Source organism: Nomascus leucogenys, chromosome 9 (genome assembly GCF_006542625.1).
Source record: "Nomascus leucogenys isolate Asia chromosome 9, Asia_NLE_v1, whole genome shotgun sequence".
NCBI classification, from domain to species: Eukaryota; Metazoa; Chordata; class Mammalia; order Primates; family Hylobatidae; genus Nomascus; species Nomascus leucogenys.
Window position 1 is genome coordinate 59,135,648 of NC_044389.1, and position 144,179 is coordinate 59,279,826.

The 144,179-nt window shown below is 38.9% G+C and overlaps 1 protein-coding gene, 2 non-coding genes and 1 pseudogene across 3 annotated transcripts; 2 read left to right on the top strand and 2 right to left on the bottom strand.

Annotated features, from left to right (window-relative positions):
- Positions 1–927: 927 nt before the first annotated feature.
- CCDC158 (coiled-coil domain containing 158) lies at positions 928–108,251 on the bottom strand. The gene is made up of 24 exons (XM_030819017.1): positions 108,071–108,251; positions 92,840–92,982; positions 85,642–85,859; positions 73,665–73,774; positions 73,196–73,523; positions 72,769–72,845; positions 71,724–71,834; positions 68,094–68,208; positions 59,528–59,647; positions 57,560–57,757; positions 55,356–55,838; positions 50,181–50,370; positions 45,455–45,607; positions 43,408–43,520; positions 41,207–41,365; positions 39,782–39,874; positions 39,089–39,214; positions 22,160–22,305; positions 20,570–20,629; positions 19,495–19,554; positions 17,043–17,110; positions 14,001–14,159; positions 11,455–11,562; positions 928–1,134 (listed from the first exon to the last, which is right to left on the bottom strand). The coding sequence occupies exons 2-24, from the start codon at positions 92,907–92,909 to the stop codon at positions 1,058–1,060; spliced, it is 3,342 nt and encodes a 1,113-aa protein (XP_030674877.1). The 5' UTR covers positions 92,910–92,982; positions 108,071–108,251; the 3' UTR covers positions 928–1,057.
- Positions 29,343–33,827, top strand: LOC105738191 (annotated as a pseudogene).
- Positions 44,689–44,791, bottom strand: LOC115836791. Its single transcript, XR_004031807.1, has one exon. It is a non-coding gene; the product is annotated as a U6 spliceosomal RNA (small nuclear RNA).
- On the top strand, positions 91,766–91,836 carry LOC115836815. Its single transcript, XR_004031824.1, has one exon. It is a non-coding gene; the product is annotated as a small nucleolar RNA SNORD50 (small nucleolar RNA).
- Positions 108,252–144,179: the final 35,928 nt, after the last annotated feature.

The window sequence follows — 144,179 nt, forward strand, 5'->3', positions numbered from 1 at the left end:
GCACCCAGCCCATGGAGGGGGAAATAAAGGTAGGAACAACACTCATGCATGTTAACACTTTGACCTAAAAGTGCCACATATTGCTCTGTCCACATTCTGTTAATGAGAACCCTCAGGCCACACCCATATACAAGGGGAGGCAGGATTGGGAAATAGAGACTCTTGCTGGGCAGCTGTTTCTCAGTGACAATTCCAGGTTATACAACAGAAACATAAGATTTATTTTGGACAGCTAGCCATCTGCCACATTGTCCCTGATGTTTTGACACAACTGATATATTTTTGTATCTGTTCTTCTCTCATTTTATTTGGTTCACATATAAACCCCCTAATTTATTAAAATTTAATTAAAGCAGACTGAATAGATATAATCTAGAAGTTACCAACTTGCTAAAGAGTAACAAAATCATTTTCTTTCTTTACTATTATTAATATGCAAAAAAGGGAAACTTTTGTAAAAGTTTTGACTGGGGGCCCTGATGTTTGGTTGTCTGATTACCCTCACTGATATTGACAGAACAGTGAGTTCGTAGTCACAAAATGAGTCCCTGTTAGTATGCTGAAGTTTGTCCTCTGTCCTTGGTATTACACCACATCTTTCACTTTCATGTGAAAGTAGTTCTTCCCCCAGATTTTTTTTAAAGCTAAATTAGATTGAACAAAACATTTAAATTAAATTAAAATTTAAGTAGAATAAAATGAAATAAAATAGATTCTATTGTCTTGGGACCAGTAACAACAATAAAAAAACACAATTATTCCAATATATTAGAATAAGCACAAATTATATCTTATAATTACCTTGTAATTATAATACCTCATTATGTATGAATACTTTATAGGTATTAATTGTTATAATGTATGAATACTAGCTAGTAGATGTTTGAAGTTTTACTGTGAGGGATTCAAGAATAGTTTATTTCAAAATTGAGTTTACAAGATGGGTATCTTTTATTAAATTTTCACATAAAAAGAAAAAATACACAGGGCACTAATTACAAGTAACACCACAGTTAATTGGGCCTCATTCCTCTGTAAAGAATAGGCAAGCAACGAGTCATTTTAGTAACATTTTTTCCTGGTCTTTTACTTTCTGTATCCTCTTTTCTTGATTTCTGATCATTGAAGACATTGCTGAAAATGTTGATAAAACAGTCAGAATAACAAAATCTACTCAGGCTTTAATTCTACTGTGTGCTACTTAAAAGATTAGCTTGATAGTATAGAATAGACATGTTCTGAGCTCAAGACATTCTTAAAAATTGTGATGTAGCATATTTTTGAAAAGGTTGGTGTTAATGGAAGAGAGCTACGGGTAAATCTTTAGTGCTTCAGGTGTTTTATTTACTTATATATTTTGTAGAGACAGGGTCTCTCTATGTTGCCCAGGGTGGTCTCAGACTCCTGGCCTCAAGCAATCCTCCTGCCTCAGTCTCCCAAAGTGTCAGGATTACAGACATAAGCCACTGTGCCCAGCCTCAGTTGTTTTAAATGGGCATGATAATCGTAAAAGTAATACTAACTGTAAATAATTCAAACACCTCAGAAGGACACAAAGATAGATGAAGGTCAGTCTTTGTCTCTGCTCCCTCAATCTGCTGGAATCTGCCTCTGCCCAAGAAGTCATTACCATAAGCAATTTGGTGAATATCTGCACATATACATGAATGTGCATGTTTTATTCTTTACACAAATGAAAACATATGGCATAGACTGTTCTGTAGCTTCTTTTCTCATATAACAAAACATCAATAATTTTCTAGTTCAGCTTATGTTTTGTTGTAACTGCATAGTATTTACTAATATTTCATTATACCAATGTATTAGAATTTAGTAAACAGACTAAAAAAGGTTACATCCTTTTCTTTCTAAACATCCTTTTCTTTCTTTCTTTCTTGCTATAATACTTTTGTATAAACACTTCTGTGCATTTGTACAATCATTTCTTATAGAATAAATTGCTAGAAGTGAAATTTCTGGGTCAAAGCGTAAATGCGCTTCAAGTTTTGACAGGCTTCCCAGAATTCCCCCTAAAAATATTTGTTTTAGAATTTTCAAGAGGCGTCCCATCCAGACACTGCATTCAGCAAAAAGGTCTTTTTATTTTATAAATAAATATGTCTTCCATGTGGATTATTATTTGGTGGCATACATCAGATAAATTCAGAAACATATGTCATGGTGTGAGTAAAAATAGGATCAATAAGATAATGCATCTTCCTTCAAAAAACTCACAATAGATGTGGAGAGGAAGATGGCAGATAGGAGACAGGGCTAACGTGCAGCTCCAACTTGGATGGACAGAGCAACGTGTGGAGACTCACACTGTTGACTTTTGCTCCAAAAGCCACTGCAGGAACATACTGGGAAAACCAAAAGAATTTACAGATCCTTTGAAAAAAGCGGCATGCCACTGCAAATTCCACGAGATAGGTAAAAAATTGTGAGTTCCCAAAGTGTGGAGGGGGAAATCCTGCCTCTCAACAAATACCCCATTGGGAAACCTGAAAATCCAGATTACGGGAGAAGGATTTAACCTTACCTAGAGCTGGAACAAATTTAGCACAAAATATAAAAGTAGAAGGAGCAGCGGGGAAGAGCCTTGGAGGCACTCCCATTCTCCAGCTCGAGCCCAGGGAAGCCATCCCTGACTATATTTCACAGGGGCCCTCGGGAAAGGTGGCTGGCAGAATTTGGGAATGGTCACAGGGTGAAAGAAGCTTCCAACTGAACTCTGCAATAATTTCAACTGGGCACAAACTCTTTTGAGCAGAATCTGGGTGGTGAATGGGAAATGCTACAGAAAGAAGCACAGAAGCCACTGCTGACAGTGTGGGCAGACAGGAAGGGGCAGGTGAGACCTGAAAGCCATACTTGCTTTCTCAGTAGTGAAGTTTCTAGCACGGGCAAGGTCTGATCTGCCCACCACCCCCAACCACCGCCCTGCACTGGCTGCCTGGAGACACTGGCGCTGTTAGCAGGGCATAGTGGGAGCAAGATTGGCCTTGCCAACTGTATGGGAGCTAGGTGAGGCCTATCACACAGGCTTTTCCCAACTTCCTTGGCAACAGAGGCAGCCAAAATCACCTCTGGAACATAAACATAACTCCACTGGCCCAAGAACCACCCTGCGTACCCCACAGTGGCCATGGCAGGCCCCACACAAAGAGAGTCTGAGCTCAGACCCACCTAACTCTGCCCCAACCCGATGGCATTTTTTTCCCTGCCCTGGTAGCTGATCACAAAACACACAAACTATTGAGAGCTTGATGGCCCCGCATATCACCTGACAAACCCAAATACTTACTCTGGCCAACTTAGGGCAAGCTTATATTCCCCTGTCTACTATCATAGCTTGTGCTGTCTTGAAAGTGCCACCCCCTGGCTTGAAGCCAACCAACTCAGGACATTACAGTAACTCATGATAGAAATGATAGAATAACCCTGTACCAAGGAAGGAGAGAACAGCAGCTAATTCCACTGCCTGCAACATTCTGGCTAACCAGAGGTCCTGAGTCTGTCTATGTGAAAATATCACTGCTGGCATAATCAATATTTGATAAAGCCAGGACACTAAACATATCTATAACCAAGGACTCTCACAGAGTGTACTTTACTCCCCCTATGTCCTCTAGCAGAGGAGGTGCTGGTATCCACAGCTGGGAGACCTGAAGATGAATCACATCACAGGACTCTTTGCAGAAATTTCCCAGCACCAGCCCTGAGCCTGGTAGCCCTATTGAGTGGCTAGATGTGCAAGAACAATAATGATCATTGAAGTCCAGCTCTCAGGAAGGCCCATCCCTTGGGGGAGGGGGAGGACACCACATCAAGGGGTCATCCTGTGGGACAAAAGAATCTGAACCTTGAGTTCTGGGCTTTTCCACTGAAATAGTTTACCCAAATCAGAAGTAATCAGAAAAGCAATTCTGGAAATATGACAAAACAAGGTTTGATAACATCCCCAAAAGGCCATACTAGCTTGCCAGCAATGCAGTCAAACCAAGAAGAAATCTCTGAATTGCCAGATGAAGAATTCAGAAGGTTGATTAAGCTACTCATGGAGATACCAGAGAAAGGTAAAAACCAACTTAAAGAAATTTAAGAAACAATACAGAATATGGATGAAAAATTCTCCAGAGAAATAGATATAAAGAAAAACAATCACAATTTCTGGAAATGAAAGACACACTTATAGAAATACAAAATGCACTGGAAAGTGTCAACAATAGACTATAACAAGTAGAAGAGAGACCTTCAAAACTCGAAGACAAGGCTTTCAAATTAGCCCAATCAGACAAAGACAAAGAAAAAAGAATTTAATAAAATTGAACAAAGCCTCCAAGAAGGGATTACGTTAAATGGCCAAACCAAAGAATAATTGGTGTTCATAAGGAAGAAGATGAATCTAAAAGTCTAGAAAACTTATTTAAGGGAACAATTGAGGAAAATTTCCCTAGACTCACTAGTGATCTAGACATTCAAATACAAGAAGCTCAAAGAATACTTGTGAAATTCACTGCAAAAAGATCTCCACCTAGGCACACAGTCATCAGGTTATCTAATGTCAAAATGATGGAAAGAATCTTAAGAGCTGCAAGGCAAAAGTATCAGGTAACCTATAAAGGAAAACCTATCAGATTAACAGGAGATTTCTCAGCAGAAACCCTACAAGCCAGAAGGAATTGTGGTCATATTTTTAGCCTCCTCAAACAAAATAATTGCCAGCCAAGAATTTTGTATCCAGCAAAACTAAGCTTCATGAATGAAGGACAGATAAAGTCTTTTGCAGACAAAAAAAAAATAAAAAAAAATGCTGAGAGAATTTACCAGTACCAAACCATCAAACCATCACTAAGAAATGCTAAAAGGAATTCTAAATCTTGAAATAAAACCTCAAAACACACGAAAATTGAACCATCTTAAAGCATAAATCTCATAGGGCCTATAAAACAATAGCACAATGAAAAAAAAAACCCCAAGGTATTCAGGCACCAACTAGTAGGATGAACAAAACAGTACCTCATATCTCAATACTAACATTGACTGTAAATGGCCTAAATCTTCCACTTAAAAGATACAGGATGGCAGAAAGGATAAAAATCCACCAACCAAGTATCTGCTGTCTTCAAGAGTCTCACCTAATGCACAAGGACTCACATAAACTTAAGGTAAAGGGATGGAAAAAGATATTCCATGTAAATGGATACCACAAACAAACAGGGGTAGCTAGTCTTATATCAGACAAAACATACTTTAAAGCAGCAATAGTTCAGAAAGACAAAGAGGGATATTATATAGTGATAAAGGATCAGTCCAACAGTAAAATATCACAATTCTAAATATATATGCACTTAACACTGGAGCTCCCAAATTTATAAAATGATTACTACTAGACCTAAGAAATGCAAAAGATAAGGCCGGGCGCAGTGGCTCACGCCTGTAATCCCAGCACTTTGGGAGGCCGAGGTGGGTGGATCACGAGGTCAGGAGATCGAGACCATCCTGGCTAACACGGTGAAACCCCATCTCTACTAAAAATACAAAAAATTAGCCGGGCATGGTGGCGGGTGCCTGTAGTCCCAGCTACTTGGGAGGCTGAGGCAGGAGAATGGCGTGAACCCGGGAGGCGGAGCTTGCAGTGAGCCGAGATTGCGCCACTGCACTCCAGCCTGGGCGACAGAGCGAGACTCCGTCTCAAAATAAATAAATAAATAAATAAAAAGAAATGCAAAAGATGCTAATACAATAACAGTGGAGGACTTCAATATTCCACTGATAGCAGTAGACAGGTCATCAAGACAGAAAGTCAACAACAACAACAACAAAAAACAATGCACCTAAACAATGCAATGAACTTAAACTATACTCTAGAACAAACAGACTTAACAGATATTTACAGAACATTCTACCCAACAACTGCAGAATACACATTCTTTTCATTAGCCCATGGAACATTCTCCAAGGTAAACCAAATGATAGGCCACAAAACAAGTCTCAATAAATTTAAGAAAATCAAAATGATATCAAGTACTCTCTCAGACCACAGTGGAATAAAACTGGAAATTAACTCCAAAAGGAACCCTCAAAACTATATAAATACATGGAAATTGAATAATCTACTCTGGAATCATCTTTGGATCAATAATGAAATCAAGATGAAAATTTAAAAATTCTTTGAACTGAATGAAACTAGTGACACAATTTATCAAACCCCCTAGGATACAGCAAAAGTGGTGCTAAAAGGAAAGTTCATAGCCTTAAATGCCTACATAAAAAAGTCTGAAAGAGCACAAATAGACACTCAAAGGTCACACCTCAAGGAACCAGAGAAACAAGAACAAACCAAACCCAAATCCAGCGGAAGAAAAGAAATAACAAAGATCAGAGCAGAATTAAATGAAATTGAAATAAACAAATAAAAAACAATACAAAAGACAAATGAAACAAAAATCTTGTTCTTTAAAAAGATAAAATTATTGGACCATTAGTGAGATTAGCCAAGAAAGGAAGATAGAAGATCCAAATAAGCTCAATTAGAAATGAAATGAGAGATTTTACAACTTATACCACAGAAATACAAAAGATCATTTAGGGCTACTATGAACACCTTTATGTGCACGAACTAGGGAATCTAGAGATGGAAAATTCCTGGAGATATACAACCCTCCTGATTAAGCCAGGAAAAAAAAATAGAAACTCTGAAGAGACTAATAACAAGTAGTGAGATTGAAACAGTAATTTAAAAAATGCCAACAAAAAGAAGTCCAAGACCAGATGGATTCACAGCTGAATTCTATCAGGCATTAAAAAAGAATTGGTACCCATCTTACTGAAACTGTTTCAAACTTAGAGAAATAGGGAATCTTCCTTAAATCATTCTATGAAGTCAGTATCACCCTTATACTAAAAGCAGGAAAGGACATAACAAAAAAAGAAAACTACAGAGCAATATCCATGATGAACATAGATGCAAAAATCCACATATTCTATGAAGTCAGTATCACCCTAATACTAAAACCAGGAAAGGACATAACAAAAAAAGAAAACTACAGACCAATATCCATGATGATGCCAGGTGCAGTGGCTCACGCCTACAATCCCAGCACTTTGGGAGGCCAAGGTGGGCAGATCATGAGGTCAAGAGTTTGAGACCAGCCTGGCCAACATGGTGAAACCCCATCTCTACTAAGAACACAAAAATTAGCTGGGAGTGGCCAGGCGTGGTGGCTTATGCCTGTAATCCCAGCACTTTGGGAGGCTGGGGTGGGTGTATCACAAGGTCAGGAGATCAAGACCATCCTGGCTAACACAGTGAAACCCCATCTCTATTAAAAATACAAAAAATTAGCTGGGCATGGTGGCAGGTGCCTGTAGTCCCAGCTACTTGGGAGGCTGAGGCAGGAGAATGGCATGAACCAGGGAGGCAGAGCTGGCAGTGAGCTGAGATCGTGCCACTGCACTCTAGCCTGGGCAACAGAGCAAGACTCCATCTCAAAAAAAAAAAAAAAAATTAGCCAGGCGTGGTGGCATGTGCCTGTAATCCCAGCTGCTCAGGAGGCTGAGGCAGGAGAATCACTTGAACCCGATAGGTGGAGGTTTCAGTGAGCCGAGATCATGCCACTGCACTCCAGCCTGGATGACAGAGTAAGACTCCGTATTGGAAAAAAAAAAAAAATATATATATATGTATGTATATATATATCCATGATGAACATAGATGCAAAAATCCACAATAAAATATTAGCTAACTGAATCCAACACCATATCAAAAAGATAATACACCATGATCAAGTAGGTTTCATACCAGGGATGCAGGGATGGTTTAACCTACTCAAGTCGACAAATGTGATACATCACACAAACAGAATTGAAAACAATAACCATATAATCATCTCAAAAAATGCAGAAAAAGCATTTGACAAAATCCAGCATCCCTTTATAATGAAAACCCTCGGCAAAATTAGCACAGATGGGACACACCTCAAGGTAACCAAAACCATTGATGACAAACTCATAGCCAACATTATACTGAAAGGGGAAAAATTAAAAGCATTCTCTGAGAGAACTTATACAAAACAAGGATGCCCACTTTCACCACTGCTATTCAACATTGTACTGGGAGTCCTAGTCAGAGAAGTCAGACAAGAGAAAGAAATAAAGGGCATCCAAATGGGTGAAGAGGAAGTCAAACTATTGCTGTTTGCTGATGATATGATCCTATGTCTAGAAAACCTTAAAGACTCATCCACAAAGCTCCTAGATCTGATAAATGAATTCAGTAAAGTTTCAGGATACAAAATCAATGTACACAAATCAGTAGCATTGCTATACACCAACAATGACCAAGCTTAGTATCAATTCAAGAACCCAGCCCCTTTTATAACAGCTGCAAGAAAAATAAAATACTTGGGAATATATCTAACCAAGTAGATGAACAACCGCTACAGGAAAAACTACAAATGCTGCTGAAGGAAATCATAGACAACACACACAAATGGAAACACATTTCATGCTCATGGATGGGTAGAATCAGTATTGTGGAAATGATCATACTGCCAAAAGCAATCTACAAATTCAATGCAATTCCCATCAAAATACCATCATCATTCTTCACAGAACTGGAAAAAACATTCCTAAAATTCATAAGGACCAAAAAAAAGATCCCACATAGCCAAAGCAAACTATGCAAAAGAACAAATCTGGAGGCATCACATTACCTGACTTCAAACTATACTACAAGGCTATCATCACCAAAACAGCATGGTACTGGTATAAAAATAGGCACATAGACCAATGGAACAGAATAGAGAACCCAGGAAGAAAGCCAAATATTTACAGCCAACTGATCTTCGACAATGCAAACAAAAACATAAAGTGGGGAAAGGACACCCTATTTAACAAATGGTGCTGGAATAATTGGCAAGTGGCATGTAGAAGAATGAAACTTCAACTCAAGATGGGTCAAAGACTGAAATCTAAGACCTGAAACCACAAAAATTCTAGAAGATAACATCAGAAAAACTGTTGTAGACATTGGGTTAGACAAGCGTTCATGACCAAGAACCCAAAAGCAAATGCAACAAACACAAAGATAAATAGACGGGACCTAGTTAAATTGAAAAGCTTCTGCATAGCAAAAGAAATAAGCAACAGAGTAAACAGACAACCCACTGAGTGGAAGAAAATATTTGCAAACTGTGCATCTGACAAAGGACTAATATCCAGAATCTACAAGGAACTCAATCAAATCAGCAAGAAAAAAACAAACAATCCCATTAAAAAGTGGGCTAAGGACATGAATAGACAATTCTCAAAAGAAGATACAGAAGAGGTCAACAAACATATGAAGAAATGCTCAACATCACTAATGATCAGGGAAATGCAAATCAAAACAACAGTATGATACTACCTTACTCCTGCAAGAATGGCCATAATTTAAAAATATGACATAAGTTAAAAATATGACCAACAGATGTTGGTGTGGATGTGGTAGAAAGGGAACACTTTTACACTGTAAACTAATACAACAACTATGGAAAGCAGTACAGAGATTTCTTAAAGAACTAAAAGTAGAACTACCATTTGATGCAGCAATCCCACTACTGGAGGAAAAGAAGTCATTACATGTAAAAGACACTTGCACACGCATGTTTATAGCAGCAAAATTCACAATCGCAAAAATATGGAACCAGCCTAAATGCTCATCAACCAACTAGTGGATAAAGAAAATTATATCTATCTATATATATATAGAGAGAGACAGTATTACATGGTATATATATATGTATTATTATATTATATATATATGCACACACCTCACCCACCTCCCATCCTTCCCCCATATATATACCATGTATATTTACATGGTGTGTATATATATATATATTTACATGGTGTATATATATATATATGATATATTTACATTTTATATATATATATATATATACACACACACCATGTAATACTACTCAGCCATAAAAAGGAATAAAATAATGGCATTTGCAGCAACCTGCATGGAGTTGGAGACCATTATTCTAAGTGAAGTAACTCAGGAAAAGAAAAACAAACATTGTATGTTCTCATTATACGTGGGAGCTAAGCTATGAGGACTCAAAGGCATAAGAATAATACGATGGACTTTGAGGACTTGGGCGGAAGGGTGGGCGGCGGGTGAGGGATAAAAGATACATCATATACTGCTTGCATGATGGGTGCACCAAAATCTCAGAAATCACCACTAAAGAACTTTTCCCTGTAACTAAACACCACGTGTTCCCCCCAAACTATTGAAATTTTTAAAAAAATGCTAAAACCCCACAAATTCACAATAAACTTAAAACCAAATGTTTTTCCTAATGTTCATATACATAGGGGTCTGGGGTTATCACAGGCACTTGGAATTTTCTTCAACAACAACTTGCAAAAGCCTTACTATATTAAAAACATGTGGATTTTGGAGTCCGAAATTGCAGAGGCCAAGTTCCTGATCTACTCTTCACTGTGACTTGGAATTTATTGACTGTTCTTTTATCTTCAGTTTCCTCATTTTCAAATGCTGTAATAACAGTACCCATTTCCCAATGTTGTTGTGAAAATCACATGAAGAAAACGTAAGTGAAGTTCTGAGTACAAGGCCTGGCACACAGTTGGGAAATGCTCAATTAAGTGTTAATAGCAACTGTTATTATTAATAAGATTAAGTTTATTTTATGAAGATTCGTTCTTAGAAAAGTATTTTCCTTTACCCAGCAATTTATTGTTTTCTAGGGATAGAAAAGATGGAATAACAAATGTACTTCAAAATTCATTTCTCTCTGATAAAAGCTCCTGGATTCATGAAGGTGGGTTATAAAAGCATGAACCATGAGGGCTCCCCCATATTCATGGTACTTAGAACTTAGCCCAAAAAGCTGCTGGTCATCTGCAGATTAGAACAGTTTCTTATTCAAATAGTTTTAGCATTTTTAGAAGTGGATTCTTTTTATTTTGTGATTCGTTGGGTGGCATAGTGTCTTATAGTGCTATGCTAATTTAAATCCTGTGTAAGGATAAATACCATTATTTTGCTTTCTTGCTATTGACTATACTCTTTTCTTGGCTATTATCATATAAATGCTTGTCTACAGACTTAATAGCAACAAGAAAAACAGTGTGTGGGGAAAGTCCCATGTGAAAAACCACTCAGAACCTCAAAACCACTCCTCCTGAGGGATGACCAGCAGGATTATCATCCCCATTAGATAAGAGAGTACAGCAGGGCAACAGCGACCTGCCCATGGTCACACAATTAATCCAGGGGCTATTAATGGTTAAGACCCTTATATTTAGACTTCAGTTTACAGTTGTTAATTCAATACCCTTTCAGCAGGTTTATAGACAGGAGGCTTAATCTGAAAAGAAGGTGAACATTCTCATGAGCAAGGAAGATCTCTTCAAAAACGTACACTGTACCTTGGTTCTTCAGCTGTAAATCTTCTACCAGAGTTTGCAAGCTTTCTAGTCTGTTCTGAAGCTTCCTGCATGTTTTTCCTGTTGTTTCTATTGGTGGAGACTGTGAATCTATTAGAAAATTGCTTAGATGTGATATTAAAAGTCTATTCAACGTTTCCTTTTAGAAATCTTTGAATTAAAGGCTAAACAATTTTTCTTTAAAATAAAGGGAACTTTTTTCATGACAAATTCTAAAAGAGCTTTAACACTTGAAGGAAACTCTAAAACATGATTTTAAAAAAGAGAAAGATGAGTTTTATCTAAATATTGAAATGCTAGCCTATTTGATTTTGTTCAAACTAATCCGATGTATCATTATTTAACTACGTAATATTAAATAAGATGGGTGAAAAGAACACTTCAAGTTTAATGATGCATTCTGCATTATAAATGACAGCTTTTCGTACCAAGCCTGAGTAGTTTCATTAACTTGGGTTTGAGGGAGTATGATCTAATATAGAAACTGCACCATTTTCAAGGTATGTGAGGCCAGTGCCCACGTTAGTTCTGTCACCTAATGAGAATGGTATTATATGATGGCAGAGGGTGGCATGGATGCCAACATGATCACACTGAACCTAGAACAAATGTGGCAGTGGCAACTAAAGAAGGCCTAGGAGCATGTAAGCTATTCTCTTACCACTATGCTGTTTTGTCAACCTCTAAAAGTACTTAATTGACAATCTGAAGTTTTAAATTTTGATCTTAATCCCTGCCTAGCTGTATAAATTTGATAATATTTTAATGGTTAATTTTCCTATCAAAAAATACCCCTTTCATTACAGCATTCAAGGCAATTATCTAGGAATTACTTCAGTTTAAGAGAACGAGAAACAGTTTCTTGGAGAGTTTCTTTTTTTTTGAGACAGAGTTGTTGCCCAGGCTGGAGTGCAATCGTGGGATCTCAGCTCATCGCAACCTCTGCCTCCTAGGTTCAAGCGATTCTCCTGCCTCAGCCTCCCGAGTAGCTGGGATTACAGGCATGTGCCACCACACCTGGCTAATTTTGTATTTTTAATAGAGATGGGGTTTCTTCATGTTGGTCAGGCTGGTCTTGAACTCCTGACCTCAGGTGATCCACCCACCTCAGCCTTCCCAAGTGTTGGGATTACAGACATGAGCCACAGTGCCCGGCTAGAAGTTTTTAACATAAATAATATAAAATATAGGTTTGATGAGTATCTGACAATAAGCAGGGGGTTGGGGGTGAGAAGAAAATGCCATGCCATTATGTAACAAAAATTAATAATAAAGTGTCAAGCAGCATTGCTCTATTCCTGCAATAACCACAGCTTTAAAAGGTAACATGGAGGCCAAAGCAACTCCATCTTGGATGCTAATCTGCCAAGTTGACTTCTGATTAATCCCAGTTCCAGGAAGGCATCCAGGATTTCCAGTTTCCTTGTACAGTAGGTAGCAAGTACCTGCCATAAATTCTACCCTTAAGCAATTGTCCTGTTCATCCTTTCCGAGGCATGTATACCCTCTACCTATGGTACAGAGGCCCTGGGTCTGCGGGGATAGTGGTACAAGGATCCACCACCTTGTTTCACTGCTGCAGAGACACAGACATGGCTCCATTCTTAAGTCCCTATTAAATGTTTCTTTCTGAGAAATTGGATTTGTCAGTCTCTTTCTTCAGCCTCTCAGCTTCCTCAGTCTTTGTGGGTAGGTTTGCACTCACTTGCCCACCACAGAACAGGAAAGTAATTTCACACTTAAAATGGGAAAAGATAGTAAATGAATAGCTTAGAAACATAAGAGATGAAAGAGGACACAAGTACAGAAAAAAAGATGTAAAAAATGTACTAACATGTGATTAGGTATTTTTTAGGATCTAGAAATGTGTAAGCTATAGAATTTCAAAAGACTAAGAAATAACTTGATGATAATACAACTTTGTCTAGTTTATCTCTTACAAAAGGGAATGATGTCATAGGACACTGGGGTTGTTTTGTCACTGTCATACATGATGAGAAATATTTTAAGTTCATTCAACACATAATATTTAACTCTCACTTATTTACCAGGCATTTATTCTAAATCAAACATTTTTTTTCTCATTTGTCTTATCAAATAACAAACTAACTTAAAATATTAAAAATGAGAAAATTTTGAAAAGTTTGTATGGTATGCACTTATACTCACCAAGGCAGAGACTGAAGAAGAGCTATGATTTCAAAGAATGTAAATAAGAAAGAAAAGTAATTCACAGCATTTAAAAGAGGATCCAAAATCTTTTAATAAAATAGAGGCAAAAATGTTCATTATCCATTTAGAGAAAAAGAGAGATAATGTTTACATATAATATCTATGTACGTTTACTAAGGCTTGCATGGTACACAGTAGCTGTTCTATTTAAATAAGACCTGTTTAAATTACACAGAATCAGTTAGAGCTTACACATAAGAGCAGCATGCAAAATCTTAATTCTGAGCAAAAAGAACTTACAGTTCAGCAGTGTAGGAAATCAATTAATCACATCAATGATATCAGATCTTTCTTACCTTTAGCTGAATCAGATGAATGAATAGGCTTGGCAGATCTGTATTGTGATGTGGAACCCATTGAACCTTCAACTGAACTAGTTAGGAGTGAGTGCACTGGAGACTTCTTAGGAGAAGAATTGAATAAACGAGAAGCTGAGTTTTTCACAGATGGACTTGCTAAAAGTTTGGAAGAATAAAAGTAAAAGGACAGAATTAATTAAAAATAGTACACTGCACCTCTCAAAAAGTCAAGCTTTCATGAGAAAATGTTCCCAATGGTGGAGGGACGGGGGGACATTCTTCTAAATACCCAAGATTTGGGGTTGGAACTGAAAAGGGTTACACCTTAGGAATAAGGGTGAACAGAAACTAGACCTGCCCTTGGGATCCTGAGGTCTCGCTTCAAATCCTCTTTCTAATGTGATTAAATTGACCTGGATGCCTTGGTTGTCTACCAAATGCAAGCATGAATGCTCTCTAGAGGAAGGTAATCTCATTCATAGCATCAAATCATCTGTACAACTTTTCATATATAACATGTCATACAATAAAAATAACCAGGCATATAAGGAGACAAGATGATATGGCAGAAAATCAAGAGGAAAAAAATATAAATAATGACATAGATCTATAGGGTCCAGATAATGGGCTTATCAGGCATAGACTTCCATAGATTCAAGCAGCATTACTTCAAACTCCAAGTGAATTCTTCTTATATGCATAAAAAAACATAACTGCACAAATGAATAAAAACTGCTAAAACAAACCAATCAAAAACAAAAACAATCTTAAAGCAAAAGGGGAAAAAAGGGACAGACTGTATTTAAATAAGCAATAATTAAACTTACAGCTGACTTCTTAGTAGAAACAATGAAAGCTAGAAAACAATGGAAAGTGATATCTTCAAAGTGAAGAAAAAAATGCCAATCTAGAATTCTATACTCAGCAAAAATATTCTTCAAAAATTAGGATGAAATAAACACAATTTCAGAAAAACAAAAATGGAGAGAATTTATCACCAGCAGATTTACATTAAAAGAAGCTTTAAAGGCATAAGTAAAATGATACCAGAAAGTTAAGTGTAAATATGTGGGTACATCTAAATGAATATTAACTGTACAAAACAATACAAATAATTAAATGTGGTATTTATATTTTTATAACTCATATTTTTAATTAAAATATATGACAATTGTATGAAAGTTGGAAGGATAGTGAATGCAGTTAATATGTTCTAAGGTACTGCCAATGTATGAGAAAGGGTAAAAGCATTCATTTACATCAATATAATAAGGCAAAGAAAAATGTTTTACTGTCCTGAGTAATCACTGAAACAATAGTAAAAAACATATAAATGAAGTAAACCTGAAGGAATTAACTTCACATAAATGTTCTTTTCTTCAAAATATTAGTTCTTGAAAGATCTCCCCCAAGCCAAAGATTATTTAAAAATTAAGAATTTGCAATTATTTTATTTAAGAATATTACATTTTGATTATAAATATAGTTATAATTAACAATGGGGATATTTTCTGAGAATTGTGTTGTTAGTCAATTTTGTCATTGTGCGACCATCATAGAGTATACTTTCACAAACCTAGATGGTATACAGGCTACATGGTATAGCTTATTGCTTCTAGGCTACAAACCTGTAGAGCATGTTACTGTACTGAATACTGTAGGCAACTGTAACATAATGGTAAGTATTTATTTATCTATCTAAATATGCCCAAATATAGAAAAGGTAACACACTGTGGTATGACATTATGATAGCTACAACATCACTAGGTATCAGGAATTTTTCAGCTCTATTATAATCTTATGGGACCTCTGTTGTATATGTCATGGTCATTGACCAAAACATTACGCAGCACATGGCTGTATATTGACACTAAGAAAAACAATGAAAATGTGTCTTTCTCCCATCTCTTTTCACCTTACCTCAATTTTCTCTATTTACAATTTACAGTCCAGATTTATAACTACATTTTTGTTGAATAATCATCATCACAGTTTCATTCTTTCTCATCTATTTTGTTCTCTTCCATAGGAAGACCAATTACGTGTCTGTTGGTTTGCCTTTGCCTTCCAAATCTAACATATTCTGCATAATTATTTTTGATCCTTATTTTTAAAAATTCCTTTTGTGTAATTTTCTCCATGGCTATAATTTCAGTCACAACTATTTTATTTTTCATTTTCTAAAGCTTTTCCCTGTGATGTTTTTAATCTTTCTCTTCCATTTCTAGTCTGAGTTATGCCACTTTGCTTATCAACAAATTGTGTTGACTTTCAATCTCTTCTTTCTGGAGCCTTTTTTTTCTTTTAACAGGATCATCTTATCTATAATTCTTTGGAAATTTTATGGAGAACTGTCCATCTTGATTCTTCTGCTTTTCCTTTTGTCTATTCAATAAATATTTATTCAGCACCTGCTATGTGCCAGGAAGGCTCCAGGCACCTGGGATATATCCAGGAACCAAATGGCTAAAGACATCTGCCCTTGCACAGCTCTTGTCTCACAGGGGTGACACAGTATGTGAGAAGATGCTAAGAGTAACTGATAAAAGGAAGAAGGAGCACTGGAAGTGTGGGAAAATCGTGATTTTTATTTTAATTTACTTTTAGAGACAGGGTTTCGCCATGTTGCCCAGACTGGTCTTGAACTCCTAGGCTCAAGCAATCCACTCACCTTGGCCTCCCAAAGTGCTGGAATAACAGGCATGAGCCATCACACCCGGCTGGTTGTGATCTTTAAATGAAGTGATGACAATTAAGTCCCACTGGGAAAGTGACACCTGGGCAAAGGCTTTAAAGGAGCTGAGGTTTTAGCAACATAAGGGAACAGGGCATAAAAGCCCTAACATGGAAGCTACCTGACATGTTCAAGGAACAATTTGAGAGTGGATAAAACAGAATGCATGAAAGAGGGAGTAGCAGGAAATGAGGCTGGAGAGTTAAAAAGGACTTGGAAGATACTGCAATGACTTTGGCTTCTACCCTCATGGAAATGGGGAGACATTGTAGGGCCTATTTCTGTGCTTTCATTGGAAACTCACCTGCAGATGTGAATGTGAAGCAACCAGAGAGATCTTCCATGTCTCCTGCGTGTAATGTGACTGGCTCTCTGGAAGCATAAGAATGGTAATGCAAGCATTCCATTTCACAAACACAGTACTAAGATTCATAGATAGAAGCAAGTGAACACAGGCAAATGTGATGGCTTAAAATATAACCTCAAGATGGCAATCATAACCCTAAAGTCCTAAAATACTCTAAGAGGTAGGTTCAAAGTTGCATTATCTTTTTGTATTCAGAATCCATGAACATTTTACAGAATGAAAATATAAAATCTTCATTAGAAAATCCATTTTTGCATACTAATAGCTCTAAAATCCACATCCTCTGGTCATGGATTCTAAGAGATGCAATCTTAATGATTCATTTAAAAATAAAGAAATTAGGCCGGGCGTGGTGGCTCCACCCCTGTAATCCCAGCACTTTCGGAGGCTGAGGCAGGTGGATCATGAGGTCAAGAGATAGAGACCATTTGGCCAACATGGTGAAACCCCGTCTCTACTAAAAATACAAAAAATTAGCCGGGCGAGGTGGCGGGAACCTGTAGTCCCAGCTACTCAGGAGGCTGAGGCAGGAGAATGGCGTGAACCTAGGAGGCAGAGCTTGCAGTGAGCCGAGATCACGCCATTGCACTCCAGCCTGGGCGACAGAGAGAGACTCTGTCTCAAATAAACAAATAAATGACAATGACAACAACAACTCATAACATTCATAGTATCAGTGTACAAAACTATAAGACATATAAGTTGAAGTAAACTACATAGTTCTCTGTGAGTTGGGTACCAATATGAGAATATTATGGCAGCATAATATTTCAAAGTGGTTCTCTTTCAGGAGGTTTGTGAGCTCAAAACTATTTTCATTATGATATTAGGTTGTTATTTGTTTTATAACTTTCAGTCTCTCACAAGTGTACAGTGGAGTTCCCCAGAAGCTCCATGATAGTTGATACGCACTTAGTCACAACAGATTAAATGCATATGCAGATATGAGAATCTAGCTGTATTTTATTAACCCAGTTACTGAAATGTAAAACATGTTTTCTCAATGATTTTTTGGAGCATATAGTTATTTTTCATAATAAAGAAAAAGTTATTTTTCATAATTTCAGAATAAAGAAGTATTATAGTACTTTCATTGCTGAAGGAAGCAGATTTCTCTAGTCATGAAGAAACTCTACTGCAGAGCTTTAATTATCTCAGGGAAGTAGCTTCTCTTTGTCCCATGCCTAGGACTGGGCTCCATCCCCAGTAGCTCAGTGTGGGTACCCAGAGGCAGTAAGCAGTGGTCATAAACACGGGCTCAGGAGCCAGCTAAACCTGAGTTCAAATCTGAGCTCCACTGTTTCCAAGCAGTATGACTTTGACAAGTTGCTATGCAATCTGAGTCTTCATTCCTAAGGGAAAATAATGTTTGCCTCATACATGAGATTAGACTAATGAGACAAGTCTAAATCAACTGGGAAATAAGAATTTTTATTAAGAATAAAAATATAAGTAAGAATAAAACATATGCAGTTGATAGTTGTGGTTATTAATAGGTATGATGTAGTATCATATACCCAGGTGAGAAGGAAATAAAAACATCATTTCTTTTAGGCTACAAGAAAGATTTACACTTGGCTAGTCTGCATCCGTGGGTTCTGCAATCACAGATTCAACCAAATGTGAATTGAAAATACTTGGGGAAAAAAAAGATGGTTGCATCTGCACTGAACATGTACAGGCTTTTTTTCTTGTCATTATTCCCTAAACTATACAATATAACAACTATTTACATAGCATTTACATTGTATTAGGTATTATAAGTAATCTAGGGATGGTTTAAAGAATATGGGAAGATGTGTGTAGATCATATGCAAATACTATGCCATTTTATATAAGGGACTTGAGCATCTGTAAATTTTAGTCTCTGCAGGGGTCCTAGAACAAATCCCCCATGGATACCAAGGGACAACTGTGTTTAGAAAGATTCAAATTCACTGTATTTTGATCAAGTAGCAGAGACAGTAAGAAAATATTTATAATACTATCTTAATCCATTCACTAAACAAATATTTACTGAATGGCTACTAGGTGGCAGTCATTATGCTTGGTGCTGAAGATACAGCAATGAATTAGCCCCTATTCTAACTAGATCTTAACAGTAGAATTCACATTCATAATTGTTAATATATACAGAGGGCTCAGATATCTCTGTCTATTTAGGTGATGAAAACAGAAAAGACAAAAATAAGTTTTTCCAGGTTGTCCGTCAAAAGACAGACCTCATGATTGTAAGCAACTTGAGGACAGGGCCCATATCTGTCTTGCTCACTATATTCTAAGGGTCTACTGCAGTGCATGCCACATTACAGACAGTTAAAGATCTTTTGAATTAATAATGAACTGTCGTAAAAGGGACATTCTGAAAATGGGGGCTGCTATTTCCTACCTACTAAGAGTTTCACTTGATTTGCTTCCTTCAGTGGAGTCCCTCAGCGAGTTGTTGCTTCTGTTGGTAGAGGGATGGGAGAAATCACAGTTTAAATAATGTTGTTTCCTTACCAATATAACAAAAGTTTGTGAGAAAAATAATGTATTCTTATGTAGGGTGAAATGATATCATCTGACGGCTGGATAAATAAATCATAAACATTAACTTAATGATAAAATTGCTTCTCTCAACATTACTTTTAGATAGATATGGATTCAAAAGAGTGAGAATGGGGCATTGGAGGAAACAGAATGGAGACAAAGCTTGAAGACAAAAATAAATGAACTTTTGGGAATCAGGAGGAGTCTGGTTTGATTAGAGGATAATACAGGAGTGAAAGCAGAGTGGTCACAAGGGAGATTCGTGTGACCACTCTGGGAGATTCTTCAATGTCAGACTGAGGGACATGTACTTAATGCAGTAGGCAGTGAGGAGCTACTGAAGATTTTCAAGTAATACCCATAGTGTCTTAAACTATGATAAATAATGAATTAACATTAGCCTTTTTTCTTTTTTGGCTAAAGTCAATTTTTGAAAGCTGTCTTTGATTATGGTCTTATTTGGAGTTATGGATTTCATTTCTTTGTGCTTCTAAAATTTTTCATTTAAGAATTCAGCTATTCAATTATTGATGAAAATAGGATGGTTTTCAGTAAGGTGCTTATAGTCCTAAATTGAAGTTTTTACAGTTTCCTTTTGAACCATCCTTTTCTCAAAAGTTATGTAAGCCATTGTAAAGACGTGTAAATGTAGAAAAAGTCTTCCATTTTTGGTATGGCGTACCATATTAATAGCTTCATATGGATAAACATCAGCAAATTTTAAAGAAAAAATGTCTATTGAGTTGATTTCTAGAAACTAAATTACTTCAGTACATTTCACTGAAATCCTTCTTAAAGTCAGTTAAACAATGAACCCAATATGCCCATTAAGTGTCATGTAAACTTATGTCCAAACAGACTTCTCAAATTACAAGGCCACATATAAAATAATTGGAAAATTAATTTGATTCAGAATCTCAGATTCTTCTTACCTATGGCACATGTCTGATCTCAGGTTGGATTCAGTAATGCAATCTCTTACCCTATCCTCTCTGTATAGAAAATATAACTCTCAGTTAATCATATAAAGCACAATTTCATCCATGTCTTTTTCAGACTAATCAATTGCTTACATATATTCAATTTTTCTTTTAGTGACAGCTGTAGATTTTAGGCCTCCAAGCAAATTTTGCAAAGGGCTCTGGAGTTCATCGACAGAGAAATGCTTTCCTCCCATGAATTCTTAAAAGCTTTACCCTGAGTTTAGGCTTTAGTGACAAGGTCATTTATAGGATTATAGCAAATTAACATAAACTCTCTAAAGGTAGAGACCAAATATATTCATGTTCAATACAGTCCAATAGCGTCCAAGCCCATCATTAGTGGCTGGAGTGGTGGAAGCTGATCAGGGAAGTCCTGGTAATCCCTCAGAATGATCAGTGCTCAGAGCAAGGGTCTGTAACTTTTACTTCTGGCTTTTCCTCTCCTTCATAGGAGGAGGCATGTCAATCTATGCCTAAGTTTACAAATCTGTCAAATAAGTGTAATAATACTGCCCTAGTTTGGAAGGCATATTATAGTTATGACAAAAATGAAAGTGCTCTGAAAATGAAAATGTTCGTTGGAGTGGCTAGTGGGACAGTTCTGACATTATGTGCTTCAGATAATGTAATGTTATGCTAAGGTAACTGGACTGTTACTAATGTTTTACTATTATTACTAATAATTAACAATTAAATAAACTCAGCTAATATTTTGCTACCTCAGGTAAATATATACGAATTGGACATCATAAGAAACTGGAGATTATTTATATATAGGTATTATTTCAGGAAGTATTACTTTTAGGTATTTGTCATATAATCAGAAAATGAATATTACAATAATGGGCTATTATAACATTAAAATATATATACCATATTAAAATGCTTTAAGATAAGCTAAACTAAATGATAACACAAAAAAGTAAAACCCACTCTCTGAAAGAATAGGAGACTCTCATTGATGTCTGTAGCTATATGCAAAGAAGGGCTGGTGAACTGGCTGAATTCTTTTTGGATCTAATCTTTTACTAATATGATATAATCAAATCAAGCCATTGGCATGAATACAGAGAAAACGAAGTATTTCCTATTATCTCCTACTTGGAGAGTATATAGCTCTCAAGGTTCTAGTTTTATCTCCACCATTGAACTTGTGGCTGCAGACACATCGACCTTCTGAGATGTGTTTTTCTCATTTACAAAATGGGATAAATAAACCCTGTTCTGCCTTGTCTCAATCAATAAGATTATGGATATAAAATATTTTGAGAATTAAAATTTACAAACATAACTTTGGGTGACACCTTGCACTGGCTATTTTCTGAATAGAATGATTGTTTTCTCTTAATGTCAAGTTGTTTTACATTTGCTTAACTCCTCCATTTTCATATTGTTTTCTGTGGTAGTAACTTCAGATACCTTTTAAAGTTATTTAAACCTCACCCTCCCAGAGAGTAACATGTGAATAACTCAATGGCAAACCATTCAAGAGATGAGCTTTCCCATTCTGGGTGCACACAGCCTTACACAGCCACATACAAGGCTCCCAGAGACGTTCTTCCATCTTCCTTTGTCTTGCTCAGAGACACAGCTGGCTCCTCATTGATCACACTTCTCAACTCTTGGAGAAGCTGTTTCAGGTCTCTTGTTGGATCTTCCTTCAGTGTGTTAGCTTTTGTAGAGTGCTGAGTTAAAACAATTTACAAAGACACTTATTTTTTCAGATTTCTATGCTATTTCCTATCACAAAAATAATGCAACTGTTAAACAGAAATTATGGAAAAGCAAGAAGGGGAAAACAAAAAAATGACCCACAAGCTTATTACACAGAGATAATCAATAATAACCAGGAAATAATCAATAGAGTACTATATCTAATTTATATGTGCATGGACACATTTACACATATGGGGCCAAACTACTTACATTTATTTTTAAACTACTTTTGTTTTAAAATTTTAACAATGTAGTATGAACATCCTTACTATGTCATTAAATATTTTCAAGTACACCTGGACAAAATAACTTTCAATACTTTGTTTAAAGCTAAACTAATTTGATAAAGCAACAGAACTTGAGAATTAAGGAGCTCTTTAGAGGTGAGTTAATCTACTCCCCACATTTTACTGATGAGGAAAGAAATATCCAATATTTTCAAACTGTGTTAGTTGATGTTTAAGAATAATATGAGATTTTCAGATTGATAGTGCACCCCAATAAATATTTCTAATATAATAAGGAATACAGACATTTTCAATAAAGGCACATCAAGAGGGGAAACCAAATGATCAGAGTGCACTAGTGAGCAGGTAGACTCAGGCTATCCTTGAGCTATTCTAGCTGAAGGAGTCCATCCCACTGAAAAGTTACACCTGTCACACAGATTGGCTGCTGAGGGATGAACACTGCAGATTTTTTATTCATTGGGCTTTAATTTTCTAGGGTTTATGCCAATGAAGAGCTGATGTTACTAGCATAATATAATCCTCATATTCTCCTCTTCTCAACTCCACTAATAAATCAATATAATATCCAGCTGAAGATATGAAGAGTTCTGACTAACTGAATGTGTGCTAAGTATGCCTTTCCAGTTTACTGATGGCTATCTTACCTGGAATTGTCATGATGAGTCAGTCTAAAGTTTCATAAATTAGACTCCACTCAATTATTAAATTTGACTTCATTTGCTTAAAAATATAAGGATGTGAATCACTCTGTCAATTGTGAATAAAAACATTTATCTCTAAAAAGATGATCCAATTTTACCAAACACTGGTTTTGTTCTTGCCCTCAACCTAATATGCATAATACCCAGTATAGAATAAAACCTCATAAAGTTGATAAAGAAAACCTTATCCTATGGCAATATTCACTCACCTTAGTTATAACCTGGACTTCTTATCTTCCCATCTTCTGCCCACCAGAAAGTTTATCAAATAAGCTTTGGCAATTATTGTTAAAATTTTTGAGCCATTGACATTTATTATAAGTGAGCAATGTAAAACCCATAAACATATATAAATATGTTGTTCTCCCCTGTCATTGTGGCACCTAGGTTCTTTGAGAGTGACTGATGCTTTACAATACATAAGGTTTTTGTTTTGTTTTGTTTTGTTTTTTGAGACAGAGTCCCACTCTGTCACCTAGGCTGAAGTGCAGTGACATGATCTCAGTTTACTGCAACTTCCATCTCCCAGGCTCAAGCAATCCTCCTGTCTCAGCACCCCCAGTAGCTGAGGACTACAGGCATGCACCACCATGACCAGCTAACTTTTTTGTAGAATGGAGTTTTGCCATGTTGCCCTGGATGAGCTCAAACTCCTGGACTCAGGCGATTCACGCATCTTGGTTTCCCAGAGTGCTGGGATTACAAGCCTGAGCCACTGTGCTGGCTGACATGAGGTTTGAAAAAGCATTCAATTGGCAGGGCACAGTGTCTCACACCTGTAATCCCAGCACTTTGGGAGGCCGAGGCGGGCGGATCACGAGGTCAGGAGATTGAGACCATCCTGGCTAACATGGTGAAACCCCGTCTCTACTAAAAATACAAAAAATTAGCCGGGCAGGGTGGCGGGCGCCTGTAGTCCCAGCTACTTGGGAGGCTGAGGCAGGAGAATGGCATGAACCAGGGAGGCGGAGCTTGCAGTGAGCTGAGATTGTGCCATTGCACTCCAGCCTGGTGGACAGAGTGAGACTCCATCTCAGAAAAAAAAAAAAAAAAAGCATTCAATTTAGCATTCACTTAGAAATTAATTATAATCAGTCCTATGACATTCTTTTATTGACTTTATCTCAATACTTACCTTTCAAACTTCTATGTGTGTTGCTCCTCCAATGAAAATGTAAGCTCCACAGAGGCAAGGACTTGATTTGATCATCATTGTCTTTATATATTCCATTACATATAACCCATACTTTGCTCGGGTATAAAATCACAAAAATATCAAGGCTGGAGGCGTCCTGAAAATCATTTGGTTCTAGTCCAACTCCCATATCAGAAGTGATGAAGAATTCTCTCTATGGCATTCCAGTAGTATGCTTATCTGGCCTTTGCTTGATCACCAAAGATCAAGGAAGGCAGTTTAATTTTTGTATAGCTTCAAATCTTTTAAAGAAAAGCTTCCCTCCATACCCATACACCTTCCAACCCTGGTCACAGTTCTAACACCTAGGGTCACAAGAAACAAGCATAACATAACCCTGTAAAAATGATACTTATTTTATCCTACACTCAAACACCCCCTCCTTACTTCCCAACACACACCTCAAGCTAAATGTACTCAGGAAAAGTCTGAGCAGAGCAGAGAACTGTCTCCCTTGCTTGATCTGGATGCTATCGTTGAAACTTTTTTGGTTACCACACAATAATGCCGACTGAGACTGAGCAAGCAGTCAACTGAGAATCCTTATGTCTTTTCCAGAAGTTCTTAATAAGCTTCCTCTTCTGTGTCCTATACCTTGTATTTTTGGGTATTCACTACAACAATAGAAATGTCTTTTTTTTTTCTCTGAGACAGAGTCTCATTCTTTCACCCAAACTGGAGTGGAGTGATGCGATCACGGATCACTGCCGCCTTGACCTCTCAGGCTCAATTGATCATTCTGCCTCGGTCTCCTGAGTAGCTGGGACTATAGGTGCACGCCACCACACTCGGCTATTTATTTATTTTTTTTTGTATTTTTTGGAGATATGGGGTTTTGCCATGTTGGCCAGGCTGGTGTCCAATTCCTGGGCTCAAGCAATCTGCCCGCCTCGGCCTCTCAAAGTGCTCCCATGTGAACCACCATGCCTGGCCGATTTAAGTTTTATTTAGTCAAAATTATCAATCTTTCTTTTTAATGTTTGTATAGCTTATAATGGTTTTATTAATTCACGTTAAGTACTTCATTGGTTAATTCATAGGAAATATACCTTGATTTATAAAATGAGCAAAATACACTTTTTAAAATTAGAAAATAGCACTGCTGGGTGTGGTGGCTCATGCTTATAGTCCTAGCACTCTAGGAGGCCAAGGTGGGTAGATCACCTAGGTCAGGAGTTCGAGACCAGCCTGGCCAACATGGTGAAACCCTGTCTTTACTGAAAATACAAACAATTAGCTGGATGTGGTAGTGCACATCTGTAATCCCAGCTACTTAGGAGGCTGAGGCAGGAGAATCGCTTGAAGCCGGGAGGCAGAGGTTGCAGTGAGCCGAGATCGTGCCATGGCACTCCAGCCTGGGCAGCAAAAACAAAACTCCATCTCAAGAAAAAAAAAAAGAAGAAAATAGCTAGGAAATAGTTCTAAAATATAGTTACATATAACTCTTATCAGGCTTGTAAAGAAATAAACACATGCTCTTCCTGAAGTTAGCAGAGCCCAACAAAGGATCCTGCTCTCCCCTACCCCAGTCCTTTGACCCTTAGAACAAGGGTCCCCAAAGCCTGCACCGGTACCGGCCCATGGTCTGTGAGGAATGGGGCCACACAGCAGGAGGTGAGTGACGGGAGAGTGAGAGAAGCTTCATCTGTATTTATAGCTGCTCCCCATCACTCACATTACCGCCTGAGCTCCACCTCCTGTCAGATCAGGGGTGGCATTAGATTCTCATAGGAGTGCAAACCCTCTTGTGAACTGCGCATGCAGGAGATCTAGGTTGCACACTCCTTATGGGAATCTAATGCCTGATGATCTCAGGTGGAGCTAAGGCAGTGATGCTAGTGCTGGGGAGTGGCTGCAAATACAGATTAACATTAGCAAAAGCCGGACACAGTGGCTCACGCCTGTAATCCCAGCAGTTTGGGAGGCCGAGGTGGGTGGATCACGAGGTCAGGAGTTCGAGACCAGCCTGGCCAACATAGCAAAACCCCGTCTCTACTAAAAATAAAAAAATTAGCTGGGCATGGTAGTGTATGCCTGTAGTCCCAGCTACTCGGGGGGCTGAGGCAGAAGAATCGCTTGAATCCGGGAGGCAGAGGTTGTGGTGGGCCAAGATCGTGCCACTGCACTCCAGCCTGAGCAACAGAGTGAGACTCCATCTCAAAAAAACAAAAACAAAACAAAAAACATTAGCAGAGAGGGCTGACTGCACAAAGACCATAATAAATCAATTGCTCACAGACTTATCAAAACCCTATCAGTAAGTGGCAAGTAACAATTAAGCTGCATCTGGTGGCTGGCTTTATAGTGGTGAGTTGAAGTACTTCAACTGTACAGCTGCACCTGGTGGCAGGGTTTAAGTCAGAACTAGACACTGATTTTAGTCCATGTGTGTCCTGCCCATTATTTGATTTACCACTTTGCCTGCACCTCTTTCCTGCACTGCACAGTTGTCTCAGTCAGTTTTGGTAAGCCCACAAGAGAACCCTAGCCAAAACGGATAAAAACAATCATCACTGGAAAGTTTCTTTGAAAAGGGGGAAAGACCCAATGATGAGAGAGCAGAAGGCTCTAAGACTGCCAACGAAAAGAAAGCTGCATTGAAAAGAAAGCTGCATTTAAAAGAAAATACCAAGAGTCCTACTTAAATTACAGGTTCATTGCAATAGACGATTCAAACTCTCCAAGCCCTCTTTTGATAATATGTGGTGACCAGCTATCCAATGAAACCATGAAACCTTCAAAACTGCTTTGTCACATGGAGACAAAGGACCATGCATTAAAAGACAAGCCTTTGGAGTTTTTCAAAAGAAAAAAAAAAACCGTGAACATGAAGAACAGAAGCAATTATTGAACTCCACCACTTCGTCAAATGTGTCTGCACCAAGAACATCATTCTTAGTGGCTAACTGCATTGAGAAAGTGAAGAAGCCCCTTACTATTGGTGAAGAGCTGATCCTGCCTGCTGCTATGTACATTTGTCGTGAACTTTTAGGAGAAGCTGCAGTTCAAAAGGTGACATATGTTCCTCTTTCAGCTAGCACCATAACTAGACATACAGATGAAATGGCAGAGGATAGTGAGGCACGATTGTTAGAGAGGGTTAATGAATCACCATGGTACACAATCCAAATTGACAAGTCTATTGATGTTAACAACAAGGCAACAATGCTTGTTTTGTGCTATATATTTTTCAGGAAGATGTGCAGGAGCACATGTTATGTGTGCTTTTACTGCCAACCAACACCACAGCTGCAGAACTATTCAAGTCTTTGAATGATCACGTATCAGGGAAACTGGTCATTTTGTGTTGGTATATGCATGGACAGAGCAGTTGCCATGACTGGACAGCTTTCTGGTTTCACTGCTGGGTCAAAGAGGTCGATTTTGAATGTGAGTTTATGCAATGTTCCATAGAGAGATGCTGGCTAGCTGAAAAATGTCACCTGAACTTAACAATGTTTTGCAGGATGTGATTAAAATTATTAACCACACTAAAGTACATGCCTTTAACTCATCTTTTCACACAGCTCTGCGAGGAGATGCACCCAGAGCATACACGTCTTCTCTTATACACAGAAATGAGATGGCTTTCTAAAGGTAGATCACTGACCAGAGTTTTTGGGTTATGAGAGCCGCTCCAGAGATTTCTTTTAGAAAAAGTCACCACTGGCAGCACATTTCAGTGACACAGAATGGGTCACAAAACTTGCTTACTTGTGTGACATATTCAACTTGCTCAACAAACTCAATCAGTCACTTCAGGGGAGAACAACAACTATGTTCAACTTGGCAGATAAAGGGGCTGCATTCAAAGTCAAACTGGAATTATGGGAGCAATGAGTTAACATTGGGATTTTTGACATGTGTCAAAATTACCAGAGATTTTGAAAGAGGCTGTGCCAGGGCCTCCTTTCTCCCAGCTAGTGTATGATCACCTATCTCAGCTTTCAAGAGAGTTTAAGCATTACTTCCCAACCACAAAAGACCCCCAAACTGGGAAGGAATGGATCCGTCACCCATTTGTGAATAAACCAGGTGCACTGGCTTTGTCTATGCTAGAAGAGGATCAACTGCTTGAGATTGCAAATGACAGTGGCCTTAAAAGTATGTTTGAGACAACTTCAAATCTCCCTGTGTTCTGGATTAAAGTCAAGGCAGAATATCCTGAGATTGCCACAAAAGCACGGAAAAGCCTGCTTCCATTTCCAACATCCTATCTTTGTGAAGCAGCGTTTTCTGCAGTGACAGCAACCAGACGAGATTAGGGAGTAGACTGGACATAAGCAACACACTTCGGGTGTCACTGTCTCCTATCACCTCTAGATGGGACCATCTAGTTGCAGGAAAACAAGCTCAGGGACCCCACTGATTCCACAATATGATGAGTTGTATAATTATTTCATTATATATTACAATGTAATAATAATAGAAATAAAGTGCACAATAAATGTAATGCACTTGAATCATCCCAAAATCATCCCCGCCTCAACCTGTTCCATGGAAAAACTGTCTTTCATGAAACTGGTCACTGGTGCCAAAAAGGTTGGGAACTGCTGCCTTAGGGGACACATTAAGGCTATTTCTAGGGCATATATATTTGCAGGGTAAAAGTTGTACAAGCTTTTTGTGCTATGGGAAGAATACAAGCTTATACATTAAGTTGTTAAGCTTAAGGTTTATTTTGTGGTTTGGTTAGTTTCCTATTACATTGTGACTCTGAAACCATTGACTCTGAAATCATTTTATGTTAGACTTGTTTCTAAAATTTTTCATAAATTATATCTTTAATGTACTTCTATCTTCTCCAATACTGTTTTTTTCTAATGGCCTTAAGTCTATTACAGGCAAACTTATGAGTCATGAGTCATGATGTAAGATAAGTGAGGCCTAGGGAGAGTGTACTCCTCAACCAGTTCTGTCTCCATTCTCCAAAGATAGAAGATAAATGAAAAAGCTAAAAATAACAGCTTGATCTCATTCAGCTTCAATTCAACCATTCTATTTTGAGAATGTCTGCCCCAAACTCATCTCTTATATTTATATTCCTTTTAGAGCATTGTAATAAAAATGGAATATAAGTATACCATTTACATAATATATTAGGAATAGATGGACAGGAAACAGGAAAAAAGTTATGAAGCGTTGCTAAAAATCTTGCCCACATCATGTATATTTCATTGGCAAAGATCAAGCACAGCAATAACAAACTGTAGTGCATAGGAATAGAATCTGATACACAACCAAAATCAATTCTATCATCCTAGATATATTTTATTTCTTATGTTAAAATAGCCACTATTTGAAATATTAATCTAAAATGCTCCTATATCAAACTATCAGTTATATATATGTGTATATGTGTGTATATGTATGTATATGTGTATGTGTGTACACACACAAAGATAAAGTAATACATGTTCTATGTGTTTGAGTTTGGGCCAAATCACATAATATTACTTTTCTGGTTTTCCTACTTTCTTACTTTTAACCAAGAAAATCACCTGGATAATTTCGACTGCCTTTGAATCTTTAAAACTGTATGATCCTCATTCACAAAGACTAATGAAATACAATAATAGTTCATATAGGGTATCTATTTACATCATCAACTTAAAATTATTTTTATAAACATCAATCAGCTGTATAATGTAGAGAAACAGTACAGTATAATAGTTAAGGACATAAGTTCTGGACTCAGGCTGTGTGGATAAGTCTTGCTGAAATTATTACTATTATTATTATTTTTTTTGAGAGAGAGAGAGTCCTACTCTGCTGCACAGGCACTGAAAACTTGTACTCATGGACTCAAGCAATCCTTCTGCCTCGGCCTCCTGACTAGGACTACAAGCAAATGCCAACATGCCTAAATAATTTTTTTATTTTTTATAGAGACGAGGTCTCACTACTCTGCCCAGGCTGGTCTCAAACTCCTGGTCTCAAGCAACCCTCCAGCCTCAGTCCCTACAAAGTGTTGGAATTTCAAGCATTAACCACAGTACCCAGACTCAAGTGTCTTTTTGCTGCGTAAACCATGTGTAAGTCACTTAGCTTCTTCAAGCCTCAGTTTCCCTGTCTGTAAAATAGGTATAATAATAGCACTTACCTCATGTTAAGTAGTTGTGGCAAATGAACTAATCTCCAAAGTACTTTGCACTGTGCCTGGCAAAGGAGTTTTCAGTAAATCTAAGCTATTATTAGAATTGTAAAATAAAGAGACTAAAATAAAGATAAATAATAAATGAAGGGGCAATGTAGAACAATGTAAACAGTAATATTCTGCTTATAAACTTGGCATTAATTTCTGTACCATCCTAAGCCCCATTAAAATGACACTAAAGGAATTGAGAAGGGTAAAGAGGAAAGGAGAGATAACAATAGATTATTAATGCTAACAAAATTTTGGGAGATGGCAGGCAAATGGATAATTCATAATTAATTTAGCAAAACAAAGTTAAAACTTGCAGTACCTGCACAGAAGCTGCCAATGTGAAGCAAGCTACCATGCCTCTGAGTATTCCAGGAAGGATTAGGAATTGGAAGTCTCATGCATTTCAAAGTCCAGGGTAAGAAACAGGGCAGCAAAATTGGAGGATTGACTAAGTCTATAGGAGAAGCTGTTAGAATCCCAGAAGCTGTCTCCATATACTCAGGTGATTACTCATTCTTTCCCCCTAAATGAATTTAGAGCCTTAATCTTTGGGTAAGGTTGAACCAAAGGACTTTGGACTCCATAGAGATATCTATCTTGTATAGCAGGAGTAAGGTTGCAAACGTTAAATATGAGTATTAAGTGAGACTGCATAGATATATATTAATAGTTACCCTAGACTTCCTCTCCCACTCACGTCACAGAATTCTCACAGACTTATACCTATAAGTCAGGAATAAGAGATCCCTCTTTAGGGAAACTGATCAGCCCAAGAATAAAGACCTATAGATAATTTTTGGGTCCTTCAATAAAAAAGCAATACCTAACCATCTACCAGTTGAAAAGCCCTGACAACCTTACATAAAGCTTTGGATAGCTTTTTAGGGCCTCAGTCTTAAATATGAATGGACATCCAAGGGTCACCAAGCATTAAAAGAAAGTCTCTACAAAAACAAAACAATGAATTCCAAGAAACATTAATAATTCAGGTAACACAAAAAATTACTTAAAAACCAAAGTTAATATCCTTAAAGAGAAACAAGAAAGTATTGGCTGGACATGGTGGCTCATGCTTGTAATCCGAATAGTTTGGGAGGCCGAGGCAGGCGGATCACTTGAGACCAGCCTGGCCAACATGGCAAAACCCCATCTCTACTAAAAATACAAAAATTAGCCAGGTGTGGTGGCAGCTGCCTGTAATCCCAGCTACTCAGGAGGCTGAGGCATGAGAATTGCTTGAACCCAGGAGACGGAGGTCGCAGTGAGCCGAGATCATGCAACTTCACTCAAACCAAGAAAGTGTCGTATCCATGAAAGAACAGAAAGCTACAGAAACAGAAGACTTTAGAAAACAACAAAAAATATGGGCAAAAGCTGGAAGCATTCCCTTTGAAAACTGGCACAAGACAAGGATGCCCTCTCTCACCACTCCTTTTCAACATAGTATTGGAAGTTCTGGCCAGGGCAATCAGGCAAGAGAAAGAAATAAAGGATATTCAAATAGGAAGAGAGGAAGTCAAATTGTCTCTGTTGGCAGATGACATGATTGTATATTTAGAAAACCCTATCGCCTCAGCCCAAAATCTCCTTAAGCTGATAAGTAAATTCAGCAAAGTCTCAGGATACAAAATCAATGTGCAAAAATCACAAGCATTCCTATACACCAGTAATAGACAAGCAGAGAGCCAAATCATGAGTGAACTCTCATTCATAATTGCTACAAAAAGAATAAATTAGCTAGGAATACAACTAACAAGGGATGTGAGGGACCTCTTCAAGGAAAACTACAAACCACTGCTCGAGGAAATCAGAGAGGACACAAACATGTAAGCCATTAAATCTTTTGAAGAGGCAGCTTTGCTGGTGGTATTGTCTTGTGCCACAGTGAGTCGTAAGTTAAATTTGGACCAAAAGTGAGTTTATGAAGACTGGTGGGCAGGAGCTCAAGAGCTGCGGGGTTGTCCTGCAGCCAGTGCCTGATGTGCCCCAGCTGGGAAGCTGATGAATAGCTGACATCTGTATCTGTGGACCTGAATGTTGATCCCTCGCTTCAGATTGACATACCTGATGCGCTCAGTGAGAGAGATAAAGTCAAATTTACAGTGCACACAAAGACCACACTGCCCACGTTTCAGAGCTCCAAGTTTTCTGTTACAAGGCAACATGAAGACTTTGTGTGGCTACATGACACCCTTATTGAAACAACAGACTATGCTGGGCTTATTATTCCACCTGCTGCTATGAAGCGCGACTTCAATGGTCCTCGAGTGAAGATGCAGAAACTGGGAGAAGGTGAAGGGTCTATGACCAAAGAAGAATTTGCCAAGATGCAACAAGAACTGGGAGCCTAAGTGTTAGGTGGAAAAATACTAAATAAATGTTTGGTGGCTTCTTCAAAAGTGTGGTGAAGAGTGCTGAAGAAGTCCTTTTTACTGGAGTTAGGGAGGTAGATGACTTCTTTGAGCAAGATAAGAACTTCCTTACTATTACAATAGGATCAAAGATTCTTGTGTGAAAGCTAACAAAATGACCAGATCTCATAAAAATGTTGCCGATTTCTATATCCACACTGCAGCCTGCTTACGCAGCCTGCTTACATAGCCTGGCTTTAGAAGAGCCCACAGTCATCAAAAAGTACCTATTGAAGGTTGCTGTGCTATTTGACAAACTTAGGAGAGTAGAGGGTCAAGTTTCATCGGATGAAGATCTGAAGCTAACAGAGCTCCTCCAATACTACATGCTCAACATCGAAGCTGCTGAGGATCTCTTATACAGACACACCAAAGCCCTCATTAATTATGAGAACTCAAACAAAGCTCTGGATAAGGCCTGGTTAAAGAGCAAACACGTCAAATTTCCTGAGGCACACCAGCAGAAGTGCTGCCAGAAATTTGAACAGCTTTCCGAGTCTGCAAAAGAAGAACTGATAAATTTCAAACCGAAGAGAGTGGCAGCATTTAGAAAGATTCTCATTGAAATGTCTGAACTGGAAATAAAACATGCCAGGAACAATGACTCCCTTTTGCAGAGCTGTATTGACTTGTTCAGGAATAACTGATATGCCTTCACTCAGAAGAAAAGAAACGAATGTGAAAGAAAGCCAAGCATCACTTGCACTTCAATCATTACTATGGAAGATTTATTAGCTTTAACTTTAGTTTAAAATTATGTGAATAAATATTTTGATTTCTACAAATTTTAAAAAAGAGGACACAAACAAATGGAAAAACATTTGATGCTCATGGATAGGAAGAATCAATATTGTGAAAATGGCCATACTGCCCAAAGTAATTGGTAGATTCAATGATATCCCCATCAAGCTACCATTGACTTTCTTCAAAAAATTAGAAAAAACTACTTTAAATTTCATATGGAACCAAAAAAAGAGCCCATATGGTCAAAACAATCCTAAGCAAAAGGAACAAAGCTGGAGGCATCAAGCTGCCTGACTTCAAACTATATTACAAGGCTACAGTAACCAAAACAGCATGGTACTGACACCAAAACAGATATATAGACCACTGGAACAGAACAGAGGCTTCAGAAATAACGCCACACATCTACAACCATCTGATCTTTGACAAACCCAACAAAAACAAGCAATGGGGAAAGGATTCCCTATTTAATAAATGGTGTTGGGAAAACTGGTTAGCCATATACAAAAAACTGAAACTGTTTCCTTACACCTTATACAAAAATTAACTCAAGACAGATTAAAGACTTAAACGTAAGACCTAAAGCCATAAAAACCCTAGAAGAGAACCCAGGCGATATCATTCAGGACATAGGCATGGGCAAAGACTTCATGACTAAAACACCAAAAGCAATGACAACAAAAGCCAAAATTGACAAATCAGATCTAATTAAACTAAAGAGCTTCTGCACAGCAAAATAAACTAGGCTGATGCAGTGGCTCATTCCTGTAATCCCAGCACTTTGGGAGGCCAAGCTGGTGGATCACAAGGTCAAAAGATTGAGACCATCCTGGCCAACATGGTGAAACCGTGTTTCTACTAAAAATACAAAAAATAGCTGGGCGTGGTGGCACGTGCCTGTAGTCCCAGCTACTCAGGAGGCTGAGGCAGGAGAATCACTTGAACCTAGGAGGAGGTTGCAGTGGGCAGAGATCATGTCACTGCACTCTAGCCTGGTGACAGAATAAGACTCCGTCTCAAAAAAAAAAAAAAAAAAAAAGAAACTATCATCAGAGTGAACAGGCAACATACAGAATGAGAGAAAATTTTTGCAATCTATCTATCTGACAAAGGGGTAATATCCAGAATCTACAAAAAACTTCAACAAATTTACAAGAAAAAAAACAAACAACTCCATCAAAAAGTGGGTGAAGGATATGAAAAAACACTTCTCAGAAGAAGATATTTATGCAGCCAACAAACATGAAAAAAAGCTCATCATCACTGGTCGTTAGAGAAATGCAAATGAAAATCACAATGAGATACCATCTCATGCCAGTTAGAATGGCGATCTTAAAAAGTCAGGAAACAACAGATGCTGGAGAGGATGTAGAGAAATAGGAATGCTTTTACACTGTTGGTGGAAGTGTAAATTAGTTCAACCATTGTGGAAGACAGTGTGGCAATTCCTCAAGGATCTAGAACCAGAAATACCATTTGACCTAGCAATCCCATTACTGGGTATATACCCAAAGGATCATAAATCATTCTACTATAAAGAGACATGCACATGTATGTTTATTGCGGCACTATTCACAATAGCAAAGACTTGGAACCAACCCAAATGCCCAGCAATGATAGACTGGATAATGTGCCTAGATAGACTTTATCCAGTCTATCTAGGCACATGGCACATACACACCATGGAATACTATGCAGCCACAAAAAAGGATGAGTTTATGTCCTTTGCAGGGACATGAATGAAGCTGGAAACCATCATTCTCAGCAAACTAACACAAGAACAGAAAACCAATCACTGCATGTTCTCACTCATAAATGGGAGTTGAACAATGGGAACACATGGACACAGGGAAGGGAACATTACATACTAGGGCCTGGCAGGGGGTGAGGGGCTAGGGGAGGGATAGCATTAGTAGAAATACCTAATGTAGATGACGGGTCGATGGGTGCAGCAAACCACCATGGCACATGTATACCTATGTAACAAACCTGCACATTCTGCACATGCATCCCAGAAGTTAAAGTATAATTTTTAAAAATTAAAAAAAGAAACAAAATCACCTAGAACCCAAAATTATCTCTGTAATTTTTTCACATACAATATCCAGACTCAATTATTTAAAGAGGAAGCAAAGAGGCCAAACAACAAAGTGACTAGAAACCAAGGGAAAAAATCGACACAGGCTCGGAGGGGATTCAAATCATATAATTATCATGTGCCAATTTTTAAAACAGTTATTTTCTTACTCTGTTTGGGTTGTTATAGGAAAATATCTTAGAGTGAGTAATTTATAAAGAACAGAAATTTATTGTTCACAGTTCAGGCTGGGAAGTGCAAGATCAAGATGCCAGCAGATTCAGCATTTGGTGAGGAGCTCTTCCTCATAGATGGCAACTTCTATGTGTCCTCACATGGGAGAAGGGGCAAACGAGCTCTCTCAAGCCTCTTTTATAAAAGGGCACTAATGCCGGGTGCTGTGGCTCATGCCTGTAATCTTAGCACTTTGGGAGGCCGAGGTGGGTGGATCCCGAGGTCAGGAGATCGAGACCATCCTGGCTAACACAGTGAAACCCCGTCTCTACTAAATATAAAAAAAAAAAAAAATTAGCCAGGCGAGGTGGTGGGCACCTGTAGTCCCAGCTACTCAGGAGGCTGAGGCAGGAGAATGGTGTGAACCTGGAAGGCAGAGTTTGTGGTGAGCCGAGATCACACCACTGCACTCCAGCCTGGGCAACAGAGCAATACTCTGCCTAAAAAAAAAAAAAAAAAAAAAAAAAAAGGGGGCACTAATACCATTTGTGAGGGCAGAGCCCTTATGACCCAATCACCTCCCACTGGTTCCACCTTGGGGTTTAGGTTTCAACATATGAATCTAAGGGAAAACACAAACATGTGGACCATGACATATACTTAACAATACAAAAAAGTAAAAGATAATATTGAGAATTTCTGTAAAGAACTTGTTAAAAAACATGAATTAAATGGAAATCTAGTACTAAATACCACAATTTCTAAAATGAAGAACTTAATTGATGGGTTTAATAGATTAGACTCAGGTGAAGGGAGAATTAATTATCTGGAAAATAGGCCAGGAAAGCACAGAGAGACAAAAGGATGGGCAAAAGTGTAAAGAATATAAAGACATATAAGGAATGATGAAAAAACAATTAATATGTGTGTTAGAGTCCCAGAGGGAAAAAAGAAAATAGAGAAAACAAACTGAGCAGATAAGGGATGAAAATTTTCTCAAATTGATGAAGATTTCAATCCATGCATCAGGAAGACCACTACCCTTAAGAAAGATAGAAAGACCAGCACATCTAGGCACATGATAGGCAAAGTGTTATACACCAAAACAAAGAGAAAATCTTGAAAACAGTCAGAGAAAAAACTACCTCCAAAACAGCAACAACAAGATTTACAATTGACTTATCAGTGGAAGTAATGGAGACCTGAAGACAATGTTCTACAGTGAATTCATTCATCCATGAGATAAATATTTATTGAATATATGCTAGACACTGTTATAGGTACTTGGCAAACATCAGTGAACAAAACGAAAAATGATATTACTTTTATTGTGTAAAATTATATAATAAACATTTTTAAGAGAAGGAATTAATTGTATAAAGCATGTCTGACAGTATATTTTAAAAATCTAGTTCATTTTTGCTGTTAGAATTATTATTTAAAAACTTAAGTTGAGGCCAAGAGCAGTGGCTCACACCTGTAATCCCAGCACTTTGGGAGGCCAAGGTGGGAGGATTGCTTGAGCCCAGGAGTTTGAGACAAGCCTGGGCAACATAGTGAAACTCTGTTTCTATAAAAAATACAAAAATTAGCCAGGCGTGGTGGCATGCACCTTTAGTCCCAGCTACTAGGGAGGCTAAGGTAGGAGGATTGCTTGATCCTGGCTGGTTCAAGCTGCAGTGAGCATGACTGCACCATTGCACTCCAGCCTCAGTGACAGAGCAAGACTCTGTCTCAGGAAAAAATAAATAAATAAACAAATAAATAGGTTAAAATTTAAAGTTAAACAAGCTAATGACTAGTACTTTTTCAGTGATGGATGCCATTCTTAATAATCAAGTACAATCTATATATTAAGCTGCTAGGAAAAATCTGATAGATTTTGGGTAATTAAAAGTCACAGAATTTCAGAGCTAATCTTTCTTGGTGACCCTAGAGGTCATCTTGTCCAGACTACTTGTTAGAGAGGAAAAGATCAAGGTGCAATATATTTAACTGACTCGCCCAAGGTCACACAAAGAGTTAAAAATATGGTTCCAATGACTCCTGGTCAAATGTTCTTTGTTGTTGTTTGATGTGCAAAATTATTTTTGGAAAGGGCAGGGTAATTTAATTTTTATCAGTGGAACATGTACATATTTTTAAAAATGAAATGATTTCATAACACTTAAAAAGTAGCAGTCTCCTGCCTTTCCCCTGTGCATCTCTGAATTTCAGTCTCCAGAGAGAAACATGCTTAACTTCTAACACTAATATTATTATTCTATTGTTTGATAGACTACTCTTTGTTGTATGATAGCTTATTTTTCAGCGTACACAGTGTGAGAGGATTCCATTTTAGTCATTTAAACAGTACATAATTTTCATTTAAATGGTACAGATGAAACAACAGATTACTGGTGATCCTGTTGCCATATGTAAGATAGGACGTTTAACTAATTTAATTGATTTTCATGTGTGATTTATGGAATGCCTTATTTCTTTACAGTTGAATACTGGTTGCAAGGGATTTGTGGTTTCATAAATACATATCTTCAGAGAAAACAAACTTGAATTTTACATTGCACATATTTTTTTCTGAGCATTAAAAGTATAAAAGGTTAAACTAAAAAATGTCCAAAGTTTCTAATATTTTAATTAAAGGGAATAAAAGTGTCTTATAATTAATAAAATTATGTTACAAATAAGTTAACAAAGAAACCACATATAGCAAATAATTTTCATTTTGGTAGACTATTAAATATACCACCAACTTGCCTTTGCCTTTTGAAGTGATGTTTATTTTAGCCATCTCACTATTTGCTTTGTAATCTGGAAATTCTTGTGATGGAAATAACCAAAGAATTGAAGATAAGAAAACATCAAATAGTGAAGAAAATATTTTTATTCACCTGGACTCCATTGAATTTATAGGAAAATGTATAAATCTAAAATCTAGTAATTGAAAATGCTATGGATATAGAGATATTATTTTTTAGTGTAATTCTTTCCAATTTAAAATTACTTACATACATGTCATTTGTGTAATGGATCATAAGACTGGTTACTTACATGAGACAGGAAGCTGGCTGTAGACTGCAAAGATGGTACATTAGAATGAGAACGAGTAACAGATGCTGGCTGGAGAAGGTGTGGTTTCAATGAAGAATTTGAGGTGTATCCAGGGCCCTGAAGTTCCTGGAAAACAATATAGAGGTAAGCAAAATAACTGCCAGCCTACAATTATAAAGAATTGTGAAATCGAAATGTATTTTTTGATTTCACAGGCAAAATCCATTATTGAGATTTTAAAATATGTCTGTAGCTTTAAAGTACACTTCTTAAAATAGACATATATTTCAGTGTAAAATGTACGATTTAAAAAAAAACATGTTTTGTCATGTAGATTACATCACTTTTGCTATTCCCCAAACAAGCAAATATATTTGCACTTAGGGTTTTGTACTCGCTTGACTTCTGAGCATGGAAAACTCTTGCTTTGGGTATTCCCATGCAGGTACTAGTAAACTTGTTTGTATTTCACTCACCTATTTTAAACTAAGGATAGTGGTGCTTCTATTTGTTACCATATATGAAAAGGATAGGTATAGTATATAACAATGTACAGATCTTATCATTGCTATTAATAGTATCAGGTAATGTTGAAATATACTTGAATGTGTATCTAAGGTACACAAGAAAATATAAAAGCATATCAAAGAAAGGCATTATTTTTGCTTAAACTACTGTTTATGATGACCTTACTTTTATATCCAAAGAGTGTTGAAGTTTTAAGTGCACTGATTCTTGCTCTTGACGCTGTATTATATCTTGACATTCTGCAAACTGCAAAGATGCCTACAATGGAGCAATCATAAATGGTTTATCTTCCATTCTTTATGCACTTATATTTTATTAACCTATGAATGCAGAGCTGCCATCTCTTCAAAAAATCCTCCTGCCCTTCTACCAAATTATATTACAGTGATCTATTTATCTGTTTTATGCAGTGAACTGTGAGCAACTGGAGGCCATGTTTTTATCCTCTATACCCCCAGCAAATACGTAGCTTTTAGTACGTGAAGGGCAAACAATGAATGAACTAAGGATGGAATGAGCAAACAGCTTTACCAAAGTATAAAAATTTATATTAAAATAACCACAACTGGCTGGGCATGGTGGTTCACACCTGTAATCCCAGCACTTTGGGAGGCCGAGGCGGGCGGATCACGAGGTCAAGAGATGGAGACCATCCATCCTGGCCAACATGGTTAAACCCCATCACTACTAAAAATACAAAAACTAACTGGGCGTGGCGGTGCAAAATTGTAGTCCCAGCTACTTGGGAGGCTGAGGCAGGAGAATCGTTTGAACCCAGGAGGTGGAAGTTGCAGCGAGCCGACATCGTGCCACTGCACTCCAGCCTGGTGACAGAGCGAGACTCCGTCTCAAAAAAATAAAATAAAATAAAATAAAATAAAATAAAATAAAATAAAATAAATTTTTAAAAAAACCACAACTGAAATTCACAGAGTCAATATAGCATGTTTTAAGAAACAAAGGTAGCAGAGGTGAGATCGCAAATTATTGTAGCTAACCATAAAGGCACTGTTTTCTTAGCAATCAAGGATGGTTTTTGTACAATTTTAGGCTTCCAGAGTTTCTAGGTGACAGGAAGAGAGATTTATTTCTCTACAATAAATGGCAATGACAAAAAGTATCACTGATCCTTCTCATTCTTTAAGCTATGTTTCCTACATGCACTTTCTGGACCCCACAAAGTGCCAGCCATTAGCATTACTTTATCATTTTATTGACATTATTAAGAGACTGTATTCTACCAAGTACCCAAGTCACTTTTTGGTAGTAAGTCAGGTGCTCATGGAGACCTTTTTACTTATTCATGTCACTAAGGATATCGGGAACATCTTACATCTTTGATCTTACTGCTCCTGTGACTATGTTAGCCTGAAAAAGAAAACTTGGCAAAAAGTACGCATTATGATTACACTTTAAAATTCAGAAACGCTTTCTCTATAGGATAGGGTTTCCCTTTGTGCTAGGTGATTGGGATACAACACAGACTGATACATTCAGTTCCTGTCTACATAGAGCTTTTGTTCAGAAGAATTCTATTTGGTTAATAACTATTTAGTTGATAATTACTTCATATGTTTAGTTAATAATTACCTTATCCAGAGCAACTTCCATATTAGTAACCTTTTCTTTCAAACGGCGTTCCTGAGATCGCAGAACTTCCAACTCCCCAGCCATCTTGTTTTTTTCTGTGGCAACAGTACTCAATTCCTGACTGAGTTTACTTTTCTCTTCTTTCAGAAAATGTTTCTCCTACAATTATATGAGAGAAAAATATCAGAAATAACCTGTTGATGTAGATGCTGAAAGGTAATGGAAATATAAAATTCTTGTTTAAAGGACCCTGAACCAGGTAAGTTTAATTTATATGCCATTTAATTGCTTCTGAGTTGTGGTTGGGAGCTGCTGGGAGTATGTTATTATGTACTCTCTCCTATTTTAATCATTGCTTGTATTATTACTTCTTTCTAGTCTTAATAAATCTTTGATAAAATCTACAAAATATGAAATAACTATATTGTCATAAAAAGACAGTGTTTTAGTGAATTGGGATCAAATAATCGTATATCAAATTTTACTAAAATTTATTTTAAACAACAGAGATTTTTAAAAGATGCATTACTTGAAAGTTTTATGGATTTCTATTGTGTTTCAAGGTTGAATATTCATTTCACAAAATCCTACTGCAAACCCTGTGACAGAAAAACAAACGGGACATATAGTTCCTGCCCTCAAGTCACTTAGCCCAATGATGACAGTGAGCTTACTGATATAATAGTCTCTGCTATTAAACAACATTTCATTAAAATTAGTTCATCCTTCCAAAAAAGCACCACAGAATATGTATACAAAAATAATAAATGTATAGTTGTCAAGTTAAAATACATCAGTGCGTTGAGTCTACATTTCTTTATGTATTTTTTCATAGTGAAAAACATTTATTGTAAATAAGGTAGAAGGTGTTGCTACTGTAAAATGCAAAAAAGTTTTCCTTTTCTGATTAGATTAGGCAGAAAAGGCTTCAGAAGGAAAGAGGGATTAATTGTATAGGCTTTCTCCTTTTTGTCTGGAGGGAATATCTTAGAGCTATGATGAATATTTTCCTTTAGGCAGGGCAGGCATCTTTGTTGACAGCAGGCAGTAACCTCTTAAAGCCATAAGTGCCATCGGGAAGGATAAGCACTGATTTAGGTTCCCAAAGGCAAAAAAAATAAAAAATAAAAAAAGGAGAAAGAAAAAAGTGAATTCAGGGTAAGAGAAAGGAAGGGAAGAAAAAATTGGAAAGAAGAAATAAGTCTATATGATAAGGGGTATGCACAAATGTAGGTTTATACTTGTTAATATTTAGCTGCGAACACTCTGAAGTATTTTGGCAGCTCATCATGGATAGTAAATTAGCAATTACTTTGGTTGCACTTATTTTCTACCTGTCATTTACTTTTTCACCTCTATTATAGTCAGTTCTGTTATAAATCTTCTTCTGAAATAGACACTTTTTCCAAAGTAATGGATATACCAGGGAATATTTGAGCATTAGGCAAACTTCATGGTTGCTTATTCGTGAATGAGTCTCATTCATGAGAACCACTAGGTCAATGCAGAAAACTCAACCTAGCTAAACACAGCTGCATAGGAATACACAAGAAGCATACACACACACTCCTCAAACACCCACCTACCGGCTCTCTCAGTTTTACCAAGTGTTATGAACCACATCCATCCACATCCAGTGTTACAGGAAACTGTCCTCCTACTCCTCCACAATAACATACAAGCTGCATATATACTTAAGAAAACTTCAGGTCATTTTCTAGACAAAGAGCTATACTTATTGTTGTATTTACATATTTCTTGACAATTTAGTATGTGTAAAACTGCTATTGTTTTTATTAGGTTCCTATTATTTTATGTGTCACTAATAAAATTTGTTAGTGTGGTGCTCCTGATCCCATTGTTCCCATAAGCCCTGTGGTTTTTAATTACACAATTTTGCATAGCACAGCGATTTTTACAAACATGTATGTCACATTATAATGGAACTCACTGTATTTTGTTTATAATCATTCCTTGCCTCTACCAAGAATGTTCTTTTTCCCATTTCCCACGTTTAAAATAGTAGCTGTCTTTCAACACCCTGCTCAAATGCTTTTCTAGGAACTTTTCCCTTGTTCGCTCACCTAGAAATAAGCTTTCCTTTTCCCCTTGCACTTGCATCTCTGCTTCATCTTATTCTGCCTTGTGGTCTGTCTGTGAGTGAACATGTTGGTTTCCCCACTCTGAGGACAGCAACCCACCTTATTTGCATTTGTCATTGCCTCTTCCAAAAACTGTATCTTGCTTTGAAGGGCATCTATCTGACCTCTTTTGGCTGTGATTTGCTTTTGCATCCCCATTGCCACTTTCTTAGCTGGAAAAAAAAAAGAGGCAAACTATGCCTTAGGTTCTTAAGTTTGAGAGACTATGGTAATTTGATGGTTAAACTTTATGAGAAGGTGACAAGGAAGATCCTCCAAGGTATCTGGGCAGTCTCAAGGAAAAGATCATGGACAAATGTCTTTGGTTTTCATAATATTGGAATATAATAACTTTTAACTACTACTAGAGAGTTTTAGCTGGGAAACATACATATAATCATGTTTTGTAGGGTTTTTGCCACTGGGATTAATTTCATTGACCATGATACGTTGCCACCTTTCCAGTAATAACAATAACATTGACTAAACTCATACTTACCCATGTAGAGAAATATATAATATATAATATATGTACTTGTGTGTGTGTGTGTGTGTGTGTGTGTGTAGACATGGGGGGTGTCACATAAATAATAATATATATTGTATTATTACTAAAATGATTTTTCCAGAAACTCATACTTAAAATACTGCACAAGACATCTAGTATATCTTTTAAAGCGCCCAGTGATATCACAAACCCTTCAATTTTTATTCTCATGATTGTTGTCATGTGCTTGGAACTCACTACCATCTCAGTAGCCAAACTGCCAGCATAAGCATATCTGATTTTTTTTCTTATAGTCAGCTGAGGAAAAAGGATTGAAAATGCCACAGCTTTGAGTCCAGTCTGGCTATAACTTAGAGGTTAAAAAGAAAAATGAAAATATACCATTCATTATAAACAAGCTATCAGAATGAAAGGTCTGACTTCTCATTAATAAGATATAGTTCTTCTATCTAAACTGTCAAAACAGGGTTAAACTGACACTGTATATTGATTTATTAATAGGTTAAAAGTCTGACATTATTTGCTCACCACTTTGAAGAATTATGGTCTGATTAAGTGGATCATGGTTGGCCTTGAAAGGTAATTTTCTCAAACGAATTTTTTTTTTATTTTAAGCTGATTTAATAAATAAAAACAAGAATTTGAATGAGAATACAAGGGTTCTCTAGGTAACTTAATAATTGTAATGTCCCTGGGGTGATTGTGAAGATGCCCGACAGTGAGGCAGGGTTGCTGTCTGGGGAGCAGGGGCAGCAGATCCCAAAAGACCTCTCGAGTGACTTCTGCAAACCCAACAAGTTTATCTGTGTTAACCAGCAAAGGGCCAAACCACACAAAATACGAAACACATCAAGAATTTGTGGTCGTCCTTGCACAGAGACTATGGTAATCTTTATATCGTTCTAATTTTAGTATAAGTGCTGCCAAAGCGAGCACAAAAATAAATCTTCTGACATTAAAAAATATTGAGAAATGGAAAAATATATACTTTAATTAGATAAATATTAATTTTTATGGTCAGCTAATGTGGTCATGTCAACAATTATATGAATAACATGAACTGGAAGATAACCTTTTTATCTCTCTGCATTAGTATGGGCAGCAAGGTAAAAGGGGAATAAGTCTAGGTGGTAAGAAGGTCCCCTCACCTAACAATTCAATTTCCAGGATTCCTTTCCATTTTTATCACAGTGAAGGAATCAAGAACTGCCAACTAGCCAGGGACCTACCGTTTATATCGTGTACATGTTGAAAAATAAAGGGTTGAATGGAAATTACTGGCAACTTGTATTTATATCCTTAAAAATAATTACTTGACATTAATAGATACTGAGATCTGTTAGAAATTACTGAAATAGCCACTAGAAAGGAAATATTCAGATAGTTTAGAGATTAAATTAACTCCATGGCAATTTCTGTAAAAACAATTAACTACTGCTACATAACCTCCATCATTAATACCTACTATTGTATATTTCTCACATCATTTAGCACTGTGAAGAGGTGGTAGGTAACGTATTTGAGTTTGTGTTTTAACAAATTTAGTCCATTAAATTAAAAACAGAAGAAAAAATTTTAAATCTAACAGAGCATACATACCATGAACATCAGATCCTTCCATTGACTTTAATGCATTTCTTGTCTGTTCTAGTTCAGACTGTGCAGATTTTAATTGCATTTTCAACTTATTTGTAGTCATTTCCATTTCTTCACTTTTGTTTTGGAAATTCCTTTTCAAGACTTCATACTCCTCTATACAATGTGATAATCAATAATAGATGGTTACTTTTTTCTATCCCATTGTTAATTAAGTATATTTTATTTGTAATTAATGATCACAGAATTTTAGAGCTGGAAGAGAACTCATTTAATTACATCTTCCTTTGTTACAGAAATGAGATGTACACACACAATTCCAGGGATATGACTCTTTTTTTTAATCTGCTTGGGTGGATCCTATTTCTCCTTTACCCACTTATTACTCATTGTTTTTTCCCAAACATTGTAATTAGTTTGCAGTTATTTCATCTTAAACCTTCTTCTTGGATGACCATGTCCACTAGAGTAGATTTAACCACCATCTGCTGGTAGATGAATCTCCACGACACTATAAGTAACCTGAGGCTGCCATCTGTCTTATCTGACTTATCTCCAGTATCTGTGAAAATACCTGGCACAAACTCATCATTTGATATACTACAATACACATGTGCATGCACATACACACACACACATATTTATTTATATGTATCTATATATATGATTAGATTTATACAGAAAAGGATCAAAGCTCCAGCTCCATTTGTCCAGACATCTCCATGTAGATGTCCTCATGCCACCTGAAAACAACTGCCTCACAGTGACTACATCTCATCCTCCAGCCCTCAAGCCTGCCTTTCCTTCTGGTTCCCTCTCCCAGTTGCTAACATTGCTTTTCCAATACCACAAACTAAAATCCTGAAACCTACACTTAATCCCTCCAACCACTAAGTTCTGTTGATTTAACCTCCAAAAATATTCTTAATTCTTTCCTTCCATTCTCACTGCCACTGCCTTAATTCAAATCCTCATTCTATTTATCTGGGATGACTGCAAAAATCCTCCTTAACTGCTTGGTCTGCCTTTCTTTTCTCTAATTTACTTACAAACACAGTCCACCTAAAATCTGACAAAAAATCTCCTACTTAATATCCTTTGTGGGCTCCACATTACCCTGCTCTACCTATCTATTCTGCCTGATTTCTTAGCCCTCATTCATTTTACTTTTGCTCCAGCTAATACTTCTGAGGTCACATTTTGATATTTCATGGCTTCGTGCATTTGCCCATAATGTTCTCTCTGCCTGGAATGTCCCTTGCACCTCTTTTTCACCTGCTGAATTCCTTTTCCTCTTTCAAACCCAGTACAGACGTCACTTCCTACAGGAGGTAAATTCTCTATCCTCTGTGCTATCTTTGTACTCAATACACTTGCACTGTGCCTCACACACTGGTTATTCACCCATTTCTATCTAGGTTTATCTCCCCACTAGACTGTGAGCTTCATTGTGGGGTTTCCAGGTTCTATCACAGTGTCTTGCATAGTAAATGCTCAGTAACTTCTGACTTTATGAAGTACATGATACTTCATACCATACTAATATGGTTTGGCTCTGTGTTCTGACCCAAATCTCATGTCCTATTGTAATTCTTAGTGTTGGAGGAGGGGCTTCGTGGGAGGTGATTGGATCATGGGGAAGGATTTCCCCCTTGCTGTTCTTGTGATAGTGTGTGAGTTCTCATGAGATCTGGTTGTTTGAAAGTGTATAGCACCTGCCTCTCTCTCTTTCTACTGCTACCATGTGAAGATGTGCTTGCTTCCCCTTCACCTTCCACCATGATTATGTTTTCTGAGACCTCCCAGCCATGCTTCCTGTGCAGCCTGCAGAACTGTGAGTCAATTAAACCTCTTTTCTTCACAAATTGTTCATTCTCAGGTAGTTCTTTATAGCAATGCAAAAATGAACTAATACAGAAAAATGGTGCCACAGAGGTAGGATACTGCTCTACAGATACCTGAAAATATGAAAGCAGCTTTGCAAGTGGGTAACAGATACAGGTTGTAACAGTTTGGAGAGATCAGAAGAAGACAGGAAGATGTGGGAAAGTTTGGAACTTCCTAGAAACTTGTTAAATTGTTGTGACCAAAATGCTGACAGTGATATGAACAATGAAGTCCAGGCTGAAGAAGTCTCAGATGGAGATGAGGAACTTACTGGGAAATGAAGTAGAGATCATTCTTGCTATGCTTTAGCAAAGAGACTGGCAGCATTGTGCCCCTGCTCTAGGAATCTGTGGAACTTTGAACTTGAGAGAGATGATTTAGGGTATCTGGCAGAAGAAATTTCTAAGCAGCAAAGTGTTCAAGATGTGGCCTGGCTGCTCCTAAAAGCCTATGCTCATTTGCATTAAAAATGAAATAACCTGAAGCTAGAATTTATATTTAAAAGGGAAGTAGAGCATAAAAGTTTGGAAAATTTGCAACCCAACCATGCAGTTGAAAAGAAAAATCCATTTTCTGGGGAGAAATTCAAGGCTGCAGAAATTTGCGTAAGATAAGAGGAGCCAAATGTTCATAGCGAAGACAATGGGGAAAATGTCTCCACGTCATTTCAGAGACCTTCTCAGAAGCCACTCCCCTCACTGGTGTGGAGGCCTAGAAGGGAAAAATGGTTTACTGGGCCAGATCCAGAGCCCTGCTGCACGGTGCAGCCTTGGGACATGGTGCCCTACATTTCAGCTGCTCCAGTTCCAACTGTGGTTAACAGGGGCCAAGGTATAGCTCGGGCTGTTGCTTCAGAGAGTGCAAGCCCCAAGCCTTGGCAGCTTCCATGTGGTGTTGGGGCTGTGGGTGCACAGAGGGCAAGAGTTGAGGCTTGGGAGCCTCCATCTAGATTTCAGAGGATATATGGAAATGCCTGGATGCCCAGGCAGAAGTCTGCTGCAGGAGCAGAGCCCTCATGGAGAACCTCTACTAGGGTAGTGCAGAGGGGAAATGTGGGGTTGGGGCCCCCACACAGGATCTGCACTGGAGCACTGCCCAGTGGAGCTGTGAGAAGAGGGCCACTGTCCTCCAGACCCCAGAATGGTAGATCCACTGACAGCTTGCATTGTGTGCCTGGAAAAGTCATAGGCACTCAGTGCCAGCCCAAGAAAGCAGCCATGGGGGCTGTACCCTGCAGAGTCACAGAGGCAGAGCTGCCCAAGGTTTTGGAAGCCCACCCCTTACATCAGTATGCCCTGAATGTGAGACATGGAGTCAAAGGAGATTATTTCAAAGCTTAGAAATTTAATGACTGCCCCGCTGGGTTTCAGACTTGCATGGGCCCTGTAGCCCCTTTGTTTTGGCCAATTTATCTCTTTTGGAACAGGAACATCTACCCAATGCCTGTACCCTCAATGTATCTTGGAAGTAACTAACTTGTTTTTTATTTTACAGGCTCATAGGTAGAAGTGATTTGCCTTGTCTCAGATGAGACTTTGGACTTGGACTTTTGAGTTAATGCTGGAATGAGTTAAGACTTTGGGGGACTATTGGGAAGGCATGATTGTGTTTTGAAATGTAAGAAGGACATGAGATTTGGGAGGGCCCAGGGGCAGAATGATATGGTTTGGCTCAGTGTCCCGACTCAAATCTCATGTCCTGTTGTAATTCCCAGTGTTGGAGGAGGGGCCTTGTGGATGGTGACTGGATCATGGGGGTGGATTTCCCCTTTACTGTTCTCATGACAGTGAGTGAGTTCTCATGCGATCTGGTTGTTTCAAAGTGTGTAGCACCTCCCCCTTTGTGTGCTCTCTCTCTCTCTCTCCCACTGCCATGTGAATATGTGCTTGCTTCTCCTTCATCTTCCACGATTTTAAGTTTCCTGAGGCCTCCAAGCCATGCTTCCTGTACAGCCTGCAGAACTGTGAGTCAATTAAACCTCTTTTCTTTATCAATTACCCAGTCTGGGCTGGGTGGGCTGGCTTATGCCTGTAATCCCAGCACTATGGGAGGCTGAGGCAGGTGGATCACGAGGTCAGGAGATCGAGACCATCCTGGCTAACACAGTGAAACCCTATCTCTACTAAAAATACAAAAAATTAGCCAGGCGTGGTGGTGGGTGCCTGTAGTCCCAGCTACTCGGGAGGCTGAGGCAGGAGAATGGCGTGAACCCGGGAGGCGGAGCTTGCAGTGACTGAGATCATGCCTCCAGCCTGGGCGACAGAGTGAGACTCTGTCTCAAAAATAAATAAATAAAATAAATTACGCAGTCTGAGGTAGTTCTTTACAGCAATGCAAGAAGGGACTAATACACATACCAACCATAAACTGGAGTGTTTCACTGTTTAATGTAAGTCCATGGATTTTTCCTTTCAATAAATTTACATGTCTATTTTCACATGTCACTCCATTAGTAAACTTCTAATCAAGCTATTTGACTCAAAGAACTCCAGGTTTCCACTTTCATAAACACAAAACTGTGCAGAAAATGTGATTTACGTGAACACCTGTTTCCCTTTTGGAAGCCTGGGCTCTGGATACCTCACACTTCTCTTGGAAATTCAGTACAGAATTTCCAGTACACTGAGGGCTGACTAAAGTTAAGGTCAGTAAGTGTAAGATGTGGGAACTCTTCTTGAGAACTATGAGATTTCATGCTATGAATAACTCCATGGGGACAGCATAACTCTTCATGTTTGTCATGTGAGTGAGACACCCTTCTTTTGCAATTGTGCTAGGGTCTACATTGGCTTCACTGCTAAGACTCTTATTTTTTAGTAGGATTTGCACTGAAGCAACATACCTGAAAGATTGTTTAATTCATTCCTACTTGTTTTCACCTCATTTAATAATTGATCTCTCTCTTGTTTGATGTCCTTCACTGCACGGAGCCACTCAGAGCCTGCATTCACCAGCTTCACCTTTTCCAGCTCCAAGTCACTCACTCTGGCCTCAAGCTCCCAGATCTTTGCATCTTTTTTATCTTTTAAAATCTAAATATATGGATAAATACAAAGGATAGATATAGAAGTAAAAAATATGCACATGTATAGTTATAATTGATAGCTGCTAACACAGTCCTAAAATCTGACAACAGTCTCCTACTTAATATCCTTTTCTGCCTCCTATCTGTATTCCATCTATATTTATTATCTTTTCATTACTTCTCAGGACACTAAATTTGTATTTTATTATAAAGCATCAATAGAAAGTGGGAAAAATATTTCACTTTCTTTTAAGCTTAGATGTCAATTCCTGGTATTGCTTGCAACAACCCTTCATTATTCCTATTCTATCTCCATTCATTCAAAAAATACATATTAAGAACCTTCTTTGTGGCAGGAACTATTTTACATGCAAGGGATATAGAAGCAGGGCTATGACTAGGGTAATGCAAGTGAGGCAGCTAGGTGAGGGCCTCCAACCTGGGCACCTCACTTACCTCACCCTAGTCCTGGCCCCGGATAGCAATAAACAAAACAATGTCTTCATGTCCTCCTCTAGTAAGAAGAGAAGAAAACAAACAAATATTTAATATGTCAGGTAAGAGGAGTGGCAAGAATAATAATAAAAGCAGGTGAAGGGTACAGAATGAATGCGAGGGAGGGGTTGCTACTTGAGGTAAGCTGGTGTGCAGAAAGAGTTCACATAGCAGGTTTGGGTGCTCTCCTCAGAAAGGCCAGCTTACAAGGTTGGCCCTTGACTGTCATCTGGGAACTTGGATTTTGGGAGGGTTCCCACCACCCTAATAAGAGTGGCTCAGTGTGCGTAAACTGTTTGTGCAAACAATGTGTTTATGCTGAACCCCTGCTTTCTTTCTGGGAGCCTGGAATCTGGATACCTGCCAGGTAGAGGGGCCTATGGGACCAATCTCCAATATAAAAACCTGGGCACTGAGGCTTTAATGAGCTTCTCTGGCTAGCAACACTTGACAGGTGTTGTCACAGTGTCTTGCTGGGGCAGGGGGTGGAGTAGGAAGTAAGCATGTCCTGCATAACTCTACTAGGAGAGGGCTCTTGGAAGCTCATGCCTGGCTTTCTCTGGATTTTGCCCCATGTGCCTTTTCCTTTTGCTGATTTTGCTTTGTATCCTTTCACTGTAACAAATCCTAGCCTTGTGTATGATTATATGCTGAGTCTTGCGAGTCCTCCTAGGGAATCATCAAACCTGGGGTTGGTCTTGGGGACCCTGCCACAGTTGGCAAGGAAAGGCCTCTCTGATGACGTAACATCTAAGCAGATGCTCCTTATGCTCAAAGAGCATAAGGACAAGCCACACGAACAGTCTGGGAAGAGCTCTGGGTACAGGTAACATGTCTGGGGAACAGCAGGGACATCAGTAGGGCTGGAGTGAAGTGAGCTTGGGGTAAGCAGAAGATGAAGTCAGAGGGGGGCCAAGGGAATGATCAGGTTGCTCAGAGGCAAGGTAAGAACTTAAGCATGCATTGTGAGTGAGTCGAGAAGTCATTGGACAGTTTTGAGTATGAGAGTGATGTAGTGTAACAATTTAAAAATACAACTCTGGCTTTAGTATGAAGGAAAACAGTGGCTGGCGTGGGGGTAGGGGGAGAAGCATGGAGACCAGTGAGAAGGCAACTGGAAGAGCAAACGAGAGAGGTGGGAGCTTAGACTGGGGTGGTTTGTGGTGGTGAAAGTATCTGGTCCTTTGACCAGAGTAGGGAATGTGAATATGGCAACTCTAAATCGGCGTTTCCAACTAACTGTCAGAAACCCACAGCATGGCATGCTTCTGCAAACTCTGACCCAAACATTCCTATTCCTTCTTCACAGAGGGCTTTCCCCTACAATCCTTTCTGACTCTTCTCTGTTAGAGGCACTACCATGTTGCCAGTCTAAGTTTGAACTCACAAAGTCGCCATGTCTTTCCCTGTCCCTCACCCCTCATACCCAGCTGTTGACCAAATCCTGCCCAACCTCCAGGTCTGGACTGCCATCACTTCGCATATGGATTGCCACAGTGCCTCCTAACTGGTCTCTATCTGTGTTGGTAAGGCTTCCTAGGAGGACCCCTCTCTTCCCAGGGTGTAGGTCTGTGTTGTCTAACACAATACCTGCAGATGACTCTGGAGCACCTGGAATGTGGCCAATCTAAGTTACGTGCTGTAAGTGTGAAATACACACCAGATTTCAAAGACTTTGTATAAAAATAGAATATAAAATATCTTGGTGATCTGTTGTATTGATTATAATATTAAAAACACTATATTTTGAATATGAGTTAAATAAAATGTTATTAAAATTAATTTCACATTTCTTTTTAAGTGTCTACTAGAAAACTTAAAATTATATATGTCACTTACACTGTATTTCTGGTGGAGAGAACTGACCTAGATCCTTCCAAATAAGTGACATTTGAAAACAATATTGACTTTCTTTGGTCATCAGATTGTTTCCCCAAATTATCCCCCTACTGGTCTTAGTATCCTGGCAGATGCAATTTGACTGCTATAGCAGCAGTTTAACTGCGGAGACCAATGATACATCTGAAATACAGCCACATGACAAGCTTCTGGCTGTCCAAAAAGGATTGGTGGGGAGCTCCAGGCTTGTCTCACTGCCCGCCTGTGATGGGTTTGGGCAGTAAAGGCCCTAATCTGGGCTGTCTAATCTCTGCCTAGCCACTCCTGACAACTGTCACACTAAATCCAGCTGGCCTCATGCAGTAAGGGATGGGGAGGGCTTTCCCTGGGACAACCTGAGGCATCACAACACACATAGGACGAGTGCTGCTCGTGCTCCACCTCTTGAGGCCAGTTGATAGAATTCAGTCCTTTCTTGGTCTTATTATTTATTTGTTTTTAAGAAAGGTCTAGCTCTGGGGACCCACAGTTATTGAAATAAAAGTCACTCTGCTCCTCTGCTGTCAATGTGTGCAGTACCCATTCTGAAGAGGTGACAGAAACCAGGAGAGAAACCATACCTTCTATAGCTACGATTCCCCCACCTTTTTTTCTTACCAGATCACAGAGGGAAGTGGATGTGGCATTAGGACTTGAGTTTTAAACTTACGTTCTTTGTGTCTGTGTGAAACTCTAATTACCTAGGAAATTATTCCCTGAAGCTGCTCCAGCTCCATATTTAGGAACTGAAAATTAGTTTTACTCTCTCCAAGCCACTTCTGCATACTGATGCCAGATTAATCCACTTCCAACACTGTCTTCTTCATGCTACCCCCTCCTTCCTACCCCTAAACCTTTAATGTCTCCCACACCATCTCTAGGCTAAATAACAGAGTAGGCTTCTCCCCGGGCTTGGAACGCTGTCCTTCCTTCTCTTTGCCTAGTTTTTGCCCATTTCAGGTTCCCAGCTCTCTCTGAAGCTTTCACTGGCTCTCTAGTCATGAGCTCCACATTCCTTTGAGGCACTAACACAGATCCTGGATGCTCGCAGGACCAGCAGTATCCACATCATCTGGCAACTTGTTCAGAAACACCAAATCTCACACCCCATCCTAGACCTACTGAATCAGAAACTCTGGGAGCAGGCCAGCAGTCTGTGCTTTAAAAAGCCCTCCAGGCGATTCCGGTTCTCACTGAGAACCACTGCACAGTAACATCTACTTAGGCTGCCTAGGTTCAAACCACAAGGTAGTGCTGCTCTCCAGCAAGTTAAACTCTCTGTGTCTCAGTTTCCTCAGATGTAAAATGGGATAATAATAGTGCCTCCCTCACAAGGTTTTGTGAGGATTAAATTGATTTAAGTTTTAGAGTATAAGAGTGGGATTCTCCTGTTTAGAACCTTAATACACTAGCAATCCACTAGTGATCTTCCTAAGCAAGGTAGAACAACCATCCTTTCTCCTTTGATATGCTCTGCCCTGCATCACACCTGTTCTAAGGACTTCATTTTAGGGCTGGCCATTAAGAATCCTTTCTATGTCCCTTTTCATGGTGAGTTTGGCCATTTAAAAATGTATATAATCAGTTAAAAACTTAAGCAATAGAAAATTCTATTTTTTTAATGCAATGAACTTGTTTATTTCCATAAGATGGATAATTATCTATTGCTGGCCCTATTTTTAGAAGGAGGAAACTGAGGCATCTACAGTATACGTGATTTGTCTCCTGCTACTCACCAAGTCAGAGATAAAGGTGACATAAATCCTATGAAATCAGTTTTTTTAAAAAAACCATTAAATCGTGTTAAATTTTGATAAGTATTTATCGAGCAACTTTTGGGTGCAAGGCACAAAAATATGGGGCAGGAGGTACAAAGACTAATAAGATTTGTACCCTGGTTGAAGAAGTCTACAATCTTGTAGGGAAAAGGAGACACTGCTACATAAACACACTCACACAGACACACACACACACACACACACAGCAATATAGAATGTGAACCAGGTTTTAACAGGTACAAATAAAGTATGAGAAAGTTCAGAAGGAGACCAAAACAGGGGAAAGAAATTAATATTTATTAAATTTTAAATTATTAAGTTATTTAAATTTTAAATTATTAAATGGCCAGAAACTATTAATAGGCTCATTCCTTGATATATACTTTCTGATTTAAGCCTCACAGTAACCCAACAGGTTGTTGGGAGTTTTTTGTTTTGTTTACTTCTTGGTTTGGTTTGGTTTATCGATATCAAAGCCAAGATTCAGCAAACAGTCCAGTGTTTCACTGTAACTAAGTATTGAGAGACGGGGTTCAAATTTAGGTCTGTCTGAAGAGGGAGAAAATACTTTCCTGTGGTATCAGGAAAGACTTCATAGATTTTCTGATCTTTTTTTTTTATACCCATGATTTTGAGCCATTTTCGAGTCATCCATTCCTTCTGTAATCTGATAAAAGTATTTATCCTTTCTCACAAAAACACACATATGCACATAGAAACAAACACCTTCCAACAGTTTCAGAGTGTCCACAGATACCAAGAACCACTTTTCAGTACAGGTCATACCTGGTCAAAGAGAAATGATATTTCAGAAGTTAAACCACAAAAAAACTCTACAGACCTTAAGTTCCTTTAGTTCCATCTGCCTATCATTAATTTCTTTCTCCAGTTGAGCTTTTTCTACTTGCATAGCTCCAGCAGTTTGTCCATGCTGGCCCACCAGCTGCGTCATGTTCTCAATCTGCTGTCGCAGAATCTTGATCACCTTGTCCTTCTCTGTCATCTGCAGTTTGAGGGCCTCGCATTCTGTCTGCACATTTCTGAGATGATCCCCTTCATTTTTCGAGTGTTGCAGCTCCTGCAACTTCAAGTTCACCTGGGAGCGGAGCTTTGTGATCTCTGCATTGTTAGCCTCGATGGCTCTCTCTTTTTCCTGGAGAGAAGTTGTCAGGTCCGATATTGCCCTCTCTGAGCTCTCCAGAGTCATTTTCTTGGCTGTCAACTCTTCTACTACTTTGCACAGCATCTCTTTGGTGGATTCAAGCTCAGCAGTCAAGGAGGATACTTTTTCTAGACTTTCATTCTTTCCTTGAATTGCTGCCACCTGATTGTTAAAGAAAAGAGAATTTCATAGATTTGGGAGGATAGGTATAGGCAACCTCAAGAGATACAAGTTAACTTAAAAGCATGAAATCATGAATTAGGCAATGTTTAGTAAGATCTTTTTTTTTTTTTAAGAGATGGGGGTCTCACTATGTTCCCCAGGTTGGTCTTCTCAAATTCCCAGCCTTAAGTGGTCTCCTGCTTTGGCCTTCCAAAGTGCTGGGATTTCAGGGATGAGCCACTGTACCCAGCCATGTCTAGTTAAATTAACTCAATCATTTTGCTGTCAGAACTCTAGCTCTTATAACATATGTAAGACTGACATGCTAATTAGACCAGGGTGGAGAGGGCTTAATTAAATAATAATGCTCCTCCACAATGGTGTTCTAGAGTGCAGTCTTGGGAAGTTTCCTCTGTGGATGTTTTCTGTACTGATTTAGATTAAGATAACCCTGGCAATGGGGGGAAGGGTGGTGGAATTTACAATAACTACCCCTTATTTTTAATTTCCCTCCAACTTTACCTTTAATTCTGCCTCTGAGGAAAAAAATGAATAATGGTTTTTATCCACACACACATTCATATTCTCTGATCCTTGTTTGGAAAAGCTGAAAATTCTAACTTCCAGTTGGTCCTTTCATCTTTCTTCTTGCCCAGGTTAAGCCAGAGAGTAGGTTAATGGCTTTGCCTGGGTCTAAGCCAAGACCAGTCCCTTGGTTTGCTTTCACATTCTGAGAAGCTTACACTTTTGTGGGATGCTTTTTATGTCCCTGTGGCTGTAACTGGCATTAGAACCATGTCTTCCTAGCACAGAAAGTACACTGCTATTAAGAAGGCAGTCTATGTTTTGCTATTGGTGGGTGCACCAGAATGGAATGCACTCATCAGTCTCAATCAGTGCTGAGGCTCGGGGAAAGAGAGGCAAGTCTCTTTTGGGAGAAAAATAAAGCAAAAAAATCTGTTGGAAACCTTCAACCCTGTTGCTCCTCAGGCTGCCCAATAATTTGATGCTTCTCTGCAGCAGAAATAAGCAATTATTAGGTTACCAATTTTTAGGTAAAAGTGAAAAGGCAGTTGGATAGGAGTTTAGTTTTTCAACAATGTACAGGTGAGATAAAGCTTGACATATTTAGTTTAATTAGTGGTTTTATATATATATATATACACATATATATATATATACACACATATATATATATATACATATATATATATATATACACACATATATATATGTAGGCCAGGCGCAGTGGCTCACGCCTGTAATCCCAGCACTTTGGGAGGCTGAGGTGGGCAGATCACGAGGCCAGGAGATCGAGACCATCCTGGCTAACATGGTGAAACCCCATCTCTACTAAAAATACAAAAAATTAGCTGGGCATGGTGGCACGTGCTTGTAATCCCAGCTACTTGGGAGGCTGAGGTAGGAGAATTGCTTGAACCCGGAAGGTGGAGGTTGCAGTGAGCCGAGATCGCGCCACTGCACTCCAGCCTGGGTGACAGAGGGAGATGCCATCTAAAAATAAATAAATAAATAAACAAAAAATGAAACAAAAAATAAGTATCAGGTTTTCATAAATTGCTCACAGAATCCATAGCTTTATTTTAGGAGCCATTTTAGGTCCATATATGTTCAAAATAAAAAGCTCTATTTAGACATAAAATATATATTTCCCCCAGAGGAGATTGTTTGGCGATGGCACAGCCTATGCAGGCGCTGACCTGCCGCTCCATCTGGCCCTGACACTCGCTCTTCAAGGCCTTGAGCAGGGCTTCCAGGCGCTGCACCTCCATGTTCCGGTCGTCCAGTTCCCGCCGCAGGTGGTCAATGGTGATGCTGTTGCCTGTGTCTCGGTCCCACAGTCGCTTATTCTGCTCCTTCTCCAGACTCAGCTCCTTCTCCCTTTCGTGTAGATCAGCCTAAAAAAAGAGAGGAATGCTTTTTTCCTCCCTGCTATTAAATAATTAAGATAAAACATATTGTCTTTATATCATATTTGGAGTTTTTATGTGATTTCAGACACCTTTGATTTTGGAATCTGATTCCTTTTTAACGGCTTAACAGCAATTATTTCCAAGAAAAATAAGTTAACATTTTGCTTAAAATTTCTAGCATTACAAGTCTATCTCGAGGGACTAGACCTCAAATAATATACAATGAAAAGGAAAATACAGTAGATTTTAAAAGTCATCCTGTTTTTAAGTCTTGCATTTTCTAAGAAAGACATTATGCCTCACACCAAGTATGCTCCTATAATAAATAAATGCTCAAAAGCATAAAGGAAAAATGATAAGTAAAGGAGAAATGGCAGAAGAGTGGCTGGTACTGGAATTGGAGTAGCATCTGGGCTGTGAATAGAATTACCTCCCTTTTCAGTCACTTAAAAAATACATAGTGTTGAATAGGAGCAAAAACTCTAGTCAGACTAGTAAAAACAAAGATATACCTATGCTAAAATGACTTAAGATCCAAGAGAAAGTTAAGACATAGACACAAGTAACTGGAAGTGGTTTTTCATTAAAGGGCCAAAGATAAGGAATAGCAGACAGAATCTCACTAAAGGGATCAAAATGCTTCAGGATAGTATTTGAGCTAGATCTGAAGATGCAGAGATTAGGAAGAAGCGAAAGGAAAGGGGCCCGTGTGTTTGCTTGGTGCACTGGGTCCAGGTAGAGAGAAAGGATTGGAAAGGTTAGCAGGGTGATGGATCATGAACAGTATTGAAAGGGAGGGTGTCTGACTTTACAGAGAAAGTAATTTTGAGTTGAAGAGTGACATCATCGGAGCTGTATTTTAGAGAGATGTATGCGGCAGCCCTTTACAGGAAGGAGTGAAGAGGAGAAAAACTGGAGTTGGGAACATCAGAAAGGAGACTGCCATGCTTCAGGCAATGAGTAATGAGGGGTTGAACGAGGGGTGGTGATGGTAAGAATGAAAAGGGAGGCTAGGTTTGAGGATCTTTCAGACATTCAGTCTCCAAGATTTTCAAATTATACAGGAGAATACTGAAAAACATGCAAATGTTAGGTAAAGAACTGAAGAATTATGCCAAGGTTAAGAGCTTCTCTACACAGCTCTCAGTTCTATCCTTACCTCAGCTCATCAAACCCTTGTCAGCCTGCAAAGGATGGCTTTACCAGCAAAGAGCACCATTCCCTGGAATGGAGTTTGGTAAGCCGAGAAATTTATTCTGTTATACCACTAATACCACAAAGGGGGATTCCAAACATTTCCTTTCCTAAATTTCTCATCCTATAGTTCCTCTAACAGAGGACAGAGTTGCTTCATTATGAGCACAATCATATTGTCCTTTTCTTTTAAAACAACTTCACCTAACCATCCATTCCAAATTTCTATATGCGCAATTTGTATGTGTTTTGAATGTGATTTGGCCTTAAAATGAACGTGTAACACTACTTCAATTTAAGGGAATATAGTATCTACTTGAAAGACTATGGCTATGTCAAGATCTCCTTCACCTAATACTGTAATAGCTCTGCTTAAGAAAAAAGTATATAGAATATCATATTTTATATGCAAAACTTGAATTGTGTCTAAAATAATCTATTGCATGTATGCACAAATATTTTGTAAATTTGTAATTTTATAAAGGAAACAAGTTTTGTGATACATTTTGGTGAAAAACTTCCCAGAATTAGTCTTATTCATATTTTAAAACATAATCTTACCAACAGCTTTTGAAGTTGATCATCTAAATTTCCAGATTCCTGACTGAATTGATCACGCTCTGTCCGGGCTTCAGTTAGCTCTGAGTTGGCAAGGACTAACTGCTTTTCCAGCTCTTCTGTCTGAAAGGAAAGTACAAATTGAACAGTGTCTGATTATGACAGTGGGTAATATAAAATAAATATAGACTTTGGAAAACAAATGGTATTATTTTGAGAACAAAAATAAAAGTTTATTGTGAGGCCGGGTGCACTGGCTCACGCCTGTAATCCCAGCACTTTGGGAGGCCAAGGCAGGTGGATCACCTGAGGTCAGGATTTTGAGAGCAGCCTGGCCAACATGGTAAAACCCCGTCTCTACTAAAAATACAAAAATTAGCCAGGCGTGGTGGTGGGCACCTGTAATCCCAGCTACTTGGGAGGCTGAGACAAGAGAATCGCTTGAACCCGGGAGGCGGAGGTTGCAGTGAGTCAAGATCGTGCCATTGCACTTCAGCCTGGGTGACAAAAGTGAAACTATATCTCAAAAAAAAAAAAGTGTATTGTGATGGGTCTTGTAAAGTTTTTTTTAAAGAAAATCTATGCTGAATTTAGCCAGGGAAATTAGACAAAATGAAATACTTAGTACTGTTGACTTTGGGAATTGCCTGTAATACATCTGTCTCCTGTTTTCATACTATTCAAGATTTATCTTCTGTGAAGACATGTTCTATAATTTGGTATTTAAGAAAGCTTGAGGGTTGGCACAGTGGCCCATGCCTGTAATCCCTTGGGAGGCCAAGGCAGGAGGATCCCTTGAGCCCAGGAATTCAAGACCAACCTAGACAACATAGGGAGACCCCATCTCTACAAAAAATATTTTTTTAAAGGTTAGCTGGGCATGGTGGTGCACACCTGGGGTCCCAGCTACTTGGGAGGCTGAAGTGGGAGGACTGCTTGAGCCTGGGTGGTTAAGGCTGCAGTGAGCCATGAATGTGGCCATGCACTCCAGCCTGGGTGACAGAACAAAACTGTTTCAAAAAAAGGAAGCTTGATAGGGCATAAATAACATGCTGCAGCGCCTACATAAATGAACTGTATTATACTTAGAAGAGCTATTTTGCTTCAGAGTATCAAAGGTTCGGTAATAAAAGGCATTAAATATAAAAGAATGAATGGTAGCAAGTTATTAGCTATTGTCATCATTTTAGAGCCACTACTTTTTTAAAGGATGAATTTATATGTATTTATATTTACAGTTGGACAATTTATGTAACCATTCTAACCCTCATTTTGTTAAACTATTACTATAAAATGGGAATAAAAGTACCAATTTTAGAGGATGTTAAAGTGCATTTTATTCTGACAAGGCAGCTGTTTGATCTGTTTGAATATGCATTTCTATGACACGTGCCATAAAGTGCATCACTGTTAATAGCATAGCATTTCTATAGTTCTTTTTTTTTTTTGAGATGGAATCTCACCCTGTTGCCCAGGCTGGAGTGCAATGGCACCATCTTGGCTCACTGCAACCTCCGCCTCCCAGGTTCAAATGATTCTTCTGCCTCAGCCTCCCAAGTAGCTGGGATTACAGGTGCCCACCACCACGCCCAGCTAATTTTTGTATTTTTAGTAGAGATGGGGTTTCGCCATGTTGGCCAGGCTGGTCTGAAACTCCTGACCTCAGGTAATCCACCAGCCTCAGCCTCCCAAAGTGCTGGGATTATAGGCGTGAGCCACCGCACCCGGCCTCTATAGTTCTTTATGTCTAGGTTCAGCGTATGCTAAGAGGCTAGGATCTCAGACTGTGGAGACTAAGGGTTTAGATTTTAGCTGAGCCACACAATATCATAACTTAAATAATAAGATATTAAAACAATGAGAACATGTTGATACTTAGTTATATGGTGATAACTTTAACTAGGTATCTACATTACTATTTTATCATCTACTTTGTAGTAATAGGGAATCTTTCATGTCTGCATAAATGCTACATATTCCTTCTTACCTTTAAGGTGTCTATTTAGTAGGTTTCCAATCTACTGTCAATAATAAAACCTGGTTTGGATGATGTACTATGATAAAACTTTCTTAACTAGAGAACATATGACTAAGACTAACTTTTTCTTGAGAACTTTCTAGTTTTACTATTTATTGTTTATTTTTAAAGATCTTCACTTATTCCACACATATTGAATTATATTATCTATACATACATATACACGTCTCTCTTTAATAATAATCATAAATAATAGAAGTTATATATATACCCACATATACATATATGACTAAAAAAGCACTAATATAGGACTATCAGTTTCCCATTTACCTACAGAAATCAGAGTATAGACTTTAATATTTATATTGGCTATATTCCTAAACTGACTTTGTATCTGGCTGCATGCTATGTATAAAAAGTATTTCACAAGAATTAAGTACACATAAAATATTAGATTACTGTCTAAAATGTATTCCTAGACTCTAATAATCTAATAAAGAAGTACTTTCCAGGAGGCTGAGGTGGGAGGATCACTTGAGGCCAGGAGTTCGAGACTAGCCTGGGCAGCATAGTGAGACCCCATCTCTACAAAAATAAAAATAAAATTAGCCTGGCATGGTGGTGCATGCCTGTAGTTTTGGCTCAGGAGGCTGAGCTGGGAGGATCGCTTGAGCCTGGGAGTTTGAAGCTGTAATGAGTCATGATTGTGTCACTGCACTCCAGCCTTGGCAACAGAGTTAGACACTCTCTTAAAAAAAACAAAAAAGTACTTCTTGTGCTCCTTTTGGGGCATATACAGGAAAAGAAATGAAAAAGCCCCACAAAAATTCAAGCTCTGTAACACAGGTTACTTTCTAAGAAAAATGAATGAACAATATCAATTGATAAAATCTCTTCACTTTTATTATTATCAGGATAGACTAAATCAGTACACACTTAGTAAATACTTCAGAGTATTTACTAAGTAAGGGGAAGAACCACAAACTTTACTGTTACACAGTTATCATGTTTGCCTGGCAAGGAATGGGTACATGAACACGATCCGAGAAGCAGTATGATCAGGCAAAGAGCCAAACACTTTAGGTTCTTGTCTAGTTTCTGTTACATAACTTCTCTGTGTTTCCATTTTTTTCATCTGTAATTGGAAAGAGTATTCTAGATGATCTCTCATGTTCCTTTCAATTCTAATACTTTTTTCCATGAGAACAGTATTAATAAAGCTGAAACAATTTATTTTCCACCTGTCTTTTGAGCTATAAATTTAACAAGAACATTTCCAATTTGAATTAATCAGACGATTAAAATAAATGTTTTCTACTCCTAGCCTGGCATAAACCATTTCTATCCTTGAGCAAAGAAAATAATTTGTATATATGCTTTAAAAGCTTAAATTAAGATTTTCTCTTTTGTCTGCTTTCACTTAAAAAAAAAAAACTTCTGGATAATCATTTCATAACATCAAACTTGACATGAGACCAAATTAAAAAAAGAAAGAAAAAGAAACGAGCCAAGTCTTATCTTTCCATCTGTTTATTAAGAAGTTCCTCCAGCCCCCTGCAGGAACATTTGTTTTGTAGTTGTCAGTACTGACTCAGCTGCTATAGGTCTGCTTTTACCTTTCACTTTTTAGAGTAAAAACATTTATATTAATCAAAAAGATAAATAGAGAGTGAAAGGGAAAACCATTGAAGTAGCAGCTGAGTTGATATAAACAGCTGTAAAAAACACTATAAAGAAAAGCCTTTTAAAATATCCAGAATAGCCAGGCGCAGTGGCTCACGCTTGTAATCCCAGCACTTTGGGAGGCCGAGGCGGGCGGATCACGAGGTCAGGAGATCGAGACCACGGTGAAACCCCGTCTCTACTAAAAAATACAAAAAAATTAGCCGGGCGTGGTGGCGGGCGCCTGTAGTCCCAGCTACTCGGAGAGGCTGAGGCAGGAGAACGGCGTGAACTCAGGAGGCGGAGCTTGCAGTGAGCCGAGATTGCGCCACTGCACTCCAGCCTGGGCGACAGAGCAAGACTCCGTCTCAAAAAATAAAATAAAATAACATAAAATAAAATAACATAAAATAAATAAAATAAAATAAAATAAAATATCCAGAATAAATACTGACATCTGAGATGTATTAAAGATTTTTTTCTTTTTCTTTTATTTTTATGTAGTAGCACCGGTTTTCCCTTTCACCATCTATGAATGCACTTTTTGGTTTGGATCACTGGACAAATGAGTATTGGGATTTCATTCTAATCTCACATTGATTTTAGAGATATTGCCAATCATATAAAATCACACGAGGTTTGGTTTGTCTGTTGGTGGTGGTGTTTTCTGTTTTTCTGTGCTCTAAAAGACACAGCTATGGCATAATAAGGGATGCTACAGGACAGCATGGCGGTGCATTGGCAGAACTATGCAGAGGTTTGCACAGAATCTTCCTGCACAGTATATAGCTCCAGCCAGTGCTAATAAATCATCACTTTTTTAATACAAAATTCAGCCCCAACTGTTTTCAAAGTAGTAAAAATAAACGTTGAATCAACATCATGAGATATTTTTGTTGTCAAAAAGCGAAAGTTAAGAGTAAAGCCAAATCTACAGAGCCAATAGTGACAGCTTCTACTGGTCCAAATTCGTAAAGGGGAATTCTGGAGGTTCTCCTAAAATGGAAAGAGAAAAATAGAAAACAGCATTACAGTAAAACACTTTTGTAAGCTACAAAAGCTACATCTCACATTTTTTTGAAGTACAATTTCTATGTTCACCAGCATAAAATAATTGTGTTAATCTGAAGAGAAATATCAACTTCCAAAACAAGTTTTCTCTTAATTTATGCATTCTAGTTGGAAAAGTTTTGTTTAGACCTGCCATGTCATCAATTTTTAAAAATAGAAACACTTTTTAAAATGAAGAAATCTGGCTGGGTGCGGTGGCTCACGCTTGTAATCCCAGCACTTTGGGAGGCCGAGGCGGGCGGATCACGAGGTCAGGAGATCGAGACCGCGGTGAAACCCCGTCTCTACTAAAAATACAAAAAAATTAGCCGGGCGTGGTGGCGGGCGCCTGTAGTCCCAGCTACTCGGAGAGGCTGAGGCAGGAGAATGGCGTGAACCCGGGAGGCGGAGCTTGCAGTGAGCCAAGATTGCGCCACTGCACTCCAGCCTGGGTGACAGAGCGAGACTCCATCTCAAAAAAAAAAAAAAAAAAAAAAAGAAGAAGAAATCTGACCTTGGGAGAAAATACTAATACTGCCCCTCATAAAACATGTTGATGTTTAATATCAACACACCTTTATTTGTTTCCTTTCACACAAACCTCACTTTTTTTTTTTTTTTTTTTTGAGACAGGGTCACACACTGTTGCCCAGGCTAAAGTGAGTGGTGTGATCATGGCTCACTGCAGCCTCAATCTCCCAGCCTCAAGCTATCCTCCCATCTTAGCCTTTCTAGTAGCGAGGGCTACAGGCACACGCTACCATGCCCAGCTAACTTATTATTTTTGTTTTTATTTTTGTAGAGACAGAGTCCCACTATGTTGCCCAGGCTTGTCTCAAGCTCCTGGGCTCAAGTGATCCCCCTGTCTCAGCCTTCCAAAGTGCTGGGATTATGGGTGTAAGCCACTGCACCTGGCCATGAATCTCCCTTTTAATCATAGCTTTTATGTATTATTTCCTTTGATATTTTTCCTTGTTGTTATTTGAATAGTATAAACTGAAATATGCACTGAAGCAACAGAGAAAAAATAGATTTTAAGGTTTTAATAGGCGTTAGCAATGTCGTCATATGAAAATGAAAAATTAAGCAGAATAATTTGTGTTTTTAGATTTTATATTCAATTCATTATAACAAAAACATTTTATAACAATACAATTTTTTATGATCCCAGGTGAAATCCTTGTTATTAACTTGTTTGATTTTTCTTGCTCAGCTACACCATGTAATTAATGTCACTTTAGGCCAGAGTGTACTTAGCTGTATTTACATGGCAGTGTAATCTCTCAGTGCTCCCTGACCAAACCAAAGGGAGTTACTGTTAAGACAGTCTAGTTAACCATCAACTAGGTGCCAACTCTATTTAGGATCACTGTGGTGTATTATAAATCTCAGTGATTTATTAAAACTAATGAAGCTGATATGCCCTCCTTATTTCCGTTAGCTATTTACTATTTAAGACTGTCAAAATTCTTGCTCAACCACTATTTACCTTAGAGCAAAATAAGAGAATGATTCTAATATCATGTTTGTACCTATATGACCCCAAAACATTCATGTAAAAAGCTTGCACTCATTCATCTGGATCTCGTGCTTCTACAATGCCAAAGATTTAAATGCTTATAAAAGCTTAGAAATTCTTTTTATGCATTTTAGATGGATATTTCAGTATTTGTGAAAAAATTTCCCAATATGTCCAAATCAGCATGATACTATATATTGGACCAAATGCAAATTAGCAAACAATGCGTGAGGCTTCTGAAAGGATAATTTTTCCAAACAACAGTATAATGGAAAGCTATAGCAGTTACCAATCATGTAAGAAACCACAGGTGAGTTGAGATTTATTTAGTACTTTGCGGCTTTTCAAAAAGTTTGTCAATAGACAATGAGTACTTAATGTTTCCAAAATGATTTGTGATTATTCATGAATATGCATTATTATATTGGACTGTGACACAACAGCTCTCTTATTTCCTCTCTCACTGTCAGATTGTCAGCTCTCACTTCTGCCAGAGTGCCTACCTCCACTAGACCCAAGTGAAAAAGCACCCTCCCACCCCATGGTGCACTGAAATCAGCCCCTCCTGCTGTTGTCCGCAGGGTGTGGTCATGACCTTTTGGTATAGGCTTGGTCTGCCCAGACTGGGGTGGACATTCCTGCTATCAATCATCAGGGGAAAAGCTTGTCCTGAGAAAAGAAACTAGAACACAAAAAGCAGGCTTCAGAGAGGCAGAGAAAAGCTTATGTTCCTCTCTGACCTTTTGTTTGTTGAGTGTACCCTTTAAGCAGTCTAAGGTCCCTTAAGGTTGCTCAGATATGACACTGGTTGAAAGAACATTGCCACAAGGATTTAGGTTAAGGGTTATGCAAAGAGGTTTACAAAATGAGGCAGTGTTATTCAAACGCAACCCCCCAATAAATTATGAAATCAATTTAGTGAGCTTCAAATCAGCATCTGAAGAGAACAGAAAATAGCTGGCATCACATGTAATAGGAGTAAATATTGTTTTATGAATCTTGCTTCAGTTGCATGTGTGTATTGGATCATAAGATGAACTATATTTCTTACTGTGAGTAGCAATGGAAAATATTTGGAAGACACTGCTGTAAAGGACCCACGTCTATAACTGAGATTATACAGTTTCATGTTACTCTCTATGGTTTAGACTTTAGTAAAGTCACGTCTAAATTCCATCCTTATCTTAGCTTTGATAAAGGTTGAGGTATCTTATTTCCATGCTCGAACCAAGTAGAAACAGCCCCCTCCTGTGGCCAGCTGGAGTGATAGAGGTAATTAAAATGAAGGGGTGCCCAAAGAAGGGCAAATGTCTGGAAGAATTCGTGCTGCAATATATGGAGCTTTCCTCCATGTACTGTTACCCTACAGAATTGGTTTCATTCTATAAAGGGAGTATGGCAGCTTCCTTATACTCTATTTCTTCTAACCTACTGCTCCAAATAGCTAAGGTGTGAGAAACTGACTACAAGTGACAGACTGTATGTAAATTGTTTCTGCATGGCTATCTAAGGGTCTCTTATAGGTAGGATGACTAAATATAGACTTTAACTTCCAAATGGGGACACTATGGAGATGGGAGGTAGCATTTATAAAACAGGACACTGGGCTAGCAAGTGTAAACCGAGACTGTCCCAGGCAAGCAGCCTTGGGTGATCACCCTTCTCACAGGGAATGAAGACCACCACTCCTCTTAATGGCAGCTCCTTGTTTGTTTTTTAGGGTCTTACTGTTTTACAAATGGCTGAAATGAGCAAAAACCTAAACTCTGGATAAACAAATGACAATGATACTGAATAGCTTCTCTTTAGCTATGGAAAGTGAAAGAAAAAAAACAGAATATCAAATATTAATTAATGTGGTTTTAAAATGAATTACATGATGATGAGAGATGAAGACTTACCCTCCTAATTAATTTTTATGTAATTAATTCATTTAATTAATCTTAAAGTTAATTCAGTTTGGTAGCTTTACAATGATTAAGAGTTAGGAGTTGAAGTAAGAGAGGAGGTAGGCCCCAAAAATATTGAGTAGCAGGGGGATATGGCTGGTATGGAAGTATTTGCTAAAGGTTAGCTAAGTAAAAATAATTAAGATAGTCTTATTTTTTAATGTATTTTTTAGAAACTTACTTGAACTATGCAAAAAATGTTTTGCTAAGAATGAATCAGAGTATACAATTTAAATAAAAATAGTTTATAAATAGTTTAAAATATAATTTAGCATGCTCTTACTCCAGCTTATAAACTGCTTTTAATTTGAAATTACTTTGATTCCTTATTTTCAAATAAACTATTAATAATATAATATTGATTCTGGATATTATAGTCTCTAGAAGCGGAAGAGCAAAACCTAAACTCACCTTGTCTTCATACATCCTTTTGGCTTCCCTTAATTCAGAATGTAGCTGAGAAACAGTAGATTCCAGATCGCTGAGCTGACGCATATACATAGAGTTTTGGTTTCTTGCTTGCTCTCTAAGAAGAGTTTAGAAGCGGAATAAATGCAAATAGCAAACTAAGAATAAGAGTAACACCTGAGTATTCTAGCTTTTTGACACTACAACTAGTTATTTTATATGGCATTATTAAGCCAATAGTCTTTTATTTTCCAAAACTGACTCTCAAAAGCTTCAGCTCAAATATATTGTAAACTGCTGAAGCTGGGTGACAGCTGTACGGGAGTGCATTACACTATTTTCTCTCTGCTTTTGTATATGATAGAAAATGTCCATATAAAAAGTTTTTTGTTTTTTTTTTTTGATATGGAGTCTTGCTCTGTAGCCCAGGCTGGAGTACAGTGGCACAATCTCGGCTCACTGCAAGCTCCGCCTCCCAGGTTCAGGCCATTCTCCTGCCTCAGCCTCCCAAGTAGCTGGGACTACAGGCGCCTGCCACCACGCCTGGCTCATTTTTTGTACTTTTAGTAGAAACGGGGTTTCACCGTGTTAGCCAGATGGTCTCAATCTCCTGACCTCATGATCCGCCTGCCTTGGCCTCCCAAAGTGCTAGGATTACAGGCGTGACATATAAAAAGTTTTAACATACAACTCAAATAAAATTATTTATATGCATATGCATACATTGTACTTATATATATTCATATATATTACACACACACACACACACACATACACACAGATATGCTTTGGCTCTGTGTCCCCACACAAATCTCATGTCAAATTGTAATCCCCACATGTCAGGGGAGGGACCTGGTGGGAGGTGATTGGATCATGGGGGCAGACTTCTCCCATGTTGTTCTCATGATAGTGAGTGAGTTCTCACAACATCTGATGGTTTAAAATTATGGCACTTCCCCCCTTTCCTGCTCCACCATGGTAAGATGTGCTTGCTTTCCCCATGATTGTAAGTTTCCTGAGGCCTCCTAGTCATGATTCCTGTTAAGCCTGTGGAACTGTGAGTCAACTAAGCTTCTTTTCTTCATAAATTACCCAGTCTTGGGTAGTTCTTTATAGTAGTGTAAGAATGGATTAATACAGAAAACTGGTACCAGGAGAGTGGGGCACTGCTATAACGATACCTGAAAATGTGAAAGTGAATTTGGAACTAGGTAACAGGCAGAGGTTGGAACAGTTTGGAGGGATCAGAAGAAGACAGAAAGATGAAGGAAAGTCTGGAACTTCCTAGAGACTTGTTGAATGGTTGTGACCAAAATGCTGATAGTGATATGGACAAAGAGTCCAGGCTGAGGTGGTCTCAGATGGAGATGAGGAACTTCTTGGGAACTGGAGTAAAGATCACTCTCACTATGCTTTAGCAAAGAGACTGGTAGCATTTTGCCCCTGCCCTAAAGATCTGTGGAACTTTGATCTTGACAGAGATGATTCAGGGTGTCTGGCAGAAGAAATTTCTAAGCAGCAAAGCATTCAAGATGTCACTTGACTGTTTCTGAAAGCATACAGTCATATGTATTCACAAAGAGATGGTCTGAAATTGGAACTTATGTTTAAAAGGGAAGCACAGTGTAAAAGTTTGGAAAATTTGCAGCCTGACCATGTGGTGGAAAAGAAAAACCCATTTCCTGGGGAGAAATTCAAGCTGCCAGCTGCAGAAATTTGCATAAGTAAAGAAGAGGTGCAAGACAATGGGGAAAATGTCTCTGGGGCATGTCAGAGATCTTTAGGCAGCCCCTTCCATCACTGGCCTGGTGACCTAGGAGGAAAAAATGGTTTTGTGAGCCAGGGCCCTCTCTACCACTCTGTGCATCCTCAGTACATGGCACCCTGTGTCCCAGCTGCTCCAGCTCTAGCCATGGCTAAAATGGGCCAAGGTACAGCTCAGGCTGTTGCTTCAGAGGGTGCAAGCCCCAAGACTAGGCAGCTTCCACATGGTGTTGAGCCTGCAGGTGCACAGAAAGCAAGAGTTGAGGTTTGGAAACCTCTGCCTAGATTTCATAGCATGTATGGAAATGCCTGGATGTCCAGGCAGACATCTGCTGCAGGAGTAGAGCCCTCATGGAAAACCTCTATGAGGGTAATGTGGAGGGGAAATGTGGGGTTGGAACCCCCACACAGAGTCCCCACTTGGGCACTGCTTAGTGGAGCTGTGAGAAGAGGGCCAGTACCCTCCAGACCCCAGAATGGTAGATCTACAGGCAGCTTGCACTGTGCATGTGGAAAAGCTACAGGCACTCAGTGTAGCTTGTGAAAGCAGCCATGGAGACTGTACAATGCAGAGCAACAGGGACAGAGCTGCCCAAGGCCTTGGGAGCTCCACCTTGCATCAGTGTGCCCTGGATGTGAGACATAGAGTCAAAGGAGATTATTTTAGAGCATTAAGATTTAATGACTGCCCAGCTGGATTTTGGACTTGCATGGGGCTTGTAGCCCCTTTGTTTTGGCCTATTTTTCCCATTTGGAATAGGAGCATTTACCCAATGCCTATAACCCAATTTTATCTTGGAAATAACAAACTTGTTTTTTATTTTACAGGCTCATAGGCAGAAGGGACTTACTTTGTCTCAGATGAGACTTTGGACTGGATTTCTGAGTTAATGCTTAAATGAGTTAAGACTGGGGGACTGTTGAGAAGGGATAATTGTATTTTTTTTTTTTTTTTTTTTTGAGATGGAGTCTTGCTCTCTCACCCAGGTTGGAGTGCAGTGGCGCTATCTCGGCTCACTGCAAGTTCTGCCTCCTGGGTTAACACCATTCTCCTGCCTCAGCCTCCTGAGTAGCTGGGACTACAGGCACCCACCACCACGCCCAGCTAATTTTTTGTATTTTTAGTGGAGACAGGGTTTCACCGTGTTAGCCAGGATGGTCTCGATCTCCTGACCTCATGATCTGCCTGCCTCAGCCTCCCAAAGTGCTGGGAATACAGGCGTGAGCCACCATGCCCCGCCAATAATTGTATTTTAAAATGTGAGAAGGACGTGATATTTGGGAGATTACAAATCTGAATTGTAATCACCATGTGTCAGGGGAGGGGCCTGGTGGGAGGTAACTGGATCATGGGGACAGATTTCCCCCATGCTTTTCCCATGATAGCAAGTGAGTTCTCACGAGATCTGATGGTTTAAAAGTGTGGCACATCCCCATTCTCTCTCTCTCTTGCTTTGCCATGGTATGATGTGCTGGCTTCCCTTTGCTTTCCGTCATAATTGTAAGTTTCCTGAGGCCTCCCACTCATGACTCCTGTTAAGCCTGTGGAACTATGAGTCAATTAAACCTCTTTTCTTCATAAATTACCCAGTCTCGGGTAGTTCTGTATAGCAGTGTAAGAATGGACTAATACAAATACGTAAAACAGCCAATCCCAGGATCCCCAAGTACTTGCAAAAATACTTCTTATATGGTCAGATAATATTACCTATGTTACGTAATATTTCCTGTTCATTTAAATGTTAGAAAAAAGTTTCACTTTCTTATGAAATCTTACTAAGTAAATTCTAAAAGATTATAGAACAGAAAGTTAATGAAAATAGTATCTTTAAAATGAAGATGAATGACTAACAGTTTCAAACCACATACTGAATGATTTCCATTTGACTCTGGATACTATTGGCTTGGCTTCGAGCACTGCTAGCTTTCTCAGTAAGTGCTGTTATTTCAACTTCACGTTCACTTATTAACTGCTCAATCCTATAAAAAAAAGTGGTGATTGTTATTTGATACAGAAGATTTTCCTGACTATGAATTATTTTAAAAATTAATGATTTTCAATACTCTCAAATTTAGTATTTTGCTTTGCTTTTGTATATGCTACTCTTTTAATAACAAGTGTCTACAAAAAGTCCAAAATCTTTTATCCAAATCTTTTGGGAGTCAGCTAGTTTTGGAATTCAGAATTTTTTTTATTTTACAATGGTAATAAATTGCAAGTACTATATATTATATGACACCCCCAGTGAGATCTAGGGAAGTGTCCCATTAACTAAACATATTATGAATGCAACAATTTATAAGTATTCACACTAAATCATAGACTATGGAAAGGTTTACATTAGCTCTGGTCAGGTTTTTCCAACAAATGAGTGACAAAAACTCTCTCCTTCACCAAATTTTAGTCAGGCTCTTCTGAGGCCTCTTTTCAACTATGCCTCAACCTTTGGCCTGCCTAGCCCAGACCTAGCAAGAATCTTGCCAAGTCAGTTTAGTCCTCCCACCCTCGACATCTGCTCAAGTTCTTCATCCCCTGCCTTTGATATCTAAGCCCTTGGCCTGCGTTTAGCAAGAATCCCCCTACTCTTGATGCCTTTTCTCAGTAATTTTCCATCCACAGACGCCCTCACCATGCCCCCTGGCTATAAATCCCCATTTGGCCTTGTACTGGGAGCTGAGCTTAATCTCTCTCTCTCTCCTATAGCAATACTCCTATCGTAATCGTCTCAAATAACATCTTCCTTACCATTTTATAACCAGGGTCAGGAAAACAAAATTTTAACATGCGTTTCCTATAAACCTATAAAAACACTTATGTGTTTCAGGCTGTTTAGATTTTGGAATTGTGGCTGAAACACTGTAAAACTGTGGTTTAGTTTCACTAGGCTTTCCTATACCTCAGTCAGAAACCTACCTATCTTGATGTTGTTGCAGAAGTAGTTCTATTTTGTTCTGTGATTCAGATTTCAGTGCTTCAAGCTGATCCTCTACCTGGTTTTTAAAAAGAGACACTGATTTAGTTACTGGCAAATATAAGGCTTGGAAAATCTGGAGATTTTCAACTAAAGGAATGCTTTAAATGCAAGTAGAAATAATACTAAAATCAGATATATTCTATCCCCATATTTTATTAGATCTTTTACTTTGTCTATACTCTCATGAAGCTATACAGGTAAACCAAGCTAGTTCCTATTATGAGAGATTACTGTGGAAGTAACTTCTGTTATTTCAGAAAAATGAAAACTTGGCTTATTTTAATAATTTTAAAAATTATACATCTAATGCTATTCTCTTAAAGCATTTTAATATAAAATTATTTAAGTAGCATTCTCACCACTTACTGGAAATATCCTCCCTTTATGATAAGAAATCTCTGTCTCTAATTCTCTTAGGATTTTACTAATAGCTGAGCCCAAGCTGCGGAAGTGCAGAGTAGACATGCTGTCATGTTCATATATTTTTTTGCCTGAGGCTTCTTCAAAGTCAACTAGGATTGACCGGATTTCTTGAAGCACTCCCTCATGACTAAGCATCATTTTTCGTAGTTGCTCTATCTGTGCGTTGCTGTCTTTCAGCATGTCCTCCTTAAGGCATTTGGCAGCTTCAAGTTCATGAACTGTATTTTGAAGCTGATTTCTTAAATCCTCCTGGGACTGACTCTCCCTTCGTCTATGAAATAAATGAAAGAAAATAAATAACATTGATAAAACTCATATTCACACAACTTAGTTTTACTACAAAGAGTAAAACTTTAAAATAATTTCACAAAATGAAAATATGTGACTTTAAAATAATTTCATAAATCCCAACCTGATGTCAGCCATAGCATCTCTTTCCATTTGCATCTCCTGAAGTTTTGTTTGCAAATCAATGACTGACTGCCTCAAATAAAACTTTTGTTTCTCATGCAATTCATTGCTCTGGAAAAAAAAGCCATGCAAATTAATCTTTATTAGAGAAACACATTTCCTTATAGCTAGTAACTTCCAAAAATCTATATATATTTTCAATTCATTTTTATGTCTACTTCCTTCCCTCACTGCTGCAGTTCAAAGTCTAACTAATAATTTCTCACTTAGATTATGAGAATACCTTAACTAGTCTCCCTGTATCAAGCTTGACCCCTTTTAATCCATTCTCTACAACTAACCAAAACTCTGCTTCTAAAACAAATCTTACTTTCCTCTCAACATGGAGATAGGAACACATTTTTTACATGAAAACATGAGAATTGGTTGAAATTCTGTACATAAAAAAGTCAATCCCTACCTCCTACCCACTTAAAATACCTGGCAGCAGACACCACCATCCAAAACTCCAGATGTCCTACTACAGAGAGATACACAAAGATTTCTAGGATCAGGCACTGAGGGATCTCCCAGCATAGGAGATGCTGTAGGAGATGCTCCCGTACATATTTGATGCTGTACCTAATCCTCCCAAAGCAAAGCCGTCAAATTCTGCCCATGAATAGAAGGTTTGCCAACAGGTTTTTTATTGCCTAATTGTTGAATATAAACAGAAAACCAAAAACCACTGAACACTTGAAGAAAAATCCCGAAGTAATAAGTAGATCAAGATCAAATAAACAAGCAAACACCCACAAAAAAAAGAACCAGAGGAACTAAAGAAAGATAATGCAAGGAATAGAAGAACACTTCAAAAACTTGTATTTGCAGAGAAATTCAAGAGACATTATCAGCATAAAGCAAGAATAAGATGCTATGCCAAAGAAGTGATCAGAGGAGAAAGGTTAATGAAAATTAAAAATATGGCTGTAAACAAAAAAGTTCAATTCAATAGAAATGTTGCAAGTCAAGAAATGTCCTCCAAAGGTAGAAAAAGTAGACAAATTTTTGAAACAAAAAGTAAGAGACGTAGAGATTTAACCGAGGTGAAAATATGTTTCCAACAGGAACTTTGGAAAGACAGAACTGAAAAAACAGAAGAAAGGAAACTGCCAAAGAAAAAACGCAATTGAATTCCTCCTAACTGAAAAGCACACATCTACAGACGAACAGGTCTACTGAGTCCCTAGCATGGTGAATGAAAAAAACAAAAATTCATACCTAAGTACATTATGGTGGCATTTCAGAGACAAAGAGAAGATGTTAAAGACAAAATTCAAGTAAGTAAAAAATAAAAAATCATCTACAAAGGAACAAGAACCAGACAGACATCTTCTCAGTAGCGATACTGAATGCAAAAGCACAATATCTTCAAAAGATTGAGAGAAATTACTTTCAAAATTACAATCAAGTATGAGTGTAAAATAGAGTCATTCTCAGACATGCAAAGATTCATAAAATGTATCTCTTAAGAATTTAACAAAGACATGTTTTGACTAAATGAAGAAGTAGATCAAGAAAGAAGACAGGAGAGGCTGGAGGCAGAGCAAGATGGAGGAATAGAAGCCTACACCATTCATCCCCTAACCCCTGCTACCCACAATGGAAACACCAAATTTTAAAAACTATCTGCACACAGAAGAGCACCATCATAAGAACACGAAAGTCAAGTGAAAAATAGTGAGGCAGGAAAACAGGGTCTGGAGGCAGGGAATATAAGGCTGATTCACACTTCAGCTGTGACAGGAAATATCGTCTCCTTAGGGTGTAGGCTGTAAATGACTTTGTAACTTTATTTCATTCTCCCTATTTACATAGGGCATACCCCCAAGTAACCAATGGAATCCTCTGGGAGTATTTAAAATCCCCAAAATTTTGTAACAGGGTTTTTGAGTTCCTATGCTCAGGCCCGCTCCCACACTGTGGAGTGTGCTTTCATTTTCAAGAAATTCCTTCATTCCTTCCTTGCTTTGTTTGTGTGTTTTGTCCAATTCTTTGTTCAAGACGCCAAGAACCTGGACACCCTCCACCATTAAAAATAGTATCTGGTTTTAATTCATATGGTGGAAAGAGGCATTGAGGAGGGCAGGAGAGACAGTCGTGAATCTCCAATGCCACCCCTTCCACCATCCCCCAGCAGTGGCTGTGCAGAGAATCTGTGTAGGGGAGGGAGAGCACAGCAACTGGGGGATTTTATATTTAACTCAGTGCTGCCCCATCAGAGGGGAGAATCAAGCCATGCTGGGCTTAGAGGGAGCATTTGGACCAGCCCTAGCCAGAGGGGAATCGTCCATTTCAGTGGTCAGAACTCGAGTTTCTCAGCAAGCCTCACCACCACATGCTGAAGTGCATTGGGGTCCTAGGTAAACTTGAAAGGCAGCCTAGGACACAAGGACTGCAATTCTTAGGCAATTCCTAGTGCTAGGCTAGGCTTAGAGCCAGTAAACTAGGGTGGCATGTGACCTAAGGAGACCCAAGCTGGTGTGGCTAAGGGAGTGCTCGCACCATCCCTTTCCCAACCCCAGACGGTGCAGCTTGCAGCAACAAAAGTGACTCCTTCCTTCTGTTTGAGGAGGGGAGAGCAAAGAGTAAAAAGACTTTGTCTTGCATGTTAGACACCAGTTCAGCCACAGTAGGGTAGGGCAGTGGGCAGAGTCATAAAGGCCCCATTCCAAGCCCTACCTCCCAGACAATAATTCAGGATACACCCTGGGCCAAAAGGGAACCCATTGCCTTGAAAGGAAGAACACAGTCCTGGAAGGGTTCATTACCTGCTGACTAAAGAGTCCTTGGGGACCAGGCATGGTGGCTCATGCCTGTAATTCCAGCACTTTGAGAAGCTGAGGTGAGCAGATCATTTGAGCTCAGGAGTTGGAGACCTGCCTGACCAACATGGTGAAACTCTGTCTCTACTAAAAATACAAAAAAATAGGCTGGGTGCGGTAGCTCACGCCTGTAGTCCCAGCACTTTGGGAGGCTGAGGTGGGTGGATCATGAGGTCAGGAGTTCGAGACCAGCCTGACCAAGATGGTGAAACCCCGTCTCTACTAAAAATACAAAAATTAGCCGGGCGTGGTGGTGCACGCCTGTAATCCCAGCTACTCAGAAGGCTGAGTCAGGAGAATCGTTTGCACCTGGGAGGCAGAGCTTGCAGTGAGCTGAGATTGAGACCGCACCACTGCACTCCAGCCTGGGCAACAGAGAGAGACTCCATCTAAAAAAAAAATAATAAATCAAACCAAACCAAAACAAAAGTTAGCTGGGCATGGTGGCACATGCCTGTAGTCCCAGCTACTTAGGGGGCTGAGGCAGGAGAATCATTTGAACCTGGGAGGTGGAGGTTGCAGTGAGCCGAGATGGCACCACTGCACTCCAGCCTGGGTGACAGAACATAACTCCATCTCAAAAAATAATAAAAATAAAAATAATAAAAATAAAGAGCCCTTGGGCCCTGAATAACCAGCCATGATATCCTGAGAGTATGTTTTGGGCCTTGGGCTCTGAGATGTGTTGGCTTCAGGGGTGACCTAGCACATTCCCAGCTATGGTGGCTACAGTGAAAGACTCCTTCTGTTTGAGAAAAGCAGAGGGAAAAGTAAAGGAGACTTTGTCTTACACCCTAGGTACCAGCTCAGCCACAGTGGGGTAGAGCAACAAGCAGGCTCTTGGAGTCTCCAAGTCCAGGACTATGCATTTGGACCTGGGCAGGGCAGCATTTCTGGACCTGCCCTGTGTCAGAAGGGAACCCAGGGCCCTAAAGGGTGAGTTCCAGGCCTGGCAACATTGACCACAAGCTGATTAAAGAGCCCTTGGCTTTAAATGAACATCAGTGGTGGCCTGGCAGAAACCCCATGGACTAGTGGTGGTGGCCACAGGGAGAAGTTCCTCTGCCTTTGGAAAGTGGAGGAAAGAATGGGAAGGACTTTGTATTGTGGTTTGAGTGCCAGCTTAGCCGCAGTAGAATAGAACATAAGGTAAACTGCTAAGGTATTTTGATTCCAATCCCTGGCTCCTGGACAGCATGTCCGGACATGCACAGGGCCTGGGGGATCTTACCACCCTGAAGGGAAGGACCTTGGACAAGACTCAGTGCAGTGCTGACTTCAGGTCTGACCCATCACATTCCCAGAGGTGGCAGCCACAGGAGTGCTTGCATAACCACACCCCCAATTCCACGTGGCTCAGCACAGAGAGAGAGAGACTCCATATGTTTGGGAGAAAGGTAAGGGAAAAGAACAAGAGGGTCTGCCTCATAATCCAGAGAATTCTTCCAGATCTTATCCAAGACCACCAAGGCAGTACCTCTACGAGTCCGCAAAAACCATAGCATTATTGGGCTTGGGGTTTTGAATACCTGGAAAGCTTTCCCGAGAAGGACAGGCACAAATAAGCTCAACTGTGAAGACTACCACAAATAACTAACTTCAATGCCCAGACACCAAAGTACATCTACAAGCATCAACACCATCCAGGAAAACATGACCTCACTAAATGAACTAAGTAAGGTACCAGGGACCAATTCTGAAAAAACAGAGATATATGACTTTTCAGACAGATAATTCAAAATATCTGTTTTGAGGAAATTCAAGGAAATTAAAGACAACTCAGAGAAAGAATTCAGAATTCTATCAGATAAATTTAACAAAGAGATTAAAATAATTAGAAAGAATCAAGCAGAAATATTGAACTGAAAAATACAATTGATGTACTGAAGAATGCCTCAGTCTCTTAATATCAGAAATGATCAAGCAGAAGAAAGAATTAGTGAGAAGACAGGCTATTGGAAAATATACAGTCAGAGGAAACAAAAGAAAAAAGAAAACAATGAAGCACACCTAAAGATCTAGAAAATAGCCTCAAAAGGGCAAATCTAAGTTATTGGCCTTCAAAGGGAGTTAGAGAAGGAGATAGAGGTAGAAAGTTTATTCAAAGGGAAAATATCAGAGAACCTCCCAAACCTAGAGAAAAATACCAACATTCAAGTACAAGAAGGTTACAGAACATCAGCAGATTTAACTCAAAGAAGACTATCTCAAGGCAATTAATAATCAAACTCCCAAAGGCCAAGGATAAAGGATCCTGAAAGCAGCAAGAGAAAAGAAACAAATAACATACAATGGAGCTCCAATACATCTGGCAGCAGGCTTTTCAGTAGAAACCTTACAGGCCAGGAGAGAGTGGCATGACATATTTAAAGTGCTGAAGGAAAAAAACCATCTACTGTAGAATAGTATATCTGGTGAAAATATCCTTCAAACATGAAGGAAAAATAAACACTTTTCTAGAAAACAAAAGATGAGGCATTTCATCAACACCAGACCAGACCCATCCCACAAAAAATGCTAAAGGGAGTTCTTCAATCTGAAAGAGAAGGATGTTAATAAGCAAGAATAAATCTTCCAAAGGTACAAAACTCATTGGTAATAGTAAGCACACAGAATAATATAACACTGTAATTGTGGTGTGTAAACTTCTCTTAAGTAGAAAGGCTAAATGATAAACCAATCAAAAATAATAATAACAACTTTTCAAGCCATAGATATTACAATAAGATTCAAAGAGAAACAACTAAAAGTTAAAAAGTGGGGGCACAAAGTCAAAGTGTAGAGTTTGTATTAGTTTTGTTTTCGTATGTTTGTTTGTTTATGCAATCAGTGTTAAACTGTCATCACTTAAAAAGTGATGGGTTTAAAATAATGGGTTATAAGAGAGTATTGCAAGCCTCACAGTAACCTCAAAGGTGAAAGACATACAACAGATATGCAGAAAATAAAAGCAAGAAATCAAAGCATGGTAGTGGGTTATCAGAACTTATTAACATTAGTGTCACTAGAGTTGTTATAAAACCAACTGCTAAATTTGACTGGCTTAAAAATAAAGAAATCAAAGCATACCACCAGAGAAAAATCACCTTCACTAGGAGGAATACAGGAAGGAAAAAAAGAAGGAAGAGAAGACCACAAAACAACCAGAAAACAAATAACAAAAATGGCAGGAGTAAGTCCTTACTCATCAATAATAACATTGAACATAAATGGACTAAATTATCTAATCAAAAGACATGGAGTGGCTGAATGGATTAAAAACCAAGACTCAATGATCTGTTGCCAACAAGAAACACACTACACCTACAAAGACACATATAGCCTGAAAATAAAGGGATGGAAAAAGATATTCCATGCCAATGGAAACCAAAAAAGAGCAGATGTAGCTATACTTATATCAGACGAAATAGATTTGAAGACAAAAACTATAAGAAGAGACAAAGAAGTCACAATATAATGATAAATGGGTCAATTCAGTAAGGGGATATAACAATTTAAAATACATATGCAGCCATGACTGGAGCACCCAGATATATAAAGCAAATATTATCAGAAATAAAAGAGAGATAAGCCTCAATACAATAATAGCTAGAGACATCTCAGCACCCCACTTTCAGGACTGGATAGATCATTCAGACAGAAAATCAACGAAGAAACATAAAACCTAATCTGCATTATAGACCAAATGGAGCCAATAGATATTTACAGAACATTTCATCCTAAGGCTACAGAATACACAGCCTTGTATACACACAGGAATAGACATGGGAATGCTCTGGACAGAATACATTCCTCAGCACATGGATGATTCTCAAGGAGAGACCATATGTTAGGTCATAAAACAAGTCTTAAACATTCAAGAAAACCTGAAATAATATCAACCATCTTCTCTGACAACATTGGAATAAAACTACAAATCAATAACAAGGGGAATTTTGGAAACCATACAAATACACAGAAATTAAACAATATGCTCCTAAATGACCAGTGAGTCAATGAAGAAATTAAGAAGGAAATTAAAAATTGTATTGAAACAGATGATAATGGAAACACAACATCCCAAAACCTATCGGATATAGTGAAAGCAATACCAAGAGGGAAATATATAGCTATTAAATGCCTACTTCAAAAAAGAAGAAAAACTTCAAACAAACAATTTAAATGAAGTATTTTAAAGAACTAGAAAAGCAAGAGCAAACTGAACCCAAAATTAGTACAAGAAAAGAAATAATAAAGATTAGAGCAGAAATAAAATTAAAATGAAGAAAATAATACAAAAGATCAATGAAACAAAAAGTTGGTTTTTTGACAAGATAAACAAAATTGACAAACCTTTAGCCAGACTAAGAAAAAAAGAGAGAAGACCCAAATAAATCAAATCAGAGATGAAAAAGGATACATTACAACTGATACTGCATAAATTCAAAGGATAATTAGTGGCTACTATGAGTGATTACATGCCAATGAACTGGAAACATCTAGAAGAAAAGGACAAATTTCTAGACACATACAACTTACCAGGAGTGAACCCTGAAGAAATCTAAAACCTGAACAAGTCCCAGTAAAGAAAAGCCCAGGACCTGATGGCTTCACTGCTGAATACCAAACATTTAGAGAACTAACACCAATTATACTCAACTGTTCCAAAAAAATAGAGGAAGAACTTCTAAACACATTCTATGACAGCAGTTATTACCCTGATACCAAAACCAGACAAAGACACATCAAAAAAAAGAAAACTACAGGTCAGTATCTCTGATGAATATTGATGCAGAAATCCTCAACAAAATACTAGCAAACTGAATTCAGCAATACATTAAAAAGATAATACATCATGACCAAGTGGGATTTATCCCTGGGATGCAAGATGGTTAAACATATGTAAATCAATCAATGTGATACATCATAACAACAGAATGAAAAACAAAAACCATATAATTATTTCAATTGAGGCTGAAAAAGCATTTGATAAAGTTAAACATCTTTTCAGGATAAAACTCTCAAAAAACTGGGTATAGAATAGAAAACAATGAAGCACACTTACAAGATCAACATAATAAAAGCCACATATGACAGAACCACAGCTAGTATCATACTGAAGGGAGAAAAACTAAAAGCCTTTCCTGTAAGATCTGGAACACGACAAAGATGCCCACTTTCACCATTGTTATTCAACATAGTACTGGAAATCCTAGCTTGAGCAATCACATAGAGAAAGAAAGAAAGGACATCTAAATTGGAATGGAAGAAGTCAAATTATCCTTGTTTGCGGATGATGTAATCTTATATTTAGAAAAACCTAAAGACTTCACCAAAAAACTGTTAGAACTAATAAGCAAATTCAGTCAAGTTGCAGGATACAAAGTCAACATATAAAAATCAATAGCATTTCTATATGCCAACAGTGAGCAATCTGAAAAAGAAATCAAAAAAGTAATCCCATTACAACTTCCACAAATAAAATGAAATAACTAGGAATTAACCAAAGAAGTGAAATACCTCAACAATGAAAACTATAAAACACTGATGAAAGAAATGGAAGAGGACACTAAAAATCAGAAAGATATCCCATGTTCATTGATTAGAAAAATCAATATTGTTAAAATGTCCATACAATCCAAAGTAATCTACAGATTCAATGCAATTCCTATCAAAATACTAATGACATTCTTCACAGAAATAGAAAAAACAATCTTAAAATTCATATGGAATCACAAAAGATGCATAATGGCCAAAGCTATCCTGAACAAAAAGAAGAAAACTGGGGGAATCACATTACCCGACTTCAAATTATACTACAGAGCTACAGTAACCAGAACAGCATGGTACTGGCATAAAAACAAACACATAGAACAATAGAATAGAATAGAGAACCCAGAAATGAATCCACTCACATACAGTGAACTCATTTTCAACAAAAGTGCCAAGAACATATATTAGGGAAAAGACAGTCTTTTCAATAAATGGTGCTGGGAAAACTGGATATCCATATGCAGAAGAATGAAACTAGATCCCTATCTCTCACCATATTTAAAAATTAAATCAAAATGGGTTAAAGACTTATATCTAAGACCTCAAACTATGAAACTCTATGAGAAAACATTGGGGGAAACTTCCCAGGACACTGGTCTGGGCAAAAATTTCTTGAGTAATACCCTACATGCACAGGCAACCAATGCAAAAATGGACAAATAGGATCACATCAAGTTAGAAAGCTTCTACACAGCAAAGGAAACAATCAACAAAGTGAAGAGAAAACCCACAGAATGGGAGGAAATACTTGCAAACTACTCATTTGACAAGGGATTAATAACCAGAATATATAAGGAGCTCAAACAACTCTATAGGAAAAAATCTAGTAATTTGATTAAAAATAGGGAAATGATTTGAATAGACATTTCTCAAAGGAAGAAATACAAATGGCAAATAGGCATATGAGAAAGTGCTCAACATCACTGATCATTAGAGAAATGCAAATCTGAACTACAATGAGATATCAACTCACCCCAGTTAAAATGGTTTTTACCCAAAAGTTAGGCAATAACAAATGCTGGCAAGGATATGGAGAAAAAGGAACCCTTGTACACTATTGGTGGGAATGTGAATTAGTATAACCACTATAAAGAACAGTTTGGAGGTCCCTCAAAAAAACTAAAAATAGAGCTACCATATGATCCAGCAATCCCACTGTTGGGTACATACCTCCCAAAAAGGAAATCAATATACCAAAGAGGTATCTGCACTCCCATGTTTGTTGCAGACTGTTCACAATAGCCAAGATTTGGAAGCAACCTAAGTGTCCACCCACGGATGAATGGATATAGAAAATGTGGTACTTATAAACAGTGGAGTACATTTGCCATAAAAAAGAATGAGATACTGTCATTGGCAACAACATGGATGGAACTGGAGGTCATTATGTTAAGTGAAATAAGCCAGGCACAGAAAGACAGACATCACATGTTCTTGCTTATTTGTGGGATCTAAAAATCAAAACAATTGAACTCATGGAGATAGAGAGTAGACGAATGGTTACCAGAGGGTAGGAAGGGCAGTGAGAGAGTGAAGGGGAGGTGGGGATGGATAATGGGTACAAAAAAAATGCAACGAATAAGACCTAGTATTTGATAGCACAACAGGGTGACTATAGTCAATAATAATTTAATTGTACATTTTCAAACAACTAAAAGAATATAGTTGGATTGTTTGTAACATGAAGTATAAATGCTTGAGAGGATGGATACCCAATTTTCCATTATGTGATTTTTTTACACGTTGCATGCCTGTACCAAAATAGCTCATGTACTCCATAAATATATATATACCTTTTTGTTTAATTAAAAAAAAGAAAGAAGATAGAAAACAGTGATTCCTGGAAACCATGGATCCAACCTGGAAAGTAGTGGCAGGAATCTTAGGAAGAGTTATACAAGACACCTAAGAGAAACTAATCTAGACTGAGCAAAAGGTCAGAAGATGCTTGGAGTCTCCTGGGTCAAAGGAGGATATAGAAAATCTATATGATACGTTTTTTTCTAATAAGGATAAGTAAAGGCAAATAGTATAAGGAAAAAGGCAATTAGGAACCTCAGTAAAAACAAAAACCTACAGAAGAAAGGAAATTTACTGATTTAACATATATTTATTGAAGGCCAATAAAGTGTCATACACTCTGTTAGGGGATAGACATACAAAACAAATTAAGACACTGTTTCTTCTCCTCATTAGTACCTCTGTGCTTCGTTTGTCTATATATACATCTTCATTAGTGTATTTATCATTGGTAATGCCACTGTTTATATGACAAGCTCCCCTCCCAGACTATGAATTCCTTGTAAGTCGTATTCTTATTCATTTTTGTATCCCTGTGCAAACTGGGGTACATAATTTTCAACACTTAATAAAATTGTAGACTTTTTTTTCCTAAAAGTGCTCACACAATCTGGTGAGGTAGAACAATGTGGTAATGAGAAAAATTAGATGTACTAAATACTACAATAAATGTGCACAAATGGCAGTAACTATACAGAGGAGAGCACACCTAATGTCATCTAGATGAAAGGCTTCAGAAAAGAAAATGCGTGGGCTGAGTCTTGGTGCGTAATAAGAGTTTGCCAGGCAGACAAGGTAGAGAAGAGAAAATGGCCTGGGCAAAGGCATGCAGGTCTGGAATAGCGCAGTATGTCTAGGGAAGAGCAAGTGGCTTGATACTACCAGAATAGAGGTACCTATGGAGAATGGGTAGCACATGAGGCTAAAATGTACCAGGGAGAGGTTAGAGCATGAAGAGCTTTGCATGTGACAGTAATGAGTTTGACTTTTAGATTGTTAACTACTGGGACCCAATATGCAATTGTAAAGCCAGTTTGATTCTACATAATGTCCACTTGAAATTTTTAGCAAATAACTTCTAGATGCTATTTAGCTATAATGTATACACACATATCTAAAAACCTACCCTCTCTACCATTGCTTTGTAAAGAGAAATCAGGTATTATGATAGCAGGACAGCAGGTCTACGCCAATTGTTAACTATAAATGCAGACAAATGCTACTTACTGTAATTTTGAGTTATTCGTTTCATTAAAATTTATATCATGAAACCAAGGTGTTTTGAATAATTATTTTAAAAAGAAAAATAAATATGTAGACTTTTCTACTCATTTAGTCTCGCTCTGTCGCCCAGGCTGGAGTGCTGTGGCGCGATCTCGGCTCACTGCAAGCTCCGCCTCCCGGGTTCACGCCATTCTCCTGCCTCAGCCTGAGTAGCTGGGACTACAGGCGCCCGCCACCACGCCCGGCTAATTTTTTTGTATTTTTAGTAGAGACGGGGTTTCACCGTGGTCTCGATCTCCTGACCTCGTGATCCACCCGCCTCGGCCTCCCAAAGTGCTGGGATTACAAGCGTGAGCCACCACGCCCGGCCCTAGACTTTTCATTAGTCCAATTTTAATACTGAAAATAGAAGGCGCAGGTCAAATTAACGAATTTAACCAATAAACCCATTGTTAGTTTTTTCTTCCAGGAAGTTGTATAACTGGCTTTACAACTACATATTGGGCCCCACTGTTGTCCCCCAAATAGCATCAGGTGCTAGAAGAGAAGGCAACTCACTTCATTTAGTCTTCTCTGTAAATCTTTGACTTGATGTGAATATTCTTCCAAAACACGTTCAAAGTGTTCCTTTCCAGGAGACGGGATAATTTTTCTAGGAGAATTAAGTTCCACTTCATATTTAGGGAAAAAAGGAACTTGTGTCAAAGTCCCAGCTGAAGATGTGTTTTCAATTATTGTACCACGAATAGATGACACAAAAAACGGACTTGAAGAACCTAAATATTAAAGAATTCATTAATTAACTTTTTTTTTTTTTGAGAAGGAGTTTCGCTCTTGTTGCCCAGGCTGGAGTGCGATGGCGCTATCTTGCTCATTGCAACCTCTGCCTCCCAGGTTCAAGCGATTCTCCTGCCTCAGCCTCCCGAGTAGCTGGGATTACAGGAGTACACCACCATGCCTGGCTAATTTTTTGTATGTTTAGTAGAAACGGGGTTTCACCATGTTAGCCATGGTGAAACCATGGTCTGGTCTCGTACTCCTGACCTCCTGACCTCAGGTGATCTGTCCGCCTCGGCCTCCCAAAGTGCTGGGATTACAGGCATGAGCCACCACACCTGGCCCATTAATTAACTTTTTCATAAAATAATTTTGTGCACACTTTATGCTAACTGATTCCCTTTTCGAACCCTGAGGAAAATCAAGGTCTCGAGGGGAAAATACGCATGTGAAGGTATAAAGCAATTTTGGCCTTAAGCTGATGCTGTAGCAGGATGAGACTGTTGGGGGCCTTCTTGGGAGAAGGTGAATGTAATTTGCTGTTAGTGAAATGTAAATAATTTGTGATCGGGGGGCAAACTGGTGGTGATTTTAAAATATGTCCAAAAATTCTTTGATATTCCTCCCTTGAGGAGGTAGAGGTTAATTTCCCTCCTCTTTGTAAGAAAGGGGAAGGAAGAGTGTATGTGTTTATGTGTGTTGGTAGCATTTGCTTAATTTTGGGGAAAAAAAAAAAACACCTGGAAGAATAAAACAGAAACTCATAAACGCAGTTATCTATGGGGTATAGATATGTGGAAACAGAGTGGAGTGGTGCAGATAGGGATGGGAGCAAGACTCTATTTAGAGCATAGTGTTTACAAAGTTTTTATTTCTGAGCCATATAAATGTTACATGTATTCAAAAATAAAATTAAAAACAAAATGAAAACAAATTAAATACTAACAGAAACAAGTAAACCTAAGTAAATAGGGAAATTGATAACCACCTCACAGAGAAAAGAAGATTGTTCCTTCAAATAACATTAGAACACAGTGCTAACATTAGAACACTGTACAGCCAGCCTTAGTTACTTAGTAAGTTGTTAATGTTGGTAGTGTTGTTATAATTCTGAAACTAGTTCATGTGTATTGTAGAAGACAGAAAATGAATAAATGTACTGAAGTCTTTGGAAATTAGTGTTTTCACTGTAGGAAAGACACAAATATGAATGATAAGAAAGAACTCTATGGTATTGGATTTGAACTTGAGTTATCAGTGCTTCTAACTTACGATTTTTAAACATCTACTTCCAAGCTTTAGCCACTGAAAGGTCCTAGACACAATGGCACCTCAGTAGCAATATGCATGCCTGATCTTGATTTCTAAATATGATTCCCTCCTAAAAGGAACAAGGGCTTCCTAACAAAATGGTTGAATCCAGGTCTGAGGGAACAGGCAAAATACAAGGTGAGCCTGAAACGTTTTGATGTGCCAGAAAGCAATAGATTGGGGCCATGCCTTTAGAAAGACACAGGAGCCAGCTTTAAGGGGCTGGTCAAATTTGATACAACTGAGAATCAAAAACAGTAGTGACAGCAATGCATCACAGCACTTTGAATTAAAAAAACAAAAGATGGTTCTATAATGATAATAGGGAAAGCTGTTTTATTCCTGAAGAATGTTAGCTAATAACTATGATAAAATTAGAAAATCATCAATGTAACAATTGATTTAGGCACGGATCTTTAGTTGATGCTAAAGCCACTGGATGAAGGATTATTTAGTAGCAGGATATTCACAAGCTTTCAAAAGATACACTACAGATTACATATTAATTATAAAGGGGGAAATGTAACTTTCAATTAGTGGGATGTGGCATTATGTGTTCCCTGGTGTAGGCTGTAAAAGTATATATCACTTGGCCGGGTGTGGTGGCTCATGGCTGTAATCCTAGCACTTTGGGAGGCCAAGGCAGGTGGACTGCCTGAGCTCAGGAGTTCAAGACCAGCCTGGGCAACATGGTGAAATCCCATCTCTACTGAAAATACAAAAACTTAGCCAGGCATGGTGGTGCATGCCTGTAATCCCAGCTACCTAGGAGACTGAGGCATGATAATCGTTTGAACCCGGAAAGCGGAGGTGGCAGTGAGCTGAGATCACGCCACTGCACTCCAGCCTGGGCGACAAAGTGAGACTCTGTCTCAAAAAAAAAAAAAAAAAAAAAAAAAAAAAAAAAGCATACATAACTTATGTAAAACTCTTGTCAAATGAGTACAATCTAAATTTGAACATGAGAAACAATTTTTAAAATTCTAGAATGGGGACATTCTACGATACATTCTATAATAACTGGTCTGAACTCTTAAAGCCAATGCCATGAGAAACATACAGAGAGAGAGAGAGAGAATGGTTATAAATTTAAAGAGAATAAGGAGATCAAACAACCAAATACAATTCATGATCTTTGATTTGCTCCTAGATTAGTAAAAATACCTAAGACTTTTTGGGAGGACAACTGGAGAAATTTAAGTATGAACACAGTAGATGATACTGTATTGACAGTATTTATCTTAGATACAATAATGTGGTTTGAGAAAATCATCCTTATTCTTAGGAGATGCACATTCAGGTTTTAAAGCGAGAATCATGATGCTTTCAACTAATTTTCAAATAGTCTGGCAAAATAAGATACATATTATAGGTATAGAGATAAAGCAAATATGACAAAATGTGGACAACTGGTGAATCCAGTTGGAGAGTATATAAGATGTTCACTGTATTGTTCTTTCCATTTCTCTACAACTTCAGAACATTTCAAATAAAAAAATGGGAGGGGAACAACACACACTGGGGCCTATTGGGGTGCAGAAGGAGGGAGAGCATCAGGATACATGGCTAATGCATTCGGGCTTAATACCTAGGTGATGGGTTGATAGGTGTGGCAAACCATGATGGCACACATTTACTTATGCAACACACCTGCATATCCTGCACATGCATCCCAGAACTTAAAATTAAATTAAATTAAATTAAAAAATAAATAAATAAAAAGCTGTTCACTGGACTTAGCAGAGGGGGAATCTGGCTACATTGGCCAGAGTGATTTCATTGGAATACTGGGAGCAAAAGCTGTAAGACAGTAGCTTGTAGAGTGAATGGATGGTGAAGAAATGTAGCTAGGGAATACAGATTTTTCTTTCAGAAGGCACAGCTATGAACGAGAGATCAGGAAAGGATAGTTTGGGGAAAAGCGTTTTTGTCATTTTGGTTTGTGTGTTATATGTATTTGTTAGTGTTTTCAGATTGGGAGAGACTTGGCATGTTTTTATTGATGGAAAGGTGCAAATGGAGAGACAGAGGCTGAAGATATGAATGAGCAGGGTGATTTCTGAGCCAGATCTCTGAAGGGGCAGAGGAGTTGACAGTGGGGGGTGAGAAGAAAAGCATGGGTAGTGAATTAAGAAGCTGACTCTTCCATTGAGCTATGGGAGAAGGAGGCATGGACTGTGAAAAATAGTGGGCCTTCAGCACAAGATATGAGGAGAAAAGAGAGGACCAGCATAGGGCTTCTATTTTCTCTAGAAATTAGTAAATAATGTTATCTGAGAGTGAGAAAGAAGAAGACAGGGGAAGGGAGTTAAGAATGGTGTGATTTTCATATGTTTATTGTGGCACTATTCACAATAGCAAAGACTTGGAACCAACCCAAATATCCATCAATGATAGACTGGATTAAGAAAATATGGCACATATACACCATGGAATACTATGCAGCCATAAAAAATGATGAGTCCATGTCCTCTGTAGGGACATGGATGAAGCTGGAAACCATCATTCTCAGCAAACTATCGCAAGGACGGAAAACCAAACACCGCATGTTCTCACTCATAGATGGGAATTGAACAACGAGAACACTTGGACACAGGGTGGGGAACATCACACACCATGGCCTGTCATGGGGTGGGGGTAGTGGGGAGGGACAGCATTCGGAGATATACCCAATGTTAATGACGAGTTAATGGGTGCAGCAAACCAACATGGCACATGTATACATATGTAACAAACCTGCACGGTGTGCACATGTACCCTAGAACTTAAAGTATAATAGTAAAAAAAAAAACTCATACTCCTCCCTCTGCACTACCCACCCCCCCCTCAAAAAAAAAGAGTGGTGTGATTTTGAAATAAGCATTAAGGAAAACTGGAAAGATACCTGGCTAAGATCATGAGAAAGGTTTCTTAGCAGCATCCAATTGAGATAAGAGACTAACTTTGAAGTGGAAAATCCACATTTGTGTACTTTCCCTAGCAAATTCAAAATCTTGCAGCAGCCCGTTGAATAATGGGGAAGGCAGTCAGCCTGATAAGGAATTGGTTTTTCCTGTAAGAGTGCAAGAGAATAATGAAGGGGAAAGGAAGTTGAGAATACTGGCAAGTGACTGGCTGAAATAAGGAATGATACAAAAGAAAGTGAAGATAGAAAGAGGTTGATAATTTTGGAGAAAATGGCAGAACCTAAAGCAGTTGTTCCCAATCTTTGTTATAAAGCAGGATCACCTGGGGAGCTTTAAAAAAAACCCAGCGGTGCCTGAGCTCCACTCTAGACCTACTGAATCAGAGTCTCAAGGTGTGGATCTAAAACATTTAAGTGTTTAAAATCTCAAAAAGTGATTTTTGATATGGGTCCACTACTTTCACGTGCAGAAAATAGGTGTACTCTAGGAATAAGGGAGTGAGATGGTTGAAAGATAGGAGGTTAAAAGAAAAACAAACTTCTTTGCCAGTAGCACTCCCACAAGCATGGTGAATGTTCCCAAAAACCCACCAGACTTTCTGTAAAAAGTGTGGCAAGCACCAACTCCACCAAGTGACACAGTAAAAGAAGGGCAAGGATTCTCTGCATGCCCAGAGAAAGCAGCATGATGACAGGAAGCAGAGTGGCTATGGTGGGCAGACTAAGTCAATTTTCTGGAAAAAGACTAAAACGATCAAGAAGATTGTGCTGAGGCCTTGAGTGCATTGAACCCAGCTGCAGATCTAAGAGAACGCTGGCAACTAAGAGATGCAAGCGGCCGGGCGCAGTGGCTCACGCTTGTAATCCCAGCACTTTGGGAGGCCGAGGCGGGCGGATCACGAGGTCAGGAGATTGAGACCACGGTGAAACCCCGTCTCTACTAAAAATACAAAAAAAATTAGCCGGGCGTGGTGGCGGGCGCCTGTAGTCCCAGCTACTCGGAGAGGCTGAGGCAGGAGAATGGCGTGAACCCGGGAGGCGGAGCTTGCAGTGAGCCGAGATCGCGCCACTGCACTCCAGCCTGGGCGACAGAGCGAGACTCCGTCTCAAAAAAAAAAAAAAAAAAGAGATGCAAGCCTCTTGAAGTAGCTTGAGATATGAAAAGAAAGGGCCAAGTGATCCAGTTCTCAGTGTCATCTTTTATTATGAAGACAATAAAATCTTGAGTTTGTTAAAAAAATAAAAGACAGGAGGTTGAATTTCAGAAGTCTATCAGTTCTTGGTAATAAAATCCAAAATAAGGGAGTGGTTAACTAGAGTGAAGGTTAAAATAATAAGAATTTAAGAGGTCAAAAAGCTGTAAGTCTAAGATCTCAGATGGGTCACCCATGAGGACGGTATTACTGGATGATGATGCACCTGAGCAGGGAGCGACAACCCATGATCTAAGTGCCAGTGCCAATAATGAGTATGAGGATGTGGCTATGTAGGAAGTGAGCAAGTGGAGGTGGGCAGGGGAGATGGGTGTAGTAAGATGGAGATGACAATGGCATTTTAGGATATATGAGCATCGTGAGAAGCAGAAATGTTATAAAATAATGGTGCTGAAAGAAACGTTTCTAAGCAGACCAGTAAAACAACAGATCAGTAACTGAGAATAACCTCTGCATGCACTAAAAGAATGAGTTACATCTGTGATTATCCTATTTCGAACCTGAATTTCTACTAGAAAAAACTTGTATGAATCTGGCTTCTGAGATAGACCATTAAATTGAAAAGAAAAAAAGAATGAGGAGAGAGGGGCAAGGAAGGGAAAGTGCAGGTCATTTGCCTGATTGCCCTTGAATGCATTCTTTGTCCTTCCCCTTCTCTGTTGAGTGTTGTAGGTTCCCTTTCTAGTTCTCTTCCAGGTAGGTTTGCAATGGGAAGAGCTGGCAGAAGAGCTGGAAGCAGCAGAAGAGGGGAAGCCAAGGTCATGGTCCTCTCACTGTCTCAGATGATGATCTGGTAGATAGTGGTGGCTTCAGCTCCTTCCAGGCAGCCCTCTCTGTGTTTCTACCTCTAGCTTCCACGCCTTTGCAACAGCTGCTTTCCTCATTGTCCTTCTAGCCAAAGGCATGGTTGGTAGCAGCTTCCTGCAGTTGGTAATTTCTGTGTTGTTTCATCCCTCTGGGCTTTGCAGCTCTTTCAACACCTATGTAACCATTCCCTGTATTAAATTCCAACTATTTATTCCATCTGTGTCTGTTTTCCTGACATAGGAATCACCTTTTGATTGAAATAATTTGGATCAGAAGTGATGGGGGCCTGAACCAGAACACCAGTAATGGAAATGGAGAGGGAAAAAATGGATTCAAGAGACATTTCAAAGGTAAAATCAGCAGGGCCTCAGTACCTGACTGGATGTAGCAGCAGGTGAGGAAAAAGAAATGAAATGATACAAAATTCTGACTTAGGGCAGACCAAGGAAGGCAGACTAGGAAGACACAGGAGGAAGAGAAGGCATTAGGGAGGCATGGTGCATGTTGAGGCTGAAGTACCTCAATGTAGAAACATTTTTTAAAACAAAAAAATTCCTTAAAAGACAAGGGAATCTCTCCTTCAAAAAGTAGAATTATAAACAATATGGTAAGACATTCATGATCATGGTCTGTAACCCACAAGGTTAAAAACAAAACATACTAGAAACAGCAGCTTGAATGAATATCATGAAGATTGGTTAATTCTATTTTTTTCCCATTTTGTTTTATAAACAGCACATACCTCCACTAGATGTGACACCACTACTTGATAAAAGATCTTCATTATTTGATTCACAAGCTTTTGATTCCATATTAAATACTGCTACTTTTTCTTAGAGATCTTGAAGTATGAATGGTTCCCTCTTTGGTTCTTTTGGTTCCTGTCTATGAAAGACAGAGATTCAATCTTTATTAACAAGGTACTATGTGAAAAAAGTTCATAGAAGAACAGGAACTGACTTTTTAACATTTGAAATTTAGTAATAATTTCTTCTCCAGAAAAATTATTTATACAGAAATACATTATATTACATAAAATTAATAAGTGAATACAATCTTATGGTGAAAATTATTGATTTTAATGGCCAAGTAGATTATTAAAGACAACCTGAAAATAAGAAACTAATTATTGTGGTAATTAGTGCTCTGATTTGGGGTACAGGTTGCTCATAAAGTTACACTGTCAAATAATGGAAGAAAATATCTCCTTAGCAAAAACCACAAATCAAAATAGAAGTCACTAATAAAAGTTGAAGAACTTCTTTGATGTCAAATAGTGCTCACAATTTTCATTTAAGCTAAGAGGAGAATTCTAAATGTGGAGAACAATGGTGGTGGTCTGACTTCAAATCTTCCTGTCCTCCTCCCAAATAACCATAAAATCAACCAGGGACTCCACACCCCTAGCATCACTGGAAGGCAGAGAGTACCACAACCTTCAAATAATCTGCAAGTAGAGGGAAAAGCTTTTTCCAAAACAATTCCCGCGGCCCACCTACCAACACTACAAGCCTAGGGGTACAGAAAATGGGAGGGAAGAGGTAAGCAGAAGACAGAAAAAGTACAGATAAATTCACCCCCAGAGGTGAAAAAGTAAAGGCCAAAATATTAAGCACAGGTTGGAACTAGATAGTCCATAGCCCTGACAATGGGGTAAGAGTTTGAGGGAGTAGCGGCCTCAGAGAAGCAGTGTTTCTTGGGGTGAATGAGATATAGAGAGAAAAAATGGTCTCCCCTAGGGACATGGCAGTCAAAGGAAAGAAGGAAATGAGAGAGAAACACTAAGGAACCAGCAGAAATTAAACACAAGCTAGATACACCACCCTTCGTCCACCCTTCCCACCCAACACCACTACCCATAAAGAAACTGCATGGCAGAAGGCAGTCTCAAAGTAGGAACCTTGTCCACAAAATGAATAGGAATCGATAAAAGCAGACTATATCTACTGCAAAATGTCAGAAAACATGAATACAATCTTTTCTGCTGATGAAAAGTCTCTCCCACAAACAACAAATATGAAGCCAAAGAAAACTGAAACATAATACTCCAAACTGAACCCAGTAGGCTCAAACAAGAATTTAAGGGTATGAAAAATCACCCCTGAATTAGAAATGTAAAGCCAAAGAATAAAAATGGACAAGAAACAAAACAAGCAAACAAACAAACAGGAAGTGATGAAATGAGAGTTGATTAAAGTTAGGAAAGACAGAGAAATAAAACACAAAATTATATCAGAAATAAAAACTGAATCACAAAGTACACAAGCAATGACAGGTTGTAATAAAAATTTAATAAAGGCACTGAAGAAAATCAGGAAAGCCACCATGAGAATAAAAAATAAAATAAAGAAGTAAAAAGGATGAGAGCTGGGCGTGGGGGCTCACGCCTGTAATCCCAGCACTTAGAGATGCAGAAGCAGGAGGATAGCTTGAACCCTGGAGTTCAAGACCTGCCTGGGCAATAGGGCAAGACCCCATTCTCCACAAAAAGGAAGAAAAGAAAACAAAACAAAAAAAAGAGTGAGAGAGGACTGAAATTGAAGATATGTAAATGAGGTTGAATATAATGTAACTGGGTTTCCTAAAGGAAAAACATGAAACAGAACTATTATTTAAAACTATAATCCAAGAAAATTTTCTAGAAATAACGACCTGAATCTACACATTTTCCATACCAGGGAAAAGTGATCAAGAATGATAAACTCTGAGACATACACTAGTAAAACAATATTAAGACTTTAAAGATAATGAAAAAATCCTCAGTGCCTCCAGGCAAAAAAGATGAAATTTACAAAAGCAAGAAGATTAGACTGGCACCAGGTTATTAAAAAACAATACACACAGTAACGCAAGAGTGGAGTAGTACTTTCAAGAAGGGAAAGAAAGGACAAACCAAGGATATTAGAGCCAGCCAAGATGTCCTTCAAAAGGTTTGAAGCCACAAAAAAGCAGTTTTGACTGTACCGGGACACTGTGCTGTGTGCCTCTGCTGAGGATTCTACTAGAGAAGATGAGCCTCATTCACAAAAAGACCACTGTAAAATGTGTCAGTGTCTACAACTGGTGAAGATCTTCAAGGTTTTGTGTAGGTTCTAAATTTTTAAAAGTAAATTTGAAAAAAAGGAGAAAGACAAACATTTAAAAAACAAGACTGGGAAAACTGCAAGGGGACTAATGGTGAATATTTAAATATTCAATTACAGAGTTGAGAAAAACAAAGGTGAGGTAATGGCACTGAACAGTGATATAAATATTATGTGCATGACAAAGGAGAATAAATGTAACTAAAAACGGAAGGAAGAGGGAGAACAGCGGAAAGTAAAAGACCATTGACTGTTATAAATGGAATAGACAGTAGTCAAAGGACACCACTTAAAACTGAGAAAAAGTAAAAGGTCAAGTAAAAAAAGGGGGTTTAAAAGTGCACTATAAAAAGCATAAGTACAAAAGTAATCACTAGAGTAAAAATACAAACCTTCTTAAATGACAAAGAATTTTAAAGGGAAACATAAAGAAGAAACGCCAAATAAAGAAACTCTAGCAAATATAACACATTCAGTAATTACACGCACAAGATAATATAATGATGTGAAAAAAGTACCACAGAATTTAGATCAAACAATCATGTTGATAAATGTAAGAGGACTTAACTTGCCTATTGGAAGAAAAGGATTTTCAAATTGACTTTTAAAAAAACAACTCTGCTATGTACAAAAAAGTATGCCTAAAAACACACACAGAGATTCAAAAAGACTAAAAATAAAAGGATGAACAAAAATTTGCCAGGCAACTGAAAACAACAAGAAAGCATGGATTAAAATCCTAATACCAGACTAAGTTGTCTTCAAGCCAGAGAGCATTAACTAAAACAAAGTGCAATGCACTTGAAGTTAAAAGCCACATTGCACAATAAAGATATGTACCATATAACACAGCGATCACTTGGATAAAGCATAAATCCACAGAAGATACGGTAAGAACTGCAAACACAGTAATAATGGGAGGCTTTAACAGACAATTAGTATGAGATAGGCCAAGTGGACAAAAAATAAGTAGAGATGTAAAAGATTTAGAAGAACTAATCACTAAGGTAGACCTTTTGGCTATATACTAAACACTATACTTTGATAACAGACAATATACTTTCCTCTCCAAGGGCACATGACACATTCACAAAAATCAGTCATATTCTAGGGCACAAATAAAAGATCAGTAGGTTCCATAAAGTAGAAATGTTACAAACAACATCTTCTGGTCACAGTATAATAAAGCTAAAAATTAAAATCAAAATCTCCAAATTAAAAAGGTCTTTCCACCTGGAAATTAAAAGGCCTTCTGTTAAACAACTCTTGTGTGATAAGGGAAATACAAGCTGAAATTAAATAATTTCTGAAAAATAATAATGAAAATAGTACATATCAATCTGTGACATACATTAAAATAGTAAAAAGATGAAAATTCTCAGCCCTGGACACCTATATCAATAAAAATGAAATAATAAAAGTAAATTAATTAAGTTTCTAACACAAAAACAGAAAAATGGGTGAACTAAAAGAAAGCACAAGTAGGAAATAATAAATACAAAAGCAGAAATTAAGATGGAAAAAAGAAAAACAATAAGTCAAATTCATGAATCAAAATCTTGATTCTTTAAAAAACAAAACGAAATAGATGTGGGTGAGGACCACTAAAGTGATGGGAAGAGGAAGATCACGTAACACACTGCTTATCATTTTTACATTAATTCATGATTGTAAGCATAAAGTGTTTAAAAATTTTAAAAAACTCTGAGCTTAACAGTTTTTATTAAACGGAATTCATTTTTATTTCACTCACGTTTTCTTCCTTTTGATTACTGAGATGCCACCTGTCAAAACTACAATTAACGATAGAGCATATCTACCTTAATATGTTTCATGCTATCGTTTTTTAGGAAGTAAGTAGTAGGTAGGGAGATATTCCATAAAGAATTACAACAAATAGAATGTTAGTCAAGATTGCTAGGCAATTTAAATGTTCTAAATAGAAGAGACTGCTACTTCAGGAAAAAAAAACCTTGCCTACTGAAAGAAAAGGATTTTCAAATTGGCTTATAAAAAACGACTCTATGCTGTGTACAAGAAACATGCCTTCTCATTTAAACGAGTTTCATTGTGAATGTTTGTTGTATAACTTTACTGATACACTAACATGATACATTTTGGGATTCTTCAGGATAATGAATGACACTAAGAGACTTCAAATTGCTGAGTAATATTATCATGAATTAGCGATCAATCAGAAGCATAAAGGAAGGAGTAGGACAGGTATAGAACCACAACCAAATACTGGCAAATCATATAGTAATTCACTATCAAAGACTTTAGTATTAAGCAGGAAACAGCATCCAAGATCAAGGTAAGCAGAACTGAAACTAAGAGAGTAGAGAAAAGAAGAAAGAGGAAGGTTTGGCTTTAGAATATTCTGATGTGGAAACCACACTTGTCTACTTCGACGTAAGATGATGAATGCTTGCATTATTCATCATAACTCATGATGAATGCTTGTGTTATTCATAACAGGCTGTTGGAAAGCAGCAGTCCTTCAAAGGGGAATTTTTTTCTTAGAAAATTAATAGTTTACAGAAGACAGCATAGGTTTATTCACTTAAACAAGAATTTTTGTTTTTTTAATTTTTAATTAAAAAATTTTATTATTATTATTTTTTACTGCTCCTTGTGCAGCAGGGCTACCCCATAAGCAGTGTGCCCAGAGTAGTCAGGAGTTTCACTTCTTTATGTATATATATATATATATATACATTTTTTTTTATTATACTTTAAGTTCTAGGGTACATGTGCACAACGTGCAGGTTTGTTACATATGTATACATGTGCCATGTTGTATGGTGAGCTGCATCCATTAACTCGTCATTTACATTAGGTATATCTCCTAATGCTATCCCTCCCCGCTCCCCCCACCCCACAACAGGCCCCGGTGTGTGATGTTCCCCTTCCTGCGTCCATGTGTTCTCATTGTTCAATCCCCACCTGTGAGTGAGAACATGTGGTTTGGTTTTTTGTCCTTGTGATAGTTTGCTGAGAATGATGGTTTCCAGCTTCATCCATGTCCCTACAGAGGACATGGGCTCATCATTTTTTATGGCTGCATAGTATTCCATGGTGTATATGTGCCATATTTTCTTAATCCAGTCTGTCATTGTTGGACATTTGGGTTGGTTCCAAGTCTTTGCTATTGTGAATAGTGCAGCAATAAACATACGTGTGCATGTGTCTTTATAGCAGCATGATTTATAGTCCTTTGGGTATATACCCAGTAATGGGATGGCTGGGTCAAATGGTATTTCTAGATCTAGATCCCTGAGGAATCACCACACTGTCTTCCACAATGGTCGAACTAGTTTACAGTCCCACCAACAGTGTAAAAGTGTTCCTATTTCTCCACATCCTCTCCAGCACCTGTTGTTTCCTGACTTTTTAATGATCGCCATTCTAACTGGTGTGAGATGGTATCTCATTGTGGTTTTGATTTGCATTTCTCTGATGGCCAGTGATGAGGAGCATTTTTTCATGTGTTTTTTGGCTGCATAAATGTCTTCTTTTCAGAAGTGTCTGTTCATATCCTTTGCCCACTTTTTGATGGGGTTTAAACAAGAATTTTAAAACAACCATTTATTTGTAAAGAGGATGCTTAGTACCTCTGTTGCCAATGCTGGTAGTTATTTTGTGTGTATTTTAGAGTAATGAAAATTTGCATTTAAATAATATTTGTAATTCATTTTCACTATTTTAGACTGACTATATATCCTCAATTTGGTCAAGTCATCAGTGTTTCTCTACTTTTGTGACACTATAGGAATTGAAATATTTTTCCTGTGGCCGGGCGTGGTGGCTCACGTCTGTAATCCCAGCACTTTGGGAGGCTGAGGCGGGTGGATCACGAGGTCAGGAGATCAAGACCATCCTGGCTAACACGGTGAAACCCCGTCTCTACTAAAAATACAAAAAATTAGCCGGGCGTGGTGGCGGGCGTCTGTAGTCCCAGCTACTTGGGAGGCTGAGGCAGGAGAATGGTGTGAACCCAGGAGGCAGAGCTTGCAATGAGCCGAGATCGTGCCACTGCACTCCAGCCTGGGTGACAGAGCAAGACTCTGTCTCAAAAAAAAAAAAAAAAAAGAAATATTTTTCCTATTTTCAGGCATAAAGCTTATGAAATCATTAAAGATTTCTAGAAAAAGCAAGTTTTTTTGCTTCAATAAATGATAAAATTGTTAAAAAAAAAAAAAAACTCTGCTCTTGGTTGAATTGGGGATCATAACATGAACTTACAAGTGTTTATTTTAAATCTCTGAGTAAAATACAGAGGTGAGATCTTGGCCTCTTCTGATATGCCGAAGGTCTATTATGAACAGTTCTGCCTGATTTAAAATTATGAACAGGTTCACATTAAAAGGAGCCTTACATTTCTATAAAAGTAGTATCTAGGCTGGGCGTGGTGGCTCACACCTGTAATCCCAGCACTTTGGGAGGCCGAGGTGGGCGGATCACGCAGTCAGGAGATAGAGACCATCCTGGCTAACATGGTGAAACCCCATCTCTACTAAAAATAAAAAAATTAGCTGGGTGTGGTGGCGGGCGCCTGTATTCCCAGCTATTCGGGAGGCTGAGGCAGGAGAATGGCATGAACCCGGGAGGTGGAGCTTGCAGTGAGCGGAGATCACGCCACTGCACTCCAGCCTGGGTGACAGAGCGAGACTCTGTCTCAAAAAAATAAATAAATAAAAATAAATAAAAATAAAAATAAAAAGTAATATCTATGTAACTATTCTGCTCTAGTTATTTGATTGGAATGTCGCCAAAAAAAAAGGTCTAAGAAACCACAGACCACAAAGAGGGGACTTTTGGAGGAAAATTCCCTAAAGCCTTAGGCTTTGTTATATAGTTGAGATAAAGCATTTAAAAGTATCTCCTGGGTTCTGACTCCTGCTCCTTGGATTCGAAAGGCCCTGGTGGATGTGCACTTATACTTTTCCTAGTGTGAATAATCCTCACCTTGATTTCTTTTTGTATGGCTACTACTTAAGGCGGACCTCTCCTGTGACTATCATAGAATAAATAACTGATTTAGAATCCCCCCACCTTTTTTTTTTTTTTGAGACAGTCTTGCTCTGTCGCGCAGGCTGGAGTGCAGTGGCACGATCTCGGCTCACTGCAACCTCCACCTGCCAGGTTCAAGCCATTCTCCCACCTCATACTCCTGAGTAGCTGTGATTACAGGCGTGTGGCACCATGCCCAACTAATTTTTGTATTTTTAGTAGAGATGGGGTTTCACCATGTTGGCCAGGCTGGTCTTGAACTCCTGGCCTCAAGTGATCCACCCACCTCAGCCTCCCAAAGTGCTGGGATTACAGGCATGAGCCACCACGCCTGGCCCAAGTTCTATTTTGATTGGGTGCAAATGACTTATGATGTATGTTCTATTTAGATTCCTGGATTCTTCAACTGACTCAAGCTCCAAGGTTGATGAACCACCCTACCTTCCACAGAAACCTCAGACTGGGCATCTTACAGAACTGACCTGTATTCTTCTAGAACCAGTCTGCAGTTATGTTTTCCTTGGGAAATTCTGAGGTACCTCAGGACTGATTCAAATAAACATATCTGGGCTGTACAATCTCAGAAACACAATAAGGAGAACCATTCATGTTGAACAATATTGTACTACCTGAATTGTTGTTAGCTGCTTATTAACTTCACATGCTCTCAGTGTCTGTTTTCTCAATCACACTCTTTCAAGTCTCTGGATGTTGTAATCCTAGCTCTGTGATCTACTAGCTGTGCCACCTTGAGAACAATATTTAACCTCTGTATGACTATATGAGGGAGATAAAAAGTATACAGCTTAAAAGGTAAAAGAGTATATACCTCAAAAGAATAAGAGTTAACTGAGATAACTCATGTGCAGGCCTTCCTACACAGTAACTGCAGGCTTTCCTACATAGTAACTGCCTCAACACATACAAAGTACCAAATAATTGGATAGCAATAACATGTATAACAATACTATCTGGCAGGGCACAGTGGCTCACACCTGTAATCGCAACACTTTGGGAAGCCAAGGTGGGCAGATCACTTGAGCCCAGGAGTTAGAGACCAGCCTGGTCAACAGAGTGAGACTCTGTCTTTACAAAAAATGAAAAAATTAGCCAGGCATGGTGGTACTTGCCTGTAGTCCCAGCTGCGTGGAAGGGTGAGGTGGGAGGATCCCTTGAGCCCAAGAGTTCAAGGCTGTAATGAGCCATGATCACCACTGCACTCCAGCCTGGGTGACAGAGCAAGACTCCATCTCAAAAAAACAAAAACCAAAAAAGCATCCCAAAATCCCAATACTATCTTTATAACTTAAGCAATGTATGTAAACTAACTCATTTTCCCATAATAAAGAGCAATATTAAGTTTTCATATAGGCTCACTAACAAAAGAAAGTGGGTTTAATCTGCATTGACTAAACACAGGGACTATTATAATGTAATACGGAATTAAGCTACTTACGATCATATTTCACTGGTACATAATACCATCTAGCAGGGAGGCAATATGGAAGATGCACAGAACTTAGAGTCAGGAAACTTAATTCTGTCATCGGTTAACTGTGAGAGCATGGGCAGACCTTTTCATATCTCTGAGTCTCAATTTCCATCCTTACTAAATGAAATTACAGTTGTGTTTTTCAAACCCTTCTTAAGCAGTGGAAATGTTTCTTTAAATCTTCTGAGCCCCACACACCCTCCTCTCTGCCCCAGAGACACCTCTATGGAACACAGAGGGCTCCACTGAACATAGTCTGAAAACCACAAAGATAAAGCTCTTGCAGCTTTTATATTGTAGGCCTACGATATATTTATATTCTGGCCTAGGCATCCATCAAGTTCAAGGCTTCAGGTTTTCTAAAACAAATCAGATATAGATACAGATAAAATAGTGTATCAGTTGTATATGTTCACAATTCTTAAATATAACTAGAAGTAAAACAAAAGTTGCCTTAACTTCTGGATATTCTTATTTACACTTATTCTATTAATACCTGAAAAAACAAAATATTTAAAATCTGCTCATTTATATATATTTCATTAACTGAAATTTATTATTTCAAAAGTTCAATTTACAAATTCATGTTCATCACTTAAGACCTTGGCAATACGTAAAAACACACATATAACAATGGCAACAAGAAGTGTTATTTTTTCCTTCTATGTGAAAGTACATTTTAATAGCCTACAGCAGGCCAGGCATGGTGGCTAAAACCTGTAATCCCAACACTTTGGGAGGTTGAGGTAGGAAGACTGCTTGAGGCCAGGAGTTTGAGATCAGCCTAGGCCACATAGTAAGACCTTGCCTCTACAAAAAAAATTTTTAAAAATAGCCTGTAGTGGCCGGGCATGGTGGCTCATGCCTGTTATCTCAGTATTTTGGGAAGCTGAGGTGGGCGCATCACTTGAGGCCGGGAATTCGAGACCAACATGGGGAAACCCCGTCTCTACTAAAAATACAAAAATTAGCTGGGCATGGTGGCATGTGCCTGCAATCCCAGCTACCTGGGAGGCTGAGGCAGGAGAATTGCTTGAACATGAGAGGCAGACGTTGCAGTGAGCCGAGACCGTGCCACCACACCCCAGCCTGGGTGACAGAACAAGACTCCATCTCAAAGAAAAAAAAATAGCCTATAGCACTTATCTCAATCATGTTTTTACAACAAAATGTGTTTAATTATATGCTCTCTATTGGCCCAATTGTAATTTTACTGGCACGGATCTCATTGGCACTATCAAGATAATGTAGCAAGTAAACCTACAGGCACATATGACCTAATATCAATATTCTCAGACCTGACCTTTCTCCAGGTAGAGTCCAAACTGACTTAAATAGACCAGCTAAATATCTTCTGACCATTTTAACTGCTTTTCACTGTTTGGAAATGCTTTTGACCAGGCAACATCACTTGTGCTTGGTTAGAGAAGTAATTGGGTAGAGAAACTTCTGTCTGGTGAGTCAAAACAGGTCTACATATTTTAAGCAGGTATACCGAAATGATAAACAACCAAGATTTTTGGAATATCTTGGTGGAATGTAAGCAGTTTTTCCATATTTAAAAAAATGAATGAGCCTGTAATCCCAGCACTTTGGGAGGCCAAGGAGGGAGAACTGCTTGACCTCAGGAGTTTGAGACCAGGCTGGACAATACAGTGAGATCCTGTCTCTACAAAAAATTTTAAAAATTAGCTGGGTATGGTGGTCCATATCTGTAGTCCCAGCTCCTCAGGAGGCCGAGGTGGGAGTATAACCTCAGCCCAGGAGGTTGAGGCTGCAGTGAGCTGTGATCACACCACTGCACTCCAGCTTGGGCAACAGAGTGAGACCTTGTCTCAAAAAAAAAAAAAAAAAAAAAGGAAAAGAAAAAAATGAATATATTCTATGTGCAGAATTCAGACTAATGAATGGAAGTAAAGAGAGGCAGAGTTTAGTTCAAGGTGGAGATGGATTTTCTAAAGACTAGAGCACCCTGAATATATATGTGGAGGGCTTCCTTGAGAGGTGTTGAAGATAAGAATGGGTGAGCACTTGTTGAAATGGCAACTGCCACTGGTATTCTTTCTTGGGTAGAGTGTTGGACTAGAAAAATCTCTAAAATCTTCTCCAATTAGGACATTCTATGATTTCCCATGGAAAACATCCAACAAAAAGCTGACCCAAAATATGATGACTTCTCACAGGTGATGTCAGTCAACAGCAAAGCCAGATAGGAACAATTCTACTGCTTCCAGCAAGTTTCATGCTATTTTGTTAAAAATGTTTGGCTCTAGATAAATTAGAATAAAGTTTTTACTTTTCTTTTTTCTTTCTTTTTTTTGAGACAGGGTCTCACTTTGTCACCCAGGCCGCAGTGCAGTGGTGGCTCAAGTGATCCTTCCACCTCAGCCCCCCAAGTAGCTGGGACTACAGCCGCACACCACCATGCCTGGCTAATTTTTGTATTTTTAGTAGAGACAGGGTTTTGCCATGTTGCCCAGGCTGGTCTTAAACTACTGAACTCAAGGGATCTCTCTGTCCCAGCCTCCCAAAGTGCTAGGACAGGGATAAGCCACCATTCCCAGCTAAGTTTCTTTCCTTTAACATTTCTGCATATATGTTTACAGTCGTATTAAATTCATCTTATCCCAAATCTGCTCTTTTCATCTCCTCACTAAACCTTCTTTCTTGGGTGTTTCAAATATCTTCATCAATTCAAATTCCATATCCAGTTAATCACCATATTCTGTTAAGTTTAAATTTGTAATATCTTTTAACTCAGTAAAGAAGACTTAGGTGGGGTCACAAGTCATAAGGACAGAATTCTTGAATATGCAACTTAGTTCATTTTACTCCCGTTGTATTTTTATGCTTTCATCAGCTCTTGACAGGCCTACTACAAAGTATCTCAAGATGATCTTTCTAGCTTTAGTTTCTTAAAATCATTAAAAGTTTCCTATAAAACCAGAGCCATCTTGCTGTCTTGCTCAAAGACTAAGGTTTGAACTAAGACTAGCACTCTTAGGCTTGTTCTTTAGATCTGGCCTAACCCACTTACCAGTTCATTCTCTGGCCACTCCCCTGACATACATTGTGCCCCAGCAGATGTCTTACTTGCTGTGTCCTCAGTGGGTCATGCTCTTTTAGGACTCTGCTTTTATTTGTACTGTTCTTTTTGTCCCTCCTTACCCTTCTGGCAAAAACCTCTCCAGTTTGGCTTTTAGGGATATTACTGGTGGCAATGCACATTGATCCAGTTTTAAATTTCAACATTCTAATAAGATAAAAAGAAAACCACCCAATGTCTCTGAAAAAATAATGCAGAGGACTATATTTGGAGGACATGCTCCCCTTACTCTTCCCATATCAAAAGTGGCAAGCTTCAACTAAAGAATTCATGCATACAAAGCACTTAGCACAGGGCCTGACGCACGTAGCAAGCCTTTGATAACTATTAATTACTGTTGCTGGCATTTAGATAGTTTACAATATGTTATTGCTATGAATATAGTGTTTCTATAAATACTAGAAATAGAGCTGTTTAAAATCAAGACCAATCAAGTTTCCACCCTCGTGAATTTATATTCCAATGGGGAAAGAAAGGCATTAAGGGGAAAAAAATCACAAATGTAATTTTGGAGAGTTGTCAAGTACAATAAAGAAAATAACAAAGGATAGTGGTATAAAAAGAGAGGGAGTTGAGACTCCTGATATGGTTTGGCTCTGTCCCCACCCAAATCTCAACTTGAACTGTATATCCCAGAATTCCCATGTGTCATGGGAGGGACCCAGGGGGAGGTAATTTTCTCTTGCTGCCGCCATGTAAGAAGTGCCTTTTGCCTCCCACCATGATTCTGAGGCCTCCCCAGCCACGTGGAACTGTAAGTCCAATTAAATCTCTTTTTCTTCCCACTCCCGGGTATGTCTTAGCAGCGTGAAAACAGACTAACACAGCTCTTCTAGTTAGGGTAGGTGAGGGAAGGCCTTTCTAAGGAGGTGATGTGGAACTGAATGACAGAAAGGGGTCAGCCTCACAGGGGCCAGGGGTAACTTCTTAAAAGAAATGCCATCACAAAGGCCCAAAAATGAGAAGAGCTCAGTGTTCACTGACTCCCAAGGAAGAAGGCTAATGAGGCTGCAGGGTAGCTAAGTGGGGATGAGAGGACTTCTAATGGAGGCCAACTATGTGTCATGCCAAAAGGAACACTGTGCTTATCACTTCCTTTCCTACACTATCCTGAGAAGATGTCAGTGAGGTTGGCGGAGATAAAGCTCATGGTGCCTTGAAAAGACCACCTACTGAAGACTCTGGGGCTTATTCTAAATGCAACGCAAAGCACTGGAGGATTTTAATCAAGGGCATATGATCCTCCAGTGGCTGAGTAGAGAATACACTAGGAGAAGCTGGGGCCAGTTATAAAGCCATTGGAGCAGTCCAACAAAGGGACTAAAACCCAACTCTGAAGTAGGCCAGTCATTAAAAGTAGATGGTGCTAGGGTTGGGAATGGGGATTGACTACAGAAGGGTACAAGGGATCATTTTTGGATGATGGAAATGTTCTAAAACTGAATTGTCTGCTGATTGTACAATTCAGTAAGTTTATTAAAAATCACTGGACTGTCCACTTAAAACAGGTGAATTTTATGGTATGTAAATTATACCCTATAAAGCAGTTTGAAAAGAGCAGATGTGGGGAGTGTATTAGTCTGTTTTCACGCTGCTGATAAAGACATTCCCAAGACTGGGTAATTTATAAAGAAAAAAGAGATTTAATGGACTCACAGTTTCACATGGCTGGGGAGGCCTCACGATCATGGAGGAAGAGCAAGGGAAGTCTTACATGGCGGCAGGCAAGAGAGAGCTGTGCAGGGGAACTCCCCTTTATAAAACCATCAGATCTTGTGAGGCTTATTCACTATCATGAGAACAGCACAGGAAAGACCTGCCCCCATGATTCAATTACCTTCCACTGGGTCCCTCCCACAACACATGGGAATTGTGAGAGCTACAATTCAAGATGAGATTTGGGTGGGGATACAGCCAAACCATATCAAGGAAAGTGGGAAGTGTAAATTAGCTGCCTGGGTCCCAGAAGTGAATCATTAAACTTGAACACTGAATTTTCCTGTATCCTGAAAACTCCAAAGTGTCTTTATTCCAGATGACTAGCGGTTGCTTTTAGCCATATTTTAACACATGGAAGCACTTCTGCATTCCCTCTTTTCCCCAGGTCTGGACCTCAATCCCCAGGTGTCTGCAACTCTTACTTGATATACACATGATGGATAATCAACAATGATTCAGCTAAGGTAAGGACAACGCCTTTGCCACTTTTTACCTTTATTCTTTTTAGCCAGAGCAAATAGTGATATATTAATAGGAATACTCTTAAAAAATTGCTTTAAATGCCAGACTACCTCCTTCCTATGCACCACTTAAATTTCTTTTCTTACCAAATTCCCTACTCAAATCCTTTCTTTAGGATTTACAGGATTCAGATAAATATACAGTGATCTCCACTACTGTACCCCACTACTGCCCCAGCTGAAGACCTGTAAACTATTCATCAGTACAGCATGCTATGTGATTTATGAGCATGCTCATATGTATTAGTTCCCTACAGTTTCCATAACAAATTATCAAAACTCGGTAGCTTAAAACAATAGCAACTTATTCTTTCATAATTCTGGAGGCCAGGAGTCCAAAATCAGTCTCATGGGAAAGAAAGCATGGTGTTGGCAGGGCTCCCTCCCTCCCTCTGGAGGCTCTGCAAGAGAATCAGTTCCTTGCCTCTTCTAGCTCTGCTGACTGCCAGGCATTTGGTGACTTGTGGCTACATCACTCCAATATCTGCCTCTGTGGTCATATTGCCTTCTCTTCGGCCTATATCAAATCTGCTTCTCTCTCTCTCTCTTAGGACCTTTGCGTTTGCATTTAGGACCCACCTAGATAACTCACGATAATCTCTCCATTTCAAGCTACTTAATCACGTATGCAAAGGCACTTTTCCCTTATAAGATAACATTTATAGGTTTCAGGGATTAGGACCTGACATATTTGAGTGGCCACTGCTCGGCCTACCATATAATTTGGGGCCATCTAGCTGGGGGACGAGTGGATCACAAGAGGCCCTATTTAATAAATGGTGGAGGTCTAAAGTGGCTCACTCATAACATACTAGATAACACTAAGTCCTCATTGTAAATGCACAACAACAGTAAGGGCTTTGCATACATACAAATAAATTGCTGTCCTCAATTTGTTTTGGGAGTATAATATGAACTCTATGGCATGGAAACCATTTCACCCACAACACAAGAAAGATAACCGCACTAAGATTACAAGCAATGAGCTCAGTACAGAGATAGGAGGACCACATCTCACTCAGCACTCCTGCACCCTTACCTGATGAGCTTCCGCACAGAGCATGTCTCTGGGATATGTGGAAGCCCAGGTCCTTTCCGCCCTGCCCCGCCCCCCCCCCGCCCCCACAACGCCTTAATCTTCTGCTAAGAGAAGCAGCAAGAACTGGTTGCCAGCCAAAAAACCTGGGCAACAGCCGACCTCACTTCTACTTTCCCCTGACGTTGGAGTTCAGCATGAGGCACAAACAAAACCTGGAGCAGCCTGAGTGGGGCCTGGAGCAGAGTGCTGTGGAAAAGGATGGAGACTTTCCAGAACTCATTGTGTTGCTGATTGATGCTGATAATGGGGGAAAGCTCTGACCCCCACATGTGGTTTAAAGACAGGGTTCAAGCTGAAAGGGCCCTTGCGCCGGCGTTTAACACCATTCCGTCTGGGATGCGAGGCTGTCCTCTTTACCACCAAGTCTTCCCCATCTCCTCCCCCTGTTCGCGGCAGCGCGGTAGACACGGAGACAGCAGCAGTCACGTTGGGGCAGGTTACTCGGTGATTCTCTTCCCCACAAATCAAATCACTTTGCGCAGGCCCCTGTGTTCTTCAAGGTCCAGGTTTCAGCGCCACCGTCCCCAGGGGTCTTGCAATCCCCGAAAACAACAGCAGTTCATTCCAGTAAAGAAACAATTTATTGGGCATCTTCCATGTGCAGAACAAACACAAGGCACTGGAAGATTCCACAAATGAACACGAGTCGCTCCGGGTCCTCAGAAGAACCCCACTCCCACCTCATCATCCTCGTCTCCCGGGCCGCGCCCGGCTTGTACCTGCAACCAACACCTAATCCTAAGACACCGGTCGCATCTTCGCGGGGCGCCGGCGGGCGCAGCGGCCCCAACTGCGTCGACTTGGCGGCTGGGACGGGGCGGCTCCCCACTCTCTGCCCCTAGGCCCCGCGGAGGCTGCGGGGCGGCTCCTCCTCTTCGGCTGCGGCGCCAGAAGCTGCCCGCGCTCGTCACTCCTCGCGGCTGTGGCGCCCGGGACGCTGCCCCGTCCGCGCGAGCCGCGTGGGCGACTGTTAGGACGCTCTGCGAGGCTTCGTAGTGGAGGGGGAGGGGAGGAGGGGGGTGCTCGGCCGCTGCCCGGCGGGGACCCCTCCCGCGCCTGCGACTCCGCCCGCCGGACGCCGTCGCCGAGGCATCCGAGCGCCAAAGTCCCCACCACCGCCCGGGCGCCCTAAGGAGTGGGGGTGTACCCAGCCCGGAGTCAAATCCTGGAGCCCTTTCCCAGAAACTACCCTGTGTTCGGACCTGCACCCGGCGCCCTCTGCCGCTTCTCCCCCAGCCTCCTAACTGGTCTGCGACCTTACTCTTGCCCCCACCCGAGCGCTTCGGGCAACTCTCGTAGCTGTCTGCACCGTGATCTTCCCAGATAACTCACTGACCCGCACCAGTCCGAGCTCTTACCTGCCTAAGGGTCAAGCCCAATCTGGAGTTGCCCGCCGGGCCTCCTCCTCTGACACCCCCACCTGGCCCCACCTCACCCCCACCTCCCATTCCCACTCCAGGCATTCCCATTTGACCATTTCAAGTTAACAGAATTCACATTTTGCAGCTCTGTTTTCTCTGTCCCCGAATGTTTTTTAAGTTCAAACGTGTTCTCGGCATAGCTGACCCTTCTGCCTCTGGAGACTTGTTCCCTCCGCTGTGCTACAGTTACCCTCTGTCGTTATCTCTAATATAGAATTTATCAGATTTTTGCTGCCCAAATTATCGATCAAATGGAACGCGTCCAGAAAGGCCAGTGTCTGATAGATGCAGCCTGAGGCATTTAATTCTACTAGCAATCACATTGTGCAGACACCTACAGCAAATAACTTTTTATGTATAAGTTGATTAGAAATATTAGTCTTACATTAAATAATGTAGCTACAAATTTTAATAAAAATAGATTAAATGCCATTAAAGATTGTTTATCATATCTTTGTAGTTAATCCATTTATTGGCTCAGAGAGATCTAGGATTAGCTGTTGAATCGAGCATTTTAACAGGAAGTGAAACCATAAGTATCACATAGAAAGGTAAATAGGTTTTGTGGTTGGACAAAAAGCAATTTCTAATTTTTTCTTTTTTCTATCCAAACATGAGTGTTCCAATGACATAAAAATATTTTCCATACCTAATACATGGTTTCCATTGGTGTCTCATTTTGTGCTTGTACCCTGGACACACACAAAAAGGTTTTTTTTCTTTTCAACGTCTTTAATTAAAATGTGTGTTAATTAGTGTAGATGAAATTATCTACACCCACGTATATGTACGAAAAGTTATGTGCCCCTGATTTTACTATAGAATTCATCACATTTTGAAATGTCCTTCAGTTTTACAACATTTTGAAAATATTATATTAAAAACAGCTTCTTAGCTTTTTAAATAAAGAATTAAAAGATCGAGAAAGGGATCCATAGTCCTTTTCCATTCATTCATTCATTCATTCATTCCACCAATATTTATAGGGCACCTACAACATGCTATGTGTAGGTTGTGAAAATAAAGCTGGGAACAAATACAGTCCCTACCCTAGTAGTGCTTACATTCTTGTAGAGGAAGATGAGCAATGCACGAATAGACAAGTTCAAATATGCCAGTGGGGATAAGTGTTGTGGAGACAGAGGTAGGAGATTAGGGAGTGTGGGGTTGCTGTTTCATAGTGTGGTCTTGAGAAGGTCTCATTGATAAAGTGACATCCAAAAGAGACTTGTAGGGCTGGGGGAAGGGATCTGTGTAGATATTGTGGGACAGAGCTTTTCAGGCATTTGGTTGGTGTGTTTGAAAAAACCCAGAGGCTAGTGAGGACTGAGCAGAGTGGATGAACAAGCAGAGGTTGGGGCGCTGTGGTCATTTAGGGCCCAAGTCACCAAGAGCTCTTTAGTAAGAGTCCATGCCTAGGTCCAAGGTTGTTGTATCTCCCTTCACTGGTTCCTACTCTGCACTAGGCCCTGTGCTGGGCACTGGGGAGATACAAAGAAGCTCCAGTTTCTGCCCTCAAGGAACCAGTGTCCCTCCTAATGTCAATCCTAATGGTGGCTGGGGTTTGTGAGGATGCAGGAACATGGAACCCAGTCCTGATCTGAGCTGTGGCACTAGCTTGGGTTTCATCTGCAAAGTGTGAGATGTAGAAATATCAGAAGGGGCTTTTCTAACTGAAGAAAAAAAAAACAAGAAAAAGCCCTATGATTCTATAAAATCAAAGCATAGAATTTTATCTTAATACAAAAACTTTTGTTAAAATTGTGTCAGAAAAGTACTTCAGACATAATATACATAATGCATATACAGGGTCACTTAAAATTTAATTCACAATTTGCTAAGTTTAAAAAAAGTCTTGATTCACCCAACACAACGAGCTTTGTAAACAGGTGGTACTTAAGAAAAAAATACATATTTTAATTTAGCATATGGTATAGATTATATGAAATTACTTTAACCATTGTGTTTCCTTTATGATTTAGACCTTGAAACTTTTCTTTGGCCAAAGATCTTCAAAACTAAATACAGTGTTAAAGCAGAGTTACAGAGCAGCCTGGATTAGGGGGATAGATATTTTCCTTTCCTGAGTATGGTTTAAAACTTTCTGTTGTACATTTTATAGGGCAACTACTTTTCCCCAGTGCCCAGTACAGAGCTGGACATATAGAAGTCATCAATATATATTCTGGTGGAGGGGATAAGTGGCAAGTCATCTCTAATACATAGTATTAGTATGCAAGTACACAGAGCATAAAATATTAAAAGACCATACAGTTAATGTTCTGACATTCTTCTCTCCACCAGTGACACAAGGAGAGAAATATATCTAATTAGAAAGCTTGAGTTCAATAAACAAATATTTATTGAGCACCAACTGTGTATCAGGAACATCAGTGAACAAAACAGACCCAAACCCTGCCCTCATGGAACTCAGACGTTTCAGTGGTGGGGGACAGATCATAAATAATCACCATGACAGAATTAATGTACTAGAAGGTGGTAAATGCCATGGGGACAAAGGAAGCAGGGAAGGAGAAGAGGAAGTGTGGGATGGATTGTGACTGAGTCCAAACGTGTTCTTCTTGCCACATGGCATCATTAAGTCAAGAAACAAGGAGGTGGAGGAAGGAAAGCGACTTTATTTTGGGGAGCCAGGAAACCAAGAAGATGCAGACCGATGTCCTAAAGAACCATCTTAGAATTATGCGAGCTTTGCCTTGTCTTTTATGTTTAAGTGATAGGGAACCGCAGACAACTGGGCACCAACAAGGGTCCAGGGGAAGTCTGTGAAACTTCTTTGTCCTTGGGTAATGTTCTCTCATGTAACGATAGCCAAACCTCGTTGTTCCTGTAAACCTTTAACAAAACATAGTTGTTTATATACTTCTTCTTTAATCCTAGGGTTAGTTTCCAAGACTACATGATTGCAGTTTTTGCATTGTATCTTAGTGCTCTAAAATTATCCTAACCCATGTGCAGGAATGGGTATCCCCTTAAATAAAAAATGGAGTTAGTTATGTTAGTTCTTTTACTGTTTCGCTGTTGCAGTATGGAAACAGAGCAGAGAAGGGCGCCTCCAGGTGTGAGCAGAAACTTGAAGGAGGCAGGGAGCAGCCATGTGGCTCTCTGAGGAACAGCATTTCCAGGAGGAATTGTGATTGTATTTCTGGGAACATATCTTGGCAGGGTGAGTAATTTCTAATTTGAGACTACTTTTGAATTAGTTGTAAAAGAAGACCTTTCATATGCCATCTTAATTTAAAGAGTAGAAATGTTTCTATTCTTTGGAGCTGATTGAGGTTTTAAAAATCAGCTTTTTTGAGTTATACTTCATTTCCAATACAATTTTTTTTTTTTTTTTTTTTTTTTTTTTTTTTTTTTGAGACTGAGTCTCGCTCTGTCACCCAGGCTGTAGTGCAGTGGTGCGATCTTGGCTCACTGCAAGCTGCACCTTCCGGGTTCACACTATTCTCCTGCCTCAGTCTCCTGAGTAGCTGGGACTACAGGCACCCGCCACCATGCCTGGCTAATTTTTTTTCTTCTTTTTTTTTTTTTTAACTTTTATAAGAGATGGGGTTTCACCGTGTTAGCCAGGATGGTCTCGATCTCCTGAACTCGTGATCCGCCTGCCTCAGCCTCCCAAAGTGCTGGGATTACAGGCATGAGCCACCGCACCTGGCCAATTCATTCATTTTAAGTGTACTTTTTGTGCGTGGAAGTCATAAAAATCAAAGTTTTTTTCTTGTCGATATGATGACAAAATATTTAATAGAATGCTAAAGATCAACAATCTTGGCCGGGCCTAGTGGCTCACACCTGTAATCCCAACACTTTGGGAGGCTGAAGTGGGAGGATTGCTTGAGGCCAGGAGTTTGAGACCAGCTCGGGCAACATAGAGAGACTCGGTCTCTATTTTCTTTTAAAAATAAAACTCTAAGGCCAGGCGCGGTGGCTCACGCTTGTAATCCCAGCACTTTGGGAGGCCGAGGCGGGTGGATCACAAGGTCAGGAGATCAAGACCACGGTGAAACCCCATCTCTACTAAAAATACAAAAAAAATTAGCTAGGCATGGTGGCGGGCGCCTGTAGTCCCAGCTACTCGGAGAGGCTGAGGCAGGAGAATGGCGTGAACCCGGGAGGCGGAGCTTGCAGTGAGCCGAGATCGCGCCACTGCACTCCAGCCTGGGTGACAGAGCAAGACTCCGTCTCAAAAAAAAAAATAAATAAATAAATAAAATAAATAAATAAAAATTTAAAAGAAGAATAACAGGCTGGGCGCAGTGGCTCACGCCTGTATCCCAGCACTTTGGGAGGCTGAGGCAGGTGGATCACTTGAGGTCAGGAGTTTGAGTCCAGCCTGGCCAACATGGTGAAACCCCATCTCTACCAAAAATACAAAAAATTAGCCGGGCGTGGTGGCGTGTGCCTGTAATACCAGCTACTCAGGCAGGAGAATCGCTTGAACCCAGTAGGTGGAGGTTGCAGAGCCAAAATTGCGCCACTGCACTCCAGCTTGGGTGTCAGTCTGTCTCAAAATAAACAAATAATAACAATCTTTAATAAAATCATTTATATTGTTATCACAATGGTATAGTTTACAATCCTAGACAAAACCAGCAAATGTCTTTTTAGATATGGGCTCAGAAAATGGAAGTAGTATAAGATAAACCATTTATTTTCTATGAAGGGAAAATATTCAAATTGGCAGCATATAAATTTTGATTCACAGATTGTTTTGGAATGCTTAAATAAAGATAACATTAGTAGAGGTATAAACATGATGGAAACCTTCAATAGCAAACAAAATACATGTTTTATAACACAAAAATCAATGAGTAAACAACCAAAAAAAAAAAAAAAACAGGTGAATAAAGCAAGAAAACATACGTAAGTTCTTTTCTTTGTGTTGTATTAGTGTGTAATTATTTTTACTGTCCTGTCTATAATTCATTGAGCTTTTTGAATCTGTGGTTTCTTTCAAAGGTCTGAAAAACCCTAAATTTTATGTATATATAAATTGAGAGAGAGAGAGAGAGAGACAGAGGTGGGGGTATTTATTACAGAGTGGGGAGAGAGAGAAAAAGACACAGAGAGAGACAGAGACAGAGAGATGGGGGAGGGGGATTTATTATAGGAATTGGCTCACACAATTTTGGAGGCTAAATTCCATGACATGCCCTCTACAAGCTGATGACCCAGGAAAGCTGGTGTTGTAATTTAGTCTAAATTTAAAGGGCAGGAGAAGATGATATCTCAGCCTGAGAGAGAGTTTAAGTGTGCTTTTAAGTGATGAGTTTTGAGAAATGTGTATACCCAGTAACGAACGCTTCGGTCAAGATTTCTGTCTCCCCAGAAAGTTCCTTGTGTTCCTTGGCAGTCATTCTCTCCCGCAACACTGATACGGGTTTTTAAAAATACAAGTCTTTTTTTTTTTTTTAATTGACAAACTCTTTTACAGACTGATGAAAAAAGGGGATAGAAGTAGCAGATGGAAGTCAGATAGCTAATAAAGGGAGATTGCCTGTTCTCCTCTAGGCCTTGTTTCTGCCTTTGAGATCGTTGTCATTAGCATCTTTGAAGCCAACTAATCCTTTATCATAACCTTCTTTTGTTTAAGATCTCAATACTGTTGTTTTTACTGAGATATATTCTTTCTTTCTTTTTTAGAGTTTCACTCTTGCCACCCAGGCTGGAGTGCAATGGCACCATCTCGACTCACTGCAACCTCCGCCTCCCAGGTTCAAGTGATTCTCCTGCCTCAGCCTCCTAAAGTAGCTGGGATTACAGGTGCCCACCACCATTTTCTTATTAAGATCTTTTACTTCTATTTAGGAAGAAATAGTATAAGTTTATGGATATATTTCTACCAGTTTTTAAATAATAACCAACTACAGTGACTTCTATAACAGTTGTGACTTCTGTCAGGGATCTAATATCAAGTATGTGCCATCAGATATTATTATTATTTGGATCTTTATGCATCTGGCAGTTTTCTGACTTTTCACTACAACCATGCTTACCATGATTAAGTGATGAATAATGATCTAATTAATCATAGTGTCATGTTTTACACTTCTTTACCTTTTATAAGCACTTTTTAAACTTACTGTGGTAAAATATACATAGGATAAAATTTATCTTTTTAACTATTTTCAATTGTACAATTCCATGGCATTCACATAGGCATATTGTTATGCAACCATTACTACCATCCACATCCAGAACTTTTTCATTTTTCCAGACTGAAACTCTGTACCCATTAAACATTAACTCCTTATTCCCTCGTCTGTCATCCCCTGAAAACACCATACTACTTTCTCTTTCTGTCAGTTTGACTACTCTAGGTATCTCATATAAATAGAATCATACAATATTTGTCCTTTTGTGTCTGGCTTATTTAACATAGTGTCTTCAGCCTTCATCTATGTTGTAGCATATATCAGAATTTCATTCTTTTTTAAATAAAAAAGGATTTAGATTACAGATTGCATTCATTTTTAAGTCTGGAAAATATTTCATTGCATGTATATTCTACATTTGAGCTAACTATTCATTTGTCCATGAAGTCCTTCAGTTGTTTAAAAACTAAGTTTATCGAGCTATAATTTCCGTTCAATAAACTGTATACATTTAAAGTGTACCATGTGATGAGTTTTGGCATGCATGTATGCAATTGTGAAACTACTGCTTCAAGCAAGACATGGAGCATTTAGATCATTCCCAAATAATTTGAGTTGATTGTGTTTTGATAGTTTTGCCACCAACTTATGATATTTGGTGAAGCAAATGCTATAAATTGCATATTCAGCGTCTATCCCCCCTTCCTCCTTTCTCAAGAACCCCAGTATTGAACACAACATTCTACAGAGCCCTGTGCTTCAGGGGAAGTTCTAGTAGGTAGATCTGGATTAGTTTAAATCTAATCTTTGTGCTTTCATTCCTCTTCCAAGTGACTGTTTTCAGAGGAAGCATTTAATCTACTTCATGGCATTGAGAAATTAGGGAAGATCAGCTGGGAAAGTTTTCCTCAATCTTTCTTTTCTTTTCTTTTTTTTTCTTTGAGACAGAGTCTCACTCTGTTACCCAGGCTTGAGTGCAGTGGCACGATCTCCCCTCACTGCAACCTCTGCCTCCCAGGTTCAAGCGATTCTTCTGCTTCAGGCTCTCAAGTAGCTGGAACCATAGGCATGCAACACCCCACCTGGCTAATATTTTTTGTATTTTTAGTAGAGACGGGTTTTCACCATGTTGGCCAGGCTGGTTTCAAACTCCTGACTTCAGGAGTCACCCACTTCAGCCTCCCAAAGTGCTGAGATTACAAGCGTGAGCCACCCTGCCCAGCGTTTTTGTTTGTTTGTTTGTTTGTTTTAAATCAGCTGACATCACGCTTTGATCCTCAATCTTAAAGAGACACATGAAGACATGATTCTTTTTGCCTGTGAAAGGCTGCCTAGAGAGATTGCACAAACTTTAAAATAAGATTGATTTTTGTCTATTTAGGATTGTTCTGAGGCCTTCTAAGAAAGACTAAATAAACTTTCAAACTTATAATTTAACAATTTATTAGGCCGGGTGCGGTGGCTCACGCCTGTAATCCTAACACTTTGGGAGGCCGAGGTGGGTGGATTGCCTGAGCTGAGGAGTTTGAGACCAGCCTAGGCTGGTCTCAACCAAAAAGCTTGAGAATTGCCAGACTGGGTGAAACCCCGTCTCTACTAAAATACAAAAAAAAAGTAGTTGAGTGTGGCAGTGTGTGCCTGTAGTCCCAGCTACTCCGGAGGCTGTGACAGGAGAATCACTTGAACCCGGGAGGCAGAGGTTGCAGTGAGCCGAGATCGCCATTGCACTCCAGCCTGGGTGACAAAGTGAGACTCTGTCTCAAAAAAAAAAAAAAAAAAAGCTATTTATTGTCTACAGTTAATTTACTTTTCCGATTAGTGAGCCAGAATAGCCAGTAGATGTCACTCTGATTTCATTTTCAGAGATAACCTAGTGACTTTTCAATCTCATAAATATTCCATCTAGAAGCATTTTTAAAAATCCAATAAGTTGACAATCACATTAAAAGTTTTAGCAAAAAATAAAGAGAAAAACATTAGGGCATACTAAGAAAAATTAAAATCAAGAAATGGGAATTTTCAAAAGATCAACTTAATTTCTCCTTCAGTGCTGTTAACAAATACAATGATGTGTGTGATTGCTAAAAGCTCCAAACAGTGATTAGGAAGATGACATTTAACAGACTCTTTGGTGTAGGGATGCTAAACAAGTGGGAGAGTCAATATGACTGATATATTTTTCTGTTCTGGGGCCATATTCACAATAACAGCAATATGAGCTCAATAACTCACAGTGGGAATTTTTCGTATAGAGACAGAAAATAAAGTTGTAAGCTACGTTGGATCTATTTGTCATGAAGGGAAGAATCTGATCAAGAAAGTAGGAGTAATTCTAAGTTAGAGGCACAAGGAAGGAGAGAAGTAATAGACAGAAAAACACAATGTGAAGCTTCATTTTTGGTACCGTGCTAAGCTTCTCTAAACTTTCTCCCAAACCAGGAAAAACTACAAATGGGTTTCCTTGTGTATTACTCCGAACTCTTTCAGTTGCAAGAAGCAGAAACTCAACCCCAGCCGGTTTAAGGAAAAAATAAACAGGTACCTATGGGTCATAAAACTGGTAATTGTAGGAGTGGGGTGGCTTTAGGCCTGGCTCTGTCTGCTTATGGTGGCCTAAAGCCACCCCACTCCTACAATTACCAGTTTAATGACCCCATAGGAACTTGGGAGGTTAAGGGTCCTCAGGGTCAAAACCACTTTCATAATAATACAGAAGACATTATTTACCTTTTCCACTTGCTCTCTCAAAAATGTATAGTGGAATCTTCCAGTGGTTATATGCCATGTGATATTAAACAAATTGAATACAGAAGCAAATGGTAGAATCCAACCATCTTCTACTAACCCGGCCATTAAAGAGAGTTGCAAATATGTGAAACAATGCCACTCTTCTTGGTAATATTTTTTGTTTGAGACAATGTAGTTATTTTTCATAAAAATATTAATATGTTACTTTAACATATAAAGATGTATCATTATTTTTAAATGAATTAATACATACGTATTTTAAAATGTTCTTTCCTATTTTCTACTACAGTAAATATTGATCGATACAAAGCACATAAAATTTCTTTGGAGTCTTCAATAATTTTTAAGAATGTAAGGGTACCTGAAACCAAAAAGCTTGAGAATTGTCAGCTGAAGTAAGGTACAATTGGGCACAAGGCTCAATGGTATCACCAGAACTGTCTCCCCCTTGTCATAAACTGCTTTTCTCAGAGCTGGTTTCCTTCTCACGCATGTGATATCAAAGATGACTTCCAGCTGGGGTGTGGCAGCTCACACCTGTAATCTCAGCACATTGGGAGGCTGAGGCAGAAGGATCACTTGAGCCCAGGAGTTTGAGACCAGCCTGGGCAACAGAGTGAGACTCTGTCTGTACAAAACAATTTTTTAAATTAGCCGGGCATGGTGACATGCGCCTGTGGTCTCACCTACTTGTGGGGCTGAGGTGGGAGGACTACTTGAGCCTGGGAAGTTGAGGCTACAGTAGGCCACCATCATACCCTGCATTGCAGCCTAGGTGACAAAGCAAGACTCTGTCTCAATTAAAAAAAAAAAAATAACTTCCAGCAACTCCAAAATTTTATCTACCAACCTAGCAACCCATAGGATAAAATGCCCTTTTTTGACAGCACTAGTAAAATTTCTAGTTATAACATTGGTCACACTTAAGTCTCATGTCCATCCACATATCAATCATTTGAGCCAGGGGTTGGTTGATTCCTGGGTCATTACGTCCACCCTGAAGCTGGGGACAGGGGCAGCCCACCAGCACCACAGGATCCAGGAAGAAGTGGTTCCCTAGAGAGATGCTGAGTGGGCATAAAAGAAGTCCTCTATCAGAAAGCCTGAGTCCTATGCTGTTCTCAGTTAGAATCCTAACCTTTCTTTCCACTGCAGCATCTTGAGACAATAGGGTTGCCTTTCTCTTCTTGGGAGGAAGAGTCTGATTGCATTCTGTAATTAAGAGTTTGCATCCAAATCACATATCCTAACAGAAGTTCTCCTTATGAATTAGCATTTCTATACCAAAAGAAAGTTGTCTTTTCACCATAAACTATGCAGAACACCTGATTTAAGCTAAGATTTCGTTCCTAAACGTCTGAAGATTTAAATTTCATGCCTGCCTGTGTTGCTTGCAGGATCACTCTGGTCAGATCATTTAACCTTCTGGTGGCCTCTGTGTCCTCACCTCTAAAATCAAGGGCGTGGGAGGATTGTCTCTTGCAGCTTTAACATTCTTTGAATCTGGTCAACAGAAGATGGAGGAAAAAAGTTCTTCCAACCCTGGTCTATCAGCTGCTATACTGAAGGTCCACAGAATGAAGTTTTACATTTTTTTTTCAGATTACATATCAATTTCGGTTATATGTTTGTTTCTTCAATATTTTTGGTGATAATCTAAAATGGAGATTTCTCCAGTCTACAAGCACTGGGTTCATGTTATCTTTTCCTTATTTCCTTTGCCTTTAGCTTCATTACTTTGTTTTTTTGTTTATTATTTTTTAAATTGACAACTAAAAATTATATATACTCGTGGTGTACCACATGATGTTTTGATAAAAGTATACATTGTAAAATGGCTAAATCAAGGAATTAACTTATCTATTACCTCACATACTAATTTTTTTGTGGTGAGAGCACTTAAAATCTAATCTTAGCAATTTCCAAATATACAATACATTGTTATAATTATAATCATCATGCTCTACCATAGATCTCTTGAGCTTATGCCTCCTAACTGAAATTTTGTATAGCTGTGTTACCTTTAACATTAAATGTGGATTCTGTAAAATCCCAGTTTTTACAAAACGTATTAAGAGTAACATAATAAGAGCCTCAAAAAATAATTTTTCCAGAAAAAAAGCTGTTTACTTACCTAGGACTTTTATTTAAAATACATATGTTCTTTGAAATGAAAGAAAAGCTAATGTTTCTCCACTTATTCTAACTTACAAATTAAACTGTAAAAGAAAACCACAATAGAAATTGCATAAATTACCCTTAAGAATCAGCCAATTTTTACCACATACTTTCATTTGGTATACCTTAGGTTTCCTTATGTTTCCATTCACATACTACCAATACATGAGGTTTTACTCTTTTTTTTTGTCTTTGAGCCCTTCAAGTGAAGTTACCATTGAAAATCAAACAATACCTGTCCAGTGTTGTAAATTAAATATCATGTAGTTTAATATCATATACCTGCTTTTCTGTATCAGCCTTTCATTAATTATAAGTACAAACACCAAAATAATTGTTATCAAGCCCCACAGTAGTTTTTAACTTCAGTTTTCAACTTAATTCTCATTATCTCATACTTTTAAACAGAAAAAAATTTTAGTACATATATTCCCTGGAATTAATTCTAATCTGTTCCAATAACTAAATAACTGAGGCTTCTGGGTTAGATATGGTTATCTTCTACTGTTCAAATTTTTAATACAAAATATGAATGTTAAATTTTATATAACATTATTACAAAATTACATTGATAACATGAAATCAGGACAACATTCTTTCCCGAGTACTTAGTACTTACCCACAAGGCATTGTAGATTTCTTTTCATTTAAAGAGTGGATAACAATCTTGGAGTAGATAACAATGAAAACCTAGAAAAAAAAACCCACCTCCTGTTTTTATTGAGTCAAAGAAGCAGAACTTTGATTGGAAAGTCCCATTTCATATATTACATTTGGTAGTATTTTCTTCTAATGAAAAAAAAAAAAGCCCTTGTGCCACCATCTTGACATGTACTTAAATGTTTACCCAAATCACTTAGGCATTGCTTCTCAAACTTGGCTGCACAGCAGAATTGCCTGGAGGGTTTTTTAAAACACAAATGCCTATGTCTCACTCCCTGAAATTCTCCTTTAATTGGTATGAGGTGGGGCTATTCTAGGAACTATTTTCTATCCCTTGGTAATTAGCCATCTGTATAGTATTTTTAACTTTCTACGTGTTATCAACTGTAAGACTGTTTGGATTGTCAGGTCTTTGTGGTGAGCTGAATTCTGCATGGCAGTGCTTACCGTGCAGAAAGGTTGCAGTGCCTCACTTTGCCTTAATCCATGTTCCTCTAACTTCCTTACTCTTTCTCTCAAGAGGAGGCAAGTGGCTGTGGCGGCAGCAGCAGTGGCTGATCATCACTGAAAATACCAAAGAAAAGAACTGAGCTGCCTCCTTCATATTTTTTCCATTGAGGATTAATTTACCGTGCTTTTTCATTTTCTCTACATCCTGCAAAAGCTTTTTTTCTCTCCTAAGAAACAAACCATGAACTTATTGTTGAAAAAAAGAAGTAAAAAGTTTTAGCACAGCTTCTCTGTCTCTTCGGGACAAGTTAGAAAATTCTGAAGTGAGCCGAAGCATTGTAAGTGCTTTCTTTCTTTTTAAGCTACTTCTGGGGAGGGAGGAGGCTATTGTAATGGTAAATTTCGCTCCGAGAGGAAGAAAGGGTTGATAATCAATCAAAAATGAGGTATTCCTTTGAGTATTTGTAATTTTCTTACTATATTGTAAGACGCTTTTAATTTTCTCTGTAAAATAGGCAGAAATGGTTTTAGTGTGTGTATGTGTGAAATAAAAGCTCAAAAAAGCAATCTTCAGAGCGCCACTGAAGGAAGTTTTTACGAACGGAGTAGAGATGTATACCACTTGGGGGCTTCAGTGAGAACCCAGAATTCCTGGAGGAGGATTTAAACATTCAGAAATGTTGAAGTGAAAATTCCTTCTGGTTCAGCATCTTGGAGTTCAGCTTGGAAGAACATTTTATGTATGGAAGAATTTGTTTCTCCAAACCTCTTTTGGCCATTGTGTGTCCTGAAGGATGGGACAACTTGTGCTGTAGAAGCACTGCTTGCCTGAATTTGCTTCAGGCATTTTAAATTTAACTTGAGGGATCATGTGTTTGGCATGATGAGGACCACTGAAAACTTCCACAAGCCTAGTGCCACATTAAACTCTAACACGGACTCCAGGGGAAGGTACATTTATCTGGAGGCATTCCTGGAGGGAGGCGCTCCCTGGGGTTTTACTCTAAAAGGTGGCCTGGAGCACGGAGAACCATTAATCATCTCTAAGGTATGTTTCTTTTTCCAATATCGCCTTTATTCAAATTGTTTTTTTCAACTTGTCAGATTTGTCAAAAATGCAAAATAATGAGAACTGCCTTAATATAACTTAATTTGCTGTTTCATGCCTTTCTGATTATCGGGAAATATTTTGGATAGCCTGGTATTTGAAAGAAAAATGTGTCTAGCTCATTTATTCTATGAAATCCGAAGAAAAATGTGCCTATTTGGTGGATAATCTTCTCTTTTTGTGAATGAAATCACATACATCAGTTACCACATGAGCTTTTCAGTTATAAATCAGATTAAAGATTAATAACATGGTTAAGATGGTGGCATGGTATATATTTGTGCATACAAAAAATCTGCTTTTTCTCTCTTTAACTGAAAATAGCATCTAAAAATATTTTAAATTTGCTTATAATTCTGGATAATAGATTGCATAAATACCATGTGTTGCTTTCCCCACACTCAGAAAGGAGAATTAAATCAGCTTTTCAAAACATTTCTGCCTCTCCTATTTATCTGTATATTTGAATCCCTTTTTAAACCTTAGTCATCCTGCAGTATACCTCAATTCTTCATTTATCTTTTGGTGTGGGTAGTTATACCAATGAAATTTTTATATACTAGGGTTAATATTTCTATTTTTGTCTTAAACTACAGATTAACATTACTTGTTATAATATTGCTTTTAAATTTTTAGAATATTTGGTAGTCTGATACAATAGATTATAATGGCTTTTCACACATGTGCATTCATCAAGAAACATTTGTAATTACGGGAGAAAAAATTTTTAGTTTGAGGGTGGGAAGAAGGTAATATGGATTGCATTTGAGCTCTGTTACCGGTTCAGGTTATTTTTCATATCCCCAGAAATAATTCCAAAAGGTTATTTTTCAAATTACTGAAGTAATTCTTACTGTGGATGAGCCAGGGAGAACTGGGTTTCACAGAGGTAAGCCACGAGTGCACGGGACACCATTGTAAGTTGTATGACTTTTCCTTAACTTTCTTAAGTAATACAAAAGGATGTGCATACGTGTGTGTCAGTTAGGAAGGCTTCCCTCTGTGAAAAAAAATTCAAAACCGGGTTTATAGTGGCTCTTAGTAAACTGGGGTTCGTTTTCTCCTATTATAAGAAGTTTGGAGGTAGATTTTCCAGGCAAGGAGAGCAGCAGCTCAATAATGTGATCAAGGACCCCACTTATCTTTCCACTCTGCCATTCTTATGACGTTGGCTTTGTCTTCACGGTTGAGTGATGGATCCCACAACTCCAGCATTGCATCTTCATTCCAGACAGGTTTTTGGCTTTTTGTTTCTCATTAGACATTTGCTTACATCTCATTTACCAGGACTGTACCCTATGCCTATCTTTAGGCCAATCACTGGCAAAAAATGCCAGCGATTAATACAGACTGATTAGGATTTCTTTCACAGCTTCTGCAATAAGGACCTACTCTTCCTGAAGTCAAGGAATCATTGCCCACTGTTTGAATGATTTGAGTTTCTTTTTGCAGGAAGAAAGAGGGCATGGTTACTGCATAACAACGGAGAATTCTGCAATGAACATAAAAATGGTCTCGGCATTTAAAAAGTCTAGTTGTACACAATTTGCCTGGCCCTTAATGATAAAATATTCTGTATCTATACACTACAGTATCTGACAGTTTGCTGTCAGAAAGGTCTAATCCCGCCACTAATGAGCCAGCTTCTCTAAGCCTCCATTTTACCTGCAGAATGGGGCTATCCTACTATCTACTTTAATGGGTTGTGTTTAAATGCAACCATGCATTTAGCTTAGTGTGTAGTACACATAAGGAGCTCCAAAAAAACTTAGCAAAGATTACGATTATTGGTTTTCATTATTCTAGCAGACATGTGTAGGAGGAGATGGGTCTGGCTGCTGTAAACAGATCCAAAATAACAATAATATAGGAATTTATATCTCTGATATAACAATCTGAGCATAAGCCAAACCAGAAGATGGCTCTATGATGTCAGGGACCCAAGTTCCTTCTATTTTCTTACTTCCGTCTTGGAGTGATATCTCATCTTCCTGGTCCAAGTGACTTGCCACCACTTCTGCTTTCTAGTCAGTAAGAAGCAGGGAAGAGGGAAAAGAGAAGGCAGTTTCCTTTCTTTCACGGATCCAATCTGGTCCAATGTGCTCTGTCCAATATGGTAGCCCACAGTCACATGTGACTATTTCTATTTCAATTAAAGGTAACTAAAATGAGGTAAAAAATTTTAAACTCTGTTTAAATGTTCCTCATTTGCACTTGTTGCATTCCAAGAGTCGCATCGTTCTGAAGCTCTTGAACATCTTCCCCCATGTTGTCTGTCTGGCAAACTCATTAAAGCTCCATTTCTTCTTCTCTCTGAGGTTTTCCTGATGTCACCCAGTTGAGTTCCGTGGTCTCCCTTCTACACTTCTATATTATGCATGTATCACATTAAATCATAAAATTTTATTTCCTTGATTGCCTTCTCAGAAGTCTGTGAGCCTTTTTAGGGCAGGGACAATTTTTTTTTTCCATCTCTATTGCATCTAAATCAGAGCCTAGGTACACAAATATTTGCTGAGTAAATGAAAGGGCATGGCTGTGTCTTACTCATTTTGCATTTTCAAGATCTAGCATAGTGCCTGGCACAGAGTAAGCACTCAATAACTTTTACTGAATTAATAAGCAAAAGCAAAACAGAACTGATGAGGATGCCAGGCAGACCTCCACGTGGGGCATGTATTAGTTTCCTATTGCTGCTGTAACAAATTACTACAAACTTATGGCTTAAAAACAACACAACTTACAGTTCTGTAGGTGACACACCTCACACAGGTCTCACTGAGCTAAAGTCAATGTGTCAGCAGGGCTGTGTTCCTTGCTGGAGGCTCTAGGGGAAAATGTGTTTTCTTGCCCTGTCTAGCTTCTAGAGGCTGCCCACATTCCCTGGCTCATGGTCCCCTTCCTCCATCTTCAAAGTCTGCAACAGCAGGTTGAGTCCTTCTCACCCTGCAGCTGACCTCTGACTCTGCCTCTCTCTTTCACTTTTAAGGCCTCTTGTGAGTACCTTGGACCTACCAGGATAATCCTGGATAATCTGCCTATTTTAAAATCAGCTGGTTAATAGCCTTAATTGTATTTGCAACCTTAATTCACCTTTGCTAAATAACCTGACATATTCACAGGTTTCAGGGATTAGAATGCAGACATCTTAGGGGAGACAGGGCATTATTTTGCCTACCACCAGGCATTTGAGCATTGGTAGAAGTCTATGCAATTAAGGTAGTACCAGGGATGAGACTAAAGTGAAATGTGGTGGCTGATCATGTGTATACTAGATCTTCTCTCTAAGACAATGAAAGAAAATGCACATTAGCTCATACACTGCTAACCAGATGTCTACTATTCTACCAAGTTAGGGTGACCCTCCATTGTAGGGGAAGGGAAGGGATAGTGCACATTGAGTCACACATATGAAAGGCACATACACATTATACAAGGCAGCTATAAACTGCCAGGTTATGGATGACAATATAATAAATGAAGTATCATTTTTCTTTAGATATAAATGAGGCAAGAGAATGAATGGCCGTAAAGGATCTACAAAGGGTAACAATAGAATAAATCGTTTTTGAATTGCTTTCTTTGGGATTTAATATTCTTGAAAAGGAAAAGTGGGGTTGTGGAAAGCGCCTGTGTAATCTGTGAACTTCAAAAAGAAAGGGTAACTTTTAAAAAATTGTCATTGTAAGTGGATGCTCAGGTAATTCAATAGTCCAGGAAGTTGGTGGCATGATTTTATTATGACTCACTTACTCTGTATTGTGGCTCAGAAAAGCAGTTCCACCTGCAGAAGAGATGCACCTGCTCCCAGGGCTCATAAGCCAAGTAACAACAATAAACAACAGCAGCAGCTGCCGGTACTTATTTAGTGTTTATGATGTTCCAGGCTCTATTCCAAGAGTACTACATGTGTTCACCCATTTAATTTCCACAACTTCACGGAGAGAGTAACACTCTTATCCCAATGTTATATGTGGGACATGCACCCAGAATTAATTTGAGTAACTTGCTGAAGCTCTCATAGCTACTAAGTGATGCAGTCAGGATTTGAACTCATGCATTCTGGTTCCAGAGTCCATGTGCTTCACACCCTATGCCATCCAGTCTCCATTGCCTACTGAACATTCGGCTCTCTGTAGATTCTACAGCTATTATCTGAGTGAAATATGGGATTGATATTTCATTATGTAAGTTTTTAAATCTATTTGGGGAAATTTTTTTAAAAAAATAGTAGTCCAATAAGGTTCCATAAAATAGGTCTGACTACTGCTCAGTCAACCCCTTTAAGTAGTTCAAGACCCATAAACCAAGGGGACACCTGCTGTTCTTGGCAAGTATGTTCCTGGTGTCTCCACCTGTAGAGGCATTTCTTTGTGCTTTTCAGACACAGACTTCAGAATTTAAAGGTAGGCCACTGCCCTGGTGTCTTTTGTCTCTTACATCATCAACACTCAGCAATGTGCTGGTCAAAGCACTCCTCCATCAGTGCTTATATTTCTGATTTCTACTCCCCTGGAAGGTATCTGTGCTCTAGCTGGACTATCTCTGTGCCATCTCATTATAAATCTTGCTGGTTCCATCTTCTACACTGTCACCCCTCCTTCTCCAAAACTGCTTCCTCCACCTGTAATATCACCACCCTTTTCCTATCAATCCAAATCTTAGCTTCCTTGTCCATCAAGACTTGACTCAGTGACTCTATTTCATCAACAGCTTTCCATTCTTTATCTATGGAGGTGAGGGGGAGGTGCTTAAGCCTCATTTTACCAGTTCTTCAGCCACAGTCCTGGGTTCAATTTGAAATGGATTTTTGGGCAGTTCCCCAAGACTTGGATCTGGTTGAGGACCCAAAGTCATCTTTTTCGTCTCCTTCCAACTACCACATTAGATCAGCTTGCTATTCTCACCTCTTAAAATAGCCAATCCTTTCTGACTTTTTCCCTTTCTTGCTTTTTCCTTTAACATCCTTTGCCCCTCCTGCTAGGGTAGCCTCATCTTTCTGCTGCTCTTCAGCTAGTTTGTTTCTTCCCTCATTGTTCAGTCTATCTTTGTCCTGCCTTTGCATTCATTCTTCTTTCCTCTTATCTCCCCAGTGGCTTTATTTTTTATTTTAATTTTTTTTTTTTTTTTTGAGATGGAGTTTCGCTCTTGTTGCCCAAGCTGGAGTGCAATGGCATGATCTCGGCTGACAGCAACCTCCGCCTCCTGGGTTCAAGCGATTCTCCTGCCTCAGCCTCCTGAGTAGCTGGGATTACAGGCATGCGCCACCACACCCGGTTAATTTTGTATTTTTAGTAGAGATGGGGTTTCTCCACATTGGTCAGGCTGGTCTCGAACTCCCAACCTCAGGTGATCTGCCCACCTCGGCCTCCCAAAATTCCGAGATTACAGATGTGAGCCACCCCACCCGGCTTGCCAGTGGCTTTTTATTATACAGGTATGTAAAGGTCCTATAAAGGTAGTTGTTTGCATTTGGCATCCTGCCAATAAATTGTACTCGTTAAGGCCAGATGGGTTTTACTCATGCTGTATATCCTTCTTTATCATTTACACATAGTAAATGCTCAATAAATGTTAAATGACTTATAGGATTGTATAGCTTTAGGAAATATTAGCAATCATGTAATAACTTTCTTCGTACACAGAGAGAAAACTGAGACGCAAAAAAGTTTACTTATTTGCCAAGATGGTTTCAGTCTTAGCAAATTGAGAGTATGTGCGTATCTGTTTGTATGTAAAGCCCCAGCTAGTAAGGAAGTAATTGCTTTCTCTGATTGTACCCTTTATACTTTTCTTTTCTTTTTTTTTTTTTTGAGATAGAGTCTCACTCTGTTGCCCAGGCTGGAGTGCAGTGGCATGATCTCGGCTCACTGCAAGCTCCGCCTCCTGGGTTCACACCATTCTCCTGCCTCAGCCTCCCAAGTAGCTGGGACTACAGGCACCCGCCACCACGCCGGGCTAAGTTTTTGTATTTTTAGTAGAGTCAGGGTTTCACCATGTTAGCCGGGATGGTCTCGATCTCCTGACCTTGTGATCTGCCCGCCTCAGCCTCCCAAAGTGCTGGGATTCCAGGTGTGAGCCACTGCACCTGGCCCCGCCCTTTATACTTTTCTATGAATCCTTAGCTCCCCTGTTAGACTGTTACCTTCCAGAAGCTAAAGACCCTTCATTGATTCCTTTTCTCTCTCTCTCTCCCTTTCCCTTCTTCCTTTTCTTTTTATTATTCATGGTGCTTAAACTATGCATAACAATTATGAAAATGAAAATGTGAATGAATAAAGAGGAAGATAAGTATTAGAGAGGATATTCTTACAAATCTTTGTTAGAAGCTATCTAGGCCAGTGTGCACATAGGTTACTAGAAAAAATCTGTTTAAAAACATAAGGCAAGCAGGTTAAGTTGGGCTCAGTCTGACCATGTCTTTCATATGCACATTTGTAATGTTTGGTAAATGTCTGTTGAATTGAATTAGATTGAGAAAAAAGGGAAATTCATGTTTTTCTTTAACTTTTAAACCTTTAAAAATTAACCAAATTTTAGTTAAAGTCTTATGTGTTTTTAGACACAAATTAATTTTGATATTTCCTATCAATGTTGCTGGAAATAACTTATTCAAGTAGCATGCTGACATGCTGTACCAAATGGGTCTTAGCATCAGTAAGAACTCTGCTTTCTTTCACAGCTGGTAGATTCCCAAGGCTTTGCCTCCTATGCAGGGGACACAATTTAATTTAAGAAATATTCATCTCATTTTAGTGAGCCCACAGTGTGATTGGAGAGGCATAATGAGAGACTTTCTATCAATTTTTGAAAAAACAAAACCTCAAAGGACATGCTGGATCTTAACTAATCCATAGACAGACTCTTCCACATCTCTCCCTTTGATGTAGTTCCAAACAGTGAACATCTTATCCAAAGGGCCGCAGTGCAGGGTCCTTGTTCTCCGACTTGGTTCATCCCAGGAGTCCATCCATCTCTTGTGCTCTGACATCCCAGGCATTTCTCAATGAAACAAAATGAGGCGAAGATTCTCTACTAAATCTAAGCACTGTTTCTCCCCCTCTTCTGATGACTTTCTCCACAAAGGCTACATTGGTACACTGTGGATCTTGATTTGTAGAATGGAAGTGATTCTTTTCTGCCTTCAGAGGAAACTTTCCTGACTTGGCAGACCGACGTGCAGAACACTCTGTCCTGGGCATCTGAACCTGAATTTGCACTTATGTCAACTACATTTTTTCATTCCTCAATATCTATTTGTTTTCTTCTCCATTTTCAGCTGTATTTTTTTCTTGGAGATTTATGAGATTATTTAATTTTTTTTTTTTTTGAGACAAGGCTTCATTGTGTTAGCCAGGCTAGAGTGCAGTGGCATGATCACAGCTCATTGCAGCCTTGACCTCCCTGGGCTCAGGTGATCTTCTCACCTCAGCCTCCCAAGTAGCTGGGATTAAAGGTGCACACCACCACACCCGGCTAATTTTTGTAGAGGTGGGGTTTTGCTATGTTTCCCAGGCTGGTCTCAAACTCCTGAGCTCAAGTGATCTGCCCGCCTCAACCTCCCTAAGTGCTGAGATTGCAGGAGTGATCCACCATGCCTGGCCTAAACCTTTATTTTTGAATGCTCCTTGGTGCATGTATATTAATTTATATTCGTAATTTCTATGTTATATATATGTATATATGAATGTGTGTGTGTATATATATATATATATATATATATATTTTTTTTTTTTAAGTGAGGTTTTCCGGCATAGAAAAAAGCTTACATCCCAGACAATATAGGGCTCTGAGTGGAAATAAACAAGTTTTAGTTCTACCCTAGCTTTTACTGGCTATGTGACCATGGCAAGTAACAGCCTTCTTGAACCTCAGTTTCCAGTTTCCTCATCTTTCTTTCTTTCTTTTTTTTTTTTTTTTGAGACAGAGTCTTGCTCTGTCACCCAGGCTGGAGTGCAGTGGCATGATGATCTTGGCTCACTGCAACCTACACCTCTCAGGTTCAAGCGATTCTCCTGCCTCAGCCTCCCAAGTAGCTGGGACTGCAGGCATGGGCCACCATGCCTGGATAATTTTTGTATTTTTAGTAGAGATGGGGTTTCGCCATATTGGTCAGGCTGGTCTTGAACTCCTGACTTCGTGATCCGCCCACCTTGGCCTCCCAAAGTACTGGGATTACAGGCAAAAGCCACCGCGCCCGGCCAGTTTTCTCATCTTTCAAAGGCACCAGGCATGGTGGCTCACTTCTGTAATCCTAGCACTTTGGGAGGATGAGTCAGGTGGATCATTTGAGTCCAGGAGTTCAAGACCAACTTGGGCAACATGGCAAAACCCTGTCTCTACAAAAAATACAAAAATTTTCCAGGCATAGTGATGCATTCCTGTGGTCCCAGCTACTCAGGAGGCTGAGGTGGGAGGATCGCTTGAGCCCAGGAGGTGGAGGTTATGGTGAGCCAAGATTGTGCTACTGCACTGTAGCCAGGTGACACAGCCAGACAGTGTCTCAAAAAAAAAAAAGGAACATTCTTACCTACTGAAGTTGTTATAAGTATCCAACATAGTATAAGCTATGCAATAGTGCTTTGTAGGTATCCAGCATAGGTAGGCAACTCATATGCCAAAGATGATACTTGGCTGATTTTCTGTATCATGGCCAGCAGTTGCTACCTCACACTGAAATACTGAACAGATTATTCCCTGCCATCATAGAGCTTATATTCCAACAGAAGGGGACTGGCAATAAACATGTTTGTATATGCTAATTTCAGGGTGTGGTAAGTATTATTAAGAAAAAAAATCCCAATACGATATGTTCCAGAGTGATAGTGTCTGTGAGGTAGAGGTATGCCACATGGTGATTAGAGAAGGGTTTTCTGAGGAGATGACATTTGAGCCAAGACCTAATAAGAAATAAGAAGCCAGACATCTAAAGAGGTTTATAAGTCGAGCTGAGGTAGGAGAGTCTTAGAAAGTTCTAGAAACAAAAAGAAAGTCAGTGTTATTGGAGTACAGTAAGCGAGAGAGTAGTATGAGAAATGGAAAGGTAGGTCAAGGTCAGATCACATAAGGCCTCAGAAAGGACCTTGGACTGGATCTAAGTGCAGGGTGTGAGGGTAGATCGCACAAAGAGACTTTCTGTATTCATGGTAAAATGGACAGACCCATGGCAGGTACTTAAACCCTGGTAGGTTTTTAGTACTGGCTCTTAAAGCCACCTTCTTCCTCCCTCTCATGTACATTTCTAAGGCACTTCCTGGGTCTACAACAGGACAGGGCTTTCCAAAAGACAACTGTTAACCAAAAGACAACTGTCAACATCATTGTAACTTAGGGAATGATGCACAAAGAAACAGTAAATACTGTCTTTGCTGTTGGGAGAGTTTTCCCCCTCCACCCCATAACTCTTGATCTCTTGGGTTATTTTTCACTCTCAATTGACAAGACTTCCTGGGTTGCTTTTATCACTGTACTATGAGTAACTTGACTGAGGTCCTGCTCTGTAACAGGCATGCTAGCTCATGTAAGCATTACAAAACTCTGGGAAGTCCTACTATTATTTCCATTTTATAGATGGAGAGACTGGACTCTTGCTGAAGGTCATAAAACTACTAAGGTACACATCTAAGACCTTTTTAACTTTCAGCCTGAAAAATTTCTTTCAAAGTAAAAACTGCATTGTCACTTTGTGATACCAAAGAACCCTTCCATCTATGTTACCCCATATCTTGATCAACTGGTAAAAAAAAAAAAAAAAAAAAAGTGGAATGCATGAACTGTGTGCAACCATCAGACAACTTGGTGGCATCCTTAAGGTGCCCTGCTCAGTGAAATAGGGGGCACATCTACTTCTATTAACACTGGGAGTTCAACTGGGCTCTCTGCATCTTCCCAGGTCCTGCTTCCTGCTGCTTTTTACTTCTGCCAGACTCTGACCACTTTGGTTGTTTGGGTGGGGTATATCTCAACACATGGATAGGCCATGACAAAACCTCAACCCCCAAAGCCTGATACTCAAGGAGAAACACTAGACAAACATTAGATGGTTTAAAGCTAACAGGGACTGAAACCAGTTAAAAGAGGGAATCAGACATGAGCTGCAAACTGATAGAACAATGTTCTGCTGGGGCACATTAGATTCATGCCTCCCGACATGCTGATGAGCCCCAGTTATGAGCTGGGCACCACAACTGATGGTCTTTTATGAAGGAGTGCTCATTACGCCAAACTTTATCTCATTTTGTTTGTCCCTTTCTAGCCCTTGCTTTGTTCACAATGTAGTACATCTGCTCTGCTCATCCAGCTTCATCTACTGCTGAGTTGGCTGTGTCCACGCTCAATCTGTCTGCTCTGGTTTCATGATGGTCACTAGCATTCACTTCCCCTGCAAGGTCTACTTTCTGGCTTTCCTAATAGTACACTCTCTTGGCACGATCCTGGGAACTCCACATAACAGTTGTTACCCTCAAAGCCATTGCTACCGGCTAGGGTCTTGGCTCAGTTGGCCTCATCTCTCACTCATTCTTGGTTCCTGGAAACCTGGTACAGACAAATCCTAGCATTCTAAAGATCTCAAAATTTAAAAATCATTGTGACATAAATTTGAAGTCAAAACCCAGGCAATTTAAGTGGAAATAAGCATTCTTCAGGTTAGTCAAAGTGCCTAGCACTTTGTATATTAAAGTGTATCCTGAGCCACACATTTGCTAGAAGGTAAGAAGAAAAATTGGATTCTAGAATCAATTGCCTTTCTCTTTTCCTTTGAAAAGTTAAAATTTTTAATGAAAGAAGTTGTATGGGTACAATGTAAGCTTTTATCATCTTGCATGTGTCCTCTGAGAGGTTCACATTTTTGAGGCCTTGTCTCATGGAAACTGGGAAATGAGCTTCTGGAATTCAGACCCAGGATCTGGCTGCATTCCAGAAATAAATATACATAGTGGGTGTTGAGATAGATAATTAAAAGAATAGGAGAGTGTGCAAACTTTTGAGAATGAGAAGGCAGAAAATAGACTCTTTTCTCTCATGCCTTGCTTTTGCTTTTGTTTATTTTTTATATTTTTACTTTTGAGTATCAGCTAGTGAGTAGCAGGGCAAAAACAAGGCAGCCATTGATCTAAGTGTAAGACAGCAGGAGGAAGGTTAAGAGAATGAGTGTTATTCTTTAGGACTACATTCATAGTTGCATGGCGGTGCTCTTGGCTCAAAGTCTACAATTAAATCAGTTGTTGGCACTCCCTTGAAAGCATCACTATCACAGTTTCCCCTACATATGTAAGTCAATAAATTTGACCTTTAAGAAGGACAGTTGGTGTAAACCCCCTCCAGTGGGCCAACACATATTGCAAATTTCTGAACTCAGGCACTGCAAAGTACTACTGCCACCTTGCTTCTTTAACAGAGAAGGCAAAATAAACAGAGGAGGATTCTGTGGTATAAAAAAGAAAAAAATACATTATTTATATTTAAATAAATAAAATTATTTATAGAGCATTATTTATATGTGTCAGTCTCTGCTGTGGGTCAGGTACTATGTTAGATTCTTTTATTTATTATTTTGTGGAATGAGATTTGTTTTTATATACGAGCAAAGAGGTTTTTCATAAAAGATGGAGCCAAGATTTAAAGCTAACTCATTTCATTCATTATCATATTTAGTTAACACATCATTTATTGAGTGCCTAAAATCTGACGGCACTGGGAAACAACAGAAGATGAGGTCGCTGCACCCTAAAGGAGCATGTTCTCTTTTTTTCTTCTTATACCACTGCAACTGACCCGTCCACATCTCCTCACCTTCATTTCTGCGTGCATTGGCTGGACTTCCAGCTGTCAGCATCTGCAATTCTTTGCTTGAAGCCCTCTGCCACGGTAATGACACCAAGAGCAACCCTCCATGACCACCTGGAGTTGGTACGTAAGCAGCTTAGTTCTTTCGTCTCTCAGGTGGGATGACTCTAAGGTGTATCCACTAGCACCTAGAATTTCTTCAGAATCCAACTCCAGTTGCCCACAGTTGTAGCTGGCTTGATCAAACATCTATGTCAGCTGCCTTCCCTTTTCTACCTCATGTTCCCACTTCCCTGTCAGCTTTCTTTACCCCCAGGTAAACTACTTGCATTTGAAGTCTTGTCTCAGGGTCTCTTTCTGAGGAAATCCAAACTAAGATGACCACCATTTAGAGAATGCTTACTAAGGGATAGCCAGACTCTAAAGACTAATGTAGATCTATCAGTTTCCAAAATCTGTGATCTTTGGACCATTGCACTGTACTATGGAATTCAAGCGGAAGGAATCCCATAGAATCTTACACCTAATCTTTTCGTGGGTGCTAAGAAAAGTGGAAATCCATCCCCAGACAGGATATTTTGTAGTTCTCCCTTTCGGCCTTCACTCTCTCACGGGATGGGTGTGTCTTCTCCTTCTCCGTGGAATTGACTGAAAAGTCTCATTCTGCTTTTATCATCACTTCATTTCTCTGAATGAATCAAGCATTTCTGAATGAAATCAAGATTTTCTCCCTCCCCTCTGAGAGTAGGATCCACTCTCTTATTCTATAGGTTCTCTTTTGTTCTATAAGTTAATGGTTAAGGAAAATGTGACCTCCCTGAACAGAATAGATAGAGAAAACTATTCATTTGGGGCTCTCTGAGGAGAGAAATTCTTTTCTAGAATTTTATTTGTTTTGCTTCTTTTCTTACTTAATTCATACTGCAACATAGACTAAAAAGAAAAGTGGATACATAACTGTTTTTTAAGTCCAGAATATTTGACAATATAATGTGGTAGTGGTGTGAAGTTTTGCACCTAAGCAGGTAATAGAATATGACATAGTTTCCGACCTACCCTGCCCTTGAAATAACAGAATAACTTTTTAACACTAACATGCGTTTCTTTGAATAACTTGTACCACTGCCAAATTCCACACAAGAAGCTTCTTTTCTTTAGGGGCTGCTTCTCCACAATGTGAATATTCTTTGACTCACTATGTTGTCCATTTCCAATTTCCTTGTTTTTTGCTTGAGTTCACTGAAGACTGACAAACAGTAGCTTCATGTGACAGCCATTAGTCTGCTTTAAACCTCAGCTTGATCTTGAATGGATAGAATAATGAATAGATTTTGTGTCATATAATTCATGTTGTCAGTTATATGAAATTGGCAGTTAAAGAGAAACTAAATATGCTTCCAGTCCTCTCTTTTCTAAATTCATATTTGAATATAATAATGCAAAAGGCATTGTTCCTTCTTTTAGTTAAAGCATTTTTGTAGCAGTCTGAACTGTGAATAATAAACATATGCTCTATTAAAAAATAGAAGGTGAGGAAGGTAAGTGTTTGACTCTTTGTATTGAGAATTAACAAGTGGTTTTAAAAATTGAGCTTGTATGTGTGTGTGAGCACAGGGAGGGGTATTTCATCATAATGAGGGAGGCCTTGGCAACTTAGTGTTCATTCTAACTCCATTGATTGCCGAACACATTCATGCCTGCTCTAGCTCCAGGGAGGCTGTGGAACAGGAAATAAGAGATTCAAAAAGCAGCACAGAAGAAAATCATCTCCTCTCCTTCCATCTCCCAAGGAGAGAAAAATATGCTTTCTTTTTGGTCAAAATTGCTTGGTTTGTCCTATTTATGCTGTCATTTCAGAGAGATTAAAAGTACACTTTTTCATACATTGCAAGTGGGAATGTAAAATGGTGTAGCCACTTTGAAGAAACAGATGGCCATTTCTTAAAATGTTAAACATAGAGTTACCATATCACCTAACAGTTCTACTCTGAAGTATATACCCAAGAGAAATAAAAACATATATCTGTACAGAGACTCATACTCAAATGTTCATAGCCTCAGTATTCACAATAGCCATAAATAGAAAAAATCCAAATGCCCATCAACTGAATAAACAAAATGTGGTATAGCCATATAATGGAATACTATTTGGCAATAAGAAGGAACTGAGTTACAACATGTATGAACTTCGAAAATATTATGCTCAGTGAAAGACACCAGACACAAAGGAACACATATCATATAACTCCACATATATGAGATACCCAGAAAAGGCAATTCTAAAGGGACAGAAAGTAGACGAAAGATTGCCTAAGGCTATGGACAGGAATAGAGAGTGACTATAAATTGGTACACGGTTTCTTTCTGAGATAATGGAAATGTTCTGAAACTAGGTGTTCTGAAAGTAGATAGTTGCCAACTCTGTAAATATAGTAAAAATCAATGAATCATAAAGAAAAACACTACTTCTATTCTGGTAACAAAAATTAGAAGAAAAAAAAGACAGAAATTATAGTAAACCACAAAGTAAATTATTACCCACCATGTTAACCACTTAGGATTGATTTTTTTTTTTTTTTTTTGAGACAGAGTTTCGCTCTTTTACACAGGCTGGAGTGAAGTGGCACAATCTTGGCTCACTGCAACCTCTGCCCCAGGTTCACGCCATTCTCCTGCCTCAGCCTCCTGAGTAGCTGGGATTATAGGCACCTGCCACCATGCCTGGCTAATTTTTGTATTTTTAGTAAAGACAGGGCTTCGCCATGTTGACCAGACTGGTCTTGAACTCCTGACCTCCGTGATCTACCTGCCTCAGCCTCCCAAAGTGCTAGGATTACAGATGTGAGCCACTGCACCCAGCCAGTATTGATTTAATTAACTGAAATTTAATGTAGTAGAGGAAAATAACCAAAATGAAGCTCTAAAACATGTCACAGAGTCCTAATTATTCAAAGAATCATAAAGATGTGATTTACACCATTCAATAGAAAAACTGCAAAAAATTTGTGCAGAATCAAAGAAAGCAGGCACAACAATGTATATTCTTAATTATTTCATTTATATAAATTTTTAAAACTAGTCATTGGTGAAAGAAATCAGACCAATCATTGCCTCTGTGGTTGGAGACTGACTAGGGCACAAGGGATGATGTGCACTAGTGCCCTTTTGATGCATGAAAGTTTTAAATTTCTGGGATGATGGAAATGTTCTATATGTTAATAGTGATATATGCTATGTGGATATATGCATTTGTCAAGAACTCATTGAACTGTTTCCTTAAGATCTGCACATTTTACTGCACGTAAGTTATACCTTAAATAAAATCTGATAAATAAAATGAGAGACAGGAAGAAATTGGCCATTGGAAGCACAAAACAAAATTGAAAGTTTAGAAATGGACCCATTAGATATATAATAATTTAGGATGAAAGAAGAATTTTTAAAGGTTTTTTTAGAAACAGGGTCCCACTATGTTGCCCAAGCTAGAGTGCAGAGGTTATTCCCGGGCACAGTAATGGTACACTGCAGCCTTGAACTCTTCAGCTCAAGCCATCCTCCTGCCTCAGCCTCTGAGTAGCTGGGACTATAGGCGTGCGCCACCATGTCTAGCAGAAATTTTAAATCAGTGAGGGCAAAAAGAGATTTTTAAATAATAATATTGGGACCAGGAAAGATAAAAGCTGGAGTCATTTCATTCCTAACACCAAAATTAGGTCAGATGAATAAAAGATTCAGATAGAAAAAGTGAAATAAGTTTACTTCATATATTTTTGTATTGTTTGGAGACTTTTACAGCAAATACATTTTAAATTTTTTGTGGTAAAATATACATAACATAAAATTAACCATTTTAGCCATTTTTAAGTATACAGTTCAGTGGCATCAAGTACATTCACATTGTGTGCACTTACCACCATCCACCTCCAGAACGTTTTCATCTTCCCAAACTGAAACTCTGTACCCATTAAGAACCAATTCCCCATTCCTTCCAGTCCCTAGCCCTTAGCCCCTGGCAACCGCCATTCTACTTTCTGTCTTCGTAAACTTGATTACTCTAGGTGCTTCATATGAGTGGAATCATACAATATTTGTTCTTTTGAGACTGGCCTGTTTTACTTAGCACAGTGTTTTCAAGATTCATTCACATTGCAGCGTGTGTCAGAACTTCATTTATTTTAAGGGTGAATAATATTCCATTGTATCTGTATACCATATGTTGTTTATTCATTTATCCATTGTTGGATATGTAGGTTGTTTCTGCCTTTTAGCTATTGTGAATAGTGAGCTATGTACATTTGAGTTTAAGTCTTTGTATAGATATGTTTTTGTTTTTGAGACAGAGTTTCGCTTTTGTCATCCAAGCTGGAGTGCAATGGCACGATCTCAGCTCCCTGCAACCTCCGCCTCCCAGGTTCAAGCAATTCTCCTGCCTCAGCCTCCCAAGTAACTGGGATTACAGGTGCCTACCACCACACCCAGCTAATTTTTGTATTTTTAGTAGAGACGAGTTTTCACCATGTTGGCCAGGCTGGTCTCAAACTCTTGACCTCAGGTGATCCACCTGCCTTAGCCTCCCAAAGTGCTGAGATTACAGGCATGAGCCACCGTGCCCAGCCTAGATATATGTTTTTAATAATAATAAGAAGAACTTGTGTGTACAGATATTTTGGTGAGTTCCTTCTTTCAATTCCATGGGGTCTATACCTAGAAGTGGCATTGATGAATCAAATGGTAATTCTAAGTTTAATTTTATAAAGACCTGCCATACTGTTTTCCACAGTAGCTGCACCATTTTACTTTCCCACCAGCAATGTGCAAGGGTTCTAATTTATACACATCCTTGCAAACGCTTGATATTTTCTATCTTCATTTTTCTCTAATTAATTTTCTTCTTTTGTTTTTAAGAGACAGGGTCTTGCCCTGTTGCCCAGGCTAGAGTGGTGTCACATGATCATGGTTCATTGTAGTCTTGACTTCCTGGGCTCAAGTGATCCTCCTGCCTCAGCCTCCAGAGTAGCTGGGACTACACATGCATGCCACAATGCCTGGCTATTTTTTTTTCATTTTTTGTAGTGACGGGATCTCACTACGTTGCCCAGGCTGGTCTCGAACTCCTGGCCTTAAGTAATCCTCCCAAAGTGCTAGGATGAGCCACTGTGCCCAACCAATAATAGCATTCTTAACAGGTATGATGTGGTATCTCATTTTGTGATTTTGATTTGCATTTCCCTAATATTTAGTGTTGCTGAGTATCTTTTCTTGTGCTTATTGGCCATCTATATGTCTTCGCTGGTGAAATGTCTGTTGCAGCCCTTTGTTCATTTTTTAAATGGGAATATTTGCTTTTGGTTGTTGTATTGTAGTTTTTTATGTATCCTTGATATTAACCCTCTATCAGATGTGTGATTTGCAAATATTCTCTCCCATTCTGTGGGCTGCCTTTTTACTCTGCGGATAGTGTCTTTTGATGCATGAAAGTTTTAAATTTGGATAAAGCACACTACTTTTTCTTTTGTTGTCTGTGTTTTTGATGTTAGATTCAAGGAATCATTGCCAAGTCCAATGTCATGAAAGTTTCCTCTATTTTTTTCCAAGAGTTTTCTAGTTTTAGCTTTGACATTTAGGACTTTGGTCTAGTTTTAATTTTTGTGTTTGTGTGTGTTTGTGTGTTTTCTTTATGAGATGGAGTTTCGCTCTTGTTACCCAGGCTGGAGTGCAGTGGTGCCGTCTCGGCTCACTGCAACCTCCGCCTCCTGGGTTCAAGCGATTCTCCTGCCTCAGCCTCCTGAGTGGCTGGGATTATAGGTGTCTACCACCACGCCTGGCTAATTTTTGTATTTTTAGTAGAGGCAGGGTTTCACCATATTGGCCACGCTGGTCTCGGACTTCTGACCTCAGATGATCCACCCGCCTGGGCCTCACAAAGTGCTGGGATTACAGGTGTGAGCCGCTGCACCTGGCCTGATTTTTTTGTATGATATAAGGTAAGGGTTCAACTTTATTATCTGGTATGTGGATATCCAGTTTTTTCAACACATATTTCCTACTGAGTGGTCTTGGCACTCTTGTAGAAAATTATTTGGCCATTTATAGCCAGAGTTGATTTCTGGACTCTCTCTATTGTATTGGTCTAAATGTCTGTCTGTATGCTGTTATAACACTGTTTTGATTACTGTAGCTTTGTATTAAGTAAATTTTGAAACAAGGAAGTGTGAAACCTACACATTTGTCTTTTTAAAGACTTTTTTTCTTAGTACTTGGGGTCCTTTGAGATTCTACATGAATTTTAGGATAGATATTTTTATTTCTGCAGTAAATGCCATTGGGATTTTGACGGAGATTACATTGAATCTCTAGATTGTTTTGGTTACTATTGACATCTTAACAATATTGTCTTCCATAAATGCAGGGTGCCTTTCAATTTGTGTCTGCTTTCTTTCAGCAATGATTTACAGTTTTCATGCATGCTTTTTGCCGCCTTGGTTAAGTTTATTTCTAAGCATTTTATTCTTTTTGATGCTATTGTACATGGAATTGGTTTTTTTTATTTCCTTTTTGGATTGTTCATTGTTAGTGTATAGAAATGCTAATTTTTGTGTGTTGATTTTGCATTTTGCAGCATCACTGAATTTGTTTATTAATTCTAACAGCTTTTTTTGGTGGAATCTTTGGAGGTTTCTACATATAAAATAATGTCAACGGAGATAATTTTACTTCTTCCTTTCCTGTTTGGATGACTTTTATTTCTTTTTCTTGCCAACTGCTCTGACTAGAACTTTCAGTTCTATGTTAAATACAAGTGGTAAAAGTGGATATCCTTGTCTTATTCCTGATTTCAGAGGAAAAGCTTTTAGTCTTTAGCCATTGAGTCTGATAATAGGTCTGGATTTTTTATATATGATCTTTATTAGGTCACACTTTAAAAAAATCTATAAAAGTATCAAAAGATGGATAAATATTTACATATTTATAGATAAATATAAATAAACATTTATGTCATTTGGGGGAAGATAATCTTAATAACCAAAGCCAAAAATTATAAGGGAAAGAGAAAGATGATAGATTTTACTCTGTACAAAATTGAAAATATCTACATAGCAAAAGCTTCATTAATTAAAATGATATAATAAATAGGGATAAGATCCTTAATACTGTATAAAAAGAACTCTTATATACACATATAAGGAAAAATCCACACACAAAAGCTACATTGGCAAAGGACGTGAAAATGAGATTCACAAAAAAGAATAATCAAGTGTCAAAGAATATATAGGAAAAGAGTTTATCTTCTCTAGTGATTACAAAGAGAAATGAAATTAGATTTTTTTAACCTATAAGACTGAAAAAAATGAGGAATAGTGATAATATGCACTCAATGTAGTAATTTCATATCCTTTCAGTAGGAATAAAAATTGGTTCAGTCTTTTTTGGAAGGCACCAAGTATTAACTCTTGAAAATGTGCATCCCCAGCAACTATAGTTGTCCCTCAGTATCACTGAAGAATTGGTTCCATTTGGTACCCTACAGGTACCAAAACCCATGGATGCTTAAGTCTCTTAAATAAAATGGTATAGTATTTGCATATAATCTACACATATCCTTTTGTACACTTTCTTATCTTTTAATTTTTTTTGAGACAGAGTCACACGCTGTTGCCAGGCTGGAGTACAGTGGTGCAATCTCGGCTCACTGCAACCTCCAACTCCCTGCTTCAAGCGATTCTCCTGTCTCAGCCTCCTGAGTAGATGGAATTACAGGCATGTGTCACCACGCCCAGCTAATTTTTGTATTTTTAGTAGAGAACAGTTTCACCACGTTGGTCAGGATGGTCTCGATCTCCCGACCTCGGCCCCCCAAAGTGATAGGATTACAGGTGTGAGCCACCGCACCCGGCTTATCTTTTCTTTTCTTTTCTTCTTTTCATTTCTTTTCTCTTTTCTTCTTTTCTTTTCTTTTCTATTTTTGGGACAGAGTCTCACTCTGTTGCCCAGGCTGGAGTGCAGTGGCACGATCTCAGCTCACTGCAAACTCTGCCTCCCAGGTTCATGCCATTCTCCTGCCTCAGCCTCCCAAGTAGCTGGGACTACAGGCGCCTGCCACCACTCCCAGCTAATTTTTGTATTTTTAGTAGAGACGGGGTTTCACCGTATTAGGCAGGATGGTCTCGATCTCCTGACCTCGTGATCCACCCGCCTTGGCCTCCCAAAGTGTTGGGATTACAGGCGTAAGTCACCAGCGGCGCCCAGCCCTTTTGTATACTTTACATCATCTCTAGATTACTCATGATACTAATACAATGCACACACATTGCTTCATTTGCATGGATTCAACATAGTACTTGTACACATAGTACACACAGCAAATTCAAGTTTTGCTTTTCAGAGATTTGTGGAATTTTTTTTCTGAATATTTTTGATTCGAGGTTGGTTGAATCCATGGATGCAGGACTGATGCACATGAAGAACATACTGTGTATACCTCTGGGTTTATGCTAAGGAAATAATTGTGCAATAGATATGTACAAGTATGTTTAGTAATATATCTAAAAGAGCAAAAACTTTGAAAAAACTATCAACTATGTCTATCAACTATGGTGCCACTGAAAATAATGATGCAGATTATCGATTTATAGATATACATGTCATATGGTTTGGATCTGTGTCCCCACCAAATTTCATGTCAAATTGTATTCTCCACTGTTGGAAGTGGAGGGAGGTGGTTAGATCACAGGAATGGATTTCTCATGAATGGTTTAGTACCATCCCCTTGGTGCTGTTCTCGTGATAGCAAGTGAGTGAGCTCTCGTGAGATCTGGTTGTTTAAAAGTGTGCAGCACCTCCTCCCTCACTCTCTCCTTCTCCTGCTCCTTACATGTGAGATGCCTCATTCCCCCTTTGCCTTCCACCATGATTAGAAGCTTCCTGAGGCCTCTGCAGAAGCAAAAGCTGCTATGCTTCCTGTACAGCCTGCAGAACCATAAGCCAACTAAACCTCTTTTCTTTATAATTTTTTTTTTTTGAGATGGAGTCTCGCTCTGTCTCCAGGCTGGAGTGCAGTGGCACGATCTCGACTCACTGAAACCTCTGCCTCCTGGGTTCAAGCGATTCTCGTGCCTCAGCCTCCCCAGTAGCTGGGATTACAGGCACGCACCACCACGCCCAGCTAATTTTGTAATTTTAGTAGAGACAGGGTTTCACCATGTTGGCCAGGATGGCCTCGACCTCCTGACCTCATGATCTGCCTGCCTTAGCCTCCCAAAGTGCTAGGATTACAGGCGTGAGCCACCATGCCTGGCTTTTTTCTTTTCTTTTCTTGAGATGGTGTCTCACTCTGTTGTCCAGGCTGGAGTGCAGTGGCACGATCTCCGCTCACTGCAAGCTCCGCCTCCCAGGTTCATGCCATTCTCCTGCCTCAGCCTCCCAAGTAGCTGGGACTACAGGTGCCCCCCACCAAGCCCAGCTAATTTTTGTATTTTTAGTAGAGAAGGGGTTTCATTGTGTTAGGCAGGATGGTCTCGATCTCCTGACCTCGTGATCCGCCTGCCTCGGCCTCCCAAAGTGCTGGGATTACAGGT

What these genes read in the sequence shown, in the direction of transcription:
- CCDC158 (XM_030819017.1), bottom strand. Translation starts at nt 92,909, where the DNA reads ATGGAATCAAAAGCTTGTGAATCAAATAATGAAGATCTTTTATCAAGT. An exon ending in AGATCAGACATGTGCCATAG is followed by an intron (nt 19,555 to 20,569) that starts GTAAGAAGAATC and finishes CTCTACCAACAG; the next exon opens with AAGCAACAACTCGCTGAGGG. An exon ending in TCAAGTGAAACTCTTAGTAG is followed by an intron (nt 17,111 to 19,494) that starts GTAGGAAATAGC and finishes TTATGCTTCCAG; the next exon opens with AGAGCCAGTCACATTACACG.